Genomic DNA, 144179 nt, shown 5'->3' on the forward strand with positions numbered 1-144179 from the left:
CAAAATTCATGTCACTTTAGGCTAGGTTTTGCATTGTTCAACTTAGGTCCTAGGGCATACTGTCATCTCCCTTCATTTTAGTCCTTTTCATTGCAAGCATCCTCATTTTTCACTTAGGTTCAAAATAATTTCCCTAAGTTTGCATTTCATTGTCATATCTAAGCTAGATTTCCATTTAGGTGACATTCGTGCATTATCCTTGTCATGCTAAAATTAGGTCTTGCCTAGGTTGCATTTTTCATATTCCAAGTCATTGGTCTTCGCATATCCTTATCATTGTATTGTCACCTTGTCTTGGCTTCATCTTGTCATATCATATCCTTAGATCATTTTTGTTGGATTTTGCCAAGATCAAGAGCTCAATGAAATGTACAAAATAGAGACATAATATGTGACAAGAATAAACTGTATTCTCATCAATAGAAAATGATCAATAATCAAATTACATAGTTGTTCAATAGATGATGAGCCTGCTTATATAGGCAAGGCTAGGGATATGTGAGCACACAAACATGATATGTGGCTCAATAAGAAACAAGGGTAGGTAGGAGAAATAATATAATAGTCCACATGAGGTGGATCACCCACTGAATGTGGAGTGTAACAACAAGATCAACACCACAAAAAGTGGAATTTCTCCTACACACACTATCCCAATGTGGCACAAACACCCAAGTGTCTCATATCCAAACTACTATGAAATGCATTATCCTAAGTAAACTTAAGTAAGTGTAATAATATCCATGATGAATAATTATTTACACCAACACCCCCCCTTAAGTGCAACTTAGGGGAATGCACTTAAGTCTACAATGCAACTAAGCAATGCAAGATGGGTCCCGGCTACTAGGCCATGTTAGGTACCCATGTACAAATGCAAATGCATGCAAACCAATGCAATGAAATCTCTCACAAAGTGGGGAAAGAGAGAAAAACCCAATGGGAAAAAACCCTCCCCCAAAAGAGAGATGAAAAACATACTAGAGAACTCTTATAGAGGAATGTGAAGAACAAAACCCCATGTGAGGAAAAAGTCCCCCCCATATGAGAGAAGAAGAGAAGTCAAATTGTGACCCCCCCTCAATGGAGAATCTGCACCAATGATAGAAGCTAGATGTATGAAGAAACTGCTCCACAAACGTTGAACAACATTCCTCCCCTTAGGAAGAAACAAAACCAAAGGTGTATCCATGAAGTCTCCCCAATCATGAAGGGAAGATGTATGAAGAAAACTCATGATGAAATGAATCTCTGAAAACTGCTCAAGTGTCCCCATGTCGATGCTGAAAGATACCCCCTCCAAAGGTGGTAAACTGTGCCACACTGTTGAAAAAGGCACTCCAAGATCTAGTGGAGATGGATGTAGAACATGTTCCAAAGACTCACATGTCTCCTCAAAACATAAAGAGACCTCCTCCGACTGCTATACATAAGTATCCACAATCATGTCAACCTCAAAAGAATGATCATGTAGAGAATGAACAAGAGGGTCAGAGTGTGCCCTCGCAACAATCGAAGAAGGATCACCTTCATCAAAGAGAAGATGAATGTCATCAATGATGTCTCCCAAATCTGCAATGTAGGATTCCATAAATAAACCTGCAATATCTGTCAAGTAATCATCCCATGAATCTGAAGTTGGAAGACAATGTATATCCTACTGCACTGAATCACATGAAGGCAAAACTGTCGCACTATCTACATCATCAGGTGCAATAGGTGATGTGATATCAATATGAGGAGATGAAATACAAGACTCAAGAATCGGGTCACATGTGAGAATCCCCATGTTCAAGTGTCCAAAGTTCTCCTCAAAATCTGAACCATCACAAGAAATGTGATCATCATGTGTAGAATCATCAAATGTGAAATCATCATCATCAACAAAATATGAAAAGGAGTATAACTGAGATGCATGATCAACCACCCCAGTTGCAATGATAGCTCTAGTCTCCATGTCTCTAATGAAAACTGAGTCAGGTGTGAACTCCACAACTCTCTTAGTTGCGCCATGTGTGATTTGATAGATAGAGAGGAGATTGTTTGTCAAGTGGGGTACACATAACACATCATTGAAGGAGTTCTCCCCAATGTCAATAGATCCTTTCCCAATCACATCCATGTATGTATGATTGCCCATCAAAATCTGTGGCATGGTGCAAGGCTCAAATGTAGAGAACATAGATTGTGAAGATGCCATATGATGAGAAGCCCCTGAATCTAGAAGCCATCTCTCTGAATCATGACTAATAGTAGCACATAGAGCTTTTCCTTTTCTTGTTCCAAAAGATTGAGTCTTCCCACTTGTAGAGGCCATGAATGCTTGCCCTTTTCCTTTTGAATGTGAGGAAGTGGAAGTTGATGAATCATCCTTCTTGTAGACTTTAGGCAAATCAATGTTATGCTTTTTGATGATATGTGTGAGTTCATCAATCTTCTTAGAATAGCAACAATTCTCCTCATGACCAATCTTTTTATAATAAGCACAAGTAGGTCTTTCCCTCTTTGGTGAATTATCTCTCTTGGAAGAGGATGAATCTCCTTGTTGTGGAGAAGATGGTGCTTTTTCTTTAGGCTTTGATTGCCATTTCTTCTTGTTTGAGTTGTCCTTTCCTTGATTTCCTTTGTTCCCTTGATTTGCCACTAATGCTTGAGACATAGAAGCCTTAAGATTGTCCATGCTTATCAACTTAGTTTGTTCCATCATCAACATTTCATTGAAAGCATCAAATGTAGGCATTTTGTAGCTTGAACCCATTGTCATCCTATGGATTTGGAAACTAGAAACAAATGCTGCATATTCTTGTGGAAGCTTGCCTATCAAGTTGAATATCAATTGAGTATCCTTTTTATCAATGCCACAATCTTTGAGTTGTGTCCTCAACTCATTTGCCTTACTGACATAATCTTGTATAGTATCAAATTTCTTGAGATCTAACATGGTGAGATCACTATCAATTTGATATCCCCTAATCTCATCAACTTGACCATACAAGTCTTGAAACTTTTGCCAAGCATCCTTGATTAGAGTACATTTCTCAATATGAAAAATGAGATCCTTTGATACTTACTTTCTTAAGGTACCAATTGCCATGACATTTTTAGTGAGCCAATCTAAGTGACCAACTGGATCAGTCTTAGGATCAGCTGGAGCAACAATAGTTCCATCAATGTAATGAGTGAGTCCTTTTTCCATAAGTTTACTCCATGCATCAATTTTCCAAGTAGCATAATTATGTGGAGTTAAGAGAGGAAACTTAGAAGAACCCATAGCAGCAAAAAGGAAGGAACACGAGAGCACAAAAGCACAAGAGACACCCCCCCAAATTCACTCAATCAATGTACCCCCCCTAAAGTGATAATTTTGGCACTTTATACTTAGTGCGATTATAATGAGCCACTTGCAAAACAAGGCAAAGTAGACTTATGATGCAAATTTTATAACTTCTCAAATGAGATACAAGAGACTTCAATCAATAGTGCAATGAATCTAACTAAGATTCAAGCAAATATACAAGTACCAAGAGAGCCAAAAATGGCCAAAATCTAAAAGTACAATTTCTACTTACAATGGCATCAATCTGATAGCATCATGTGAAAGTAAACAAAAAAATAAGCACTTTAAAAAAAATGGCACCTGAAAAGGAGGTCGTATGACCCCAAACGAAGCCTCTGAAGTTGCAAAAACTAGGATTACTCAGGTACAGTCACCAAAAACTATATTTTCTGAAACCTCCGTGCATCAAAATCAAAAAATTTCTTCACCACTATGGAGAGCACAAAATTCTAGCCCATTTCAAAAAAAATTGCACCAAAAAAGGAGCACAAATGAGCAAGTTATGGCCATTTGAAGTTGAACTGCAAAATCAAAAATGCAAATGAGAGGGGCCTGCCAAATTTTTTTAAAATGTTGATGTGGTGCTAATGTCAGCAAGTCACTGGGTTAAATTTGACAGCCATATGACCTTCGCAAAAGATTTGCCCCTGCTAACTGGGCGTCCGTACTGTACGGACTGATGACGTGGGAGGTGACTATGCAACACGGATGCTGACGTGTCACTATACGGACGGACTGCGTGGCACGATGACTATGCGTACGAGCAAGCTGACTGGGTAGGTTGTACTGTCGATGTGGTAGATGACTTGGTAGTCGTACTGATGGGTTTTACTCGCGGGCCAGTGGCCGCCTGCCACGTGGCAGGTGCAGGTTCACCGGTTTCCCACGTGGCAGAGGAGGTGGGCCTATTTGCGTGGCGGTGTGGGCGCTAGGAGGCACTGCCTGGAGGCAGCGCGAGGACCCGAGCTATAGGCTATGGTGGCGAGGAGATGCCGGAGGAAGCTGCGGCCGAGCGGAGGTGCATGTGATGGCGGTAGAGGGGATACGGGCGGTGCCGGAGCTCGGTGTCGGTGGAAGTGACAGGCGCGGCAGCAGCTTGGGAGGCACTGGGCACTTGGCTCGGACAGCGGTGGGAGGTAACGCGGCGGGCCGGCGGTGACAGGTACACAACAGGATGAGCAGGTAGTACGGGCGGTGCTGCGGCAGATCTGCAACCTGCGACAAGCAGGAACGGGGTACGGAGGTTTGCGGACCCCCAAACACAAATTTTTTTTTTTTTTTTTATTTTCAATTTTTTTCTTTCGACTTTTCAATTTTTTTTATTTTTATTTTTTAATTTTTCGAAAAATATTTTCAAAAATGAAAATTTTTTTTCTGAAAAATATAAAAAAATTCCGAAAATCCGTACGATTATAGCAAAATTGGAGAAAAAATTTTCTCACCAAAATAGGCTGACTTTATAACCAAAATTCATGGAAACAGCCTTCTGGACGCAATGGCAGGGTCGGATCTGGTCTAGGACGCCTCCAAAAAGATGCTACTCCTCAGATCTGCCTCTTGATGTCACAATAATGCCTCTTTAAGACGAATCAATGAAGCCCCAATGGCTCTGATACCATGTTGGATTTTGCCAAGATCAAGAGCTCAATGAAATGTACAAAATAGAGACATAATATGGAACAAGAATAAACTGTATTCTCATCAATAGAAAATGATCAATAATCAAATTACATAGTTGTTTAATAGTTGATGAGCCTGCTTATATAGGCAAGGCTAGGGATATGTGAGCACACAAACATGACATGTGGCTCAATAAGAAACAAGGGTAGGTAGTGTAGCGTCGTAAATTGTATGCACTTGCTAGGGTGGTACAATTTCACACCTAGTTTAGCACCCGCCTTGGCGCATTTTGCATTTTGCATTGCATTTCCCCTTTAGCACTTAATTAATTAAATTAATTAAGTCTAAGGTTCCATTTCATCATCATCTACATCATAAAGTTGGGCCCTTTCATTAAAGTGTGCCCCTTTCATTTTATTCCTCCAATACATCATTTAATCAAAAACCCTAATTAGGTCCTATTTTGAACTTGGGGGCTTGATTTCAGGGGTCAAAACATCTCGAAATCACCTGTAACTTTGGGATTCTCTCTAAAATCATCATATCTGACGGCCCTGAAAATTTGGTGAAAAGTTGTCGGGACCATGGCGCCCAGAGTGCACACGGTCCCAGACATTTTTCCCGAAATTTTAGGAGCACGATCCAATCATAAAATAAAGCTTAACCCCAAGAAATTGGCGAGAGATTCAATCTCTAGGTTGGCCAAAAGTTGAAATTAAGACCTAGGGTTTCATATATATGAGCTCTCTTTCTTCATTTGAAGGGATGAGAATTTTGGTTTCAGGGACCTTCTATGCAGCGAAAGAGCAGATCTTTGAAGACTTCAATAATATTCAACATCCATCCATCAAGCATTCATCAAATTCATCCATTTAGGGCTTTGAAGGTATTCAAGAGCAATAAGGGATCATCGACTGAAGATTGGCTTGTACCCCTCCCTTGGGGTTGGGTATGATTTCATATTGTTTTCATGTCTTTGCATAAGCCTCATTATATCATTTGTATTCATGCTTTAGACCACTTTGCATCTTGATTCGGAGCATTTACATTATCATTTACAAGCAATTAGGGTTTACTTTCTAGGTTGCTCTAGTTTGCTTACTTGCATTTTAGGATCTTGCACACACATAAGGTCTGCACACACACATTACTTTTATAATACAACTTGGCTATTCATGGAGGTGGAAATCACCAAAGCGGGGGTTTGACTAAGGCAAAACCCTATATAGCCGCCCACCATACCTTTTCATATATAAGTGCAGATTTTGGGATTCGGATGATGCCACAAGTTGCAGATCCGACCGAAGCAAACGGAAACTGAGCTACACACCAAATTCCAACCCAGAAGACCAGGACAGATGCATGGGGCACCCTAGTCCTGCCAGGACAGGGGTGCTGGGTGCCTTGGTCCTTCTATCAGACAGCAAGTTTCAGCATTTTTCCGACAGCTTTTCAGGTCACAAAATAGCAGTTTCAGGAGCAGAATCATGACAGTGGTGCCCGCGCCCTCGTCCCAAACATTTTCACTCAGATTTTAACTCTGGGTACACATCTGCATTCTTGTCTTCTCCTTGTGTTTACAATTTTCCATTGTTTAATCTTAATTCTACAATCTTGTTACTAGTTCATACTTGCACTTTGGGGTTAAGAATTGAACTTGCATCATTCTATCTATAATTTGCAACAAAGGAATAGAAATCCTAATAGGTAGCCCGTGGCTCTCTCTTCCACAAAAAGAAGTAGCCAATTGTGTGATACCTCTAGGCTCTTTCGTATTCCACAAGTGTGTGATTGAAAGTGAGATTAGGGCATGTTTGCTTAGTGTCACTTTTTCCCCCACACAGGTAGGAAATAGGTGTGGGTAGGTAGGAGAAATAATATAATAGTCCACATGAGGTGGATCACCCACTGAATGTGGAGTGTAACAACAAGATCAACACCATAAAAAGTGGAATTTCTCCTACACACACTATCCCAACGTGGCACAAACACCTAAGTGTCTCATATCCAAACTACTATGAAATGCATTATCCTAAGTAAACTTAAGTAATTGTAATAATATCCATGATGAATAATTATTTACACCAACAATTTTCATGTCATATCCTAAGTCATTGTCATAATCATTGCCTTCTTGCATTTAGTCTAAAAAATTTGGTTTGTCAAACTTGAAAAATCAAAACTTGGGATGATACCCTAAGTTGTTGTTATGGAGTCTTGACCTTGTCTAAAATTTGTCCTTTCATTAATATCATTTTTGTCAAACCTAGCTTAGTATCCAAGCATATAGGTGAGGCATTGTCAATTTGTCCTATTGTCATTTGGTCCTTTGTCCTTTAAGGTCTTGGCTTCATTTCAACTTCCCAAGGTTGAGTCTTTAGGTTTGCATTTCAAAGAAGTTTGTCCAAATCTTGCAAAACAACAAAAATATAGGTTGCATTCTTGCCATAGATTGCATTTTTCATCTATTTAGGTTGCATTTAGTTGCATATCATACATCATCCTTTTAAAATAAAAAATCCCAAAAATATTGCATTTGCATAGTGACATGCCTATTGAAACAAGGTCAAAATCTAAGAAGATGGGCAAAACAACATATCAACCCATTGACAACGCATCAAACTCATAGTTTCAACCTAGTCAAACATTACACATTGAAGGTTCATCAAACACATCATTACCACAATATGGAATGGTTCAACTTGGACCACCTCCATTATATGAGCTAGTGTTTGTGCCCATAAAACTGGGATATGGGAGTGGTCCACCAATGCCAAGGGAAAATGCACCTTTTGATTGGAATCAACTAAACCTGCAACATGAAATTCAAACTCAAACATTACATGAGGAACAAACTCTTTCACAAGGATTTGGTTCAGATCAAGGCATTCAACAAGAAATAAATCCAAATGTTTTACCAAATTATTCATCAGATTCTAATGCTTCCGATGATGTTGATATGCTCCTTAAAGATCTGAAGGTGACAAAAAGGATGGATAAATTCTTGAACAAGGTCTTTAAGATGTTTCCACAAAAATATCTTGATATGATGAGTAATGTGGCCTCCTCAAATGAGAAAACTAATGTGCAAAAACAACAAGGCAGTGATCTATTAAGTTTCTCTCCACACCCAAATGAAGAAAATGTGCAACAAGAACCTCAACACACGTTGTTGAGTAAGTGTGTTTCACAAACTTTGACAGTGACTATTCCACAAAAGTCAACATTCGAAATAATAAACAATCCATTGTTTAATGCAACACCTTTAACACAAGATCAAATGATGGCCACACAAATGTTGATAGGTGTCCCTCAACAAGAAGTGATTCCTCGAATACCTAAAAGTGAATCCAAATCTAAGATGCAAGAAAGCTTTATGAATGGAATGCCTGATCTTACGAATGTTCAAAACAATTCTACAATGCAACAAAGTTCATATGTCTCATCAAGTTCAATACGTTTGGCAAATACTCAAGTACCCATTATGCAAAATATTGTGATAGATCCTTCGATAATGGCAACACAAAAAGCCACAAATAGTGGTGTGCACCAGCAACAAGTGTTGCAACAATTGAGGAATACACAAAAGGTATACTCGAATGCGCAAACATGCAATGCACAACAACAACAATATAGCATTCAACAACAAGTTGTAGTGTCTTCTGCACCATTACAAGTCAATTCAAACTTGCAACAACCACAATGGATTAGACAAACAACACAACAAGTCAATGCAAGTGCCATACCCCATCTAAAGGAGAAAAAACAAAAACCTCCCAAACAAAGTTTTTTGCAAATGATGGGATTTACATCAGGACAACAACAATTGGCGCAAAGTCAACAAATTCTGATTCATCACCATCAACAGCAACATGTGCCTCAATATGTGCCAGGAAAAATAAGTTATCATACATCACAACCACAACTAATGTCCATGCAATATCAACAACACCCTCAATTGCAATATCAACCAAGGCTATAGATGATGATCCCATCACAAGAAGCACCGCAACAGGGTCAATGTCAAGGCATGGCACAACCACATCAACAAGAGCTGTATCAAGAACTTTATATGCTAGAGACACCAAAGACAACAATTTTAGAGCATCAACAGCCAATGGAGAGCATGATGTATCGACAAAGAGTACACCCAAGAATGAATGATGAACTTCCAAAATCTTTGCTATCTAACACAATTGCGCAACAACTTGAGAAGTTGCAATGACAAATTGACGCATTGCAAACCAAAGGGACAAAGATATTATACAAAGATCAAGATTTATGTCCTAATCCATTTGACAAGAGCTTGTACATGCCTCCCTTTCCTAAGCATTTTGAGGAACCTAATTTTGAGAAATATAAAGGGATAGGCAATCCAAAAGACCATATTCGAGCATTTTTTGCAGCATGTACTGAAGTGAGCTATGAGGAAACATATTTGATGCGCTTATTCACACGAAGTCTCATAGGACAAGCCATGGATTGGTATTCACATTTGCCGAGGAACATAAAGACATGGCCGGAATTAGCTCAAAAGTTTATATCCCACTTCGCATTCAACATTGACAATGAAGTGACCATGTCAGATTTATGCAACACAAAGCAAAAGCAAGGTGAACCATTAGTGACTTTCTTACAAAGATGGAGAAGCTTGTATAGTCATTCTTCCCTAGATATACCTAAAGAACAACAAGTGAACTTATTTATTCAAAATTTGGTCCCAGAAATGATTTATGAGCTCAAACTGAAAAGTCCTAGTACCATTGAGAAGCTCATTAAGAAAGGGATGAACATTGAAAATGCTCTTGTAGCTAAGGGACTCATTAAGCTAAACAAAGATGGTGACAACACAAACAATTCAGGGGACAAAAATAGATTTTGGTATAAAAATAAGAATGTCACTAATGATGGAGTTGTTGACGCAAGAGCAATGAATGCAAATCAACCCAAGTTCATGATAAAGAAATTGAGTGCTCCTAATATGTCAACTATGCAACAAAATCAGACACAAGAAAGCAATGTTATTCAACAGCTGCAATACCAACAGTATAATCAACAACAAGGTTAGCAACAAAACCAACAACGAAAACCTTTTACATCAAGGGATGGGCCTCCTTGATAGTTTACGCCATTAGGATAGCCTATTGAATCAGTAATGAAACAATTGATACAAACAAATTTTATCAAGTTACCAGATGTCAAGGAAGAACCATTGGTAAAGCCACATTGGTGGAATGATAATGCATATTGTGAATACCATCGATCAAAAAGACATAAAACTGCATCATCTTTTCAATTGAAACATATGATTCAAGACTTGTTAGATCAAGGAGTAATTGAGGTAGACGCACCCAATGCAACCTCTAACACTGATCATAAAATTTTCAAAACTCCTTTGCTTGATCATGACAAGGGCAAAGCATCTTCTTCAAACTCTACCCAAATAGCGAATCTTAATTATGCAAATACTAGTTATAACAATGTCATCAATTGTTTTCAAACATCAAATGAGTATGTTTCCACCATAAGAATAAAGGGACAAGGTCCTTCTTGTGCAGTCACCACTCATCGATCCAAAATAGTCCTGAAAGGAGCTCCTGCAATTCCTCCCAAATCAACTCCTATGAGTCAGTATAATCTCTTAGATCATCTAGGAAAGACACCTACACAAATATCAATTCTTGAGTTGTTGAAAATGTCTCCTATGCATCACACAATCCTAGATAAAGCTTTAACTGAGTCCACCATCCTGACAGACATTGATGTTGACTAGTTCCAAGCCCGAATTGGACATCTCGCTGTTTCCCAACACATTACCTTTTTTGATAATGGCATTTCCCCTGATAAACTCCCTCATAATGATCCTTTACATCTTGAAGTCTTTGTCCATAATTGCAAGATCTGACAAGTCTTGATAGATGGTAGATCAGGTCTTAACATCTGTACCTTGAGAGTGGTCATTGGTCCTGGTTATATAGAAAATAATATTGATTCTTCCAATAGAATAACAATCAAAGCATATGATGATGTTGAGCACTTATCTAAAGGGGTAATTTCACTACCTATCAGGGTAGGTCCAGTGACAGAAAACACTTTCCTGTAGGTCCTAGACCTCAATCTCCTATACAATATGATTCTTGGCTGTCCGTGGATCCACGCAATGAAAGCAGTTCCATCTACTTATCATCAATGTTTAAAATATCCTTACAATGGGACTGAGATAACAATTCCAAGATATCATAATCCATTTCAATTTTGTGCTAACCTAAAGGATTCCCCGTAGCAACAAGTCCCACTCAATAGAGAGGCCCACTCACATAATTATGTGGATCCTAATAAGTTATTAGATGCTGTCAAAGGAAAATTGAAGATACAGGACCAAGGATGCAGAGAGTATTCAATGGCTCAAAAATTCCTCATTGGGAATTTACCAATATCTCCAAAATCACATGGAAAACCACATTTGTTGCAAAAGGAACCTAAGACAGTCATTCATTATTAGCCCCCCACTACATTTACAAAATGGAGTGAACCTAACAAGGAAACTTTGGATGATGATGTAATAGATTGGCTTTATAAGGATCAAACTGACACACCACTTGTCAAATTTCTAGTGGAGCGGTATGGAAAAGGGTTTACTATAATGTAGAAAAAGGGATATGATGGCTGCAGTGGTTTGGGCCCTAACAAGAAAGGAAGACTAGAACCTATTATACCTAAGATACAACATCCAACTTTAGGGTTAGGTTTTGTACCATTGCGAATTGGAACCTCGTCTACCAAAGTGACCACGTGTGGAAAGGGGCATGACTCTGATGATGAAACAACACCTGAAGATATCCAACCTAAAACTGATTCCAATGAATGGGAATGGAGTTCCTTTTCTTCTAGCTCCTATGCCCTTGAAAATGTTTTCATTGACCCTGATGATTTCCCCATGGAAGACAAACATGAAATAACTCCCCCTCCCAAAACATGTCCTAATTCTTGGATAGAGTCATTTTGGGACCCATGCTCCAAATTAGATATGAGTAGTTCAGACAGTGATACCATGAACATTGTTATCCTTACCATCTTGGCCCTAACTCTCCCTAAAACCGATGATGACATGCCCCTTGTCTATCCATAGCTTATCCAACAGGACCAACAAGAACCACTCAAATTGGATTATTTTCAAAATGACGAAGCAATTGCAGAATTCCTTGGACTATGGGAAGGCATACCACAAGGCAATCATAAGGCAGGGTTTGCTATTGATTTAGATTCCACAACATATTTTGGGGAGTCAACTCCATCTTCTAGTCATAAAAATAAAAAAGAAAAAGTAAAAAATCAAAAGAATGGGTCTTTGAGTGAAAATCATAAGGCACTCTCTGATCATGGAAAAGTAAAAATAAAAGACATACCTGCAGGTGAAAACCTCTCTGAGGCACCCAAAGGTGGAAAATTGGACATACCCTCATCAAGTTAGGATAAATCAACATTGGTGGGGGAAATGACCAAAGAGATAAATTTGGGTACACCTGACAACCATAAGTTCATTCATTTCACTGCTTCTTTATCAAAACAAGAAAAGATAGATTTTGTCAATTTCTTTCTCGAGAAGAAGATCAGTTTTGCATGGTCTTATGCAGATATGCCCAGCCTTGATCTAGAATTAGTCCTTCATCACTTGTCATCAAAACCAAATGCCAAGCCTGTCAAACAAAAACTCAGAAAGATGCATCCCCAGGTGGCTCTCTTAGTCAAAGTAGAACTCAAAAATTGTTAGATGTGGGCTTTATCAGACCAATTGATTATGCAAATTGGATTTCAAATTTGGTACCAGTTAGCAAAGTAACTGGGGGCATCAGAATCTGTACAGATTTTAGGGATCTTAATAATGCATTCCCTAAAGATGACTTTCCACTACTGAATATGGACATCATAGTTGACATGACTGCTGGATATGAGATGCTATCATTGATGGATGGTTTTTTCGGATATAGTCAAATTTGCATTGCTTCTTAAGATCAACATAAGACTAGATTCACATGTGCTTGGGGTACCTACTACTGGAATGTGATGCCCTTTGGCCTTAAAAATGCTGGAGCAACATATCAAAGAGCTATGACAACAATTTTCCATGGTTTTATGCATACTTTGATGGAAGACTATGTTGATGACCTATTATGCAAATCTGTCACAAGAGATAGTCATCTAGCCATCCTTGGCCCAATCTTTGATCGAATGGAAACCTACAAGCTTAGACTCAACCCAAAGAAATGTGTCTTTGGTGTCACAACCAGCAAATTATTAGGGTACATTGTTTCTCACAGAGGCATAGAAGTAGACCCAGAAAAAGTTAAAGCAATAATGGATATGCCTCCTCCTTCCAATCTCTGTCAACTAAGAAGTCTGCAAGGGAAGTTACAGTCAATCCATCGGTTTATAGCTCACTTGGCAGACAAATGTCATCCCTTCCAACATTTATTGCATAAAGGTGTCACTTTTAAATGGACTGAGCAATGTGAATCAGCATTTCAAGCTCTCAAGGATTATCTGATGTCGCCACCTATTCTAATGCCTCCTATTGTAGGGAAGCCATTCATATTGTATATCTCTGCAACTGAAATGGCATTGGGAGCTCTCTTAGCCCAACAAGATGAGAAAGGCAAAGAATGGGCTATTTATTATATCAGTCAGACACTAGTGGGGTATGAACTGAATTATTCAACTATTGAACGGGCATGTTTAGTAGTGGTATTTGCAGCATAGTAGCTTCGACACTATATGTTAAATCATCAGACATTACTAGTTGCAAAAATTGATCCCTTGAAATACTTGCTTAGCAGGGCAGCTTTGACAGGTCACCTGGAAAAGTGGGTTATGATCCTAAGTGAGTTTGATATTGAGTACATTGAGAGAAAGGCAATAAAAGGACAAATCATAGCAGATCAACTTGCAGAGGCATATTTTCATGATGATCATCCAATGTTGACAGATTTCCCTGATGAATCAGTATTTGCTCGTACTTCTTCTAAGGAATGGCGATTATACTTTTATGGATCTCACACAAAGTATGGCTCAGGAGCAGGTATATTGTTTGTCACCCCTCAAGGAGATGCTATACCAAAGTCATATAGGATCACTTTCTATTGCACCAATAATATTGCAGAATACGAAGCTTTGGTCACAAGACTCAAAATAGCAATCCAATGGAACATTACACATTTGCAAGTCTATGGAGATTCCCAGTTAGTCATCTATCAAGTGAATGATGACTATGAAACAAAAGATGAAAAGCTTCTTCCCTACAATCATATGGTGGATTTATTCAAGACAAAATTTACTAATATCCATTTAAGTCAAGTTCTAATAATTAAAAACAAATCAGCAGATGCTATGGCAACTATTGCTTCCATGTTACTTATGCCCCACAATATGGACAGATGTGAATTTTTGGTCGAACAGTTGCTGGTGCCTTCTTTTGAAATTTTGATAGCAGATGTGATGTGTGTTCTTGTTGGTCCTAATTCCCCATGATACAATGACATCTATCGGTATTTGAAATCCCAAACCTTACCACCTAACCTTTCCTCTAACCAACATCGAGCCCTTATACGCCAAACTACCAAATATGTCATCATCACATACACCCTTTACCGTCGTTCCTTTGACCACACCCTCCTCAGGTGTTTGGATTCTGAGGAGGCACACATGGCTTTACATGAGGTTCATGATGGTATATGTGGGGGCCATTTCAATGGTCTGAGTCTAGCTAAAAATTTAGTTCATGTCAGATATTATTGGCCCACCATGGAAAAGGATGCTCATGATTTTGTCAATAAATGCTACAAATATCAAATACGCAGAAATTATATTCATGCACCAGCTCAAGAACTTCACTCTATCATAACTCCGTGGCGCTTTTCTCAATGGGGATTGGATCTTATTGGCAAGATTCACCCGACATTTGCAAACAGACACAAATTCATCATCATAGCCACAGAATACTTTACAAAATGGATCGAGGCTATCCCTACGACCTATATTATTGGTGTTCAAATTTCAAAGTTCCTACTGAATTATATCATATGCAGATATGGGGTTCCCCTTGCAATAGTCACAGATAATGGCTGTCCATTCAAAAATAAAGATGTCAAGGAACTCTGTGAAAAGTTTTGCATCCAACACTATTTCTCCAGTCCTTACTATCCACAAAGTAATGGTCAAGCCGAAGCATCAAATAAAACTATCATTAAGATCTTGAAAAAGGTTGTCAATGACATTGGTCGAGATTGGCATGTGCAGTTGAATCCAGCACTATGGGCTTATCGCACTTCCATCTGTACACCTATTGGCGCAACACCTTATTCCTTGGTGTATAGTGCGGAAGCCATTTTACCCTTGGAAGTGGAAATTCCCTCTTTGCATGTTTCCCTGCAACATTTGATTGATGATGAGATGCATAGAGTCTCTAGGCTGCATCAGCTTGAGATGTTAGATGAGAAACGTCAGACAACCCTGATACATTTGCAAGTGTATCAAAACCGTCTTTGTCGCTCTTATAATAAGAAGGCCAAAGGGTGACACTTCGAAGTGGGAGATTTGGTCCTAAAGGCGAACCCAAAGAATACACAATCTACTGACATCATCAAAGGAAATTTTTAGCCTAATTGGGTTGGGCCTTTCATAGTTACTGCAGCCTATGGTTCAGGGGCATATCAGCTTGCAACCCCAGATGGTGAACCTCTGTCAGATCCTGTAAATAGCATGCACCTTCAAAGGTACTGGGCATAGTTTTTCTATCAGCTGTTCTTCAATATGATCCTGAAAAATACAAAAAAAAAATAAAAAATCAAAAGCTCAAAAATACAAAAAAATCAAAAAAGTGAAAAAAAAAAAAGTAAGTAAAGAAAAATAATTCGCCCTCTAGTGAAAACTTGGCAAACAGGCGCTTTGGGCAAGTACCATGGTGAAAACCTGGCCAACAAGCACCATGTGGAAAAGACTATTGCTCTGTTATCTACCATGACTCCTAGTTGTACTTCCTCCCCCGCAGGTTTATCACGATTATCCTTTCCTTGACCTAATGTTCTATTCCAAGCTTGTGATTGGTCAACATCATTGTCTTGCATACTCAGGTTTGTAGTCCTTGTGCATATGTTTTGGTCTTGGTCGCTGTATATGTCTTTCAAATTTTCATTGGGTGCATGCCCCTTGTCATGATCAATTATTGGAGTTATTGTTGTGTGCGGACTGGAGCTTTAAAATCAAATAATGTCCTGAAAAAATCCCTAAAAATCAAATAATGTCCTGAAATAATCCAAAAGCATTCAAAAAATGTCCTGAAATAATCCAAAAACATTCAAAAAATATCCTGAAATAATCCAAAAACATTCAAAAAATGTCTTGAAATAATTCTAAAACATTCGAACAATGTCCTAAAAAAATCCCTAAAAATCAAATAATGTCCTAAAAAAATCCCTAAAAACTCAAATAAAGTCCTGAAAAACGCTTAAAAAAAAAAATAATTTTTTTTTCAAAACATTGAAAATCCAAAAACAATTTCTTTGGCATTTTTCATTTTGTCAATAAATGGTCCCCTTTGTGCATGGATAGATCGCTGAGCATACATCCAACGACAATCAATCAAAGATTGTGCTTCAATGAAATCACACATTAACAGATGAACTGTTCGACCAAGCCAACATTCAACCTGATCATAGTTGTCACATCAATCAACATCAATATCATTTGTCCTTGTCACTATTATCATGGGTCTTATATAGGGTGTGGTATACTCGAAACCAGACTATGTCTTGTCTTAGACGGGGTACCGCATTCCTTGAAACCAGACAGCATGATCATTCTTGTTTCCCACTTTTGATAATGACAATCAGACTGTTTGTTTGACTTGGTTGAATTTGTGCATCTTATCTTTTTACTAATTTATCTTTGGCTTCGATCATGTTCCTATGTTGCTCGATGATGTCACTGAGTGATTTAGCGTGACTAGGATGGTTCATGGTCCCTTTCTTTTTTTGTTGTGTTTTCTATTTGTGGAATGTTTGACACAAACTGGGGCAACTATATCATTGGGTGTCTGTGATAAGTACGTTCGCTTTGTGAATGTCACACATACCTCGACCCTTGATGTATGTACCCTAGGATGCTTCACTCATTCCTTTTGTGCGATGTGTCTATCTTTTGCAAAAGGGGTTGCATTCTAGCTCTGGCCTTCAATGCCATGATGCTTTGCATCCACTTTCCTACAATAAATAAAGGTTCTCACCTACTTATGTGCATTTGCAAAAGCAAGTTTTCCTTCATCTCTAACTGTCCTCTGTCTAATTTCTTCTTACTAACATTTCTTCGGTCAGTCTTGGCAATACGTTTAGTCTAGTTCTTTGATCTCCAAAGCAATAAAAAGATAAATAAAAAATAAGCTGCATCCTGCATTCATTGGTTAGTACATTTGCATTATATCAATCCCATACAAAGCATTTTATCCATTTCATCTTATAAATGCATCAAAAACATAAACAACATTCATACATGTTCCAAAGATAGTACATAGACAGTGCATAAGACATCCATACATGGAAAGTAAACATAAGCCATAACACATTGCATCCCATCATATAGCTGCATATCATATCATATATCAAAAAAAAAAAAAAAAAACATATCAGAGTACAAAATTGGACTGTCTATCCTACGTATGGCCCGCAGGTTGAGTACATAATGTCAAACTATATATGTCTCCGTCATAAGGAGCACATGCCTCTGTCACTAGGTGCTCCCTCTGTCCTCCTCATCCTTGCCATGTCTCAAGGATGAAGACCCTCCTGTCCTTGGTCCTGGCTATGGTGGTCTCATAGGTCCACTCACCCCCATGCTGCTCACTAACCTTTGAGAGCGTGGCTTGCTCTCTTTCCTCGATCATGATTGATATGATGCTGCTCTCTGCTCTGGTGGAATTGCATTCTCATATAAAGTCCTCAAATGGCACATCTCATATCCTACCTCTAATAACATTTGTGCCATCTCACGTGCACTAGCATCCCTAATCGACCCAACATACTCGGTCACTCTTTGCTTTGCTTGTTGTGTCTGGGCTATCACTATATCTCGAGCCACTGTCAGCCTGACTATCTCTGCTATGTACCTATTCCTCTCAATGGACCACTGATCCTACTCTGTCCTCAACATAGCATTCTATCTCTCTAATGTAGCAATGTACTCGTGCTGACTTGCTATGGTGGCCCTACATATTTGCATCTCCTCTGTGCTAGTTGTCTCCTACTCTATGGGTATATCTTGCAATGACTCATGATCTACTGGATCTGGCTCATCTCCCTCATCCTCATCCCCCTCATCCTCCCCATCCCCCTCATCCTCATCTCCCTCATCCTCATCCCCCTTGCCCTCATCATCTCCCTCCTCCTCTCTAGAAAGTGGGAAGTCCTCCTGTCTCCTAGGTACTGGAATATCAGGATCCATCAATGGCACTAGCCATTGTCGTGCAAACCATCGCTCATACTCCTCTGTCATCCTGGCATCTACAACATCTGATCTCCAATCCCACTTTCTCCATTGCAGCTGTATGAAGTCAACATATGCTATGTGTGGCTAAATCATCCTCCCCCACTAACTCGTCTCTCTGTGGGATCAGTCAAAGTGTGCAGTCCCTATCAGTACATCTTGCCTCTCTCCAAACTGTCATCTGACTCTCTCTAGTAGGTACATCTCAATCACTCTCTAGTGATTCACTAGTCGCCCAATCAAGTATCTCTCCTGTCTGCAATACGGTAGCTCATTGCCATCATCCGACCATCCAGGGCAATCATGATATGGCCTCCATGTGAAATCTCTCAACCTGTCTAGCTCATGTTGCCATTACAATATGTATCCGAATGGACCCTATCTCAGCACTCCCCCATAGCAGTACACATATGGTTGATGTGGTAGTACCTATCTCTCTACAATTGGCTGACATATGGCTATGTTCTCAAATGTCCATACCTATAAAAGTGTGACCCCATAGCTCAAAGTTTCTACTCTCTGATATGCTAACTGAATCCACTAAAAATATAGCATGGCAAGCACACATGGTCCCCATGCGTATACAGTCCCCTCTATCACCATCCGCTCTAGCACTCTTCCCTACCCAATAGGGAATCCATGTCTTCATCTGTCACCTACTAATAGGCATGCCATAATCACTGCTATCACCACATATCACTGATCATACTCTGCTGCCATGGTCTCCCAACGGATCTCCCTCTCTATGATATTAGGGTCATCTGCGTCGCACTCGGATAATCTGCACAAAGAGTCTCTCCCTGTCACTGGGTCATACACCACCATCTCCCCATGAATTGGAATGCAGAGGATACACCACACATCCTCTAGTGTCACAGTTGCCTCTCCAGTCAGAAGATGGAAAGAGGAAGTCTCTAAATGCCATCGCTTTGCCAATGCGGTGAGAAGTCCTGTGTTTGCCCTAATCTCGGGCATATATGTAATGTAGTATAATCCAAGTCCTGCTAATGTATCTTTGTTAGTACTCCTAAGTCTGTATCGCAACATGAAGCAGTTGGGTATGTTCTCCCGTGCAATCAATGGATACTGTCGACTCTGCATCACAATTGGGGCACAATTTGTCAGTTTTAGGGTGTTTTCTCCTAAGGGCTGCATTTCCTTGTTTCATGCACCAATCAAGGTTTTCTTATCTATTTTTGACCTATCCTACCATTATCCCTCTTTTCAGGATCATCTGCACACTGCTTTCGGTCAAACTAGAGTCATAAGTGCACAATTGGCTTGTGCACACTGTCTTACACTTGTGTAGCATCAAGCTGCACCTGTGTACCTTACACAGGTGCAGAACATCCCTACACAGGTGCAGATCTACATTTTTCCATCCCGTGTGGGCCTCGCAATGTTCCGCAATCAAGCAAAATTTATGAAATTGAACATATGGGTTTTTGAGCTACATACCGCTGCTCTCACGTTGTCCAGTCGTTTGTAGGTGCGTACACATTCCCCAAAGTGATCTGCCATTGGAATGTTCACCATCTCTCTGCAAGGGTCCATTTTCTAGAGCAACAAATCCTCCACTTTGGCCAGTGCAAATGAACTCTTTTCCTTGTCCTTGTCTCCTATATAGACCTTTGTCAGTACCTAGATGGACATGCATGCTCTCCATCTTATGTTGGTCGCGGTCTTTTGCGCCTTCCACTGCTTGTCATTTGTGCATCCGACCTTCGATTTTTGATCCGTTCGCCCCTATCATCTTTTGTCATTCTTATTGATCACTTGGCCTCTTTTCTGGATTTTTCTGGCCAATTCCTCGAGGGGGCATGCATATGTCATTGTTATTGTCTGGGGCATTTTCATTATTGTTCTTTGAAACAACGCTTAGAATTGCATTGTCTCAAAGAGGGGCAAAATATAGACATCTAAAAATGGTCAACACTTATGGACTCATACTTTAACATTTGTGCATTGCCTTATTTTAGGGTTCTTGCATTGCATTAACATTTCTTCTATGTTGCGCACTTGGTCTTTATCATTTACGAGCATCGAGTCCTTCTTCTACATTCCTCATTTTTATCTCTTTCGAATTAGGTCTTGTTGATAGCAATCTTCAGTCATGATTTTGGTCGATCTTATCCTGTCGCATCATGGTGCGTGCTCATTTATCATCATTTTGGACATCATAAATCCTAATCGATGATAGAATTAGGGTTTTGTCCTCTTTTCAATCTTTCAATCATCTTTAGCTTGTTAGTAATCATTTGTGATTATCAACTTGTCAATCTCGTTATTTTGCGATCGATTCATCGTCGATCCTTGTCCTTGTCAGCCTTGTCATTTTGCGATCGATTTCTCATCGATCTTTGTCTTTGTCAATCTTGTCATTTTGCAATTGATTCATCATCGATCCTTGTCCTTTTCAATCATATCAATTTGGATCAATTAGTCATTGTTCCTCATCAATTGGTGCCTATCAATTTGATCTCCTTGTCAAATCCTAGTCAATTTGTCATTGATTTTTGTCAACCAATCTCAATCATTTATCAACATTGGTCCTTTGTCAATCAGAATCATGATTGAACCTACATTAATTTCTTGTTGTCTTGACCTAATTCCTTGTCCTCTTATTTCTAGGGTTTTATGATTTGTTCATTTAATCCTTTTCTTCTTCTTTGTGGATTAAATAAATCTATTTATTTAGTCCTAGGTCTCTTTCATGAATTAATTAATGGATGAAAACCTATTAATTAATTCACCTAATTTCTATTTCATCTTTTTCCTCAATTTTCCAATTTTCTAATTTCTCCTAATTCCTAATTTCTATTTGTCCTATTTTCTTCAATTTTTCTAATTTTTCCCCTAATTTCATTCCCTCGTTTTCTACTATGTTTGTGCTTCCATTTGTTGCAATCATGGAGGCTATTTTCTCTCTTCCCTTTTGTCATGGGAATGGAATTTCAATCTTGTCATAATTTGTCATTCTTGATTTGAATTTCCTTTCAAATCTCTTCATGCTAATCTTGTCCTCTCTCCAATTTGTCTATAAATTCGATGATTTTCTTCAAAGGAGGAATCAACCATGCTTCTAGTATCCTTATGCTGCAATTTTCATCTTGTCATCTTGCTTTCTTTCATACTTTTCTCTTGCACTTGTAGGTGAGATCCACAAACAAGATAATTTGAAAGAGAAAGAAGGACAATGGAGGTCAATTGAAAGAGACATTGGTGATGATTTTTCATTTATTTGGAATGTCTTCTTTTCAATTCTTCTATTGATTGTAATAGGATTTTATTTCATTGCAATTTAGCTTTGTGGTTAGCTAATATCTATTTGCTTTGATGATTATCAATTTCCTGATCTACACCTTACATACTATGTTGTGAGGTTTGACAATTTTAGGTAAAAATCTAACTGCCTTAGTAGTACTTATCTTTACCATGCAATCAAAATTTACATGACAGAGTCTCTTATGCCATAACCAACTTTCATCAATATGTGCAATCAAACATGTCTTTTCACTGTTATTCAAATGAAAGATATTACCTGTAGTCTGATTATCGGTTAGAATTTCTAAACTAGTTTTGTTCATGATTTTGCATTTACCATTCTTAAATTGTAACTAAAATCCTTTTTCAACTAATTGACCAACACTCAAAAGATTATGTTTTAATCCTTCAACATAATAAACATTGTCAGTGTTATGCTTACCATCAAGAGATATTGAACCCTTGTCTTTGATTGAATAGGCTTTGTCATCTCCAAATCTTACTAGACCTCCATTGTACTCCTGAAAAGTTAAGAATTTACTTTTGTCACCAGTCATGTGATGTGAGCATCCTGAATCAATGATCCATTCATCCTTAGTTTCAATCCTAGTAGCCAAGGCCTGTTCTATCGGTTGCACTACAGGTGCTGGTTGATCTTCTATTATAGCAACAAAAACCCATCCATTGTCTGTTAGATCCTCACCACAATCATCAGTCATTCCTTCATCAACAACATAACAATATTTGTCCTTATTCTTCTTGAATTTGTATCTTTGATATTGAGGGTTATGCTTGTATGTCCTTCTATCAGGGCATCTTGAAGCCATATGACCAATCTTATTGCAGTTAAAACATTTAAAGGGCTCTTTACCTTCATACTTACTTCCAACTGGACCTTGTTGTGGTGAGGATGATTATGCTCCATCTTTTTGTGTCTTTGGCTTAGACTTCTTTTGGTTCTTACCTTTTCCTTGATTACTTTGATTCCCTTTATTAGCCAGAAAATCTTGTGACTTTGAAGACTTGAGAATCCCCATCTTGGTCAACTTAGATTGCTCAAGTATCAACATCTTCATGAATGCATCAAATGATGGTGAAGTGTATGAGACACCTTGAGCCAATCAATGGGCATGAAAGATAGAAACAAAGGCTGCATACTCCGATAAAATCTTGTCCAACAAGTTGTAAACAAATGGAGCATATTTTTTGTCAATGTCACAATCCTTAAGCTTTTCTCTTAGCTCATTTTTTTTTGTGACATAATCTTAGATTGTATCAAAATCCTTGGGATCCAATGTTGTGAGTTCACCATCAAGATTGTATCCATTTATCCCATCAACTTGACCCTAAGATTTGGTATAAATATCCCAATCCTCTTTAATTGTAGTACACTTCTTAATATGAAAAAAGAGGTCATCTGATACATACTCTCTCAAGGCTCCAAGTGCCATATAATTTTTAGTGAGCCATTCAAAATGAATATTAGGATCATCCTTAGGATCAAGTGGTGTTGTTATTGTTCCATTTACATAATGAATGAGTCATTTTTCCATAAGCTTACTCCATGCATTAATTTCCCATGATGCATAATTATTTGGAGTTAAAAGTTAAAATTTAGGAGAGCCCATAGCACCAAATGAAAAACACAATAAAGCAAGAGGCAAAATCACACAAGACACCCCCCCAAATTACTTAATCAAAGAACCCCCCCACCCCCAGCCCTAAAATGATGATTTGGCACTTTATATATAGTGCGATTACAATGGCCACTTGCAAAACAAGGCAAGGTGGAATTTCTAATTTCAAAAGACAACTACCTCAAATAGGCTGGAAGAGACTCCAACAAATTCCACAAGAGATCTAAGATAAGATCCAAGAAAGTAAAGAGTACCAAATAGGCCAAAAATGACCAAATACTAAAAGTACAATTTCAATTCAAAATGGTGAAAATCTGATAGCACCACATGAAAGTAAATAAAAAATTATGCACTTTCAAAGAAAATGGCACCTAAAAAGGAGGTTGTATGAGCCCAAACAAAGCCTCTGAAGTTGCAAAATTGAGGATTGGATAGGTACGGTTGTGAAAAACTAGAAATTGCGAAAACTGTCTACAAAAATCAGAAAAATCCACCACCACTACGAAGAGCATGAAAAATTAGCCCAAATAAAAAAAAAATTGTACCAAAAAAGGAGCTAAAATGAGCAAGTTATCAGCCTCCAAAGTTGGCCTACAAAATCAAAAATCTCTTTGAAAGAGGGCTGAATTTAAAAAAAAAAAAGATGATGCAATAATGGCATCATCATTTTATGGGCTTAAATTTGACGCTCATTTGTCCATCAAATGAACTTCATACCCCTGTTGCATGGCATGCCCATACCATATGGAAGATGATGTGTTCAAATAGAAAGATGACACATGTCAAAGACATTTAGTTTAAAAACGCTACATGGTTGAATGTACAACAACCATGTGTGAGCATCAAAAGATGTCGGGTGGAGCTGAGTGCCGAGTGAGGTGGAGCGGCGTTGTAGGAGGCGACATAGTAGCTAGTTAGGGGTCTTTGCCAGAAAAGTAGCCTAGAACAAGTAGCCAATGAGACCTGGAACAATAGTTAGAAATAGCCTGACCGAGGTTGTCAGAAGACTGAGAGGCCTGGGCGGTGGAGCGGTGGTGTCAAAAAGGAGGGAGCCCGACAGAGCAGGGTCACGGGAGCAGTGTCCGATGACAGTAGTTGCCGTAGAGGTTGTTGTGGTCATCGAGAAGTGTAGATGGTACTGGAGCTGACTGGAAGATGCATACGAGAAACACAGATGGTATGGGAGCCTGTAAGGAATAAATGCAGGCAGAGTCCATTGTTGGGGTGAAAACCCCAATTTTTTTAATTTATTTTTTAAATAATATAAAGAAATTTATAAATAATTTGAACAACTGTGAAATAAAATATGGAATGTTCGAAATAGATTCACAGAAGAAAAAAAAAAATTTATTTTTTTAAAATAAATCGTACCGTACACCCAAATTAGGCAATGTTTTCCTCCAAGGCTTGAAATTAACTTTTCATCAAATATAAGTAAATTTATATTGAAAATTCATGGAAATAGCCTCTTGGACGCAACGGTAAGGTCAAAATCGCCATAGGATCTTCCCAAATGTGCAAATCCCTAGATCTAAAAAATGAATTTACTCCAAAATATCTCCAAATAGACTACTTAGTGAAGCCCCAATGGCTCTAATACCATGTATGAAAATAGCCAAGATCAATAGCTCAATGAATAGCACAATAGAGAGACAAAATATATTGATAAGAATAAACTATATTCTAATCAAGATGCAAAAATAAGATCAACTAGATCATTACATACAATGTAGATGAGCTTGCTTATAAAGGCAAGACCATATGAATATGTGAGCACCCAATCATGACCCATGGCTCAATGAGAAACAAGGGTAGGTAAGAAAAGGTAGGAGAAACAATATAATATTCCAAAAGAGGTGGATCACCCACCGAATGTGGAATGTAATAACAAGATAATACCATAAAAGGTAAAAATTCTCCTACATACATCATCCATGTGTGCACACTTCCCTAAGTGTCTCATATGCAAACTACTATGAGATGCATTATCCTAAGTCAACTTAAGTAAGGTTTAATTATGAGACATAATTTACACCAACAACATGTTATGCTCATATCCTAATGTTTGTTAAACATTCTATCCACACATATTTAAACTCATTCAAGGTGGTGCCTTTCAGGCAATTCGTTTACAAATGAATGCAAGCACATTTCATTAATTAATAAATTTGGTGGATATGGCTGCAAGGTGGGTTGTCATAGCTACAGGGTGAATAGGTGTAATAAATTAATGTACAAACATTTATTTTGATTAATTAATACATCCTACGTGAACACACCATGAGAGAAAAGTTTCTAGTTTCGATGTTCAAGAAAAGTTGCTAGTGTGAGAACTCTTAAATCAAGAGGCTATCGACTAATAAACCTAAATATTCCTGTTGCATGCATAATTTTTTTTTTTCAGGCAACGTGAAAAAAAGATCAATATGAAACTTTTTTGACCTTGGTAACAATTTGTTGGCATGTGAATTATGCAATCTGGTGAGAGTTCCTCCTATAGTATAACCGATATTATGAAAATAGCTTCTACAATCATTGGTGGATTTATTTCTTCCCAATGGGAGGAATATTATTTGTAGTAAATGTATTATTTTTGGTCTTTAAGCACTCAATATTGTTACAAAAGTTACGTTTCTATATTCTAAACTTTGAACACTATATCACAAACCCTACTTTTAACCACAAAACCCTAGATCTACAATGAAATTCGAAACACATCAATGAATAACCATTAAACATGCAAATTCATCAAATAAATCAAATGATACCTTTACACATTCAAATGGATTTAATCTTGAATATTGTCTTATCTTCATTAATCTTATTTTTTATGTTGCTATCATATTTTTATTCTTTTAGAAGAGCTCAATGGGGAATGGATCTAAGTGCTATGATGCAAAAGGCTAGAATGGTTTTGATAGAATGTAAGTATGCTTCCAAGGTTGCTATATGGAAAAAGGGAGGAAGAAGCCTCTTATATAGAGAACATATTAAAAACAAAGGGGTAGGATTAAGAGGTAAAAGAGAAAATGGTCAACTAGGATTAAAGGATAGGTAGAGGAAATAATAAAATAAAGGAAGTGGTTAGGAACAAATTAAGAGATGTATGCCACTTGTCATGGATGAAAAACTTAAATGAATTAATTAAATAATTTAAAGAATTTATTTAATTAATAGAGGAAAGGGTTGCATAAATTAAATAAACAAATAAAATATTTATTTAATTAGACTATAATAATTTTAGGTGTCTACAACTTCTTAGAGGGTATTTAGAATATATTACATCAGCTCTCTCTTATGGAGGGGTCTCCATTATGTATTTGTGATGGAGTTGGATGTTTTTGATCCATCACTTACACATATTTTCTTTATCTCTTCTCGAGAGGTGTTTACTCCCACTAAGTATTTATCCATTACTCCTATTATATGAGACAATTTATTTTTAATAGATACTTTATCAAGCCTTGTTACTAAGACCCGCCTTTCTTTTTATCTTGTGTGTGTAGCCTCCTTAAGTTGCAATTATGGGGGGATAGGTATTAGTGTAAAATTATATTTACATTATCATGTGTTAATTAGGGAGTCATTAATTAAGAATTTATTTTCCTTTTATAAGTTGCAATCTTATCACTTAGGATAAAATTGAGTTATTAATTTTCCTATTTATATGGATGCATATCATATTTTAATTTTTAAATTATGACATTAATGCTTATGAATTGCATTTGATTGCATCTTTATGCTTGTTTTCTATTTTTCTCTCTTGTAGAAGAAAAGATGCAGAAATTTCTAGTTCAAACAATTACCATCATTGAAAAATTCTTAATAGTGTTTTAAAATATTTATGAAAAGTAATCTAAAAACTTCAATGAAAAATAATTAAGAATTAAGGAAAAAATATTTATGTAATAAATTATAATTTATAAACCTCTTAAATTTAATATTATTAGAATGTAACATTAAAAGGTCATTACTTACAATATATGATTTTAAAAATATATAAAATTAGAAAATATTTACATATTAAATATTTTGTCTGGAATGGCATAAACCAACCAAACTTATTGTAATCTCTTTGCATTCATTCAATTGAAAAAGAAAAAGAAAAAAAAAGGAAAGAAGTTTACGAAGGCTGTATTGCTAAGGTTCAACAAAGGGAATAAAGAGCATGGCCCACAAGGGACTATATTTTCCAAGATGCCTTGAATTCTTTTGGAAATTATTGGAGTTGTACCAAAAAGTTGAGAAGACCCGAGATGACGACGGTTTTAGCTTTACAATATCTAGGAATGAAGGAAGACAGTGAATGAGTGCAAAAATTAAGTCAGGTTACACAAGTTGTTATATTTAGTGTTGATGCTTCAGATAAGTGTGATCTTTTTCAGCAAGGTTTGTGGACTTCTCTCAGATGTTCTTGTTGGTAAATTTTTATATTTGTACAGGCAAGCATTTTAATTGGGTTAAAGCAATGGAAGAAGAATTGAACTAATTGGGTTAAAGCAATGGAAGAAGAATTAATATGCATAGGGACCTTCCTAGAGAATTTCTTAAAAGGAACAACTATAAGGACATTCCAATACTTAGGCACATAATAGAAATAAAGAGACAGCCTCAAGCAGTAACTCCTAGTGTGGGGGGTCAGTAAATGAACAAAAAAGGACCCATCGGGTGACAACTTAAAACTAGGTCACCGATAGATATAAGTCAACTGCAGGATATAACATTGCCCAGGTAAACCAAGGAAAAACCTTATCATCTTTAAAATCCTTTGTTAAAACCCTAAAACCTCAAATCTAACACATAAGAAGGGGGCAAATAAAGCTAATTTTAAAATCTTCCAACACATATCTTCCTGATCCGTTAACTAAAATCCATCTTATTTCTCAATATAAATTTCCTCTTCAAACTCACCATTAAGAAAGGCTAACTTGACATCCATCTAATAAACTTTGAAATCTTTGTAAGCAACATAAGCAAGAAAAAATGTAACAACTTCAATTCTTGTCACCAGAGAAAAAGTCTCCTCAAAGGCAATTCTTTCCATATGAGAATATCCCTTACAAACAAGTCTTTATTTGTTCCTAACAAATTCACCTTGTTCATCCAATTTTTTTTGGAAGAGCCATTTAGTTCCAATTACATTTTTATCCTTAGGTTTGGGAACAAGAATCCATGTATTATTATTTTCAATCTAGTTCAATTCTTCTTCCATTGCTTTAACCCAATTAATAGATGTGCTCAACTGCTGATGTAAAGTTTGGTTGTCTATATGCTTCTCTTGAATTAATATGCTTGAAGTTTTGCTTTCCCCTCTCGTCAAGATTCAAGGTGTATACAACTTTGCCTATTTATGTATGAGATATTATGTACATAAATGCTTTCTTTGTGTTGTTTTCACTAATATTGTTTAAAGTTTTGTAGATTTACATCGAGTTTTATGCAATTTATTTTTCAATTAATATTTTATAATATTTATATTTTTAAAATAAATGTAATTTTATAAATTCTTATATTTTTATGAATGAATATCTTAATAGATATAAAAAATATCAAAAAAATATTTTAAAATCTTTGTTCTTAATAAAAAAAACTGAAGTGTTATAAAGTTTTAACTATTGTAGCGAATTTTTTTATAGATTAAATGTTTTTAATATTTTTGTAATTTGATATTGCAATAATATTAGAGGAGAAATTAAATACTCAAGATTGTGTATGCTTGTCAAGCTAAGCTTGTAGTCACGATTCATCATCAAATAGTGGGTGATAAGGACTAACTTATAGGAGTGGGCTTTATCATTCAATTTCAATTCTACCACACTTAAGAGGGTGTTTCCTAGTTGTCATTAGATGAGGAAATTAAGGATAAATGAAAAGTAATAACCTAGACCATATGTATGTTATAACCTCAAATGACAACCATTGGTCATTCAAGTATAGTTTCTTAACTCAAATATATCAAAAGAGATCTTATTGAGAAAATGAAAACATGTTGTGCATACAACCAATTATCTATATGAAAAAGATTATTCACCTTAAATGAATCCTTTTAACATTTCTTAGACATATGAAACCTAGAATCGATATTAATACAATTCTTTGAAAGTTAAATTAGTTTAGGGCTTGCATAAAAGATAACAATAGTTCAAACATTGAATTACAAGTGTGAGGAAGACCTGATGTATTCCCATAGAGCTAAAGAATAAATATAAATGATGATAAAATCGTAGCTTGTTTGATCCCTCACTATATAAATGAATTACCATCCATTAGACAATAGAGTCTTCAATTGGAAATAATGAAAAGATATAGATGGTAATTGAATTCTAATAGAACAATATATGTACACATACAATACCAAAGAAATCAAATATATGAGTTTCATGGATTTTCTTCAACGATGACATGCTCTTAATACTATAGTGTGCATAAGGCTATGAGTAGTTGTCTTGAGTCTACCTTAAATTGCAATTAAGTTATATAAGCATTAATAAATGTAACTATATAAGTTAGATTGGGTGACATTCAAGGCATAATCATGGCATATGTAGGAGGTAGTCATTAGTTGTTATCATCATATTGAGTATTGTGTTCTTCTTAAAGAATATTGAAGCTATCCCTCTCGAAGTGACAATATTTGGCTTAAAAGGTCAAATTAGGAAGCATGTGTATCTCTCTCAAATTGAAGAATTTTTCCATGCTTTTTGAAGTGTCTCTTAAAGATCATTTAAAGCTACTATGTTCTATATTTGAAGCCTTTTGGAGTTGATCTAGAGATACAATGTTACTATATTTCTACTAAGTTCACTTGCAAGGCTACTAATGAATTCCTTGGAGAGTTTTTTGAGATGTGAGATATAGGTCCAGTTAAGTAACATTTAAAAGTTAGATTAATTTGATTTATTTGGAGTAGTTTATTGTGAAAAATATTTTGGTTTCACCATGGTGAGGCCTACAAGTAGAGGAAAATATAATCTTATCACAACTTGAAAAATCCAAACAAGGATGATATACTAAGTGAGGAAATTCATTCTATTTATCTACTGAGTCTATCAAGGAAGCAAACATCAAGATTTATCATAATATTTTTTTATTATCAAAATGAATTGATTCTCTTATGAGTTATGTGGAATCTAAGGAATATTTTTCACATAATAATAATTGGGAAGAAGACATGTCTTCGAAGGGTGTTGGTGTGAATAAATATTCATCATGGATATTATTACACTTTATTTAAGTTAACTTAGGATAATGCATCTCTTCATAGTTTGCATTTGGGACACTTAGGGAAGTGTGCACATAGGGATATAGCTTGTAGGAGAAATTCCACCTTTTGTGGTCTTATTTTGCTGTTACACTCCACATTCAGTGAGTCATCCACTTCTTGTGGAATATTATATTATTTCTCCTACCTACCCCTAGTATCTCTTATCTACCCTTGTTTCTCATTGAGCCACATGTCATGATTGTGTGCTCGTACATCCATATGGCCTTGCCTATATCAGCAGGCTCATATTCATTGTATTGGTTAATCTAGTTGATCATTTGCATATTGATGAGAATACAGTGTGTTCTTGTCATACTTTCATCTCTCTTTTATGCTTTTCATTGTGCCCTTGAGCTTGGCTAAATCTCACAAAGGGACATGATCCTTTTAGAACTAACTTGGATGTCAAAATGGGTCATCACCCAAATAATTCAATATCTACCATTCAAATGGCATCTCACAAGCCATTACCAATAAAATATCGAGAAACTTGCTCAGCATCCTCTTCAACATGACCAGCTCATATGTTCAGTCGCTAAAACTCTTCGGTGTATTCCTCCACACTACTCTCCTATTGCTTCAATTTTTGCATCTTCTTGAATAGACTAATTTCATAGTTTTGAAACAAGAATTTGGACTTAAGCTTTTCTACCATCTGATCCCGTGATCAAATTTTAACTTTCCCTCTTCGTTGTCTATCCGTTTGCACATGATCCCACCACAGGGATGCATGGCCCTTCAACTTGGTGTAGACAAACTTAAATTTCTCCTTTTCAATGTTCTCAAACTCTAAATATTTATCCATTTCATTGATTCAATCCAGCAATTCTTCAACATTCAATCCCCCTTTGTAAGTTGGAGGATCAACTTGGAGCTTAGTGCTCACTTTAGTGAGAGATCTAAGGAATCTTTCCTCTCCAGGATCTAGTCTAGATTATTGTACCTCTTCATCTCCCTCATTGACGTGTTCTTCTTCATTGTCACTAATCTCCTCTGCACAAACTCCTCTTCTTTGAGCCATTTCCATGGTGTCCATTCATGCAATAAGACCTCTAATTGCCTGTAGAAGCTCAGGCTCCTCACCTCTGGTTCTTCTTCTTCTTCAACCCCATCCTCTTTAAGCCATGTTGCTTGTAGGTCTTCTTCTTAGCACAATGAACCTACTTTGATACCACTTAATGCAGATCAAACCTCTAAGTCTTATCAAATGAAGAGGGATTGGAGCCAAACCAAAATAAAATTAATTACTTTGAATATTTTAACAAAGATACAACATAAGAAGGACACCTTCACACACACAATAAGTTATAGAATGATTTTCTAATTCCATTGATTTGGAGTTTGTCACACACTCTCTCTAAGGAACAACATCTCTCTATTAAAAAATTCCTATTCTACTTCCCAATATGAAGCTTCCTCTGCAGTGAGGATTCCCAACAAAATAAAAACCTCCCTTTGTTTTCCTCTTACACTACCATTGCTTCCTTCAGACATATGAGCTGCCTTTCGAATCCAAAAAATCTCCTTACTGGATTATGTGTTGCCACTATCATTGCTTCCTTCAGACATATTTCCCTTCTGACAGCCACCAAAATTAGGCACACAATAGATTAAATGATCCACCCTTGCCACGCAGCGTCCACTTCATGAAATACTCTAAAAAAACTTTTAGCCGTTACAAATCTAGAATAATCCAAGATAAGGAAAATGTAACCCCCACCTGCAAAGGAAAACACCAAACAAGAAACTGAAATCCAACATTAAACCAAATTCAAAATTTAGGATGAGGGGAACAAGTCCACCAGGATGCTCCAGCATCAGTATATGACAACTATAGCGACGTCAAGTTTAATATTCTTTGTAAGGACAAAAACCCATCTACTCCAACCGTTGTGCATGACATTAAAATCAATGATTTAATAGAAGAATGTGCAATAGTTGTAGTATCTAAGCAATGATCATATTCAAATGTTGAAAATAAAATAAGTTTAAAAAACCAAGGCATATATGGCTCAAATGTCACACCTGTAATTTGACATTGTCATGTTCATGGTGGACACACTAAATCTAGTTTTTGAAATTCTATCAATAATGGAGAGTATAAAGCAATTTGAAAAAGTATTCCTCCCTTGAAATAGTAAAATAGAAGCAAAGGTAAATGGACAACCCTGTTCGACAATCTTCAGTGTTTCGATGATGCATGCAAGATGTTTGGTAAAATGTCAGAGATAAATTTTATCACATGGAACACACTCATGGGAGGATGTGTATATAATGGAGTCTTAGAAGAGGATCAAAAGCTATATGAGGAGATACCTCGATGGGACATTGTTGCTTGGAGCATGGTGGTTGCTGATTAGGTACAGAATGGGTATGTTGATAAGGCAATATACCTATTTCAAAAAATGCCAAAGAGAAATACGGTTTCATGGAAAGCAGTGATTGTTGGATATGCACAGAATGGGAAATTTGAAGTCTCTAAATCTTTTTCAGACAAATACAACTGATTGGTTTGAAGCTAAAGTCAATTACCTTTCCTAGTGTTCTTCCTACATGGTCAACACAACAAGCAGGTTCATGGAGGAATAATAAGGATGGATAAGAGATAGATAGCTTTGTGAGCAGTTGGCAAAGAACAAAGATGGGGTTAAAGATGAGGAAATTCAGATGGCCACATGAGCCCTCATGCCAGATGCCATGGATGTGATCTGTTGGACACTGTTACAGGCCACATCATACCAGCACCCACTATTTTCCTTCAGACTCTCTAAATATTTATTACCTATAGACTTTGATAATATGCCTAATCTTGCTTTCATTCAACATAATTAATATGCTTGGAAATAAAAATAAATAAAACTACGGAAAAATTTGAGCAACCAATCAGAAAATAGAAAAAAATAGTTTAATGAAGAAATCAGTACAGACCATACGATAAAACTTCATGCACGATTTTTGTAAAACAAATTAATTATGAATGTTGAGATGAAGAAAAAAAAAGTCTCCACCTTAAGGCAGTGACTAACAAGTGGAATACACACAACTTTAAAGTATGTTGAGGAAAGGCTTTCTTGCCATTTAGATGCGCCTTAGACGTATGTTGTTCTCTACTCTGATGGGGTATTTTCCCTTTGAAGTGCTTCATATCTGCATAAAGCTAAACTATGGCTAAGCTACCACGCTATGTACCGGGTCTCTTGCTTCTTGAGAGACCAGGTACCTACAATGGAATATGTAAGTCTGAAGCTAAAGATAAATCAATTCAAAGCTTGTTGGCTCAACCATAATTCCATGAATTCTTCACACATGTACACTTAAAGAATACTCCCCAATTTAAATATGTATCTCAGAAGGTCTTCTTTTCAACTTCTCTCTCACACCCTTCACCTGTTCACTCACATTTTTTCTCCATTCCTTCCACCTCACTTTACCATCACTCCTCCATCACAATGAATCTTATTTAACCATATCTCTTCAATCAATCTATCCCTCCCAGGCCTATTGGCCTCCAGATAATATTCCCCATGCAGCCTATCAAACCCCCCACCATAAAAGGTTTGCAATATCCATGGCCTCCACCACATTTCTATACTTTTGCCACTTCTCCAAAATTTTGCTGGAAAAAAAATTGTCATCAAATAAACTTTGCTGATACATGTCAACAACAGAGTCCCAGTATGTGGCAGCAATCTCCCTGTAGAGCTCTACTTCTTTTATCCTGCGGATATCATTGGAGGGAATTTGGGCCTGAAGGAGAAGTAGAGGAAAGTGAAGATGTGGGGCTTGAGCATGGCTATGCTGCATAGGGTTTCTTTATGTTCAACCCATAATTTTAATGGCTGATGCTTTTCTCTCTTTCTATTCTATTCTCCTGCAACAAAGGCCACTCCACTGCGAACAACTGACATAAAGAAGATTACAACCCACACAACAACTTCATAGGAAGCCATGCTTGTTGGATGATGTATAACACATAGCCTAAATCTTCATTATTAATGAGAAAAAGTGGGTCTGCCTTGTAGCTTTCTCTTGGAAATGTAGAGAATTTGTATAATTTGGGATTTTGCTTTCTAGTATTTAGTGCAATGCAAAGATTCCTTTGTGTGCTACTTTTATTAAAGTAGATCCTCTTAAGAAAGAGATGAATAAGAGTTAACAAGCAATATATGATTGCATTAAAGTAAAGTGGAACTTGAAAGGCATTGCAACCCAACATTTTCTTTATTAAATTAAAAAGTGCAAGACAAAAGTGGTCCATGACCATCATAGCTAATGTCAACTTCACATAAAGGAGATTCCATGAATTCTTGGAAAGAACTGAGTATTATGTGGGGATCGAGGCTTCCCTATTTGCTCTTTGTCTTTCAACTTTTCAATATGGTTAACTTGTTGTCACTCCAGTTGATAACAAACAGTGAGTTATAGTTTTAACTCTAAGGAGTAAGGTCTTAACCACATTGTAAGTTATAAATCGCTCTTTAAAGAAAATAGCCAAAGATGAGACACGGGAAGTGTGCTAATTATGCTGAGAGGCATCTACAATGACATCAAATGTCCATAAACAAAAATCTATTTTTGAAACAATTTGACATGCAAATGATGGGTAAATGAATGAAATATGCCATGTTTCAACTTTTGTGGAGGTGTTATTTTATTACTTCAAGTAAAATGGAACCCCCACCACTTGTCTCCAGCTAGATTGACAACTTTTTGCATGCAGGACTTTAATGGATTTGTATTCTTGGTGTTTAGTATTTTCGAAGAATATTTATTGTACAAATGATTATCTTCTATTATAAATATCCTTTGGCATATTTTACATATATTTTATGCCGAGAGATATTTATAATAGAAGAGAATCATATGTAAAAAAAATGTTCTTCTAACAATACTAAACACCAAGAATACAAAAATTTGTCAATCTAGCTGGAGACAAGTGGTGAGGGTTCTATTTTACTTGGACTAATAAAATAATACCTCCACAAAAGCTGAAACATGGCATATTTCATGCATTTAGGTCTGTCATTTGCATGTGAAATTGTTTCAAAAATGGATTTTGGTTTACAGACATTTGATGTCATTGTAAAAATTTGGGTGCTATTCTTTAAAGGTTGATCTTCAAACAAAAAATGAAGATAAAGAAATGGATGACTTCAAGAAAGGAATTGAAAAGAACATGATTATATTGTGACTTCTAGAATTAAGACTTGTTATTCTTGTTGGCATAACTGATGGAGATGATGACGAAATGAGAAGATGATCGGTGATCAAGTACATGTTGTCATTGATGTTGTCAAAGGGGAGATTGTTGGCTTGATGATGTGATAGGATGTTTGATGAATCTATTTGTGTTTTCATTGATGGTAACCTTGTTTGATTAGTCATCTAAGTCATCTAGACCTATCGGTAAAGCCTAACCTGTAGTGGAACTGGTTGATATAAAGGTAAATACAAACAGTGTGATGATCAAGTGATCGGTACAGATGATTGGTGAGGAGTTAGATGTTGTGGTTTTATAAGAGTGTTGAAGACAGGAACATGCACCTATGTTCCAAACCGCATCAGTAGAATCAGTAGATTGAGTGACTTATGATTGATGGTCATGAACTCTGTGAAGAAGAATGTATACTGGTAACAAATCTTTGAACGATAATGATTTATGGTTTGGCGATGGATCTTATCATGTTCATAACTTAGTGATGACATGTGTCAAAATCTATGTGTAATGATAATATGGTGTTTGGGCATGTACAAGGATTGGATTTCTTGGGAAACAACAAAGTGTTTAGAAGAATGTGACAAGGGTTTGATTTGCTTATCAAATCGATGTGTAGTGATGTGTGGTGATCATTCAATGGTTGGAATTGTCTTTAAAAATGTTGTAATGATCTATAATGTATTTTGGTGGATTGTTTTTCCGCACTAAATGTAAATTCAATGTATTTTGAATGTAGCTAGGGTTTTGTAACTGACCTAGTTGGAAAGTGTATTTAGGTCTAGTTGGAGAAAAGATTTTCTATTTGTGGTTTTAGAAGAAGAATGTGCCAAACCAGATTAAAGTGTATGTCTGTGTGAAGTAGAGTTGTGCTTAAAAAGATCTGTACTAGCAAGTAAGGAGGTGTTGTGATCAAATAATTTGCCTTGTTGTTCCCTAATAGTTATAGTAGTTTGAAATCCCTTAACCAGGTAGATCCTAATAGGTCTTATTTATAAGTCCCTTCACCGGGTGGCTCATTAGTTTGAGTTTAAAATCCTCTAGCAAGGTTACTCTTAATAGAGCTAAGGCTAAATCCTTTTGATGAATAATGATGAATAGTTAGTACCAAATTGGTATTGAGAGGGGGGGTGAATCAGTACACTTAGATCTTCACTTCTCCTAACATCTTCTTTTCACTTCACCCATATACATAAAAAAGTAATACGTCATCTAAAATCTAATGATCACTAGACTAACATGCATTACCACTTAGCAGAAAATATTGAAGCATCACATGAAAACATCACGTGGAAACCAAATTGGGAAAAACCATGGTGGGGATGAATACCCACAAGCTGCTCTTTGAACTCTTCTGAAGTCCGCTCTGTTAGGAGCCTAGTCCAGTTAAAGACTTTTACAATAGGTTCTGCTAGGAATTGATCCTACTAGGGATCACCCAGTTAAGGGATGGCTAAATAGCCGGTTAAAGGTTAGAATTCTGTTAAAGGTTACCTCGCAAGAGGATTTCAAGAAATAATTGAATTGATCACCCTAATAAAGGATTTACACAGGAGCCTATTAAAGCTACCCGGTTAAGGGATTTCAAATTGTTGAAATGGCTAGAAGTCAACAGGTAAATCCCTGATCTAATAACAGCACACAATGCCAAGGTAGATCCTCTTTAGCTCTTTTGCTTCTGCAATCACACTCTGCAGGTATACACACACTTCTCTGGTCTAGCAAGAATCAGGTATCTCTTCACTTGGATACACACATAACATTTAACAACAACCCCAATATGAAAAAATTATCGACCTTATAGAAAACAGATAGGTTGGTAGCATAAACCCTAAACCCTAAACATTTAGGTTTATCAATTCAGTCGGTTCAATCCTGACCATTAATCACACTACATTGAATACAATATTCTTGAACAGATCTCAAGATGTTCTCCAACGTTCATTCTTTTCCGCTTTAGGAAGCTGATAACCCATCACGTGCTCTCCACCATTTATAGGGACATCGCACATTCTCGAGGTAGATAGGATCAATCTCCATGCAAGATACTTCATGCACACAACGTTGACATGAAAACATGATTTGATCATCATAACAATGCTAACTCATAACAAAATGTCATCAGTCGAGTCACACAAACTTGAAATGCATCAACCGGAAACCCTGAAGCTGAGACTACCAACTGGTAGTCATAACAAATGAAACCCCAATACCAGTTCACGTTCCAACATAGTGGTTCACCATTTTGCATATATCGGTTCTCATTCCAACATACTGCTTCATACTTTCACATATATTGGTTCACACTTCAGCATATTGACATCAATGACAACATACAATATCATCATGTCATTCAACTTTGTTCATATGCCAACAATCTCCCCTTTTGGCATTGATGGCAATATACAAAGATATCTCTCTGCTTCACATCTTTCTCCCCAATACTGTAGATATCTTCTCTACTTCACATCTTCTCCCCCTTTGACAACAATACCAAAGTGGAGGCACAAACAACTATGATCCAGTATGCTTCTCCCACTAAGGAGTAGCATCCTTCAACACACCAATCCTAAAAAAAGATTTGTCAATGCAATACCTGACTGATGTCTACCATACACCTTTAGTTTACCTCTTGAAGGGGTAGCACCCCTAATTCACCTCTCAAATAGGTAAATGTAGCCTTCGGTAAAGGCTTGGTGAATATGTCTGCTAACTGCTCCTTACTGGAAACATGTTCCAATACAACCTCTTTGTTCTGCACCTTCTCCCTCAAGAAATGATACTTGAGCTCGAAGTGCTTGGTTCTAGCATGCAAAACCGAATTCTTGGAAATATTAATTGTACTTATGTTTGTCACCGAAGATACTCACTGGTTCAGATATAGGAAATTTGAAACCACTTAACACATGCTTCATCCATATTGTCTGAGTGCAGTTCATGAATGTTGCAACATATTCCACTTCTGTTGTAGACTGAGAGATAATACTCTGCTTCTTACTCATCCATTCGACTAGTCTACCACCAAGAAAGAATGCACCACCGGTTGTGCTCTTCCAGTCATCCACATTTCCAGACTAGTCAACATCTGTAAACACTCTAAGGTTGAAATCATTACTGTATGGATACCACAATCCATAGTCAATAGTTCCCTTCAGATATCTAAGAATCTGCTTAACAGTTACCAAGTGGGATTCTCTTGGACTTTTCTGGAAATGTGTAGTAATTCCCACTGCATGTGCAATGTCTGGTCTGCTATGTACTACATAGTGCAGCTTACCAATCATTGATCGGTATCCCTTCTCATTCACCAGTGCTGAGTTATCTTCTTTTGACAGTTTATAACTGGTCACCATCATTGTACCAATTCGTTTGCTATCTTCCATGCCAAAGGTCTTCAACACCTCTTTGACATACTTGGACTGAGTGACAAAGATACCATCTCTCAGTTGTTGAATCTATAGTCCAATGAAGAACTTAATCTCCCCTATAAGTGACATCTCAATCTCCTTCTTCCTTTCATTTGCAAGATCATGACTCATCTTGTCATCTCCACCAAAAATTATGTCATCAAAAAATACTTCACAGATCAGAATTTGGTCTCCTTCTGACTTCAAGTAGATATTGCTATCTTCACTTGTTCTTTCAAATCCAATCTTCACAAGATAGGAGTGTAAGTGTTCATACCATGCTCTAGGTGCCTGCTTCAATCCATACAAGGCTTTGTGTAGCCAACATACCATGTCACTTTTCTCTGATAGGGACAACCCATTTGGTTTCTCTATATACACCTCCTCTTCAAGTATTCCATTTAGGAATAGAGATTTTACATCCATTTGATATACTTTGAATCCCTTGAAGGCTACATATGCAAGAAGCATACGAACTCTTTCCAATCTAGCTACTGGAGAAAAGGTTTCTCCATAGTCTTCTCCTTCTTCTTGAGCATATCCCTTACACACTAGTTTGGCTTTGTTTCTCATCACTGTTCCATCTTCATTCAGCTTATTTTTGAAAACCCATTTGGTGCCAATGACATTTTTATGCTCCGGTCTAGGTACCAGGGACCATGTACCATTCATTTCTATCCGGTCAAGTTCCTCTTCCATTGCCTTGATCCAGTCTTCAGCTTTACATGCCTCTTTAAATGTTTTAGGCTCAAATTCAGAGATCATGCAAGAGTTTTCTTTGACCTTCCTTCTTGTAAGAATTCTTGCATCCTTATCTCCTATGATCCACTTTGGATCATGATTCAACTTTACATATCTAGGTATGATCTTAAAAGATTCCTCTTGCTTTTCTTCTTCATCCTCATCTTCATCAGCATCAGCATCTACCGATGTAGAAGCACTGTTACTGGTACTTGGCTATTTTGCAACCGATTCCCAAAAGGTTACAACTGGTTCATCTACCACTTGCTCAATGTCAGTTTGCTCAGGTTTCTTAGAAGTTTCATCAATTCTTACATTGATACTTTGAACAATTTTTTGAGTCCTATTGTTGAAACACTTGAGAGCTTTACTCTTGGTGGAATATCTTAGGAATATTCCTTCATCACATTTTGCATCAAACTTGCTCTAGTGTTCACTCCTCTTGATATAACACTTCCTACCAAACACTCTAAAGTAGCTTACTACAAGAGTCTTATTGGTCCAATACTCATAAGGTGTTTTGTCCTTACCTTTCTTGATGAGTACCTGGTTCATTGTGTAGACTGTAGTGCTCACCGCTTCTCTCCTAAAAGTGTGAGAAAATTTTCCTTCGATCAACATTGTTGTGGCTTCTTCAACTACATTCTGGTTGTTCCTTTCTGTTAGGCCATTCTATTGTGGATTTTGGGGGGCAGACAGTTGCATCTTGATGTCATTCTCTTCACAGTACTTGATTATTATTCCATATTGTTGAATGGTCTGTCCTTCAACCATCTGCATGTCTTCAAACTTTTCTCTAAGGCTCTCTTCCTTGGCTTGTTTCACATGCTCATCACCACCATAGATATTCTCTAGAGTATCCCTTACCTCTTTGGGATTGTCTTTATCCTGACCATCAATAAACTCAATGTCAGATAGACTGTTGATTAGGGCTTCCATGACTTGCCCATTCTCCTGAACCTCTCTTCTTTGATCATCGGTGAGAGTACCGGTAGGGATAACATAAACATTCTCAACATAGCTCCAGTGTTGAGCACCCATGCTTCTAATGTAGATCTTCATTCTGTCCTTCTATATTTTAAAGTTATCTCTGTTAAACTTTGGACCTTCCCTCTTCATCATTAGAGCATGATCTTTTCCTCAAGTGGTTAGGCTTACAACACAAAGGACCTAGAGGAGGCTCTGATACCAATTGATGAATAATGATGAATAGTTAGTACCAAACTAGAACTGAGAGGGGGGGTGAATCAGTATAGGCAAAATCTTTTCCCAACAACTCAAACAACAAAGACAACACTTAACCGGAAAACAGTATCACCGATCTAAGACAGGATACAACCGGTAAAACACAGAATGACTATGACAAACATAAACCAATTAACACTTAGATCTTCACTTCTCCTAAAATCTTCTTTTCACTTCACCCATATGCATAAACAAGTAATACATCATCTAATATCTAATGGTCATTGGACTAACATGCATTACCACTTAGTAGAAAATATTGAAGCATCACATGAAAACATGACACATGACACATAGGTTTTTCACATGGAAACCCAACTGGGAAAAACCACGGTGGGGATGAATACCCACAAGCTATTCTTTGAACTCTTCTGAAGTTCGCTCTGTTAGGAGGCTAGTCTGGTTAAAGACTTTTACAATAGGTTCTGCTAGGAACTAATCTTGCTAGGGATCACCCGGTTAAGGGATGGCTAAATACTTGGTTAAAGGTTAGAACCCTGTTAAAGGTTACTTCGCAAGAGGATTTCAAGAACTCATTGAATTGAGTCACCCTTTTAAAGGATTTACACAAGAGCCTGTTAAAGCTACTTGGTTAAGGGATTTCCAACTATAGAAATGGTTAGAAGTCAACATGTAAATCACTGATTTGATAACAGCACACAATGCCAAGGCAAGTCCTCTTTAGCTCTTTTGCTTCTGCAATCACACTCTCCAGGTATACACACACTTCTCTGGTCTAGCAAGAATCAGGTATCTCTTCACTTGGATACACACATAACATTTGCCAACAACCCCAATATGAAAAAAATCATCGACCTTATAGAAAACAGATAGGTCGGTAGCATAAACCCTAAACCCTAAAGATTTAGGTTTATCAATTCAGTCAGTTCAATCCTTACCATTAATCACACTGCATTGAATACAGAAGTCTTGAATAGATCTCAAGATGTTCTCCAATGTTCATTCTTTGCCAGTTTAGGAAGATGATAACCCATCACGTGCTCTCCACCGTTTATAGGGACTTCGCACATTCCTGAGGTAGATAGGATCAATCTCTATGCAAGATTCTTCATGCGCACAACACTGACATGGAAATATGATCTGATCATCATAACAATGCTAACTCATCAGAAAATGTCATTGGTCGAGTCACACAAACTTGAAATGCATCAACTAGAAACCCGGAAGCTGAGACTACCAACCGGTAGTCATAAAAAATGAAACCCCGATACCGGTTCACATTCCAACATACTGGTTCACCATTTTGCATATATCGGTTCTCATTCCAACATACCATATACCAGTTCTCATTCCAACATAATGCTTCATACTTTCACATATACTAGTTCACACTTCAACATATTGACATCAATGACAACATACAATATCATCATGTCATTCAACTTTGTTCATATGCCAACAATCTCCCACTTTGGCATTGATGGCAATATACAAAGATATCTCTCTGCTTCACATCTTTCTCCCTAATACTGTAGATATCTTCTTTGCTTAACATCTTCTCCCCCTTTCAAGCAATGCCAAAGTGGAGGCACAAACAGCTATGATCCAGTATGCTTCTCCCCCTAAGGAGTAGCATCCTTCAACACACCAATATTGAAAATTTATTTGTCGATGCAATACCTAATTGATGTGGAACATACACCTTTAGTTTAGCTCTTGAAGGGGCAACACCCCTAATTCACCTCTCAAATATGTAAATGTAGCCTTCGGTAAAGGCTTGGTGAATATGTCTACTAACTACTCCTTACTGGAAACATGTTCCAATACAACCTCTTTGTTCTGAACCTTCTCCCTAAAGAAATGATACTTGAGCTCGAAGTGCTTGGTTCTAGCATGCAAAATTGGATTCTTGGAAAGATTAATTGCACTTGTGTTGTCACAAAAGACACTCACTGATTCAGATACAGGAACTTTGAAACTACTTAACACATGCTTAATCCATATTGTCTGAGTGCAGTTCATGAATACTGCAACATATTCCACTTCTACTGTAGACTGATAGATACAACTCTGCTTCTTACTCATCCATGAGACTAGACTACCACCAAGAAATAATGCACCACTGATTATGCTTTTCTAGTCATCCACATTTCCAGCCCAGTCAACATCTGTAAACACTCATCGTTGAAGCTTTCTAGATTACTAGTGTTGCATGTACAAATATATATTTGGAGAAGATTGCAGAGGATTATGGCAAATACAAAGGTGTTATCAAGAAGCATGCAATGCCCAGATACATGCCTAGGGTGAATAGGAAACCGATTATAATTCCAGATAGTATCGAACCACTATTTGACATCACACCTTTCCACCATTATATGCATTGTACAATCTATAGATTATGCAAAGTGTTTGGTTTTGATGGAGATTCAATAGTGACAGATGAATTACTGATGATGGCTATGGACATTCAACACCCATATATTAACAAAGATTATGATTATGTGGGCTATGTGGTTTAATACATTCATAATTTTCTAGTTGAAATTCAGAGTGGTGCACCCAACCCTACATTTAAGAATTATTCATTGCTGATGCATTTAATCTTGTTCTATAATGTTGAGTTCATGGATAAAGAATTGGATATTTTCGAAGAAGAATTGGGTGTCTTAATGCCAATACAAAGATGGACCCAGGTTTGGGATAGTAGTTCTCCCCATTCTTCTTTCCTTTTCTTTGAAAATTGGATTTTTTTTCCAATTATGGAAATGCTAGGAATAAATAGGGAAAGATTGTCAATTAATGTTAGGAGAGTTTTGAGACCTTACCAGTATGTTCCAAACTAGGGGTACTTTTTCTATTTTGATAACTTTACTATGCTTAGAGTCTATGGGTGTCCTCAGCCTCCCCATATTTTACCAAAATTTGTTCCAATTAGGATTGCTTTTATGGAGTTTATTTGGCAATTGACCCTAGTTGAAAAAGAATACCTTGAGAAACACAAGAAGGGTTCTCTTCTTCCTAGGCTTTGGGTTGTGTCTGATTTTACCATTGGTAGGAATTTCTTTGATGAAGTAAATAATTTCCTTCAAAAGTAGAGGTTGGTTAATGTTGTGTCTAGATTTTGTGATCCTGAGCAATTTATTAAACGTGCATTGCAAAAAATGATACCTTGAGTCACAATAAAGGATCATGAACCATTGGATGATGAAGATGTGGTTAGAAATTTCTTGAGAAAAGAGGAAGGATAAGAAAGGAGAAGAAAATGGAAAACTTTGATGAGAGTTGAACAAGAATTGAAGGTTCTTCACCCTAGTTCCTCAGGATTTTTCCCTGATAACCCGTACCTGGAGAGGATTAATAGAATGTCAAGTTTATATAAAACTTTGATGGAACAAATGCCTTAAATTTTAGAAGTGGCTTCTCAATAGCAGGACCCCCAAGATGGACAATATTCAGATGGCAAGAGGCCACTTATTGTGTCTATTGATGATGTAGAGAATGGGGATGAAGTTCAATCTACTCGAGTGCTACCTGCAAAGAAACAAAAAACCAAAGAGTTTGGTGCAATTGTGAGGAGAGACCCTACTAGATCAATTGTTATAGAACAAGGACACTACTTTCATCAAATAAGGAAAAATCTTAAAGAAGTAGGGAAGAATGAAGAATAGGGAGAAACAAACGAAGCCCTTGCTCAGGGCTTTGATGAGTGTTTCATGTTGTCAAATGAGTTCATTAAATCTGATGACTTTATTAAGTCAGATGCATTTAAAAGTTTTTTGACAAGGTTGAAACAAAATCAATTAAGACAAAATCTTATCATAGAGGAAGGAAATATAGAAAAGAAAGAGGAGATCATCAAGGCACTATAGGAATATGATCCTGATAGGGAGCAAATATATGTGGAATAGGCAAGACAATTGATTAAGAGTATTGGTATGATTATGATGCTTGACTGGGATATCCAGACTATTTTTATTATTGATAAGATTAGAAAGCAAGAGGACCCAATGTTTAAAATTGAATTTGAAATTGGAGATATAATAAGAGGATCAAAATTTAATCCTAAGTCAAAGACACTTGTTGCTTGGTCTTTGGCCCCTTCCACTCAAAAGCCCCACCTTCTAAATATCCAAGTAGAAAGAAAGCTGACAAAATGATCTAGAATTTGCAAAACACAAGTGACACAAAGATTGCCTCATTTTTTACTCAAGTTTCTTTCATGAATTTATCAAAAATAGAGGATTTGTCAAGAAGATAAATAGAAACATATAGCCAATTGATTGCATTATCTAAAAAATATAAAGAGACATTGATGAAGAAGAGCACTCTAGAGGAAGAGTTAGTGGAGTTGAAAGAAAAATGCAAATGAGCCCCCTCCAATATAGATTACATAACAAGTACAAGAAATACCAGCTGTTTTGACAACAAAAATGGAGGAATACATAGAGAAAATTAAAAATCTTGAAAAGGAACAAAATGTAAAGGCTATCTCTATTGTGTTAGGAATTCTGAAACACAAGATTAATGTATTGAAAGAAAAATTGATGGTAGTGCATGATTTGCACATTTCTTTGAAAGAGGCAAGTAAAATATCCTCTGAGGTTGTCTCTTTTCCTGGACCTTTGTTCAATGTTTGGTCAGGAAGAAGTAGATTAATGGATAAGCTAGTTATTGCAATGATGTATAGTGATGAGTTCCCTCCCAAGATGAGTGACACTAAAGACATGGTGGAGGTAATGAATGTAGCTTATGCATTTCTCATAGGGAAGGATGTGCTTATAAATAAAAAATTGCAGACATTTGGGGAAGGTTATAGCAAATTGGTGCCTTCAATTTATGGTATTAATGGAGAATTTAAATTAGTTTTTGATTGGACAAATGAATTTGATTTGATTCTGGATGAAGAAGAAATAATCAAGCATATAGATGATCAGGTTGATGTTGATTTCCTTAACGATATGCTTGATTTACTTTTCAAGATTGAGGTTTACCTTACAAATTTTATTGTTGAGGCCAAGGTAGTTACAGATGCCAGATGGATGGATTCAATTGCAAAGTTGGAAGAGGTAAAGGAATTCAGTTGGCCAATAGACAAAGAGGTGGACAAGTGGCAAGCCATGCTAAAGCAAGAGAAGAAATGTTAGGTTGCTACCCAAGATTCCTCAAAGTAATTTTAAGCTTGTTGAATCCTCATCTTATAAAAGGATTCCCAGATTAATTTGAGAGGGATGGCCACTTTTTTTTTATCAGTAGAGAGGGATAGTCAGTTGGCCACTTTTATTGATGTTGAAAACTCTCATACAGTTATAATAGTTCATCTGTTCAAGAATTTGATAAGTGCATAGTTGAATCACATTTTGAATTTACTTTCTGATATCATTATGAATATAATATCAATATCATTTGTAGTTTGAGATCTTCACATAATTGCCTTTGTGTTGAATTTATGTTTTCACTATGAATTGAATGGTCAAGGGTTTTTCAATTTACATGTCTACAAGGAAAATTATGAAATTGTTCTAGGATTTCTTTTTGGGAAAGAATTAAAGTTCTTGGGGCAATTTCAGTGAAATCATTTTTTTAAATACAAATCTGATGATTATATCATTTGTATGAATCTGGGTTATGTATGTAATGGCATATTCATTCCTATTTATTTGTAAATGAATCTTAATGAAGTTTATTATCAAGTTGTCTTTGAATTGTAAGTGACTCTATGCCCTAGGATAAGGCACTAGTCTATTGTCTTGATGTTGTCTTGGTCAAGTGACCTTCCAATTATAATAGTTGATTCATTGTGGGTGAATATGTTTTCTTGTTTTCCTTTGATTATGAAAGTGTGATTTGTCTATAACATCTATCATGGAACTGTATCCTCAAAAGATATTCCCTCTAGTTGAGTTGCATGCATTTTTTACTAGAATTATGTTGTTTTCCTATCTATTGTGGTGTTTGATACTTTCATTCTTAATACTCTTATGATTGTATATGCTATGGATGTTTATGTAATATATATGGAGGTGTGAACATTCAATATTTCATGTATCTTATCCATCAGTATGTTCAGCAAGTTTTCTCGGACCTCAAAACCCTCTTCCCGTAAGTAATCCACCCACCAATTACAATGAGGTGAATCCTTAATATGATTCCAGACTAACAGAAATTCTGTATTCCAGGGCATAATAGGAAGCATTAAATAAAAAATTACATACACCATAACAATGCAACAAATGAAAAAAGTTAAAACTCGTGATTCTGATCATTTGAAAGAGATAAAATTATACATCGGAGAGAAATAGATCAGAATAAAATTACTACTTCCATTGACCATCACAAAATAAATTAATATATAACTCCTTCAAGAAGCTGCACAAAGATTGACACTAAATGCTTTTCATTTTCTCTGTAAATGACTATACAACTTCCTCCCTTCACCTAGAGTCTAGAATCACTACTGGAACTAGAAAAGGAACCCCAAAGGCACGAGAATTTTGGATTCTTGAAACCCTCAAGAGAACCCCCAAATGGAACCCTTCTAATGGCCTTGAATTCCCTTTTTATAGAAGAAAAGGGAGCAACAAGCTTCAGGTCAAGAGACATATTTCAATAGAACATTTACTCTCAGCAATTAGGCCTAAAAGGCCATATGAAAAATTATGTTACAAAAATATTCTTTATCCATGTGTTGGCCGTGAATAAAAAATTTCAACTGAAAATTGGTAGAAGAAAAACTGCTTGAGCCATGCCATTATCACCCTGATGCCTTCAGATGGAATGTAAGATGTTACATTCTATCCAATAGATCATTTCGCTCCTCGGAAGGGATACAGGGACCTAGCAAGAAGTAAAGTCACCCCTAAAAAATGAAATTAGAGGATGAAGCCTTCATTCCCAAGAACAGATAAAATGGAAAGAGGAGCTTGAGCCTACATGCCCACGATTAGGGAAAGTGGAAACAAGATCTTTAGCATAAATGTATGTTGGGGAGGGGTTGCATCTTCCATGTTATCACAAAGATGACTAGCTGCCATTCCCTACCCAAACAAATCCTTCTTTCATTCCTCTGCAGGTTCCTTCTTCAAACCCCCTACCATCCTATGGCAAAGTAGAAGCAGAGGATGTGCCATGCTTGGCCTTTACTGATAAGAAAAGGCTTTCACACCCCCTCTAGTAATCCTTCTCACTTTCATAACCCCTCTGAGAATAAAAAAATCTCACACAGGAGAAAACAAAAAAACACCCATTTGGTATCACAAAGCACACAACATCTCCATGCAGGATCCTACTCAAACATCATCTTCCTTTCTGAGGAAAAAACCACTCTCAAAAAATGAAAAAGGTTTATTTTCTCTTCTACCAATTAAGTCACCACTCCATTATATTTATAAATTTTTAACTCTTCATCTTGTGATGCTCATTCACATGAAAAATCATCATTTTGGTGCTTTCCAACATGACTATAGACTCTAGAAGTCATGCCTATCAAATCCACTACATCCTGCTAAGGCTCATCTTATGTGAATGATTTTCCTCTAATTTTAATCCTCCTTGATTGTACAAATTCTGCTTTAGAATCCCTGACAACAAGCAACCTCTGATTTCTTAGAGAAATCCGTGATCTCCCATCTCTAACTCAAAAGTTATCCAATCCTTTTATGCCTCTAAAACCATTGTCCTCGCTTTGTTTAATCAAGCTCAACTCAGGAGAAACCTTCAAACTAGTACCTTGGGAATGAGTTGGCATCCAAGCCTTAAAACTTCCTCATGAATATTAGCTTGCCACCACAGTTGTTTCTATCTCTCATGTTTGTTTAATGTTAGCATTTTTAGGTCATGAACTAGTGACCAGATAGTTTGCGGTTAAGTTTTATGGTTATCGCTAGCTCGCAAGGTAAAATGTCTGAAGACGTGATCAAGCTAAGAGCTGGCGACAAGTTGGTTTGGTTTACATCATGAGGTCTCTATCTTTTTGGGTGTTAGCATTTTATGTTAGCAAGCTAGAGATTGTTAATGAAATTGCTTTGGTTGCGAGGTCTCAGCTTGGTCTGATGTCATACATTATAGCTGCAAGTAACTTATTTCATACAGTTGTCACTAGCTCTCATGTTTATTTAATGTTAGCATTTTAGGTTGCGCACTAGCGACTAGATAATTTGTGGTTAAGTTTTATGGTTATCGCCAACTTGCAAAGTTAAATGTCTAAAGACTTGATCAAGTCGCGAGCTTGCGAGTGAAGTGCAAGCGGCTAAGAGATAAACAATTTTATGTTGGTGAGTATGTGACAAGGGTTAAAGTTACAACTATCTCCAAGTCCCTACGGTGATGAAGACTTAACATTTTGTGGTCAAGAATTAGCAAGTGGTGGTTCAGTTGCCCTTGGTTGCTAGATCTTGAGGTTATGAAGGCTTAGCATTTTTAGCTTGCGAGCTGGAGATAGAGTCGTAAGGGCTTGTCTCTAGGTCATGAGATTTTCTAATGGGAAGTCTTTCAAGTAGAGGGTTGACGACTGTGTGCCATGTGTTTTAATGACTTGATGGGGACTACTGAGGTGCCATTTTTTTTTTACGTTTTGGAAAAAGGTTGAAATTGCCATTATATTTTTTTTAATGGTTTGAAAATAGCTTGAAATCGCCAATATATTTTTTTTATGGTTTGAAAATAGCTTGAAATCGCCAATATTTTTTTTTTATGGTTTGAAAATAGCTTGAAATCACCAATATTTTTTTTATGGTTTGAAAATAGGTTGAAATCGCCAATGCAAATATTTTTTCTGGTTTTAAAAACATTACAATTTGCCCATGCAAAATTTTTTTGGTTTTAAAAACATTACAATTCGCTCTGATTTTTCACAAACTTTGAGCGATCACGAATGATTCACCAATGGAGATTATTATTTTTTTCCGTAAACCACAAAATTTCACCAGTAAAATTAAAATTTTCCTCGGCAATTATACACCTTTTGCTTTTTTTTTACACCTTGTCCGAGGGGGGGGTTTCTTAAAGTTTTCCCTGATAATAACTAACTAAAAGTCAAGAGGCATCCATAAGTTTATGATTATTGAAGTAAAAAGATTATGTAAGAAGATAAATCAAGGCAAAGGAAGGACAATTCAATGTAGATAATTATTTATGTTTCCTTCAAGGAATTATGAACTCTACAATATTGAGGATAAAGCACCTTGTACATAAAAATATTCAAGGATAAAAACCCTTAATTTCTTCATCAATTTAGAGGATGAAAACTCTTAACTTTAGCAAAAATATTTCAAGCCATTTTTTATTAAAAAAATAGCTACAAATTGTAAGAAGGATTGTAATAGATATTCAAAATTAAGTTTTATATTTTTAAAATAATATTATAAATTATAAACATAAAAATGTATCAAAATTATAGTAAAATAATATTTGTAATTAAATGTAAATATGGGATATCTATTTAAAGAAAAAAATAGGAAAAATTTATAAAGTGATATTACAAATGGTATTAGAGATTTGATCATACTAGTCTGTAGTATAAAGCTAACATTTTGGATGCCTTCTAGCAAAAGAGATTTGAAGATCTACAAAAGGAAGAAGACATGGATCTTATTAAAGAGTTATTGTACAAATGTGAGGCCCCCATAATTATGATGACTAGCAAAGGTTGTCAAAAGATTTAAGAGCAGGTATTCCCTTTTATGAGTATTTGGAGGTACTTAGGTACCAATATCCCAACAAAAGAGACCTATATAACTACATAAGAAGGTAGGAAATAAAGAAGAAGAACCAATATTGGGTTTTCAAACGGTGCCAATAATTCGGGCCAGGCATGAAAATTATTACTAGAATGTTAGGGCATTAACACCCCTAACAAAAGATGCCTAATCACGTCTTAGATTGAGAATTATGGGACAAATATCATTCTAATTTAGGAAATGAAATTCTCAAAGTTGTCTAATTCTCAATCTTTTACGAAATAAAAAAACTATAAATATACTGTATCTCAATCTATTGGTACCGCTAATGGGATTGCTATTTTATGGAAGGAGTCTAAAGTTAAGACCTTTTTAGTGTTGTGTCAAGGCAAATTTTATTCAAGCCCATTCTCAAACCTTAAATTATGCCTTTGAGTTGATCTTAGTGTATGGTCATTCCTCAACGATGGGCAAGAAACTTATTTGGGAGTCCATCTCGTTGTCTTTGACCACCCTTCCTGATGTTCTTTTCATTATTGGAGGATATTGTATTGTTGTTCTTTCTATTAGGGACAAGGCGGGAGGCATCATTCCTTTGTTAAAGATGATGCAAGATTTTAATGAATTTGTAGGGAACAATGGTCTAAAAGATTTTGTACCATCAAATGGTAATGTCACCTAGACAAATAGGAGTGGATTTCTTTATATTAATGAGTGTTTGGATAGGTGTTTGCTTAATCCAACATGGTGTAGCATGTTTGGTCTTCGCCAAACAAAAATCCTCCCCTTGACGAGATTTGATCATTTTTTCCCTTCTAGTTGAGGTCCCTGTTTGCCCATTAAAATTCAAATCAGTAGGTTGATTCTAGTTTTAGAAAATGTGTTTTAGGGATGTGTCTTTTTTGCCACAACTTCAGGTCTGTTCGACGAATGCACATTTTTTCCAAGATTCTAGGATGTATTAGTTCTGCAAGAAATTACATTGGCTGAAAGATCAAATCAAAGATTGGAACTTTAGAATTTTTAAAAACATTTTTAAGGAGAAGGGTGACCTGGTACCAAAAATTGCAGAACTTAATGAGATGATAATTCTATCTAGTATCAATGAGTAGTCATATAGTGATTAGATCTAGCTTAATATACAATTCCAAGAAGTTCTTTTAAGAGAAGAAATTTATTGGAAGCAGAAGTCTAGGGAAAGTTGGTTGTGTGAGGCAGATAGAAACACAAAAATATTTTATTCATCAACTAAGATAAAAAGGGTTGCTAACCTCATCAATCATATTAAGAGTTATTCAGGTCATATCATGACAACTAGAGAAGACATACAAGAAGAGATAGTTACCTTTTTTTCTTCTTTGTTTGCATGCCCAAATGATATGCCAGATGAAATCAAGTTGAAATCTGAGGAATTGATTCAAAATATTCCAATGCTAGTTTCAAATCAATATAACCTAGACTTTCTAAAGCCATTTTCATTGGAAGAAATTAGGCAAGCTATTTTTGGCATGCAGCCTGTCAAGGCCTCGGTTTCCAATGGGTTTATAACGTTATTTTTTCATTAATGTTGGGGTTTCTTAGGGACTGATGTTTGGACAGTGGTTGAGGAATCTAGGAAAAGTGCTTGCATGTTGAATAAATTCAACACCACACATATTGCTCTAATTCCTAAGTTGTCTATCCCTTCCTCTTTTGTAGACTTTAGACTAATTTCTCTATGCAATGATATTTACAAAATCATAACAAAGGCAATCTCAGTTAGATCGTCCATTTCACAACAGCAAGGTGGATTTGTTCCAAGTAAGGAAACATGAAAAGGGGCTTTAATTTCTCATGAAAAAATTCAACTAATCTCAATTCATAAGTTGGAGTCTATGATTATTAAACTTGATATGATGAAGGCTTATGACAGAGTGAATTAGTAGTTCATCCATCAAGTTTTAGTCAAATTTGGCTTTTCAAAAATTTGGTGCAAATGGATCCTATCATGTATCTTGGAAGCCATATTTTTTGTCATCATTAATGGGAGGCTAACTGGTTTTTTCTCATCCTCTCAGGGAGTTCACCAAGTTGACACTCTTCACCCTTTTCTATTCATTAATAATGGCAGAGGCTCTTATTAGAAAAATTATGAATTTTTATAGCCATGGTTTATGGAAAGGAATTGTATTTGGTTGTTAAGCTAGTTCTTGGGATGTATTGTGATGTTTCAAGTCAAAAAACTAATGCAACTAAATCCAAAGTATTTCTCTTTCATTGATCTCCTTTGTTGGCTAATCAGCTGATTGGGGTTCTAGGCTTTAAATAGGGTATCTTGCCTTGGAATTATCTTGGAATTCCTATGTTCTTGGGTCTGAATAAGGGTTTCTTTTTATCCAAAATTACCTTTTCTATTAAAAATAGAATTGATTCATGGAAGAACACTTGGTTGTCTTTATCTGATAGAATTTTATTGATAAAATCAGTTCTATCATAAATTCTAAATTACATCATGTCTATTCTTTCGATGCCTAAAAGTATTAAGTTTGATCTAGAATCCCACTTGAAGATATTTCTTTGGAAAGGAAATAGGGACCCCAAGAGTAAAACTCACTTAATGGCTTGGGACAATTTTTTCTCCTTTAAGTAGTGTGGGGGGATGGTATTCACAACTTTAATAACATAAATATTTCTTTGGGGGCAAAATTAGTATGGAAACTATATCCTAATAGTGGTTATATTTAGGCTTCAATTATTAGAGAAAAATATCTTGACTTACCAGAACCGAAAAGAATTTTCACCATTCTTGATCCTCCACCAAGATTCCAAATGTGGACATTCCTGATTAAATGTAGAGACTTATTTCTCCTTGATTTGACATGGTTAGTGCATGATGGAAATTAAATTAGGTTTTGGGAGGATTCATAGAAGGGTTTTCCTCCTTCGGATCAATTGTAGGGGTTACACTCCATTAAAAACATATTACAATTTGAATGGGGTTGTAAAGTCAGTGATTATTTCCAAGCATCATGCATTAATGGAATTTGGGTAGTAAAATGGAAGGATTTAACTACGGTAGATGCTCCTCATAACGAAAAAATTTCTTTGTCATTAAAACTGAAGAAGAGAGTGATATTTTATAAAGACCAAAAGGACAAACTTATTTGGCTGCCTTCAAAACAAGGTTCATATTGAGTCATATAGGGATACAATGTGCTTTCAAAGGATCATGATTCAAACTTTTCTATAGGTTTATCCTTTTATTAGATTGGGGCTAGGCTTCAGAAAGTTGGATCATTTGCTTGGTTGGCTTTGTGGGGTAGAATCTTGGAAAATAATAGATTATCTTGCCATGGTAATTCTCCTCCTTTTAACTGTGTTCCTTGTATTGACATTTTAGAGACCGAGGATCATCTTCTCCTTAACTGTGGCTTCACTCAAAGTTACTAGAAATGGTGTCAAAAGAAACTTAATTGGGAAGCTCCTCTTCATTCTAATCTTTATAGTTTTTTTGAGTCTTGGCCTAAATTATATGGAGATTCCTTTTTTGCTATTATTTGGGAGGTGGCCCTAGCCATTGTTGTCTGGATCATTTGGTGAGAAAGAAACAAACATGTTTTTTGAAAAGAAGCATGTTCATTAGAGGCAGTTCTATAGAGAATCAAATTGACAATATTAAAGGTGGTGAATTATTATACATCCAATCATAAAAAAGTTGATTCCCTTTTCACATCTTGGGATAATGATGTTTTAAGGGAATGGAAATAGATTAAGCTTCCTTTTAAAGGTAGTCTCATGAATAAATTGACCAAGCAGATTAATAGAGAAGAGGTGAGATGGAGATTACTACAGTCAAACTTCTACAAGCTCATATTTGATGGCACCTTGAAGGGTAATCTAAGGAGGTATAGCATTGGTTGCATAATCAGAGATCATTTAGGTAGTCTTATTATTATAGTTGGGCAAGAATCCCAGATGGATCAAATAACATTGTTGAATCTCTAGCTCTCTTATTTGGTGGGAGATTTTAGTTGGATTGAAACATTTGCAGTCCATTCATGCCTCCTTTCTAATTCTTTCCCATTTCATGTCATCTGCTATGCCTTGATTTTCTTTCTTTTCTCACATGTGGGTTTTTTGTTTAACTCTCTAGTTCCATTTCTTTCTTGGTTAAATTTTTATCATGCTATCATTCTAGAACCTTTGTTTTCTTCGGCTTTGATAAAAGTCTCTGTGATTTTGGAACTATATCAACATTTCATCATTGACCCTCATGGTTTTTAGTCTTCATTCCCTGTTCTCAATGACCTTGCTTCCTCAGAGGGCAGCTCCAATGGCAGATAATTGAAATTCCAGCTTTTCACTATAAAATGTTAATATGTGTGGTCTCTCATTTTGGTTTGATATCTATTCTAAAGAATTTTGTGAAAAGTCTCATCTTTTCATTTTCATCATTTCAGACTATAATGACCAGGGGTCTTAACTGTTTCTAAGGGTGTATCTTCTATCCTTTTTCCTGCATGCTTCTATCTTTACCTGCAGATTTGAATATTGGTTCTCTCTTTGTATTTCAAGAACAAACATGGTTTGTGGTCTGGTTCATAGTTTGTTCACTAACAGATTCCTCTTTAGTGAAGAGTTTCGTGACTTTGAGGTACTTTTTTTAGGGATTATATTCTCTTCCTAGGAATTTTGTTGTAATAGTTTTGGTAATTATGTATCAATCATATGCTATCTGATGTTGATAGGTTGGGCTTGGCATTCGGAGTATGGGCCTTCCCCCAATTTTAGGGATAAAATTGGTAGTGTTTAAATTCCTTATGAGGAATTTCATAGTGGGTTTTATGCTTTTCTTCAGGGCGATCCTTTTCCCCTCGTTTGAACATATTTATATTTTAGTTATTGTACTTCTTCCTCTTTATTTAATATATATTGGTATTATAGGCCTCATCTTTTTGCTTTAAAAAATAAAACATCCACCCAATTTTTTGGTATGGAAGTAGTTGAATCATATAATCATGACTTGAAATATATGGAAATAATTGGACCATGTGGTGATGATGATGTGAAATATATTTTTTATATTGTTGTGAATAATTATTTGTCTAATCTTGATAGAGAACTCTATGATGATACACGTTGACTATTTGAAGGTTGACTAGAAAATATACAAACTCTTTGATTACAAGATTGATAAACTTGTTGATGGTTTAGTTTATAGTAGTGAGAAGGAGACTTTTGATTTGCACATAATGGGTCTAAGAGAAGTCAATATGGTCATTGAAGGACAATAGACACATTCATCAAGTTGTCATCCCACCATGAAATTAAAGAAAATATGGAAGTATTGACCCTGAGGACCTTGATGCTAAATGAAGTGAAAGATACAAATACAAATACAAAATTGGTTTTGCATGAAGGAGTGGGATGATGATATTCACATCACTCGCATAATTCATCATGATAAAGGACACAATATTTTTCCTTCATTTTGGGTGTCAACAATGACAATCAAGAGTTTGTATTCATTACCTAGGATCTTGGATGAAAATGAAATGAGAAAGAAGAATATCATGATAATGTATGATCCCATTTACTATGATCAAGACAATTTCTCTTGGATAAAATCTACTAAGGATAATACAAATGCTCTTATGGTTGTTTTCCTATGATAATTGAAAGACATACATAAGGCCAAATATATGAATGGGTAGAATATTTTTAGTATTCAGGTTAAGAAAAGTATATTGTTTCATAACATACATCTAACACCAAAGAGAGGATGACACATTAAAATGGATTTTAGTAAGGAAGGAGTAACTTGGGAAATCTCTCAATTTACTATGGAAAGGGCAATGATATAGACTTTACCATCTAATTATGGTATTTGTTGGATAAAAACTTCGTATCATCAACCCAAAAATGTTACACCAATATCATGAGGTTCAAATGAAATGCCTAAAGACACTAAAATAAATTAGGGAAAGTAAATCAAACTTTCTTATAATTCAATATTTATATAGATGTCGATCACCCAACACAAAAATCTCTATTTAAGTTTGTCCATATTGTAGTTGGTGAAAAGGATGGTTCTACTCTTGAAACTCATGGTGATCATTTTAAAGAGTAATACTTAGAAGGGGAGAATAGATAAATGAGATTCCTAGAACAAGAAATGACTTTTATGAAATCCACCCCATGGATCCTAAGTTGTCAAATGAAAAGAAGAAGAATCTAGGGTTAATTCTAGAAACTATCTGATTGAAATGGACTAGTTGTAGAACATGAGAATATTGAAAGTGGGCCAAAAAGATATAAAATCATTTCAAAAAGGAACATTGCATTTAAGGTCATAAATGTGTTTCATACCTCTAACTATCATCTTAATAAATGGAATGCTCATTTATCTACTTTGCCTCAAAGAAATATCCATGAAATTGTGTGAAGGTTGGGCCAATCAAAGCAATTCTTTGTAGATGTAGTTGATGCCAAAAGGGAAATTGATTTTTAGATTGATGCTTCCCATACTTAGTTTCAAATTATGCTATTGCAATATGTCTTTTTGTTTCTTCTCTATAAGGATGAGAGAGTTTACTTATCTTAAATTACAAAGTTTGCCAATTTCCAACTCTTGGTTTTGTTGTTAAGAGTTATTGGGAAATACAAATACATGAATCAAAAGTATATTGGACCTGGAAAATTGTCCTCATACTTTAGAGGATGGCATATGTTAGCATTTTTCTCAAAGGGAGATTGTTGGCATTTCAGTAAGCTTGTATGAGGATATTGAGAAGGTTGTCGGAGATTGTTGCTATAATTGTGAAAGGATGATTACTGTCCTGATAATATTATTTTGTCATTGATGTCAAGAAATTGATTTTCTGATTTAGTATGATGTTGCCATATCTTGAGAAGTATGTTTTGATGAGTATTAAGAGGTTGGTAAGTGACACAGAAAGAATGTGAGAATGAAGGGGAATAATAAGTTATTCAATGGGCAACTATTACCGAGTTAGACAATGATGAGATCATGTTGTTTTGATTGTTTTGATATCCTACATATGTTGTTGATTATAAGTTTAATACTGTACTATGTCACCAAGCAGAGAACCTAGTCGGTAAACCCTAAGGTTATCGCTATCGGTTAAAGAAGGCATACTCTATACCGAGTGAAGTTTAGTATTTATCGAGTAACAACTAAGTTACAATAGATCACATTGGATGATTAAAAGCATTATTTAATAAAGGATGTGGATGAGATGGAAATGTATGGTTGATTGGAATGTCGTGCAAGAAGTTTGTTGAGGATCGACCACATGGAAAATCAAGAGGAAGATCTACAACACAGATTGAACCGCAATAACCTAGCACAAGTTCCAAGGAAGGAATGCAAGTTCCAAGGTGAGGTAAAACATTTTCAGATCGAAGGATACAATGAACCTAGTCAAGATTGAAGATCTGATGGCTAAGATGGATCATGGGAAATGTGATCAAGGAGATTAAGCAATTAGGAATTGTTTATAAATAAGGAATTATTGATGAACAATGTATGCGGGCAAATGTATGCACAATGATGCTACAGTAATATTTACTAGGCATTGAAGCTTGAAGATCTGATTGAAGAATATATTGAGAAGCCCAGCAAGCCCAACAAGGGACAAGATAAGTTGTATCACAAGATTGTTTTGAGAAAATAGAATTTTCTTTAGCATTTCAGATGTGAAGTTGCAGATATATTTTATCACTGTTGTTTATCATGTAAGTGACAAGAAATCTCTTAATCGAGTGGACTTAACAATCTTATTTGTAAACCCTCTAGCAAGGTAACATTCTGAATGAGTGTTTGAAATCCTTTGACAAGGTCACTTCTAACAAAGTGCAAGACTCTAACAAGTCTGAGGGAAATCCCTTAATTGGGTCACATCTAGCAATGTGTTTGTAATTTGTAATTGGTTTAGCTTTTAACTGAGCATACTCTAGAAGGGTATATTTCTTAGTGGGTCTGAAATCCCACAGTGGTTTTTCCCTATTTGGGTTTCCACGTTAAATCTGGTGTTGAATGTGTTATGATGTCTTATGCATTTTTGTTTATGAGTTTGAATGATTTACAGTCATAGTTGCATATCAGTAGAGGTTACCGAGGTTGAATCTGATAAATAAGTTGAATTGTGAGTTTTTATGATTCACCCCCCCCCCCCCCCCCTCTCATCTTAACTAACTACATCAACCCTAGGACATTAAAGAACTATACTAGCAGTCTAGTTGAATTAAGTATATTAACAACTATTCTCCAAGAACGACATTGTAGTATCTAGAGTTAGACTTAACCATGAAAAAGAGAGAAGCATCACTTAGTGCAAAGTTTTTAATTCCTAATTATATCAGAGTATCATAGAATAAGATAATTACATCACAAGGAGGATCAATGTCTAGGAATTACAAATCTACAAGGACAATTTGGGATCGTAGTAACTCCAAGTAACATCCTAGCTTGTGATTGCTTGAGGACAAGCAATCTTGGGCAAGGAGGAATATCATGCCCCTGCCTAAATTTTGTCACAACCCTTCTTTATCACCTTTTGATTTAAATACAAAACTCTATTATATTTCTTTTGGATAAACTATTGAATGCATATTGTAAAGGAATAAAAAAATAATAAATCACACACACACATGGAAAATATATATATATATTTTTAATTGGTTATTTAAATTCCCTCACCCAAATTAAGGCACATGTTGTAGGAGGAATAAGAAGCTTCTAGAGGCTTCTCCACCACCTTGCATGTAACTCCTCCCACTAAGTCTAATCATTTTGCATGAAGGCCAAATTGGGAGAGAATCTCTTTTTATCAATTAAAAATTAGGTAGTGGAAATTTGAAAGTTTTTTATATAAAAGATGTACAAGTTTCAAAAAGGGTGGTTGGCTATTCCATAAGAAATTCTTCAAGTAAAATTTTCCTTTGTAGTCAATTTTCATTTCAGCTAAGATTTCGTTTGGGAGGACTTCTCTTCAAATTTGGAGGATCAAGGAAGATTCGTAGAGGACACTACACCATTTTCAAGCACCCAGGTTCTTTTCAAATTTAGTTTCGTACATCTTATTCTTGTTGCAGATTAGATTTGATTAAATTATTTAGGATGAGAATGAGATTCATTTGTTTCAGATTCTTGATAAGAATTAGTTTCAGTTTTTGATAAGAAGTAGATTAAATTGTTTGATGAGAATGAGATTCATTTGTTTCAGATTTTGATAAGAATTAGTTTCAGTTTTTGATAAGAAGTAGATTAAATTGGTTGATGAGAATGAGATTCATTTGTTTCAGATTTTGATAAGAATTAGTTTCAGTTTTTGATAAGAAGTAGATTAAATTGTTTGATGAGAATGAGATACATTTGTTTCAGATTCTTGATAAAAATTAGTTTCAGTTTTGATAAGAAGTAGATTAAATTATTTAGGGAATTAGAATCATTTGATGAGAATGAGATTCATTTGTTTCAGATTTTGATAAGAATTAGTTTCAGTTTTTGATAAGAAGTAGATTAAATTGTTTGATGAGAATGAGATTCATTTGTTTCAGATTCTTGATAAAAATTAGTTTCAGTTTTGATAAGAAGTAGATTTAATGGTTTAGGAGATTAGAGTCATTTGATGAGAATTAGATTCATTGTTTTCAGATTTTTTGATAAAAATTAGATCCATTCGTTTCAAATTTTGATAAGAATTAGATTCATCCAGATTAAATCGTTAAAATATCTTATTAAGTTTTAGATTTGAAGAACTAATTCAGAACTACCTTTATCTCCTTTTTTCCAGAATCTTTCTCTGGTTATTGATTTAAAGTCTGAAATGTATATTTGAAAGGATCTCGCTGTAATCAATCTCTCTAAGATTTCTCATTTTCTGGTTATCTAAATCCTCTGTAGAAATAGGTTTAACATTTCCCCTTTGTGAAAGATTTTCCCTGTGTGTATAAATAAATTATCTCTTTTCTCTGTGAATAGATCTCCCTGTGTAAAGAACAAAAGAAATGAAAAAAAAAGAAGAACCTCTCTGGTTACTGCTTCATTGTATTTTGTCCCTGAAATCTAATCTGTAACATTATTATTATTATTATTATTTCTAATATACCTGTTATCTACCCCTCTCTTAGTGATTTTCAATAATTTGAAAATGCAATACTCTTGCGTCAAAAAAATATAATACTCAATTTTTGTGGAAATCAATTTTGGTGGGTTATTACATGTGGTATCAAAGCAAAGGTTCAAATCTAGGCCTTGTGCTCGCTTCAATTTATTCAACTAAGGGAATGTTTTACAATAATAGAAATTAAATTTTATTCTTTTTTAAAAGAAAAAAAAAAGGGGGGAAAAACTAACTACATAATTTAACTTTCAGGTAAAACCTAGAATGGCAAGAGGAAAAGGAAGAGGAAGAGGAAGAGGAAGAGGAAGGGGTAATGGAAGATGTACTAGGAGTCAAAGGGAGGTAAGCCATGAGGAAAACCATGAGGAAAACCATGAAGGAAACCATGAGGAAGATCATGAAGAGGTTCGACACAACCCAGGGAATAACGGAGATGGGGTCCAAGCTATAATCGACCTTCTAACCGAACAAAGAGATAAAATCAACTTCTTGGAACAATCACTGCAGGACCTTAGGGAAAGGCAGAATGACTATGAGAACATAAGTGGTACCGAGAATGGAAACCCTGGTAGCAATAAAGGAAATGTGATGGGTAATGGAAAGGAAAATAACATATTGGAACTCTCCAAGGATTTAAAGAAAATCACCCCTCCTAAGTTCGATGGGAGGCAGATTGGTGAAGGGGCTGAGAATTGGCTAAATGAAATGGAAAAATATTTTGAGCTAAGAGATTTTAGCGAAACAACAAAGGCTTTATGGGGCTCCTATCAACTCACAGGGGAGGCAGCTAGTTGGTGGACCAACACCAAGGAACAAAATGGGTATAACAGGGATACGATCACATGGGATCAATTTGTTCACCATTTTCGAGATAGGTGGCTCCCTCAATTATTCTTTGATGAGAAAGTGATAGAATTCCATAATCTACGTCAAGGGCCCCTATCCGTTCAACAATATTGGGATAAGTTCGCCAAGTTGCTTAAATATGTGCCTATGTACCAAAAGGATGAAGAAGGCCAAGCAAGGAAATTCATTTTGGGGCTGAATACCAACATAGGGGTAGAGGTTGACATGCATGGACCCAGAAATATGAATGAAGTACTTGAAAAGTCCCTAAGGCAAGAGAGGAAGATTCAAACACTAGCAGGACAGAACTATAATGGGAACCACTCATTTAAAAGGAAGCAAGAATTCAATGGAAACACTAATTTCAACAAGGGTCAAAGGAATAACTCTTCCGAAAGGAGACCACCGCCTAATCAATATCAGAGGAATGGAAATGATAATAATAGGGGCAATAATAACAGGGGCAACTATAACAGGAATGACCAGCAGAACAGGATAACTTATCCACCCAGGGGAAATGAAACAAGGAATGATCCCCCTAGAAATCAAGGTAGGAGAGGTCCTCCAGGTGGATGCTTTATGTGTGGGGAAAACCATTTTGCTAGAGAGTGCCCCAGGATGCAAGGACAAATTAGGGCCAATCAACCCCAACAAGGGCCCCAACAGAGGATTCATGCAGCGGTTAGGAACCAAAGAAGAAGATACCAGAATGTTCCCGTGGAAACTACAGGTACACTATTTGAATAACCAATGTCAATTCTAATTGACACTGGATCATCTGAATGTTTCATCTCACCTGAATTAGTGAACAAATATGCATTAAAAGTTAATCAAATGTAGTCATCATGGATGGTTCAATATGGGGATAAGGCAACTAGGGAAGTAACTAAGTGTTTACCGAGGGCAAGGGTACAATTCCCTGAGTTTGAAACAAGGGTAGATCTCTATGTGGCACCCCTAGGATTATATGATGTAATTATGGGAATGAGTTGGTTAGTAGACCATCAAGCTAATGTAGATTGTTATAACAAAGTTGTTGAATGTTTGGATGATGGGGGGAAAAGGGTCAAAATCCAAGGAAAATTTAAACCCATTAATATAGAAACTATCTCAGCAATGCAATTAAAGAAGGAAAGGAGAAGAGGAGGACAAATATTTATGGTTGAAATTGATGAAGGAAAGGAGGAAAATACACCAACATTTGAAAATACCCCTTTCTTAAAGGAGTTTAAGGATGTTTTTCCAGAAGAATTACCCGGTTTACCCCCCAAGAGGAAGTTTGACTTTTCTATCGAAGTACTCCCAGGAGCTGAACCAGTATCAAGGGCACCTTATCGGATGAACACAACCGAATTAAAAGAACTCAAAATGCAATTAGAGGAACTCTTAACTAAGGGATTAATAAGGCCAAGTGTATCACCATGGGGAGTGCCAGTCTTATTTGTTAAGAAGAAGGATGGAACCTTAAGACTATGCATCGACTATAGGATGTTGAACAAAGTCACCATAAAGAATAGGTATCCCTTACCTCGCATAGAGGACCTTTTTGACCAAATGAAAGGAGCGGCAGTTTTCTCAAAGATAGATCTCCGGTCAGGGTATCATCAACTCAGAATTAAGGAAGAAGACATTCCGAAGACAGCTTTCAGGATGAGGTATGGACATTATGAATTCACAGTAGTTCCTTTTGGTGTAACTAATGCCCCAGCTGCATTCATGAACCTAATGAATAGTGTATTCCACGACTACTTGGATAAATTTGTTTTGGTATTTTTGGATGACATATTGATTTACTCTAGAAATGAAGAGGAACATTTAGTGCACCTACAAATTGTTTTGCAAAGATTGAGAGAACATAAGTTATATGGGAAATTGTCCAAATGTGCCTTCTTTGAGGAAAAGATTCACTATCTTGGGCATATAATATCAAAAGAAGGAATAGCAGTCGACCCAGATAAAATAAAGGCGATAGTAGAATGGCCAATCCCTAAGAATGTTTCAGAGGTAAGAAGCTTTATGGGGCTAGCAGGTTACTATAGGAGGTTTGTGGAAGGATTCTCTAAGATAGCAAACCCCATCACCTCATTGCAAAGGAAGGGCAAAAGGTTTGTGTGGACCGAGCAAAGTGATAAGGCATTTCAAATCTTGAAGGGAAAACTAACTTCAGCACCCATTCTAAAGGTACCAGATCCAAATGGACACTTCACAGTCATAATAGATGCTTCTATTGAAGGGTTAGGAGGAGTACTTGTCCAAGATGAAGGGGTAGTGGCTTATGAATCTAGGAAGCTAAAGACTCATGAAGTCAATTATGCACCCCATGACTTAGAGTTGGCAGCAATTGTGCATGCCCTGCAAAAATGGAGACACTTCTTGCTAGGGAAGCCCTTTGAGCTAAAATCAGATAACCAAGGACTAAAATACATCTTTACCCAACCTCACTTAAATGCCAGACAAAGAAGGTGGTTAGAGTTTCTAAGTGAATATGATTTTGAAATTGAATATATTAAGGGAAAAGAAAATAGGGTGGCAAATGCCTTAAGTAGGAGGAGACACTTGATGACTATAGCAACCTTCAAAACCTCCTTCAAAAGGCAAGTAATGGATGAACAAGGGCATGACCCATGGTATGAGCAAGTCAAATTAACTATAAGACACAACCTGACCGATCCTAAGGTCGAAGGGTATACATTAGATGAAGATGGGTTGCTCAGATACAATAATAGAATCTATATTCCTAATTCAGGGAACTTAAGGGAAGTAGTCTTGTCGGAGGCTCACAATGCCCCTTATTCAGGCCACCCAAGAGTTAACAAACTTTATGTAGATCTAAAGAAGTTATACTTTTGGCAAGGGTTGAAGGGCGATATTGTCAAATATGTAGCTAAATGTTTGGAGTGCCAAAGAGTAAAGGCAGAACATAGACACCCAGCTGGATTGTTGCAATTGCACAATGTACCTCAACATAAGTGGCAAGTTATTAGCATGGATTTTGTACAAGGGTTACCCATGTCACCTTCTAGGCATGATGCAATAATGGTGGTAATTGACAAACTCACTAAGGTGGCACACTTTATACCAGGAAATCTGACGGATGATGCACCCACCTTGGCTAGACGCTTCGTTAAGGAAATAATTAGGTTGCATGGAATACCAGAGAAAATCATATCAGACAGAGATGCAAGATTCACTTCAAGGTTTTGGACCACTCTTCAATCAGCTCTAGGAACTCAACTAAATTTTAGCACCGCATACCATCCAGAAACCGACGGTCAGACAGAAAGGACAAATCAGATTATGGAAGACCTGCTTCGCATGTACTGCATGGACCAACAGAGGAAATGGGAAGAGTACCTACCTTTGGTAGAGTTTGCCTACAATAATACATACCAAACATCTTTGGGAATGGTGCCTTTTGAAGCTTTGTATGGTAGACCATGCCGAACACCTTTGAGTTGGGATAGTCTTGAAGATAGAGTGATTATTGGACCAGATATGTTGAAAGAAATGGAAAGGAAAACTAAGGAAATTAGGCAAAGATTGAAGGAAGCCTCAGATAGGCAGAAAAGTTATGCAGACAAAAACAGAACACCAAGGGAGTTTGAGGTAGGAGAGAAAGTCTTCCTAAGGGTTAGGCCACACAAGAGTTCCATAAGATTTGGGAAAAAGACTAAGCTTGCACCTCGTTATGTCGGACCTTTTGAAATATTGGGAAGAATTAATCCAGTTGCTTATCGGTTGGCCTTACCTCCCCAATTGAGCCGAATCCATGATGTCTTCCATGTATCTCTTCTTAAAAAGTATGTACCTGATGAGAAACACATTTTGAATTGGGATGCTTTACAGGTCCAAGAAATGGGAGGAATAATGATAGAGCCATTCAGAATCTTGGAGAGGCGCCAGTGCCAGTTGCGCAACAGAGAGGTTGATCAGTGCAAAGTGCAATGGGACCAGTATGACGAAAAGAATGCCACGTGGGAGGATACTAAGGAGATGCAGCAGTTGTTTCCTTTTTTGTTTTGAACATGAACTATAAACTCTTTTGAATGCATTTAATAAGTGCATCGGGACGATGCACGGATTAAGGGGGGGAGGATGTCACAACCCTTCTTTATCACCTTTTGATTTAAATACAAAACTCTATTATATTTCTTTTGGATAAACTATTGAATGCATATTGTAAAGGAATAAAATAATAATAAATCACACACACACATGGAAAATATATATATATATTTTTAATTGGTTATTTAAATTCCCTCACCCAAATTAAGGCACATGTTGTAGGAGGAATAAGAAGCTTCTAGAGGCTTCTCCACCACCTTGCATGTAACTCCTCCCACTAAGTCTAATCATTTTGCATGAAGGCCAAATTGGGAGAGAATCTCTTTTTTTCAATTAAAAATTAGGTAGTGGAAATTTGAAATTTTTTTATATAAAAGATGTACAAGTTTCAAAAAGGGTGGTTGGCTATTCCATAAGAAATTCTTCAAGTAAAATTTTCCTTTGTAGTCAATTTTCATTTCAGCTAAGATTTCATTTGGGAGGACTTCTCTTCAAATTTGGAGGATCAAGGAAGATTCGTAGAGGACACTACACCATTTTCAAGCACCCGGGTTCTTTTCAAATTTAGTTTCGTACATCTTATTCTTGTTGCAGATTAGATTTGATTAAATTATTTAGGATGAGAATGAGATTCATTTGTTTCAGATTCTTGATAAGAATTAGTTTCAGTTTTTGATAAGAAGTAGATTAAATTGTTTGATGAGAATGAGATTCATTTGTTTCAGATTTTGATAAAAATTAGTTTCAGTTTTTGATAAGAAGTAGATTAAATTGGTTGATGAGAATGAGATTCATTTGTTTCAGATTTTGATAAGAATTAGTTTCAGTTTTTGATAAGAAGTAGATTAAATTGTTTGATGAGAATGAGATACATTTGTTTCAGATTCTTGATAAAAATTAGTTTCAGTTTTGATAAGAAGTAGATTAAATTATTTAGGGAATTAGAATCATTTGATGAGAATGAGATTCATTTGTTTCAGATTTTGATAAGAATTAGTTTCAGTTTTTGATAAGAAGTAGATTAAATTGTTTGATGAGAATGAGATACATTTGTTTTAGATTCTTGATAAAAATTAGTTTCAGTTTTGATAAGAAGTAGATTAAATTATTTAGGGAATTAGAATCATTTGATGAGAATGAGATTCATTTGTTTCAGATTTTGATAAGAATTAGTTTCAGTTTTTGATAAGAAGTAGATTAAATTGTTTGATGAGAATGAGATTCATTTGTTTCAGATTCTTGATAAAAATTAGTTTCAGTTTTGATAAGAAGTAGATTAAATGGTTTAGGAGATTAGAGTCATTTGATGAGAATTAGATTCATTGTTTTCAGATTTTTTGATAAAAATTAGATCCATTCGTTTCAAATTTTGATAAGAATTAGATTCATCCAGATTAAATCGTTAAAATATCTTATTAAGTTTTAGATTTGAAGAACTAATTCAGAACTACCTTTATCTCCTTTTTTCCAGAATCTTTCTCTGATTATTGATTTAAAGTCTGAAATGTATATTTGAAAGGATCTCGCTGTAATCAATCTCTCTAAGATTTCTCATTTTCTGGTTATCTAAATCCTCTGTAGAAATACGTTTAACATTTCCCCTTTGTGAAAGATTTTCCCTGTGTGTATAAATAAATTATCTCTTTTCTCTGTGAATAGATCTCCCTGTGTAAAGAACAAAAGAAATAAAAAAAAAAGAAGAACCTCTCTGGTTACTGCTTCATTGTATTTTGTCCCTGAAATCTAATCTATAACATTATTATTATTATTATTATTTCTAATATACCTGTTATCTACCCCTCTCTGAGTGATTTTCAATAATTTGAAAATGCAATACTCCTGCGTCAAAAAAATATAATACTCAATTTTTGTGGAAATCAATTTTGGTGGGTTATTACAAATTTGAATATTGTCAATTAAATAAAATACCTATCAATCCCTTACAAGATTAATAGATAAGTGCAAGATGATATTAAGCAATAGTTAAGAGCACATCAATCCATAATTAGTAGCTATAATGAATTAATTATCTTACAATAGTGATTTTCTTCTAATAAAGAATAAAAACTAATTAACTAAAAGTCAAGAGGCATCCAAAGGTTTGTGACTATTGGAGTAAAAATGATATGTAAGAAGATAAATCAAGGGAAAGAAAGGACAATTCAAACAATTATTTATGTTTCCTATATGGTATATTAATTGAAGATTCAATAATCTTGAGGACTAAACCCATCATAGATCATAAATTTAAGGAAAAAAACTCTAAATTCCTACATCAAGTTAGTGGATGAAAATCCCTAAGTTTAGCATAAAAATATCAAAACATGTGTGTAAAAGAAATAGATACAAATTATAAGAAAAATTGCAACGAATATTCAAAAATATGTTTTATATTTTTTAAATAATATTATATATTGTAAACTTGAAATATATAACAAAAATATAGCTAAATAATATTTGTAATTTGCCGATAGACAATTCCCTCTGGGGTTGCACCTCCACCGAAATTGTCTCATGCTAGATTTTTGGGGTTTATTGGTACGTATTTAATTTTTATAGTATCGCTTCATAATTCATGATGACGATATTCCCTATGGGGGCACCATTCATCGAGAAACTGTCTCACATCGTGAGTTTGTTTTTTCCCATTACCAAAGATTTTCCCGGTGGCTCGAGCATAGTGGTTTTGTGTGTTTGTCGATTGCCTATATGGTGATAACTTTTTGTTTCCAAGAAAATATGAGTAAGTACTTTTGAACAACTGTGAGACTTATCAAAAAGTATTTCTTAACCCAAAGAAAACAATGCAGCTAGATGTCTCCATTACCATCTCTCTGTAATGGACAGACACCTAACTATGAGTGGAGCTAGATGTCCTCATTACCATCTGTGGTTACCACCTCAATAACATACTAATTGCCACCTGTAGTTTGAAAGATTCAATTTCCATGGTTTGTTTTATACAAACTCTTTGATCCATTACCCATTCAAATTGTGTAAAATTTGTTGGGAGAAGAAGAGACGGATTGTGTAAATGGCTTCCTGAGTCTGCCTTTTTCCTTGCTAATATTCATCATACTCACGATTGTGGGTGGTCTCAAAGGTTAGAAATGAGCACAAATTACAATTCTTGTTGTATTTCTAATTATTTATATTGTTATGGATTAATATATTGAGCCATAGCTATTGTTGCCTATTATTAACTTATTGGTTCAAGACTCTCATATCAATATGGATTTATATTTGATATTTGAATTTTTCCAGAAACTAATACAAAATGAAACATAGGCAGCCATAATTCCATAAAATAGATAAATTCATACAGACTAAACAAGTTACAAAATTTATACTATATAAAGAACTAAATTTTTAAAGGTGTAAGAACTATTTAAATGAATTATATAGTTGTATTGTAGTGTAAATATACAGAATTTATTGATGCTCTATATTTTCTTAGATAAATAAAATAAAGGTACATTAAAGTTAAATAAAATAAAATAGTTTTTTACACCTAAATATAGTGCAGATATGAGTATTGATGGTTTAATCTACTACACCATCAATAAGTTTTGTATACATGATGATTTGATTAACAGTTCAACTATTGTATAATGAGTGATGAAATGTGTAATTCAACAGCATCAAAGATATAGCATCGATAAATAAAATAGTTGCATTAAAATAGCTGCATTCTAGTTTGCATATTACCCTATCCAAATTATAGAGAAGAATAGATTGGCCATTTAGATATATTTTCAATAGGGTTATAAATCTATGGAATGAATATAATTTGTAGATTCAATTCACAACATAACAAATATGTTGTTTCCAACTTTGACAATATGCATGTATTTATAAGAGTAAATTGATAGCAATATGCAAAAACATATATTAAAATATATATAAAAGAAAAATTTATATAAATATACTTAAGTATGGTGAGGGAGATTAGCTTAATGAGCTGAATTTCCAAACATGGTAGCTTGCATGGTATGCAAGTACACCTCCTATCAGTCCATTGCTCTATTTTAAAACACTAGTTACAATTGCTAGTGATATCAAGAAAAAGGCCTTATCCTTCTTTGTAAGGATTCTACTTACAAGAAAAAATAAATAACATTCTAAATGTTATTAAAGCCTCATTTTACACCAACATAACACCTAAATTAATCAATTAAACATTAGTTAAGACCACATTAAAAAAATCATTTAATTGTTTAAAGGTGCTTTTCATGTGCCAGTCGATCCCTCCTCTTTGTTATTGGAATATAGTCTGCCACAGGACATGAATTGTGAAAATTTGAAAGAAAAATTTGTTTCTAGAAAAGTGGGATCATTACATACTAATAAGTTATTTCACAAACTAACCATTGTTAAAAGCATAAATGTATTTCTTCCAAAACTCTCCGGTTATTGCCACTTCAGAGCAGCATGCAAGCAAAACTTGAATGCTACCACCAACTGGCACGTACAATCTATAGTGACTTTCAAGAATTCACACCCCCAAGACCTTGTTTGTCGTGTAAAGAATAAATGCACAAACTAAGAAAATTGCTCCTCAAAACCCACATGACCCTGCAAATGTACAGACAGAGATATAGTTCTTTGTGCATTGATATTGCAAAATATATCTGCAAGTAATTTGAAACCCCAATCAAAGGATGATAACCTTTACCTAACATCCTGCAACCCTTTCCTAAAAACATGCAACCAAAAAACCTAGCCAATAGGAGTATGTTTAAAAAAAATCAAATTAATATAGTCTTAAAAACTCAAAAAACTTTACAAAAGAACTTTTACTAAATGTAATTTCAATCTTAAAATTTATACTAAACTTTTATTAGAAATATACATACTATTTATTTATAATGAGAAACCAAACTATTTACTATTATTAGAGATTATTTTGACAAAAAAAATTTGTGTTTTATATAAATTTTACGATGAATTTACTTTTTAAATTTTAATTGAATTATAATAACAAATTGAATATATACATACTATTTATTAGCTTATAAATAAATAAACAAAGCAAACTATATCCCAAATGATAAGCAAACTAAATCCAAAACAAATAGGAAATGAATCCAGGATCATTCCTATGAACATCTATTTATGTAACAGTAAGAGAAGAGATGTAATTGGTCGTTTCTCTAAGTAGGCTGGAAATGACCATTGGTATAGTTTTGCATTGGAGTTCGATATGATGTAGGTGCATGTTCAGACAAGATGTTCTTCATGTTCATCTAATAAAATAATATCGGCAATACAAATTGGACCTTTCTCAGATCCAACTGCTAGTTAATTATAAATGTGAGATGGTAATTGAAAAAAAAATATAGGTTCACCTCTAAAGTCTAAACAGAAAAAAAAAAACCCAAAACAAAAAAGGCAAAGAAATTGTCAAACAATAGAATAACATCACACCTATAAATGGAGGAGGAAGGAAAGTAACAATAATAAAACACATGAATGCTACTTTCCAATCCTGTATTTTTTCTGAGTTGTATCTGTCATTTTCCTTATGTTTGGTAAAAGCTTGAGTGTAGACTTCTTTTCCTTGGGCAGTCCAGCAGATAGCATTGGGATCAACTTCATAGAAGACGAGAATGATGGTGTTACTAAGGAGATTTTTCATATTTACACAAAAGTATGGACATATGAAGGAAAGAAGTAGTCATGGCATCTTTTATTTCTAACAGTATGAAATCACTTAGTTAAAGCTCTGGTTGATCTTAAAAAACTTTAAGTCCCATAGATTTCAGAGCATGGTAGAGAGATGTGGCCAGTGTGTGCTTGGTGGTTTATGAATACATCGCAGGGCACCTTTTTCCCCAGTTTTGAAGATGATGCAGATGGTAGTACAACTTCCTCAAAGGCATTGCTACTCTCATTTGGCGTTACCATTAAAGAGGAATTGGAAAAAAGAGGAGACTGCCTCATAAAAGTAAAGAAAATGTAAAACAAAGAGAGACGCAAGGGAGGAAACATTGAAAGGAAATGGTAAGGCAGAGAGCAAATGATCAAAAGAGCGGTATAAAGAAAAGTAGTGGAAAAAATTTGTGGAGGAGAGAGAAATAATTCTAGCGAATAATGGAGACAAAACATGGGATAGTGGAGAATGGAGCCCACATATTTAAAATTCTATGTTGAGTTATTTTAGTGGTGGAAAATTCATGTTCTTAAAATTCACAAGTTTAAATCTCACAAAGTGATAAGGTATGTACTCTAACCCATCTGTATAAATCTATAAATAAAGGACTGACATCATGGACTATAAAAGACCCTTTCCTTTCCCTTTCCACTATTAGGTCCCGGGTACAACTAAGATAGGGGGGTGAATTAGTTGTCTTAATAATAATAACCAAAAACAACTTAATCAAATTACTGCTTAATACTAGTGAGATAGTCTGTTATACCGGCGACCAAATTTAACAGATAAATGCAATACCGGTGAAGATTAATGCATGTAATTAAAAGACAAAGTCATCCACAACACATAACACCAATATTTGTATGTGGAAACCTTGTAAGGGGAAAAACCATAGTGGGAAACCTTACCCACAATCAGATGATACTACTGCAGATAGTAAGTGTACATAAATGGGGTCTGCACATGCAGAAAGGCCAAGCGCCTAGAGCTCACTGCTCAAACACATAAGGGAAGTCACACTGACTTACAGTTGGATGGTTAAATCCAATAATAATGTACTGCACAAAATAGCATCTTCATATGCTGGATTTAGTACCGGTGTAGTTCTAATATGCTTTCACAAAAACATAGCTTCATCTTAAAATGATGTCTGTGTGTGTAGCTCTACTTAATCTCGCATGTACCTTCACACAAAACCTTCTTCACATACCCACTTCAATCTTACAGTTAACACTTTACATTCATACCATAACCTAGGACCAATTTTAGTAGGTCAGCTCTAAAATATATTACAAGAAAATATTTTATAAACAAAACAAATATCCGATGCAATAACCAATTGAACATGTCAGCTTAATGCATTTACAACACTAATTAATCATCTCCATAGTGTGCCATGCTGATCTGGAAAAGATAAACCTATCCGTGTAACCCTGGACCTATTTGCTGGTAATAACAAATATGCAAATACGAATATTCCAATAAACAATTCTCCAAGATAAGATGTCCAAACAATGTCTTCAACATTACAAAGTGTTTTCCAAGTCATTCCAAGTGTCGGTGATCATTATTTCCTATCGGTGTACCATATACCAGTGACTATGCAAAAGTCACTTGCTTGTCGATGAATGTTGTCGGATCTCTAAAGTGCTAGAGTTTTAGTAGGTGTTGACATCAATAACAAAACCATACCAAAATAGCAACAATCTCCCCCTTTGGAATTGATGGAAACACAAGATTGAAAAACCATCAAAGTGCAAAAACAGAAATGCCAAGTATAAAAACCAATAATCTCTCCAAAGTAACAATCTCTCCCCCTGAGAGTAATATGAGTTTCTTTATGTTTTTTTGTACCAATCTCTTCCCAAAAGATAGTGTATAATGTGTTTTTCCAATAGATATCTCTCCCTCTTTGACATCAAATGCCAAAGTTACAAAAATAGTATACAAAATACCAACCAATTACAATATACCAACTACTCCCCTTGAGAAGTAGCTTCCTCATCAAAGCCAAAGTAAAAGATTTCTTCTGTTAGTTCTGCCAGTTGATGACAATCATCAACTATCTAAGTATCTACCGGTGGGGGTATGACCCCAAGATGATCTCTTAGATATTCAAAAGTCTCCTTAGGTAGAGGTTTAGTGAAAATATCTGCAATCTGCTCTTTAGTATTCACATAAACCATTTTGACAAGTTTTGCTTCAACATTTTGTTTCAAAAAGTTCATTTTGATAGAAACATGTTTAGTTTTAGAATGTTGTACCGGATTCTTGGATATGTCAATTGTTGCAGTGTTATCACAGTAGATAGTTATAGGTTCCTTGCAATTTACTTTTATGTCTTTTAACATTTGTTTAAGCCATAATACCTGTGTACAGTTTGTTATTGCTGCAACATATTCTGATTCTACTATTGATAAAGATGTGCAACTTTGTTTCTTACTTAACCAAGAAATTAGTCTGTTTCCAAGGAAAAATGCTTTGTCGGTGGTACTTTTCTTGTCATCTACATCTCCTGCCCAATTTGCATCTATGTATGCACATAATTCAAAGTTTTCATCTCTAGGAAACCATAAGCCAAGATTTGTAGTGCCTTGTAAGTACCGAAAAATCCTTTTTACTGTTGATTCATGATTTTCTCTAGGATTACTTTGAAATCTTGAAACAATACATACTGCATTCATAATATCTGGTCCTGTTTGTGTTAATTACAGTAAACCTCCTATCATAGATTTGTACCTGGTTGGATTAATAGGTGTTGATTCATCTATTAGTGATAATTTGTCATTTGTAGTCATAGGTGTACTTACTAGTTTAGAGTTCTCCATCCCAAATTTCTTTAGTAGCTCTTTTAAGTATTTAGTTTGACTCAAGAATATACCTTTGTCAGTCTGTGAGATCTGCAATCCTAAAAATAATTTTACATCTCCAATCATAGACATTTCAAATTCTTGTTGCATTTTGATAGAGAAATCCTTACATAATCCATCTTCTCCTCCAAATATTATATCATCAACAAAAACTTCTATAACCAAGATGTCATCATTAGTCACTTTATAGCATAAATTATTGTCTGCATTTCTTTTAGAGAAACCAATCTTCAAAAGATACTTATCTAATCTTGCATACCAAGCTCTTGGAGCTTTCTTCAACCCATATAAAGCTTTCCTTAACCTGCAAACCATATCTTTTTGTTCTGTCAAATAAAATCCATCAGGTTGTTCAATGTAAACTTCTTCTTCGAGAATTCCATTCAAAAATGCACATTTAATATCCATCTGATACACTTTATAGTTCTTATGAGCTGCAAAAGCCAAGAATAATCGAACTGCCTCAATTCTAGCTACCGGTGCAAAGGTTTCATTGTAATCAATTCCTTCTTTCTGAGAATATCCCTTACACACTAGTATTGCTTTGTTTCTGATTACTTCACCATCTTCATTAAGTTTGTTTCTAAATACCCATTTGGTTCCAATAACATTTTTATCTTTAGGTTGAGGAACTAATGTCCATGTGTCATTCTTTTCAATCTGTTCTAATTCTTCTTCCGTAGCTTTAATCCAAAATTTATGTTCACATGCCTCATTAATTGATGATGATTCAATTTGAGAAATAAGACTTACCTCTTCATTTGCCAATCTCCCTCTTGTCATAACTCCACTATATTTGTTTCCTATTATCTGATAGTTAGAATGATTCAATCTTACATACCGGGGTGTCTTTGTTTGTTGTTGTTCCTCAATTACTGTGGAATTTTTAGATGATACTGGTGTAACTGGATCTTCACTCTGTACCAGTGGATTCAGTGTAGATTCATTTGTCAGAATTTTGGTTGCCGGTTCAAAATCCATATACCTTGAAGTTCCTCTGAATTGTTCATCAATCTTTACATTTGTGCTTTCAACAATTTTCTGCAATCTCTTGTTAAAACATCTATATGCTTTACTCTTACATGAACATCCTAAAAATATTCTTTCATCACTTCTAGCATCAAATTTCCCAATGTACTCATCTCTTCTGATATAGCATTTACTTCCAAAAATTCTAAAATATTTAAGAGTAGGAGTAATGAAAAACCATAGTTCATGAGGGGTCTTACCTGTTTCACCTTTGATGTGAACTTTATTGAATGTATAGACTACTGTACTTACTACTTCTCTCCAATATACATGTGGTAGATTTGATTTAGACAACATACTTCTTGCTGCATCCAAGATAGTTCTGTTCTTTCTTTCTACAACTCCATTCTGTTGTGGCATCCGGGGTGCTGATAGTTGTCTTCTAATTCCATTTACTTCACAGTAGGTATTAAATTCCTTAGATGTAAACTCACCTCCTTGATCTGATCTTAAACATTTGATTTTCTTACCGGTTTAATTTTCAACCATTTCTTTGAATAGTTTAAACTTTCCAAGTTCTTCTAATTTTTCTCTGAGAAAAATAACCCAGCACATTTTAGAATAGTCATCAATGATTAGCATGAAATATCTATCACCTTGTAAAATTTTAGTTCTAGCTGGACCACATAAGTCAGTATGAATTAAATCAAGAGCATTATTTGATTTTTCTGGAATACTTTTGAAACTAGCTCTAGCCTGTTTTCCAAATTGACATTCCTTACATACCGTGTTGTGAGGTTTGACAATTTTAGGTAAATCTCTGACTGCCTTAGTAGGACTTACTTTTACCATGCAATCAAAATTTACATGATAGAGTCTCTTATGGCATAACCAACTTTCATCAATATGTGCAATCAAACATGTCTTTTCACTGTTATTCAAATGAAAGATATTACCTCTAGTCTGATTACCAGTTGCAATTTCTAAACTAGTTCTATTCATGATTTTGCATTTACCATTCTTAAATTGTAACTGAAATCCTTTTTCAACTAATTGACCAACACTAAAAAGATTATGCTTTAATCTTTCAACATAGTAAACATTAGCAGTGTTATGCTTACCATTAAGAGATATTGAACCCTTATCTTTGATTTAACAAGCTTTGTCATCTCCTAATCTTACTAGACCTCCATTGTACTCCTGAAAAGTTAAGTATTTACTTTTTTCACCAGTCATGTGATGTGAGCATCTTGAATCAATGATCCATTCATCCTTAGTTTCAATTCTAGTAGCCAAGGCCTATTCTACCGGTTGCACTGTAGGTGTTGATTGATCTTTTTTTATAGCAACAAAAACCCTTCCATTGTCTATCGGATCCTCATCAGAATCATTAGTCACTCCTTCATCAGCAACATAACAAGATTTGTCCTTATTCTTCTTGAATTTGTATCTCTGATATATTTAGGGTTAGGTTTGTATTTCCTTCTAGCTTCTTCTCTTAACCTAGCATGTGTATCAGGGCATCTTGAAGCCATATAACCACTCTTATTGCAGCTAAAACATTTAAAGGGTGCTTTACCTTCATACTTACTTCCAACTGGACCTTTAGGCATTTTTCTTGCAAATAGTGCTTCAAGTTGTTCAAGTTCTTCATTTTCTCTCCTGCTTTCTTCAAGTTCTTTTGCATAAAAGGCTTTCCAATTAGACTTGTCAAATGATGGTGCAGATGACGTTGATGCTTTAAAAGCTAAGTCTATTGTTACAATAGCAGCAGGATCAAACTCCTCAATTTTAAAGGCTGGTAGTTTTCCAATCAATGTATCCCTAGTTACAGTAGGAGTAGTGTATCCATTCTTTGTTACATCCCAGATGTGTCTCCGTCCTGATCTTCCATATGCCATAGTTGGTTCCATCAAGTTTAGGACTATCCTTCTTGAAATAGTTAGTAGACATTAGATCTCCTCAAGTTGTTAAACTTTTGCAAAAGAGGACTAGGCTCTGATACCAATTGTTAGGTCCCGGGGACAACTAAGAGGGGGGGTGAATCAGTTGTCTTAATAATAATAACCAAAAATAACTTAATCAAATTACTGCTTAATACTAGTGAGACAGTCTATTATAGCGGTGACCAGATTTAATAGATAAATGCAATACCGGTGAAGATTAATGCATGAAATTAAAACGCAAAGTCATCCACAACACATAACACCAATATTTGTATGTGGAAACCTTACCCACAATCAGATGATACTACTCTAGATAGTAAGTGTACATATATGGGGCTGCACATGCAGAAAGGCCAAGCGCCTAGAGCTCACTACTCAAACACATAAGGGAAGTCACATTGACTTACAGTTGGATGGTGAAATCCAATAATAATGTACTGCACAAAATAGCATCTTCATATGCTGGATTCAGTACCTGTGTAGTTTTGATATGCTTTCACAAAAACCTAGCTTCATCTTCAAATGATTTCTATGTGTGTAGCTCTACTTAATCTTGCATATACCTTCGCACAAAACCTTTCTTCACATACCCACTTCGATCATACAATTAAGACTTTACATTTATACCATAACCTAGGACCAATTTTAGTAGGTCAGCTCTACAAGATATTACAATAAAATATTTTATAGACAAAACAAATATCCGATGCAATAACCGATTGAACATGTCAGCTTAATGCATTTACAACATTAATTAATCATCTCTATAGCGTGCCATGCTAATCTGGTAAAGATAAACCTGCGAGTGTAACCCTGGACCTATTTGCCGGTAACAGTAAATATCCAAATATGAATATTCCAATAAACAATTCTCCAAGATAAGATGTCCAAACAATGTCTTCAACATTACCAAGTGTTTTCCAAGTCATTCCAAGTGCCGGTGATCATTATTTCCTGCCAGTGTACCATATACAAGTGACTGTGCAAAAGTCACTTGCTTGCCAGTGAATGTTCTTGGATCTCCAATGTGCTAGAGTTTTAGTAGGTGTTGACATCAATGACAAAACCATACCAAAATACCAACATCCACTTTGAACTTTCATTATACTGTGTACATAAGTAAGAATCTCTCAAAAATTTAAAGTTAGAAAAGACATTTTGATAGGGTGGCTTAAACAAGACCCTTTCCCTTTCCTTTCCACTTTGAACTTTCATTGTACTCTATACATCAGTATGAATCTCTCAAAAATTTAAAGTTAGAAAAGACATTTTGATGGGGTATCTTAAACAATGCACACTAACCTTTTTGACTTTGGTGGGCTTGTTTTCCTACCATTAATCATTCAACGGTCCTCCTTATTTACTTTAGCTACTATTCTACTAGAACCTATGCATTTAGTTTAACATTAAATAAAAAGACTGCAAACTCAAGAATTTAATAAGAGTTATCGGTCACATAAATTAGAGAACTTGCTTCACATTTTCCTATAGTTGTAGTACAGGTAAAAACATTCAAATCAAATTATAATATTGTATGTTTTGTATATATGATTTTTTGATAAGCCATAAAGATGATTTAGTAGTTTTATGTATTATTGTTTGAGATGTTTATTATTTAGTATTATATTTATTTAAATAATATTTTATTATGTAAGATTGCATTTTATATATAATTTTTAAAAAAAAATTTAAATAAAAAAAAAACAAAAGTTATTGATATAATGAAACTTATAATTCAATATAATTTATTATTATATGGAATTTTTTAATATCATCTTTTATTTTATTTTTTTTAAATTTCTTAAAATTGAACTTACACTCTCTTAAAAGTTAACTTTACCCCTCTTATGAAATTTCTTAAAATTGAACTTACACTCTCTTAAAAGTTAACTTTACCCCTCTTATAAACAACCTAATTGGAATATCTTGTTGCGTCTCTAAAAACCTCATGCTATGAAATTTTTCTCATTAGCTATATAAGTTTCTATATTTTAACAAATCATTTCAAGAATATTAAGTTGTGAGGTAGCAAATGGAAATGATTGACCAAAGTTGATTTCATTTGCTAACAAATTGCATCCATATAATTTTTTCTTTTAAAAATTAATATATGAGAATCCCAGAAAAACGGTTTTCTTAGCTTGGATACAAAACCATACATAATAATTCCAAAAAAATTCAGACATACCTAGTGATAATTGATGAGATAAATTATGCTACTCCACTCTTTCTCTAGTTCGATAAGTTATCTTCCTAGGATTTCTAGGGAAAAAATCAAATATTAGTAAAACATGTGTAAGAATTTGTTGAAAATAGCCAAGATCAAGAGTTCAATGAATAACACAATAGACAGACAAAATAGATCGATAAGAATAAATTGTATTCTAATAAAGATGCAAAATAAGATCAACTGGATCATTACATGCAATGCAGATGAGCCTGCTTATAAAGGAAGGGCCATATGGATATGTGAGCACACAATCATGACATGTGACTCAATGAGAAATAAGGGTAGGTAAGAATAGGTAGGGGAAGGTAGGAGAAATAGTATAATATTTCACAAGAGGTAGATCACCCATCGAATGTTGAATTTAACAACAAGATAAGACCACAAAAAGTGAAAATTCACCTACATACATCATCCCTATGTGCACACTTCCCTAAGTGTCTCATATGCAAACTATTATGAGATGCATTATCCTAAGTCAACTTAAGTAAGGTGTAATTATGAGACATAATTTGCACCACCCCCTTAAGTGAAACTTAGGGGAATGCACTTAAGCTAACAATGCAAGATGGGTCCTGGATACAAGGCCATGTTAGGTACCCATGTACAAATGAAAATGCATGCAAACCAATGTAGTCTTTTACAAACAAGAAAAAAGAGAAAAAACCCAAATGGGAAAACTCCCCACCAAAAGAGAGATGAAAAAACACAATCCACTCAAAGAAGTATGAGAAGGACAAAACCCCATGTGAGGAAAAATCCCCCCATATGAGATAAGAAGAGAGACCATGAAGCCCCCCCTCCATGTAGAATCTGCACCAATGGTAGAAGCTCAAAAATGAATGAAGAAACTGTTCCACGATCATGTTGGCAATATTACATTATAACAGACAATGAAGATTGTTGGCATTTCAATAAGGTTATTGATGATTATGGACATAATTGATTAAGGATGTTTTACTGTCTTAATTGATTTTCTAATTCAGTATGATGTTGCCATATCTTGAGAAATATGATATGAAGATTATAAAGAAGTCAGTAAAGACATAGGAAAGAATATGATGAAAAAAGGGATAAGTTATTCAATGGGCAACTAGTACCGAGTCAGACAATGATGAGATCATGATGTTTTAGATTGTTTTAACATCATAGATATGTTGTAAAATGTAAAGGTTAATACTATACTATGTTATCAAGTAAGGAACCTAGTCGGTAAACCTTAAGGTTATTGCCATCGGTTAATGAAGACAAAATGTCTACCGAGTAAAGTTTAGTATTCACCGAGTTGTAACCAAGCTATAACAGAATGCATTAAATTTTTACATGATATATTTAATGAAGGAAGATGATGAGTTGGAACAAATCAATGATTAGTAAGTCGTGGAAGATGTTTGTTAATGAATCTAAGGCAATGGAGAGTTGGCATGAAAATCTACAACACAGATTGAACTGCATTACCCTAACACAAGTTCCAAGAAGAATGTGCAAGTTCCAAGGCAGGGTAAAATGTTTTCAGATCGAAAGATACATTGAACCTGGATAAGATTGAAGATCTGATGGCTATGATTAATCATTGTAAATGTGATCAAAGAGATTAAGTGGTTGGAAGATTGTTTATAAATAGGAAACTGTTGATAAACAATGTATGCGGGCAAGTGTATGCATAGGGATGTTACATAGTGATTACTGAGCACAAAAGCTTGAAGACCTGTTAGAATAACAGAGTATTGATGCCCAACAGATAGACAAGATTAGTTCTATGTCTAGATTGTATTGAACAAATAAGAATTTGCTCTAGCATTTTTAGATGTGAAGTTGCAGATAGACTTTTATTATTGTTATTTTATGAAAGTGACAGAAAATCACTTAACTGAGTGGAGTTAATAGTCTTATATGTAAATCCTCTAGAAAGGTGACATTCTTATTGAGTGTTTGAAATCCTTTGACAAGGTCACTTCTAACAAGGTGAAGATCCTAACAGATCTGAGGGAAATCCCTTAACCGGGTCACATCTAGCAATGTGTTTGTAATCTTTAATAGGATTTGCTTTTAACTGAGCATACTCTAGAAGAGTATATTTCTTAGTGGGTCCGAAATCCCACAGTGGTTTTTGCCTATTTGGGTTTCCACGTTAAATCTAGTGTTATGAGGTTTGTGATGTTTATATGCTTTTGAGTTTACATGTTTGACATTTTTTGGTTATATGACTGATATATATGTTACTGAGGTTGAATCTGATTTTTTTATGCATGATTAAGTTTGTATGATCCCCCCCCCCCCCCCCCCCCCCCCCCGCTTATCTTGTTGGCTATTGGATCTGTACTTACATTAAGTATTAGAGCTATCAATTGGTATCAAAGCTTTGGACTCCGAAAGGAAGTTTAAAGGCACTTGAGTTAAAGATCCAAAGATGTATAAGAGGGATGCACCTAAGCTGAACAAGTCAAGTTTCTCTACATGGTAGAAAAGGATGAAGCTACATCTATCAGGGATTGGAGAATATGCTATATATTACCTGGAGAATGATTTCATCACATAGAGCACCTATCCATTGACCATGGAAGAAATAAAGGTGAAACAAGAACATATTCAATCAATGATTGAAATAACATCTGCATTGACCGATTCTAAGTTTAATGATCTAGAAGGCTGCAAGGATGCAAAGGCAATGTGGGACAAGCTCATATCAGTATATGGAGGAGATGAACATGTTCAAAGAGAAAAAGTAGATAGTCTAAGAGGACAACTTGAATCCATGAGGATGATTGAAGGTGAGAACATAACCCTATACAGTACAAGACTAAAGGAGATTGTAAATCAAATCAAAGGAGCAGGAGGAACTATTGAAGAAAAGGATGTAACAAGTAAGTTGCTGAGAATCCTTCTACTTGCCTATGCAATCTGAGTCTCTCCAATCAATGAATTGAGGTCTGTACCTAATATGCCTGTTTCTTTAGATGTTACTATTGGTAAGCTACATGCATTTGAGTTAAGTAATTTTGATAACAGTGGGTCATCAGTAAATAAAGTTGAATCTGCATTTAGTTCTTTTCATCTTGATGAACCTAATGATTACAATGAAAGAAAGTATAAGTACTCTGAAGGAGATCACAGTGGAGTAAGTGAAAGATTTTGGAAGAACATGGAAGAAGTACACAAACTATATGAAGAAATCAGAAAGCAAGAAGAGTTTGAAGCACTATTGGCCGAAAGGTTACCGAGAGGCAAAGGTAAGTATAAAGGAAAGCTATCTTTAAAATGTTTCAATTATGATGGAATTGGACATATGGCTTCTAACTGTCCTGACAAAGATTTCACTGAAAAGAGAGATTACTGAGATGACAGACAAAAAGATAATCATTACTTAGGACATCGAGATTTCAAAAGAAGAGATAGAAAGACATGCCTAATGGCTAATGAGGAATCTAATGATGATAAATCAGATGAAACTGATACAGAGGAAGTTGTTTATGTGGCTATCAAGGATGGATCAGATGAAGAGAGGTATGAAGAGAAAGCCCTAATATTTCACATAAACACTAATGATTCTTGGATTATAGATAGTGGTTGCTCACATCATATGACAAGAGATAAACACAAGTTTGTTATGTTAGAAGATTATGATGGAGGATATGTTAGATTTGGTAATGATGCACTATGTTCGGTAAGAGGTAAAGGATCCATAACACTTCTTGATAATGCAAGATGCAATTATGTTTATTGGGTTGAAGGTTTGAAATACAATTTGTTGAGTGTAGCACAGCTAAACAACACAAGTTACCGAATAGAGTTTGAAAAAGGAATCGTCAAAGTTCATGACAAGCATGGGAAGCTAGCTACTACCAGGACACAAACAAAAGGTAATACATTTCACCTTGAATCAACTCAAAATAAGTGTTTGTATGCAAAGATTGATGATACCTGGTTATGGCATAAAAGGTTTTGTCATGTTAATTTTGATAATCTAATCAAAATAAGCAAGAGGCGCCAAGTAAGAGGTCTACCAAATTTTGAAAAACCTTAGAATGCTATGTGCCGAGGATGCCAGATGGGTAATATGACAAGATCAAGCTTTACAAGTAAGTCCTACACTTCTAAGGGAATTTTAGATCTTGTGCACACTGATCTTTGTGGTCCTATGAAAGTTCAAAGTTATTATGGTGATAAGTATTTCATATTATTTGTGGATGACTATTCAAGGATGATGTCAGTAATGTTCTTAAAAGAAAAATCAGAAGCTTTTCAAATGTTTAAATGGTACAAGGAAAGAGTTGAAAATGAAACAGGAAGACAACTAAAATGTCTCAGATCAGATAGAGGAGGAGAGTTCACATCTGATGAGTTCAACTTATTTTGCAATGATCATGGTATTAAAAGACAAGTCTCTACACTGAGAACTCCACAACAAAATGGAATAGCTAAGAGAAGAAACAAATCTATTATGGATTGTGCTAGAACACTGATGATTGAAAAGAAGGTTCCACAAACATTTTGGAGAGAAGCAATAAGCATAGCTGTTTACACCTTGAACCAAGTTCAATTGAAGAAAGGTACTTTGAAGACACCTTATGAAATCTGGTATGACAAGAAACCTAATGTAACTTATTTTAAGATCTTTGGAAGTAAATGCTATATTCATAAAGATGAAAGAAATGGCAAGTTTGATTAGAAAAGTGAAGAAGGAACATTTCTAGGTTATTCTTCTAAAAGCAAAGCAATTAAATGTTTGATCAAATCATCTAACAAAATGGTAGAAAGTGCAAATGTAAAATTTAATGAATTTGCAGAAAGAAATGATGAAGGAAATTCCAAATAAACTAGAAGACTATGATGAATTTGTCTATGTACAACTGAAAAGTCTTACCGAGAAGACTGTTGAAGAAAATAAAGAAGATATCCAGTTACCGAGTGATGAAGAAGATCATATAGAGCCTACCGAGCCTGTATTAGCCAAATATGTCAGAAGACACCATGCACCAAGTCAGATTATAGGAGATAAGGATGATCCAGTGATGACAAGGAACAAACTAAGACAGAACACATGTTTGATATCTGAATTTGAACCGAGAATAGTGAAAGAGGCATTTAACAATGAAGATTGGATAAATGCTATGACAGAAGAGATTGATCAAATTAGGAAGAATGACACATGGACACTGGTCCCAAGACCAAAGGACAAAAATGTAATCGGTACAAAGTGGATCTTCAAAAACAAGCTAAATGAAAAAGGTAAGGTCATTCGTAATAAAGCAAGACTAGTTTGCAAAGGTTATGCCCAAGAAGAAGGAATTGATTATGGTGAGACTTTTGCACCTGTTGCTAGACTTGAAGGAGTAAGAACATTATTGGCATATGCTTCTTACAAGAATTTCAAGGTATATCAAATGGATGTCAAATCTACATTTCTGAATGGAATATTAGAGGAAGAAGTTTTCATTGAACAACCTGAAGGATTTGTTGAAGACAATAATAAAGATCAGGTATGTAAATTGAACAAATCATTATATGGTCTGAAACATGGTATGAAAGATTGCACTCATATTTGATTAAGATTGGTTTTATAAGGATAAATGAGAACATCAACATGTACATGAAGAATGATGAAAATGGAATACTGATCTCAGCCATATTTGTTGATGATATTATATTTTATGGAAATGACTCTTTATGCAAGAACTTTGGAAATCAAATGAGTAAAGAATTTGAGATGTCTTTAATCAGTGAGATAAAGTATTTTATAGGTTTACAGATACTGCAAATGAAAAATGAGATTTTCATTACCCAATCCAAGTACATAAAGGAAATCTTGAAGAAATTTGGAATGGAGGACTCAAAATCAGTAAGTACTCCTATGACTACCAACTGTAAACTATCAAAGAATGATGAATCTGCATCTGTTGATGAGACACTCTACTAATCTATGATTGGAAAACTACAATATGTTGTTCATAGTAGGCCAGACATAGCACATGCAGTAGGTATTGTTGCAAGATTCTCTGCAGATCCTAAGGAAACACACATGACAGCAATCAAAAGAATTTTCAGATACTTGAAAGGCACTGAAGATTATGGCTTAGTATATCAGAAAGGAAATTATTTTGATTTAAAAGTTTATACTGATGCTGATTGGGTAGGCAACATTGATGATAGAAAAAGCACAAGTGGTGGCGCTTTCTTTTTAGGAGAAAGACTAGTGAGTTGGCTTAGCAAGAAATAAGGATGTGTTTCTTAGTCAACAATCGAAGTTGAATATGTTGCTGCAGCACTGAATTGCACCAATATAGCATGGTTCAAACAACTATTGGAAGGCATAAATGAGCAAGTTATTGAGCCAGTAACTATATTCTGTGATAAAACTAGTGCCATTAACATTTCAAAGAATCCTGTTATGCACTCTAAGACAAAGCACATTTCTATCAAATATCATTATCTTAGAGAAGAATCTCAAGAGAAGAAAGTGGTGTTGGAATATGTTAGCACAAAGGAGCAAATAGCAGATATCTTCACCAAACCACTACCAAAGGACACTTTTGAATATCTTAGAAGTAAGTTAGGGGTCCTATCCCTATCTTCTACTCATTGACCAAGTTCGGTGAGAGAATCACTTCACTGATTGGAATTAATACTGGACTAATATAGAAAATGATACAAAGAATAGGAATTGAAGACAAATGCTCTGACCAAGACTCAGTTGATACACAACAGCATGAAATAACTTCTTACAGAAAGAAATTATGTTTTAGTTCTTTTCTTTTTTGCATTGTTGTCAAAAGGGGAGAAGATCTACCAATGGGGAGAAGACCAACCAGAGGAGAAGAGAAAACTGAGCAGACTATAGATTGGGAAGAAGACTGAAGGAGAAGTCTAATGTATGGGGGAGAGCATTTCAGTATTTCCGAATATCACAACAATTTGAATCTTTTACAGGTCAAATCAATTGGTTTTGCCATCAATGCCAAAGGGGGAGATTGTTGGCAATATTACATTATAACAGACAATGAAGATTGTTGGCATTTCAATAAGGTTATTGATGATTATGGACATAATTGATTAAGGATGTTTTACTATCTTAATATTATTATTTTGCCATTGATGTCAAGAAATTGATTTTCTAATTCAGTATGATGTTGCCATATCTTGAGAAATATGATATGAAGATTATAAAGAAGTCGGTAAAGACACAGGAAAGAATATGATGAAAAAAGGGATAAGTTATTCAATGGGCAACTAGTACTGAGTTAGACAATGATGAGAACATGATGTTTTAGATTGTTTTAACATCATACATATGTTGTAAAATGTAAAGGTTAATACTATACTATGTTATCAAGTAAGGAACCTAGTCGGTAAACCCTAAGGAACCTAGTTGGTAAACCCTAAGGTTATCGTAGTCGGTTAATGAAGACAGAATGTCTACCAAGTAAAGTTTAGTATTCACCGAGTTGTAACCGAGCTATAACAGAATGCATTAAATGTTTACATGATATATTTAATGAAGGAAGCTGATGAGTTGGAATGAATCAATGATTAGTAAGTCATGGAAGATGTTTGTTAATGAATCTAAGGCAATGGAGAGTCGACATGAAAATCTACAGCACAGATTGAACTACATTACCCTAACACAAGTTCCAAGAAGAATGTGCAAGTTCCAAGGTGGGGTAAAACGTTTTCAAATCGAAAGATACATTGAACCTAGACAAGATTGAAGATCTGATGGCTATGATTGATCATTGTAAATGTGATCAAAGAGATTAAGCGGTTGGAAGATTGTTTATAAATAGGAAACTGTTGATAAACAATGTATGCGGGCGAGTGTATGCACAGGGATGCTACATAGTGATTACCGAGCACAAAAGCTTGAAGACCTGTTAGAATAACATAGTATTCATGCCCAACAGATAGACAAGATTAGTTCTATGTCTAGATTGTATTGAACAAATAAGAATCCACTTTAGTATTTTTAGATGTGAAGTTGCAAATAGACTTTTATTACTATTATTTTGTGAAAGTGACAGAAAATCTCTTAACTGAGTGGACTTAACAGTCTTATATGTAAATCCTCTAGCAAGGTGACATTCTTATTGAGTGTTTGAAATCCTTTGACAAGGTCACTTCTAACAAGGTGAAGATCCTAACAGATCTAAGGGAAATCCCTTAACCGGTTCACATCTAGCAATGTGTTTGTAATCTTTAACAAGATTTGTGTTTAATCGAGCATACTCTAGAAGAGTATATTTCTTAGTGGGTCTGAAATCCCACAATGGTTTTTCCCTATTTGGGTTTCCATGTTAAATCTGGTGTTATGAGGTTTATGATGTTTATATGCTTTTGAGTTTACATGTTTGATAGTTTTTGGTTATATTACTGATATATATGTTACCGAGGTTGAATCTGATGTTTTTATGGATGATTAAGTTTGTATGATTCACCCGCCCCCTCTCATCTTGTAGGCTATTGGATCTGTACTTACATTAATTATCAGAACTATCAAATCATCGAACAACATTCCTCCCATTAGGAAGAAACAAAACCAAAGGTGTGCACATTAAGTCTCCCCAATCATGAAGGGAAGATGTAGGAAAAAAAACTCAAGATGTATGGAGTTGTTGAAAACTGCTCAAGTGTCCCCATGTCAATGCTAAAAGTTACCCCCTCCAATTCATGCGTATTGATCCACAATGTTGATAAAGACACTCCAAGATCTAGTGAAGATGAATGTAGAACAAGATCCAAAGACTCACATGTCTCCTCTAAGGATAAAGAGACCTCCTCCAAATTTTGTACATAAGTATCCACAATGATGTCAACCTTGAAAGAATGATCATGTAGATAATGAAAAACAGAGTTGGATTGTTTCCTCACAACAATTGAAGAAGGATCATCTTCATCAAAGAGAAGATAAATGTCATCAATGATGTCCCCCAAATCTCCAATGTAGGACTCAACAAACAAACTTGCAATGTTTGTCGAGTAGTCATCCCATGGAACTGAAGTTGGAAGACAAGGTATGCCCTACTGCACTGAATCACAAGAAGGCAAAACTATTGTAATATTTTCATCATCAGGTGCAAGAGGTGATGTGATATTAATAGGAGGAGATGAAATGCTAGTCTCAAGAATGGGGTCACATGTGAGAATCCCGAAGTTCAAGTACCCAAAATTCTCCTCAATATTGAAATCATCACAAGTGTGATCAACATAGGAAGAATTAACCTCATCAATAGGACCAAAATGTGAAAAGGTATATAACCGAGATGCATGATTAACCACCCCAGATGTAATGATAGCTCTACTCTCCAAGTCTCTAATGATAACTGAATCAGGTGTGAACTCCATAGTTTTCCTTGTTAAACCATGAGTGATCTGATAGATGGAAATAAGATTGTTTGTCAAATGGGGTACACACAACACATCATTGGAGGAGTTATCCCTAATGGAAATATATCCTTTCCCAATCAAATCAATGTATGTATGATTCCACATCAAAATTTGTGGCATGTTTCAAGGAACAAATGAAGAGAACATAGATTGTGAACATGACATATGATGAGAAGCTTCGGAATCATGACTTGTATTAGAACAAAGAGCTTGTCATTTATTTGTCCCAAAAGTTTGATCCTTCCCTTTATCCTTTTTCTTTGGAAGAAGAACCCAAAGTAGACATTCTAGAAGGCAAACTGATTTTATTCTTCTCAAGAAGATGTTTCAATTCATCAATATCCTTCTTGTAACAATGTTGTTAATCATGTCCCGACTTCTTGCAATATGCACAAAAAGATTGTCCTTATATGACTTCCTCTTAGGTGAGGATGATTATGCTCCATCTTGTTGTTTCTTTGGCTTAGACTGCTTTTGGTTCTTACCTTTTCCTTGATTACTTTGATTCCCTTTATTAGCCAGAAAATCTTGTGACTTTGAAGACTTGAGAATCCCCATCTTGGTCAACTTAGATTGCTCAAGTATCAACATCTTCATGAATGCATCAAATGATGGTGGAGTGTATGAGACACCTTGAGCCAATCAATGGGCATGAAAGATAGAAACAAAGGTTGCATACTCCAATGAAATCTTGTCCAACAAGTTGTAAACCAATGGAGCATCTTTTTTGTCAATGTCACAATCCTTAAGATTTTCTCTTAGCTCATTTTATTTTGTGACATAATCTTGGATTGTATCAAAATCCTTGGGATCCAATGTTGTGAGTTCACCATCAAGATTGTATCCATTTATCCCATCAACTTGACCCTAAGATTTGGCATAAATATCCCAATCCTCTTTAATTGTAGTACACTTCTCAATATGAAAAAAGAGGTCATCTGATACATACTCTCTCAAGGTTCCAAGTGCCATATAATTTTTAGTGAGCCATTCAAATTGAATATTAGGATCATCCTTAGGATCAAGTGGTGTTGTTATTGTTCCATTTACATAATGAATGAGTCATTTTTCCATAAGCTTACTCCATGCATTAATTTCCCATGGTGCATAATTATTTGGAGTTAAAAGTTAAAATTTAGGAGAGCCCATAGCACCAAATGAAAAACACAATAAAGCAAGAGGCAAAACCACACAAGACACCCCCCCAAATTACTTAATCAAAGAACCCCCCCACCCCCAGCCCTAAAATGATGATTTGGCACTTTATATATAGTGCGATTACAATGGCCACTTGCAAAACAAGGCAAGGTGGAATTTTTAATTTCAAAAGACAACTACCTCAAATAGGCTGGAAGAGACTCCAACAAATTCCACAAGAGATCTAAGATAAGATCCATGAAAGTAAAGAGTAACAAATAGGCCAAAAATGACCAAATACTAAAAGTACAATTTCTATTCAAAATGCTGAAAATCTGATAGCACCACATGAAAGTAAATAAAAAATTATGCACTTTCAAAGAAAATGGCACCTAAAAAGGAGGTCGTATGAGCCCAAACAAAGCCTCTAAAGTTGCAAAATTGAGGATTGGATAGCTATGGATGTGAAAAACTAGAAATTGTGAAAACTGTCCACAAAAAGTAGAAAAATCCACCACCACTATGAAGAGCACGAAAAATTAGCCCAAATAAAAAAAAAAATTGTACCAAAAAAGGAGCTAAAATGAGCAAGTTATCGGCCTCCAAAGTTGGCCTACAAAATCAAAAATCTCATTGAGAGAGGGCTGAATTTTTTTTAAAAAACGATGATGCAATAATGGCATCATCATTTTATGGGCTTAAATTTGACGCTCATTCATCCATCAAATGAACTTCATACCCCTGTTGCGTGGCATGCCCATACCATATGGAAGATGATGTGGTCAAATAGAAAGATGACATGTGTCAAAGACATGTAGTTTAAAAACACTACGTGGTTGAATGTACAACAACCATGTGTGAGCATCAAAAGATGTCGGGTGGAGCCGAGTGCCGAGCGAGGTGGAGTGGCATTGTAGGAGGTGAAATAGTAGCTAGTTAGGGGTCTTTGCCAGAAAAGTAGCCTAGAACAAGTAGCTGGTGAGACCTGGAACATTAGTTAGAAATAGCCTGACCGAGGTTCTCAGAAGACTGAGAGGCCCGGGAGGTGGAGTGATGGTGTCAAAAAGGAGGGAGCCTGACAGAGCAGGGTCACGGGAGCAGTGTCTGATGATAGTAGTTGCCATAGAGGTTGTTGTGGTCGTCGAGAAGTGTAGATGGTACTGGAGCTGACTGGACGATGCATACGAGAAACACGGATGGTATGGGAGCCTGTAAGGAATAAATGCGGGTAGAGTCCATTGTTGGGGTGAAAACCCCAATTTTTTTAATTTTTTTTTAAATAATATAAAAAAATTTACAAATAATTTAAACAACTATGAAATAAAATATGGAATGTTTGAAATAGATTCACAGAAAAAATAAAAAATTATTTTTTTGAAATAAATCGTACCGTACACCCAAATTAGGCAATTTTTTCCTCCAAGGCTTGAAATTCACTTTTCATCAAATATAGGTAAATTTATATTCAAAATTCATGGAAACAGCCTCCTGGACGCAACGGTAAGGTTGAAATCACCATAGGATCTTCCCAAATGTGCAAATCCCCAGATCTGAAAACTGAATTTACTCCAAAATATCTCCAAATAGACTATTTAGTGAAGCCCCAACAGCTCTAATACCATGTATGAAAATAGCCAAGATCAATAGCTCAATGAATAGCACAATACAGAGACAAAATATATTAATAAGAATAAACTATATTCTAATCAAGATGCAAAAATAAGATCAACTAGATCATTACATACAATGTAGATGAGCTTGCTTATAAAGGCAAGACCATATGAATATGTGAGCACCCAATCATGACCTGTGGCTCAATGAGAAACAAGGGTAGGTAAGAAAAGGTAGGAGAAACAATATAATATTCCAAAAGAGGTGGATCACCCACCGAATGTGAAATGTAATTACAAGATAAGACCACAAAAGGTGAAAATTCTCCTACATACATCATCCCTGTGTGCACACTTCCCTAAGTGTCTCATATGCAAACTACTATGAGATGCATTATCCTAAGTCAACTTAAGTAAGGTTTAATTATGAGACATAATTTACACCAACAACATGTTATGCTCATATCCTAATGTTTGTTAAACATTCTATCCACACATATTTAAACTCATTCAAGGTGGTGCCTTTGAGGCAATTTGTTTACAAATGAATGCAAGCACATTTCATTAATTAATAAATTTGGTGGACATGGCTGCAAGGTGGGTTGTCATAGGTATAGGGTGAATAGGTGTAATAAATTAATGTACAAACATTTATTTTGATTAATTAATACACCATGAGAGAAAATTTTCTAGTTCCGATGTTCAAGAAAAGTTGCTAGTGTGAGAACTCTTAAATCAAGAGGCTATCAACTAAAAAACCTAAATATTCTTATTGCATGCATAATTTTTTCTTTTTTAGACAATATGAAAAAAAGATCAATGTGAAACTTTTCTAACCTTGGTAACAATTTGTCAGCATGTGAATTGTGCAATCCTGTGAGAGTTTGTCCTATAGTATAACCGATATTATGAAAATAGCTTCTACAATCATTGGTGGATTTATTTCTTCCCAATGGGAGGAATATTATTTGTAGGAAATGTATTATTTTTGGTCTTGAAGAACTCAATATTGTTACAAAATTTACTTTTGTATATTCTAAACTTTGAACATTATATCACAAACCCTAGTTTTAACCACAAAACCCTAGATCTACAATCAAATTCGAAACACATCAATGAATAACCATTAAACATGCAAATTCATCAAATAAATCAAATGATACCTTTACACATTCAAATGGATTTAATCTTGACTATTCTCTTATCTTCATTAATCTTATTTTTGATGTTGTTATCATATTTTTACTCTTTCACAAGAGCTCAATGGGGAATGGATGTGGTTGTGATGATGTAAATACTATGATGCAAAAGGCTAGAATGGTTTTGATAGAATGTAAGTATGCTTCCAAGGTTTCTATATGGAAAAAGGAAGGAAGAAGTCTCTTATATAGAGAACATATGAAAAACGAAGGGATAGGATTAAGAGGTAAAAGAGAAAATGGTCGGCTAGGATTAAAGGATAGGTAGAGGAAATAATAAAATAAAGGAAGTGGTTGGGAAAAAATTAAGAGATGTATGCCACTTGTCATGGATGAAAAACTTAAATGAATTAATTAAATAAATTAAAGAATTTATTTAATTATTAGAGGAAAGGGTCATGCAAATTAAAAAAATAATATATATATTTATTTAATTAGACTATAATAATTTTAGGTGTCTACAACTTCTTAGAGGGTATTTAAAATATATTACATCAGCTCTCTCTTATGGAGGGGTCTCTAGTATATATTTGTGATGGAGTTGGATGTTTTTTATCCATCACTTACACATATTTTGTTTACCTCTTCTCGAGAGGTGCTTACTCCCACTATGTATTTATCAAGCCTTGTTACTAAGACCCACCTTTCTTTTTATCTTGTGTGTAGCCTCCTTAAGTTGCAATTATTTGGGGGAAGGGATAGGTATTAGTGTAAAATTATATTTACATTATCATGTGTTAATTAGGGAGTCATTAATTAAGAATTTATTTTCCTTTTATAAGTTACAATCTTATCACTTAGGATAAAATTGAGTTATTAATTTTCCTATTTATATGGATGCATATCATATTTTAATTTTTAAATTATGACATTAATGCTTTTGAATTGCATTTGATTGCATCTTTATGCTTGTTTTCTATTTTTCTCTCTTGTAGAAGAAAAGTTGCAGAAATTTCTAGTTCAAACAATTAACATCATTGAAAAATTCTTAATAGTGTTTTAAAATATTTATGAAAAGTAATCTAAAAACTTCAATGAAAAATAATTAAGAATTAAGGAAAATCTCTTTATGTAATAAATTATAAGTTATACACCTCTTAAATTCAATATTATTGGAATGTAACATTAAAAAGTCATTACTTACAATTTATCATTTTAAAAATATATAATTTAATTAAAAAATATTCTTTGATAAAGCTATTTTCTTAACTAAAATATTATTAATTAGAATCTATAATGATTTAAATATGAAAATTTTTGTCTGTGGTGGGATAAAAAATAGATACTTACCAATATATATATATACCCAAAAAAAAATTACCAACCAACTTAGTGTAATCTCTTTGCATTCATTCAATTGAAAAAGAAAAAGAAAAAAAAAGAAAAGAAGTTTACGAAGGTTGTATTGCTAAGGTTCGACAAAGGGAATAAAGAGCATGGCCCACAAGGGACTATATTTTCCAAGATGCCTTGAATTCTTTTGGAAATTATTGGAGTTGTACCATATTAGAGTTCTATGTTTTATATTCTCATATTCACGTTCTCCTTATTCATGTTTGTTCCACATCATGGCATTTGCTCAAAATGCTTCATCTCCTTTATCTACTCCATCTCCTGCAGATGGGCATAAGAGTACTTTTTCTCTTCATGAATTGGACAATGTGTTCACACTGTCTACCAACTTTTTCACTTTAGCTTGCTTTGGTGTGTTCACAGTTCTAATAGGGTATGATATATGGCAGGCATTCAAAAAACAGGCAACTTGGTTGCCAGGTAAGGCCTTTGCCCTCAGCGGTGTAACAGTGCACATAATTGTTTGGTGGACTACTTTAAGTAATATTTTCAATGACTATGATGGAGCATGATGATATGATGGACACTCATCAGCTTTTTGTTAGTGGAAGAGTTGCTGTGTGTGTTTTTGTAGGCTATTTGCTACCTAGAATGGCTACTCCAAGTGTTAGAGCTTTTTTGGCATTAGCAATAACCATATGTGCCCAACTTGGTTCTGAACTGCTCCTCCTTCAACTCTTGAAACATGATGAAGAAGAACACTACTACTAACCATCGATGAGATGGTCAAAAATTGCAAACCTAATTTTATTCATATGTATTATAGTCCTTGGTTTGATATTATGTTGTACGATTTTAGCAAGTAAAACCATTCAAAGCCTTATAAGGCAAAGAATTTCTGCAATTCTCTCCATCACTGAAGAGGGTGAGTTTCAATTCTCAAATGAGAGGATGGTGTCAAATTCTTGGTATGATTTTGGGGATGAAGTACTCATGTCATGGTTTGTTGCTTGTGCATGCCAAGCTGATTATGTGATATCGATATACCACTTGTCTCCAGCTAGATTGACAACAAAAGATTATCTTCTATTATAAATATCCTTTGGCATATTTTACATATATTTTATGCCGAGAGATATTTATAATAGAAGAGAATCATATCTAAAAGAAATGTTCTTCTAAAATACTAAACACCAAGAATACAAATCCATTAAAGTCCTGCATGCAAAAAATTGTCAATCTAGCTGGAGACAAGTGGTGAGGGTTCTATTTTACTTGGACTAATAAAATAATACCTCCACAAAAGCTGAAACATGGCATATTTCATGCATTTAGGTTTGTCATTTGCATGTGAAATTGTTTCAAAAATGGATTTTGGTTTACAGACATTTTGATGTCATTGTAAAAATTTGGGTGCTATTCTTTAAAGGTTGATCTTCAAACAAAAAATGAAGATAAAGAAATGGATGACTTCAAGAAAGGAATTGAAAAGAACATGATTACATTGCGACTTCTATAATTAAGACTTGTTATTCTTGTTGGCATAACTGATGGAGATGATGACGAAATGAGAAGATGATCGGTGATCAAGTATATGTTGTCATTGATGTTGTCAAAGGGGAGATTGTTGGCTTGATGATGTGATAGGATGTTTGATGAATTTATTTGTGTTGTAATTGATGGTAACCTTGTTTGTTTAGTCATTGAAGTCATTTAGACCTATCGGTAAAGCCTAACCGGGAGTGGAACCGGTTGATATCAAGGTAAACATGAACAATGCGATGATCTAGTGATCGGTATAGATGATTGGTGAGGAGTTAGATGTTGTGGTTTTATAGGAGTGTTGAAGATAGGAACATGCACCTATGTTCCAAACCACATCAGTAGAATTGATAGATTGAGTGAGTTATGATTGACTCTCATGAACTCTATGAAGAAGAATGTATACCGGTAACAAATCTTTGAACGATAATGATTTATGGTTTGGCGATGGATCTTATCATGTTCATAACTTAGTGATGACATGTCAGAATCTATGTGTAATGATAAGATGGTGTTTGAACATTTACAAGGATTGGATTTCTTGGGAAACAACAATGTGCTTAGCAGAATGTGACAAGGGTTTGATTGCTTATCAAATCGATGTGCAGTGATGTCTGGTATTCATTCAATGGTGGAAATTGTCTTAAAAAATGTTGTAATGATCTATAATGTATTCTTGTGGACTGTTTTTCCACACTAAATGTAAATTCAATGTATTTTGAATGTAGCTAGGGTTTTGTAACCGACCTAGTTGGAAAAAAGATTTTATGTTGGTGGTTTTAGAAGAAGAGTGTGCCAAACTAGATTAAAGTGTATGTCTATGTGAAGTAGAGTTGTGCTTAAAAGGATCTGTACTAGCAAGTAAGGAGGTGTTGTGATCAAATAATTTGCCTTGTGTTTCCCTAATAGTTATAGTAGTTTGAAATCCCTTAACCAGGTAGATCCTAACAAGTCTTATTTATAAATCCCTTCACTGGGTGGCTCATTAGTTTGAGTTTAAAATCCTCTAGCAAGGTTACTCTTAATAGAGCTAAGGCTAAATCCCTTTGATGAATAATGATGAACAGTTAATACCAAACTGGTACTGAGAGGGGGGGTGAATCCGTACAGGCAAAAACTTTTCCCAACAACTCAAATAGCAAAGACACCACTTAACCGAAAAATAGTATCACTGATCTAAGATAGGATACAACTTGTAAAACATAGAATGACTGTGACAAACATAAACCGGTTAACACTTAGATCTTCACTTCTCCTAACATCTTCTTTTCACTTCACCCATATACATAAAAAAGTAATACATCATCTAAAATCTAATGATCGCTAGACTAACATGCATTACCACTTAGCAGAAAATATTGAAGCATCACATGAAAACATCATGTGGAAACCAAACTGGGAAAAGCCACGGTGGGGATGAATACCCACAAGATATTCTTTGAACTCTTCTGAAGTTCACTCTGTTAGGAGCCTAGTTCGGTTAAAGACTTTTACAATAGGTTCTGCTAGGAATTGATCCTGCTAGGGGTCACCCGGTTAAGGGATGTCTACATACCCGGTTAAAGGTTACCTCGCAAGAGGATTTCAAGAACTCATTGAATTGATCACCCTGATAAAGGATTTACACATGATCCTATTAAAGCTACCTGGTTAAGGGATTTCAAACTATTGAAATGGTTAGAAGTCAACAAGTAAATCACTGATCTAATAACAACACACAATGCTAAGGCAGATCCTCTTTATCTCTTTTGCTTCTGCAATCACACTCTATAGGTATACACACACTTCTCTGGTCTAGCAAGAATCAGGTATCTCTTCACTTGGATACACACATAACATTTGCCAACAACCCCAATATGAAAAAATTATCGACCTTATAGAAAATAGATAGGTTGGTAGCATAAACCCTAAACCCTAAACATTTAGGTTTATCAATTCAGTCGGTTCAATCCTAACTATTAATCACACTGCATTGAATACAATACTCTTGAATAGATCTCAAGACATTCTCCAACATTCATTCTTTGTCGCTTTAGGAAGTTGATAACCCATCACGTGCTCTCCACCATTTACAGGGACTTTGCACATTCCTGAAGTAGATAGGATCAATCCCCATGCAAGATACTTCATGTGCACAATGTTGACATGGAAACATGATCTGATCATCATAACAATGCTAACTCATCACAAAATGTCATCGGTTGAGTCACACAAACTTGAAATGTATCAACCAAAAACCCTGAAGCTGAGACTACCAACAGGTAGTCATAACAAATGAAACCCTGATACCAGTTCACCATTTTGCATATACCGATTCTCATTCCAACATACCATATACTAGTTCTCATTCCAACATACTGCTTCATACTTTCACATATATTGGTTCACACTTTAGCATATTGACATCAATGACAACATACAATATCATCATGTCATTCAACTTTGTTTATATGCCAATAATCTCCCCCTTTGGTATTGATGGAAATATACAAAGATATCTCTCTGCTTCACATATTTCTCCCCAATACTGTAGATATCTTCTCTGCTTCACATCTTCTCCCCCTTTGACAACAATGTCAAAGTGGAGGCACAAACAGCTATGATCCAGTATGCTTCTCCCCTAAGGAGTAGCATCCTTCAACACACCAATCCTGAAAAAAGATTTGTCAATCCAATACCTGACTGATGTGGAACATACACCTTTAGTTTACCTCTTGAAGGGGTAGCACCCCTAATTCACCTCTCAAATAGGTAAATGTAGCCTTCAGTAAAGGCTTGGTGAATATGTCTGCTAACTGCTCCTTACTGGAAACATGTTCCAATACAACCTCTTTGTTCTGAAAATTCTCCCTCAAGAAATGATACTTGAGCTCGAAGTGCTTGGTTTTAGTATGCAAAATTGGATTCTTGGAAATATTAATTATGCTTGTGTTGTCACAGAAGATACTCATTGGTTCAGATATAGGAACTTTGAAACCACTTAACACATGCTTCATCCATATTGTCTGAGTGCAGTTCATGAATGCTGCAACATATTCCACTTCTGCTATAGACTGAGAGATACAACTCTGCTTCTTACTCATCCATTCGACTAGTCTACCACCAAGAAAGAATGCACCACCGGTTATGCTCTTCCGGTCATCCACATTGCTAGACCAGTCAACATCTATAGATACTCTGAGGTTGAAATCATTACTGTATGGATACCACAATCCATAGTCAATAGTTCCCTTCAGATATCTAAGAATCCGCTTAACTGTTACCAAGTGGGATTCTCTTAGACTTTTCTGGAAATGTGCAGTAATGCCCACTGCATGTGCAATGTCCGATCTACTATGTACTACATAGTGCAACTTACCAATCATTGATCGGGTTTCCTTCTCATTCACCAACGTTGAGTTATCTTCTTTTGACAGTTTATAATCGATCACCATCATTGTACCAACTGGTTTGTTGTCTTCCATGCCAAAAGTCTTCAACACCTCTTTGACATACTTGGACTGAGTGATAAAGATACCATCTTTTAGTTGTTGAATCTGTAGTCCAATGAAGAACTTAATCTCCCCTATAAGTGACATCTCAAACTCCTTCTTCATTTCATCTACAAGATCATGACTCCTCTTGTCATCTCCACCAAAAATTATGTCATCAAAAAATACTTCACAGATTAGAATTTGATCTCCTTCTGACTTCAAGTAGATATTGCTATCTCCACTTGTTCTTTCAAATCCAATCTTCACAAGATGGGAGTGTAAGTGTTCATACCATGCTCTAGGTGCCTGCTTCAATCCATACAAGGCTTTGTGTAGCCGGCATACCATGTCACTTTTCACTGATAGGGAAAACCCATCTGGTTGCTCTATATACACCTCTTCTTCAAGTATTCCATTCAAGAATGTAGATTTTATATCCATTTGATATACTTTGAATCCCTTGAAGGCTTCATATGCAAGAAGCATATGAACTCCTTCCAATCTAGCTATTGGAGCAAAGGTTTCTCCATAGTCTTCTCCTTCTTCTTGAGCATATCCCTTACACACTAGTCTAGCTTTGTTTCTTATCACTATTCCATCTTCATTCAGCTTATTTCTAAAAATCCATTTGGTGCCAATGACATTTTTATGCTCCGGTCTAGGTACCAAGGACCATGTACCATTCTTTTCTATTTGGTCAAGTTCCTCTTCCATTGCCGTGATCCAGTCTTCATCTTTATGTGCCTCTTTAAATGTTTTAGGCTCAAATTTAGAGATCATGCAAGAGTTTTCTCTGACCTTCCTTCTTGTAAGAATTCCTGCATCCTTGTCTCCTATGATCCGCTTTGGATCATGATTCAGCTTTACATATCTAGGTATGATCTTAATAGATTCCTCTTGCTTTTCTTCTTCATCCTCATCTTCATCAGCATCAGCATCTACCGATGTAGAAGCATTGTTACTGGTACTTGGTTATTTTGCAATTGGTTTCCAGAAGGTTACAACTAGTTCATCTACCACTTGCTCACTACCGATTTCCTTAGGTTTCTCAGAAGTTTCATCAACTCTTACATTGATACTTTCAACAATTTTCTAAGTCCTATTGTTGAAACACTTGAGAGCTTTACTCTTGATGGAATATCCTAGGAATATTCCTTCATCACATTTTGCATCAAATTTGCTCTAGTGTTCACCCCTCTTGATATAACACTTGCTACCAAACACTCTAAAGTAGCTTACTACAGGAGCCTTACCAGTCCAATACTCATAAGGTGTTTTGTCCTTACCTTTCTTGATGAGTACTCGGTTCATTGTGTAAATTGCAATGCTCACCACTTCTCTCCAAAAAGTGTGAGAAATTTTTCCTTTGATCAACATTGTTGTGGCTGCTTCAACTACATTTTGGTTGTTCCTTTCTGTTAGGCCATTCTGCTATGGAGTCTAGGGGGTAGACAATTGCCTCTTGATGCCATTATCTTCACAGTACTTGATTCTTATTCCATATTGTTGAATGGTCTCTCCTTCGACCATCCGCATGTCTTCAAACTTTTCTCTAAGGCTCTCTTCCTTGGCTTGTTTCACATGCTCATCACCACCATAGATATTCTCCAAAGTATCCCATACTTCTTTGGGATTGTCTTTATCCTGAACATCAATAAACTCAATTTTAGATAGACTGTTGATTAGGGCTTCCATGACTTGCCCATTCTCCTGAACCTCTCTTCTTTGATCATTGGTGAGAGTATCGGTAGGGATAACATAAACATTCTCAACATAGCTCTAGTGTTGAGCACCCATGCTTCTAATGTAGATCTTCATTATGTCCTTCCATATTTTAAAGTTATCTCTGTTAAACTTTGGACCTTCACTCTTCTTCATTAGAGCGGGATCTTTTCCTCAAGCAGTTAGGCTTACAACACAAAGAACCTAGAGGAGGCTCTGATACCAATTGATGAATAATGATGAATAGTTAGTACCAAACTAGTACTAAGAGGGGGGCATGAATCAGTACAGGCAAAAGCTTTTCCCAACAACTCAAACAACAAAGACAACACTTAACTAGAAAATAGTATCACCGATCTAAGACAAGATACAACTGGTAAAACACAGAATGACTATGACAAACATAAACCAATTAACACTTAGATCTTCACTTCTCCTAACATCTTCTTTTCACTTCACCCATATGCATAAACAAGTAATGCATCATCTAAAATCTAATGATCATTGGACTAACATGCATTACCACTTAGTAGAAAATATTGAAGCATCACATGAAAACATCACACATGACACATAGGTTTTTCACGTGGAAACCCAACTAGGAAAAACCACAGTGGGGATGAATACCCACAAGCTATTCTTTGAACTCTTTTGAAGTCCGCTCTGTTAGGAGCCTAGTCTAGTTAAAGTCTTTTACAATAGGTTCTACTAGGAACTGATCTTGCTAGGGATCACCTAGTTAAGGCATGGCTAAATACCCGATTAAAGGTTAGAACCTTGTTAAAGGTTACCTCGCAAGAGGATTTCAAAAACTCATTGAATTGAGTCACCCTATTAAAGGATTTACACAGGATCCTGTTAAAGCTACCTAGTTAAGGGATTTCTAACTGCAGAAATGGTTAGAAGTCAATAGGTAAATCACTGATTTGATAACAGCACACAATGCCAAGGCAGATCCTCTTTAGCTCTTTTGCTTCTACAATCACACTCTGCAGATATACACACACTTCTCCGATCTGGCAAGAATTAGGTATCTCTTCACTTGGATACACACATAACATTTGCCAACAACCCCAATATGAAAAAAATCATCGACCTTATAGAAAATAGGTAGGTTGGTAGCATAAACCCTAAACCCTAAAAAATTAGGTTTATCAATTCAATCAGTTCAATTCTGACCTTTAATCACACTGCATTGAATACAATAGTCTTGAACAGATCTCAAGACGTTCTCCTAACTACTCCTTACTAGAAACATGTTCCAATACAAGCTCTTTGTTCTGAACCTTCTCCCTCAAGAAATGATACTTGAGCTCAAAGTGCTTGGTTCTAGCATGCAAAACGGGATTCTTGGAAAGATTAATTGCACTTGTGTTGTCACAGAAGATACTCACTGACTCAGATACAGTAACTTTGAAACCACTTAACACATGCTTAATCCATATTGTCTGAGTGAAGGTCATGAATGCTGCAACATATTCTACTTCTGCTATAGACTGAGAGATACAACTCTGCTTCTTACTCATCCATGAGACTAGTCTACCACCAAGAAAGAATGCATTACCGGTTGTTCTCTTCCAGTCATCCACATTGCTAGCCTAGTCAATGTCTGGAAACACTTTGAGGTTGAAATCATTACTGTATGGATACCACAATCCATAGTCAATAGTTCCCTTCAGATATCTAAGAATCTGCTTAACTGCTAGCAACTAGGATTCTCTTGGACTTTTCTGGAACCGTGCAATAATGCCCACTACATGTGCAATGTCCGGTCTGCTATGTACTACATAGTGCAATGTCCGGTTCCAAGCCCAAGGCCACTGAGGAAAAGAAGGATAAGAAATAAAAAGAAAATTTTTTAGATTTGTTGCCAGGGACTTCTGTTGCTTTGAATACAAATGATTTTGCATGGAAAGATTTATGGAGCCAATGCAAAAACCCGACCACGCTTCAAAAATTGCAACCAACACAAGAGCAACCTGGGCACTTGTGGCAAGCCAATCACAGTCACCCTTGGGATTTAAATATGGAAAAGTTAATTATGCCAGATGTGTATGTTGATGTGGATTTGATCAAAGAGTTGGCCAAACGTTATTGCCCAGTATCTAGGGTAATCAAAAGAAAGAACCAGTCTGCCCTAGTTTCAATTAACAGAGCTAGCTTCATTGAAGCTTTCCAGATTACTAGTGTTGCATGTACAAATATATATTTGGAGCGGATTGCAGAGGATTATGGCAAATACAAAGGTGTTATCAAGAAGCATGCAATGCCTAGATACATGCCTAGGATGAATAGGAAACCGATTATAATTCCAGATAGTATCGAGCCACTAGTTGACATCACACCTTTCCACCATTATATGCATTGTAAAATCTATAGATTATGCAAAGTGTTGGGTTTTGATGGAGATTCAATAGTGACAGCTGAATTACTGATGATGGCTATGGACATTCAACACCCAGATATTAACAAAGATTATGATGGACCCAGGTTTGGGACAGTAGTTCTCCCCATTCTTCTTTCCTTTTCTTCGAAAATTAGATTTTTTTTCCAATTATGGAAATGCTAGGAATAAATAGGGAAAGATTGTCAATTAATGTTAGTAGAGTTTTGAGACCTTACTAGTATGTTCCAAACTAGTCTATTTCACATAACTAGGGGGACTTTTTCTTTTTTGAAAACTTTACTATGATTAGAGTCTATGGGTGTCCTCAGCCTCCCCATAATTTTCCAAAATTTGTTCCAATTAGGATTGCTTTTATGGAGTTTATTTGGCAATTGACCCTAGTTGAAAAAGAATACCTTGAGAAACACAGGAAGGGTTCTCTTCTTCCTAGGATTTGGGTTGTGTCTGATTTTACCATTGGTAGGAATTCCTTTGATGAAGTAAACAATTTCCTTCAAAAGTAGAGGTTGGTTAATGTTGTGTCTAGATTCTGTGATCCTGAGCAATTTATTAAACATGCATTGCAAAAAAAGATACCTTGAGTCACAATAAAGGATCATGAACCATTGGATGATGAAGATGTGGTTAGAAATTTCTTGAGAAAAGAGGAAGTATAAGAAAGGAGAAGAAAATGGAAAATTTTGATGAGTTGAACAAGAATTGAAGGTTCTTGACCCTAGTTTCTCAAGTTTTTGCCCTGATAACCCATACTTGGAGAGGATTAACAAAATCTCAAGTTTATATAAAACTTTGATGGAACAAATGCCTTAAATTCTAAAAGTGGCTTCTCAGTAGCAAGACCCCCAAGATGGACAATATTCAGATGGAAAGAGGCCACTTATTGTGTTTGTTGATGATGTAGAGAGTGGGGATGAAGTTCAATCTACTCGAGTGCCACCTGCAAAGAAACAAAAAACCAAAGAGGTCAGTGTAATTGTGAGGAGAGACCCTACTAGAGAAATTGTTACAAAACAAGGACACTACTTTCATCAAATAAGGACAAATCTCAAAGAAGTAGGGAAGAATGAAGAATAGGGAGAAACAAACGAAGCCCTTGCTCAAGGATTTGATGAGTGTTTGATGTTGTCAAATGAGTTCATGAAATCTGATGACTTTATTATGTTAGATGCATTTAAAAGTTTTTTGACAAGGTTGAAACAAAATCTTATCATAGAGGAAGGAAATATAGAAAAGAAAGAGGAGATCATCAAGGCATTGGAAGAATATGATCCTAACAAGGAGCAAATATATGTGGAACAAGCAAGACAATTGATTAAGAGTATTGGTATGATTATGATGCTTGACTGGGATATCCGGTCTATTTTTATTATTGATCAGATTAGGAAGCAAGAGGACCCAATGTTTAAAATTGAATTTGAAATTGGAGATATAATAAGAGGATCAGAATTTAATCCTAAGTCAAAGACACTTGTTGCTTTCTCTTTGGCCCCTTCCACTCAAAATCCCCACCTTCTAAATATCCAAGTAGAAAGAAAGCTGACAAAATGATCTGGAATTTGCAAAACACAAGTGACACAGAGATTGCCTCATTTTTTACTCAAGTTTATTTCATGAATTTATCAAAAACAGAGGATTTGTCAAGAAGATACATAAAACATGTAGCCAATTGATTGCATTATCTAAAAAATATAAAGAGACATTGATGAAGAAGGGCGCTCTAGAGGAAGAGTTAGTGGAGTTGAAAGAAAAATGCAAATGAGCCCCCTCCAATACAGATTACATAACAAGTACAAGAAATACCAGCTGATGTGACAACAAAAATGGAGGAATACATAGAGAAAATTAAAAATCTTGAAAAGGAACAAAATGTTAAGGCTATCTCTGTTGTGTTAGGAATTCTGAAACACAGGATTAATGTATTGAAAGCAAAATTGATGGTAGTGCATGATTTGCACATTTCTTTGAAAGAGGCAAGTAAAATATTCTCTGAGGTTATCTCTTTTCTTGGACCTTTGTTCAATGTTTGGTCAGGAAGAAGCAGATTAATGGATAAGCTAGATACTGCAATGATGTATAGTGATGAGTTCCCTCCCAAGATCAGTGACACTAAAGACATGGTGGAGGTAATGAATGTAGCTTATGCATTTTTCACAGGGAAGGATGTGCTTATAAATAAAAAATTGCAGACATTTGGGGAATGTTATAGTAAATAGGTGCCTTCAATTTATGGTATTAATGGAGAATTTAAATTAGTTTTTGATTGGACAAATGAATTTGATTTGATTCTAGAGGAAGAAGAAATAATCAAGCATATAGATGATCAGGTTGATGTTGATTTCCTTAATGATATGCTTGATTTACTCTTCAAGGTTGAGGTTTACCATACAAATTTTATTATTGAGGCCAAGGTAGTTACAGATGCTAGATGGATAGATTCAATTGCAAAGTTGGAAGAGGTAAAGGCATTCAGTTGGCCAATAGACAAAGAGGTGGACAGGTGGCAAGCCATGCTAAAGCAAGAGAAGAAATGTCAGGTTGCTACCCAAGATTCCTCAAAGTAATTTTAAGCTTGTTGAATCCTCATCTTATAAAAGGATTCCCAAATTAATTTGAGAGGGATGGCCACTTTTTTTTTTATTAGTAGAGAGGGATAGTCAGTTGGCCACTTTTATTGATGTTGAAAACTCTAATATAGTTATAATAGTTCATCTGTTCAAGAATTTGATAAGTACATAGTTGAATCACATTTTGAATTTACTTTCTGATATCATTATGAATATAATATCAATATCATTTGCAGTTTGAGATCTTCACATAATTGCCTTTGTGTTGAATTTCTGTTTTCACTGTGAATTGAATGGTCAAGGATTTTTCAATTTACATGTCTACAAGGAAAATTATGGAATTGTTCTAGGATTTCTTTTTGGGAAAGAATTAAAGTTCTTGGGGCAATTTTAGTGAAATCATTTTTTTAAATACATATCTGATGATTATATCATTTGTATGAATCTGGGTTATGTATATAATGGCATATTCATTCCTATTTATCTGCAAATGAATCTTAATGAAGTTTATTATCAGGTTGTCTTTGAATTGTAAGTGACTCTATGCCCTAGGATAAGGCACTGGTTTGTTGTCTTGATGTTGTCTTGGTGAAATGACCTTCCAATTATAATAGTTGATTCATTGTGGGTGAATATGTTTTCTTGTTTGCCTTTGATTATGAAAGTGTGATTTGTCTATAACATCTATCATGGAATTGTGTCCTCAAAAGATATTCCCTTTAATTGAGTTGCATTCATTTTTTACTAGAATTATGTTGTTTTCCTATCTATTGTGGTGTTTGATACTTTCATTCTTAATACTCTTATGATTGTATATGCTATGGATGTTTATGTAATATATATGGAGGTGTGAACATTCAATATTTCATGTATCTTATCCATCAGTATGTTCAGCAAGTTTTCTCAGACCTCAAAACCCTCTTCCCGTAAGTAATCCACCCACCAATTACAATGAGGTGAATCCTTAATATGATTCTAGACTAACAGAAATTATGTATTCCTAGGCATAATAGGAGGAATTAAATGAAAAATTACATACACCATAATAATGCAACAAATGAAAAAAGTTAAAACTCATGATTCTGATCATTTGAAAGAGATAAAATTATACACTGGAGAGAAATAGACCAGAATAAAATTACTACTTCCATCGACCATCACAAAATAAATTTATATATAACTCCTTCAAGAAGTTGCACAAAGATTGACAATAAATGCTTTTCATTTGCTCTGTAAATGACTATACAACTTCCTCCCTTCACCTAGAGTCTAGAATCACTACTGGAACTAGAAAAGGAACCCCAAAGGCACCAGAATTTTGGATTCTTGGAACCCTCAAGAGAACCCCCAAAAGGAACCCTTCTAATGGCCTTGATTTCCCTTTTTATAGAAGAAAAGGGAGCAACAACCTTCAAGCCAAGAGACACATTTCAACAGAACATTTACTCTCAGCAATTAGGCCTAAAAGGCCATATGCAAAATTATGTTACAAAAATATTCTTTATCCATGTGTTGGTCGTGAATCAAAAACTTCAACTAAAAATTGGTAGAAGAAAAACTACTTGAGCCATGCCATTATCACCCTGATGCCTTCGGATGGAATGTAAGATGTTACGTTCTATCCAATAGATCGTTTCCCTCCATGGAAGGGATATAGGGACCTAGCAAGATGTAAAGTCACCCCTAAAAATTAAATTAGAGGATGAAGCCTTCATTCCTAGGAATAGATAAAATGGAAAGAGGAGCTTGAGACTAGATGCCCACGATTAGGGAAATTGGAAACAAGAGCTTTAGGGTAAATGTAATATGTTGGGGAGGGGTTGCATCTTCCATGTTATCACAAAGATGACTGGCTGCCATTCCCTACCCAAACAAATCCTTCTTATATTCCTTTGCATGCTCCTTCTTCAAACCCCCTGCCATCCTATGGCAAAGTAGAAGCAAAGGATGTGCCATGCTTGGCCTTTATTGATAAGAAAAGGCTTTCACACCCCCTCTAGTAATCCTTCTCACTTTCATAACCCCTCTGACAATAAAAAAAACTCACACAGGAGAAAACAAAAAAACACCCATTAGGTATCACAGAGCACACAACAACTCCATGCACGATCTTGCTCAAACATCATCTTCCTTTCTGAGGAAAAAACCACTCTCAAAAGATGAAAAAGGTTTATTTTCTCTTCTACCAATTAAGTCACCACTCCATTATATTTATAAATTTTTAACTCTTCATCTGGTGATGCTCATTCACATGAAAAATCATCATTTTGGTGCTTTCCAACATGACTCTAGACTCTAGAAGTCATGCCTATCAAATCCACTGCATCCTGCTAAGGCTCATCTTATGTGAATGATTTTGTTCTGATTTTATTCCTCCTTGATTGTATAAATTCTGCTTCAAAATCCCTGACAACAAGCAACCTCTGATTTCTTAGAGAAATCCATGATCTCCCATCTCTAACTCAAAAGTTATCCAATCCTTTTATGCCTCTGAAACCGTCATCCTTGCTTGTCTAATTAACCTCAACTCATGAGAAACCTTCAAACTAGTACCTTAGGAATGAGTCGACATCCAAGCCTTAAAAATTCCTTGTACATATTAGCTTGCCACCATAGTTGTTGCTATCTCTCATGTTTGTTTAATGTTAGCATTTTTAGGTCATGAACTAGTGACCAGATAGTTTAGGGTTAAGTTTTATGGTTATCGCCAGCTCACAAGGTAAAATGTCTTAAGACGTGATCAAGTTGAGAGCTGGCGACAAGTTGGTCTAGTTTACATCACAAGGTCTCTAGCTTTTTGGGTGCTAGAATTTTATGTTAGCGAGCTGGAGATTGTTAATGAAATTGCTTTGGTCGTGAGGTCTCAACTTGGTTTGATGTCATACAATATAGCCACGAGTAACTCATTTCATACAGTTGTCACTGGCTCTCATGTTTATTAAATGTTACCATTTTAGGTCGCGAGCTAGCGACTAGATAATTTGTGGTTAAGTTTTATGGTTATCACCAGCTTGCAAAGTTAAATGTCTGAAGACTTGATCAAACCACAAGCTTACGAGTGAAGTGCTAGCAGCTAAGAGATAAACAATTTTATGTTGGCGAGTATGCGACAAGGGTTAAAGTTACAACTATCTCCAAGTCCCTACGGTGATGAGGACTTAACATTTTGTGGTCGAGAATTGGTGAGTGGTGGTTCAGTTGCTCTTAGTTGCTAGATCTTTAGGTTATGAAGGCTTAGCATTTTCAGCTTGCGAGCTGGAGATAGAGTCGTAAGGGCTTGTCTCTAGGTCGTGAGATTTTCTAATGGGAAGTCTTTCAAGTAGAGGGTTGATGACTATGTGCCATGTGTTTTAATGACTTGATGGGGACTGCTGAGGTGCCATTTTTTTTTTTACGTTTTGGAAAAAGGTTGAAATTGCCAATATATTTTTTTTTATGGTTTGAAAATAGCTTGAAATCGCCAATATTTTTTTTTTATGGTTTGAAAATAGCTTGAAATCGCCAATATATTTTTTTTATGGTTTGAAAATAGCTTGAAATCACTAATATTTTTTTATGGTTTGAAAATAGGTTGAAATTGCCAATGCAAATATTTTTTCTGGTTTTAAAAACATTACAATTTGCCCATGCAAATTTTTTTTGGTTTTAAAAACATTACAATTCGCTAGGATTTTTCACAAACTTTGAGCGATCATGAATGATTCACCGATGGAGATTACTATTTTTTCTCTATAAACCACAAAATTTCACCAGTAAAATTAAAATTTTCCTCGACAATTATACACCTTTTTCTAGGGTTTCTTAAAGTTTTCCCTAATAATAACTAACTAAAAGTCAAGAGGCATCCATAGGGTTATGATTATTGAAGTAAAAAGATTATGTAAGAAGATAAATCAAGGCAAAGGAAGGACAATTCAATGTAGATAATTATTTATGTTTCCTTCAAGGAATTATGAACTCTACAATATTGAGGATAAAACACCTTGTACATAAAAATATTCAAGGATAAAAACCCTTAATTTCTTCATCAAGTTAGAGGATGAAAACTCTTAACTTTAGCAAAAATATTTCAAGCCATTTTTTATTAAAAAAATAGCTACAAATTGTAAGAAGGATTGTAATAGATATTCAAAATTAAGTTTTATATTTTTAAAATAATATTATAAATTATAAACATAAAACTGTATCAAAATTATAGTAAAATAATATTTGTAATTAAATGTAAATATGGGATATCTATTTAAAGAAAAAAATAGGGAAATTATATAAAGCGATATTACAAATGGTATTAGAGATTTGATCATACTAGTCTGTAGTATAAAGCTAACATTTTGGATGCCTTCTAGCAAAAGAGATTTGAAGATCTACAAAAGGAAGAAGACATGGATCTTATTAAAGAGTTATTGTACAAATGTGAGGCCCCCATAATTATGATGACTAGCAAAGGTTGTCAAAAGATTTAAGAGCGGGTATTCCCTTTTATGAGTATTTGGAGGTACTTAGGTACCAATATCCCAACAAAAGAGACCTATATAACTACATAAGAAGGTAGGAAATAAAGAAGAACCAATATTGGGTTTTCAAAAGGTGCCAATAATTCGGGCCAGGCATGAAAATTATTACTGGAATGTTAGGGCATTAACACCCCAAACAAAAGATGCCTAATCAAGTATCAGATTGAGAATTATGGGACAAATATCATTCTAATTTAGGAAATGAAATTCTCAAAGTTGTCTAATTCTCAATCTTTTTTGAAATAAAAAAACTATAAATACATTGCATCTCAATCTATTGGTGCCGCTAATGGGATTGCTATATTATGGAAGGAGTCTAGTGTTAAGACCTTTTTAGTGTTGTGTCAAGGCAAATTTTATTCAAGCTCATTCTCAAACCTTAAATTATGCCTTTGAGTTGATCTCAGTGTATGGTCATTCCTCAACGATGGGCAAGAAACTTCTTTGGGAGTCCTTCTCTTTGTCTTTGGCCACCCTTCTTGATGTTCCTTTCATTATTGGAGGATATTTTATTTTTGTTCTTTCTATTAGGGACAAGGTGGGAGGCATCATTCCTTTGTTAAAGATGATGCAAGATTTTAATGAATTTGTAGGGAACAATGGTCTAAAAGATTTTGTGCCATCAAATGGTAATGTTACCTACACAAATAGGAGTGGATTTATTTATATTAATGAGTGTTTGGATAGGTGTTTGGTTAATCCAACATGGTGTAGCATGTTTGGTCTTCGCCAAACAAAAATCCTCCCCTTGATGAGATTTGATCATTTTTTCCCTTCTAGTTGAGGTCCCTCTTTCCCCATTAAAATTCAAATCAGTAGGTTGATTCTAGTTTTAGAAAATGTGTTTTAGGGATGTGTCTTTTTTGCCACAACTTTAGGTCTGTTTGATGAATGCACCTTTTTTCCAAGATTCTAGGATGTATTAGTTCTCCAAGAAATTACATTGGCTGAAAGATCAAATCAAAGTTTGGAACTTTACAATTTTTAAAAACATTTTTAAGGAGAAGGGCGACCTGGTACCAAAAATTGTAGACCTTAATGAGAGGATAATTCAGTCTAGTATCAATGAGTAGTCATATAGTGATTAGATCTAGCTTAATATACAATTGCAAGAAGTTCTTTTAAGAGAAGAAAATTATTGGAAGCAGAAGCCTAGGGAAAGTTGGTTGTGTGAGGTAGATAGAAACACAAAAATATTTTATTCATCAACTAAGATGAAAAGGGTTTCTAACCTCATCAATCATATTAAGAGTTATTCAGGTCATATCATGACAACTAGAGAAGACATACAAGAAGAGGTAGTTACCTTTTTTTCTTCTTTGTTTGCATGCCCAAATGATATGCCAGATGAAATCAAGTTGAAATCTGAGGAATTGATTCAAAATATTCCAATGCTAGTTTCAAATCAAGATAACCTAGACTTTCTAAAGCCATTTTCATTGGAAGAAATTAGGCAAGTTGTTTTTCGCATGCAACCTGACAAGGCCTCGGTTCCTAATGGGTTTATAATGTTATTTTTCCATTAATTTTGGGGTTTCTTAGGGACTGATGTTTGGACAGTGGTTGAGGAATCTAGGAAAAGTGTTTGCATGTTGAAGAAATTCAACACCACACATATTGCTCTAATTCCTAAGTTGTCTATCCCTTCCTCTTTTGTAGACTTTAGACTAATTTATCTATGCAATGATATTTACAAAATCATAACAAAGGCAATCTCAGTTAGATCCTCCATTTCGCAACAGCAAGGTGGATTTTTTCTTGATAAGGAAACATGAAAAGGGGCTTTAATTACTCATGAAAAAATTCACCTAATCTCAATTCATAAGTTGGAGTCTATGATTATTAAACTTGATATGATGAAGGCTTACGATAGAGTGAATTAGCAGTTCATCCATCAAGTTTTAGTCAAATTTGGCTTTTCAAAAATTTGGTCTAAATGGATCCTATCATGTATCTTGGGAGCCAGATTTTTTGTCATCATTAATGGAAGGCTAATTGGTTTTTTATCATCCTCTCAGGGAGTTCACCAAGTTGACACTCTTCACCCTTTTCTATTCATTAATAATGGCAGAGGCTCTTATTAGATTAATTGTGGATATTTATAGCCATGGTTTATGGAAAGGAATTGTATTTGGTTGTTAAGCTAGTTCTTGGGATGTATTGTGATGGTTCAAGTCAAAAAATTAATGCAACTAAATCCAAAGTATTTCTCTTTCATTGATCTCCTTTGTTGGCTAATCAGCTGATTGGGGTTCTATGCTTTAAATAGGGTATCTTGCCTTGAAATTATCTTGGAATTCCTCTATTCTCGGGTCTAAATAAGGGTTTCTTTTTATCCAAAATTACCTTTTCTATTAAAAATAGAATTGATTCATGGAAGAACACTTGGTTGTCTTTATCTGATAGAATTTTATTTATAAAATTAGTTCTATCATCAATTCTAAATTACATCATGTTTATTCTTTCGATGCCTAAAAGTATTAAGTTTGATCTAGAATCCCACTTGAAGATATTTCTTTGGAAAGGAAATAGGGACCCCAAGAGTAAAACTCACTTAATGGCTTGGGACAATGTTTTCTCCTTTAAGTTTTGTAGAGGGATGGTATTCACAACTTTAATAACATAAATATTTCTTTGGGGGCAAAATTTGTATGGAAACTATATCCTAATAGTGGTTCTATTCAGGCTTCAATTATTAGAGAAAAATATCTTGACTTACTAGAACTGAAAAGAATTTTCACCATTCTTGATCCTCCACCAAGATTCCAAATGTGGACATTCTTGATTAAATGTAGAGACTTATTTCTCCCTGATTTGACATGGTTAGTGCATGATGGAAATTAAATTAGGTTTTGGGAGGATTCATAGAAGGGTTTTCCTCCTTCGGATCAATTGTAGGGGTTACACTCCATTAAAAACATATTACAATTTGAATGGGGTTGTAAAGTCAGTGATTATTTCCAAGCATCATGCATTAATGGAATTCGGGTAGTAAAATGGAAGGATTTAACTATGGTAGATGCTCCTCATAACCAAAAACTTTCTTTGTCATTAAAACTAAAGAAGAGAGTGATATTTTCTAAAGACCAAAAGGAAAAACTTATTTGGTTGCCTTCAAAAAAAGGTTCATATTGAGTCATATAAGGATACAATGTACTTTCAAAGGATCATGATTCAAACTTTTCTAGAGGCTTCTCCTTTTATTAGATTGGGGCTAGGCTTTAGAAAGTTGGATCATTTGCTTGGTTAGCTTTGAGGGGTAGAATCCTAGAAAATAATAGATTATTTGCCCTTGGTATTTCTCCTCATTTTAATTGTGTTCTTTGTAATGACATTTTAGAGACCGAGGATCATCTTGTCCTTAACTGTGGCTTCACTCAAAGTTGCTAGAAATGGTGTCAAAAGAAACTTAATTGGGAAGCTCCTCTTCATTATAATCTTTATAGTTTTTTTGAGTCTTGGCCTAAATTATATGGAGATTCCTTTTTTCTATTATTTGGGAGGTGGCCCTAGCCATCACTGTCTGGAGCATTTGGTGAGAAAGAAACAAACATGTTTTTTGAAAAGAAGCATGTTCATTAGAGGCAGTTCTATAGAGAATCGAATTGACAATATCAAAGGTGGTGAATTCTTATACATCCAATCATAAAAAAGTTGATTCCCTTTCCACATCTTGGGATAATGATGTTTTAAGGGAATGGAAATAGGTTAAGCTTCCTTTCAAAGGTAGTCTCATGAATAAATCAACCTAGCAGATTAATAGAAAAGAGGTGAGATGGAGAGTACTACAATCAAACTTCTACAAGCTCATATTTTATGGCGCCTTGAAGGGTAATCCAATGAGGTCTAGCATTGGTTGCATAATCAGAGATCATCTAGGTATTCTTATTATTACAGTTGGGCAAGAATCCCAGATGGATCAAATAACATTGTTGAATCTCTAGCTCTCTTATTTGGTGGGAGATTTTAGTTGGATTGAAACATTTGCAGTCCATTCATGCCTCCTTTCTAATTCTTTCCCATTTCATGTCATCTACTATGCCTTGATTTTCTTTCTTTTCTCACATGTGGGTTTTTTGTTTAACTCTCCAGTTCCATTTCTTTCTTGGTTAAATTTTTATCATGCTATCATTCTAGAACCTTTGTTTTCTTCATCTTTGATAAAAGTCTCTGCGATTTGGGAACTATATCAACATGTCATCATTGACCCTCATGGTTTTCACTCTTCATTCCTTGTTCTCAATGACCTTGCTTCCTCAGAGGGCAGCTCCAATGGTAGATAATTGAAATCCGAGCTCTGCTCTATAAAATGTTAACATTTGTGGTCTCTCATTTTGGTTTGATATCTATTCTAAAGAATTTTGTGAAAAGTCTTAGCTTCTCATTTTCATCATTTCAGACTATAATGATCAAGGGTCTTAACAGTTTCTAAGGGTGTGTCTTCTACCCTTTTTCCTACATGCTTCTATCTTTACCTCCAGATTTGAATATTGGCTCTCTATTTGTATTTCAAGAACAAACATGGTTTGTGGTCTGGTTCATAGTTTGTTCGCTAATGGATTCCTCTCTAGTGAAGAGTTTCATGACTTTGAGGTACTTTTATTAGGGATTATATTCTCTTCCTAGGAATTTTGTTGTAATAGTTTTCATAATTATGTATCAATCATATGCTATCTGATGCTAATAGGTTGGGCTTGGCATTCGGAGTATGGGTCTTCCCCCAATTTTAGGGATAAAATCGGTAGTGTTTAAATTCCTTATGAGGAATTTCATAGTGGGTTTTATGCTTTTCTTTAGGGCGATCCTTCTCCCCTCGTTTGAACATATTTCTATTTTAGTTATTGTACTTCTTCCTCTTTATTTAATATATATTGTTATTATAGGCCTCGTCTTTTTGCTTTAAAAAATAAAACATCCACCCAATTTTTTGGTATGAAAGTAGTCGAATCATATAATCATGACTTGAAATATATGGAAATAATTGGACCATGTGGTGATGATGATGTGAAATATATTTTTTATATTGTTGTGAATAATTATTTGTCTAATCTTGATAGAGAACTCTATGATGATACACGTTGACTATTTGAAGGTTGACTAGAAAATATACAAACTCTTTGATTACAAGATTGATAAACTTTTTGATGGTTTAGTTTGTAGTAGTGAGAAGGAGACTTTTGATTTGCACATAATGGGTCTAAGAGAAGTCAATATGGTCATTGAAGGAAAATAGACACATTCATCAAGTTGTCATCCCACCATGAAATTAAAGAAAATATGGAAGTATTGACCCTGAGGACCTTGATGCTAAATGAAGTGAAAGATACAAACTATAGTAAAGGACACCTAGATCCCTTTACTCAAATACAAAATCAGTTTTGCACAAAGGAGTGGGATGATGATATTCACTTCACTCCCATAATTCATCATGATAAAGAATGCAATATTTTTCCTTCATTTTGGGTGTCAACAATGACAATCAAGAGTTTGTATTCATTACCTAGGATCTTGGATGAAAATGAAATGAGAAAGAAGAATATCATGATAATGTATGATCTCATTCACTATGATCAAGACAATTTCTCTTGGATAAAATCTACTAAGGATAATACATATGCTCTTATGGGTGTTTTCCTATGGTAATTGAAAGACATACATAAGGCAAAATATATGAATGGGTAGAATATTTGTAGTATTCAGGTTAAGAAAAGTATATTGTTTCATAACATACATCTAACACCAAAGAGAGGATAGCACATTAAAATGGATTTTAGTAAGGAAGGAGTAACTTGGGAAATCTCTCAATTTACTATGGAAAGGGCAATTATATAGACTTTACCATCTAATTATGGTATTTGTTGGATAAAACCTTTGTATCATCAACCCAAAAATGTTACACCAATATCATGAGGTTGAAATGGAATGCCTAAAGACACTAAAAGAAATTAGGGAAAGTAAATCAAACTTTCTTATAATTCAATATTTATATAGATGTCGATCACCCAACACAAAAATCTCTATTTAAGTTTGTCCATATTGTAGTTGGTGAAAAGGATGGTTCTACTCTTGAAACTCATGGTGATCATTTTAAAGAGTAATACTTAGAAGTGGAGAATAGATAAATGAGATTCCTAGAACAAGCAATGACTTTTGTGAAATCCATCCCATGGATCCTAAGTTGTCCAATGAAAAGAAGAATAATCTAGGGTTAATTATAGAAACTATCTCATTGAAATGGACTAGTTGTAGGACATGGGAATATTGAAAGTGGGCCAAAAAGATATAAAATCATTTCAAAAAGGAACATTGCATTTAAGGTCATAAATGTGTTTCATACCTCTAACTGTCATCTTAATAAATGGAATGTTCATTTATCTACTTTGCCTCAAAGAAATATCCATGAAATTGTGTGAAGGTTGGGCCAATCAAAGAAATTCTTTGTAGATGTAGTTGATGCCAAAAGGGAAATTGATTTTTGGATTGATTCTTCCCTTACTTAGTTTCAAATTATGCTATTGCAATATGTCTTTTTGTTTCTTCTCTATAAGGATGAGAGAGTTTACTTATCTTAAATTACAAAGTTTGCCAATTTCCAACTCTTGGTTTTGTTGTTAAGAGTTATTGGGAAATACAAATACATGAATCAAAAGTATATTGGACCTAGAAAATTGTCCTCATACTTTAGAGGATGGCATCTGTTAGCATTTTTCACAAAGGGAGATTGTTGGCATTTCAGTAAGCTTGTATGAGGATATTGAGAAGGTTGTTGAAGATTGTTGATATAACTGTGAAAGGATGATTACTGTCCTGATAATATTATTTTGTCATTGATATCAAGAAATTGATTTTCTGATTCAGTATGATGTTACCATATCTTGAGAAGTATGTTTTGATGAGTATTAAGAGGTCAGTAAGTGACATAGAAAGAATGTGATAATGAAGGGGAATAATAAGTTATTCAATGGGCAACTATTACCGAGTTAGACAATGATGAGATCATGTTGATTTGATTGTTTTGATATCCTACATATGTTGTTGATTATAAGTTTAATGTTGTACTATGTCACCAAGTAGAGAACCTAGTCGGTAAACCCTAAGGTTATCGCTACCAGTTAAAGAAGGCAGAATTTATACCGAGTGAAGTTCAGTATTTACCGAGTAACAACCGAGTTACAATAGATCGCATTGGATGATTAAAAGCATTATTTAATGAAGGATGCTGATGAGATGGAAATGTATGGTTTTTTGGAATGTCGTGCAAGAATTTTGTTGAGGATTGACCATATGGAAAATCAAGAGGAAGATCTACAACATAGATTGAACCGCAATAACCTAGCACGAGTTCTAAGGAAGGAATGCAAGTTCCAAGGCAAGGTAAAATGTTTTCAAATCGAAGGATACAATGAACCTAGTCAAGATTGAAGATCTGATGGCTAAGATTGATCATGGGAAATGTGATCAAGGAGATTAAGCGATTAGGAATTGTTTATAAATAAGGAATTATTGATGAACAATGTATGCGGGCAAATGTATGCATAATGATGCTACAATATATTTACTGAGCATAGAAGCTTGAAGATCTGATTGAAGAATAGATTGAGAAGCCCAGCAAGCCCAACAAGGGACAAGATAAATCATATCACAAGATTGTTTTGAGCAAATAGAATTTGCTTTAGCATTTCAGATGTGAAGTTGCAAATATATTTTATCACTGTTGTTTATCATGTAAGTGACAGGAAATCTCTTAACCGAGTGGACTTAACAATCTTATTTGTAAACCCTCTAGCAAGGTAACATTCTAAATGGGTGTTTGAAATCCTTTGACAAGGTCACTTCTAACAAAGTGCAAGACTCTAACAAGTCTAAGGGAAATCCCTTAACTGAGTCACATCTAGCAATGTGTTTGTAATCTGTAACTAGATTAGCTTTTAACTGAGCATACTCTAGAAGGGTATATTTCTTAGTGGGTTTGAAATCCCACAGTGGTTTTTCCCTATTTGAGTTTCCACGTTAAATCTAGTGTTGAATGTGTTATGATGTCTTAAGCATTTCTGTTTATGAGTTTGAATGATTTACAGTCATAGTTGCATATCAGTAGAGGTTACCGAGGTTGAATCTGATAAAAAAATTGAATTGTGAGTTTTTATGATTCACTCCCCCTCTCATCTTAACTAACTGCATCAACCTTAGCACATTAAAGAACTATACTAGTAGTCTAGTTGAAATAAGTATATTAACAACTATTCTCCAAGAACAACATTGTAGTATCTAGAGTTAGACTTAACCATGAAAAAGAGAGAAGCATCACTTAGTGCAAAGTATCATAGAATAAGATAATTACATCACAAGGAGGCTCAATGTCTAGGAACTACAAATCTACAATGACGATTTGGGATCATAGTAACTCCAAGTAACATCCTAGCTTGTGATTTCTTAAGGAAAAGCAATCTTGGGCAAGGAGGACTGATGCATAGGAGCACAGTAGGAAGTGTCAAAATGGGTTCACAGTCTACCAGACTCAAAAGGTGACTTTCCCAACTTAGTCAACCTTACACACTCTTAGTAAGGAAGTGAAGGACCACTCCCACACAACCTTAAGACCTATACAAGGCCAAACCTAATCCCTTATGGGTTACTCAACTTAGACACAAAAGATTCTTCAGAGACTCAATCCCCTAATGAGACTCAATTAGGGAAAATGATTCAAATCTACTCTCTAATGCAAAACAGTAGTAGGGACACCTTCAAGGACCCTAAACAACTAAGAATCAACCACTGGTTCGCTTCCCCAAACCTTACAACGCCAACTTCACCTTTTGGACCTACTTGACTACTAGGTCTGTCAGCAAGAAACCGGTTAATACAAGGAAAATTCCATAAAGGATGTGGTACTATTTTTACTGATTTGGGACCTCCTACATATGGTTGAACAACCCCCAAGAGGGCAAAGCCTCACCCCACTCGTGCACTACCAAACCCTTACTCAGTTCACATGCCTAATTGGCCAATTTAGGCTTGGAACACAAACAAACACTTGTTGATGGGTAAAAAGGGCTAGAACAGAGTCTTGGGAGGTTTGTAACTTGATTTCATGCTTTTTATTGGTTTTCACCAACTCCTTGGTCCTTCTACCGATCTACACACTTCATACTCCAATTGGCAGGCTAAATACATGAAGATATTTAGCCTATGGATTGCTCCCACACCATGAAAATGCATTCACCAGATCTTGAGCATTTGGGATATTAAAATACATATTTATACCTTGCAAATTCCAAAGGGGCTTGAATTATTACCCCTGGAATTGTAAGATATTGCCCATTTAGCAGAAAAACCCCAAAACCCTAAGGTTTACAATAGTTTTTAGAAAAAATTCAATAACTCTCACAATACAACACCAAATCCACTCTAATTAGATTCAAATGAAAGATACTTCACATGGCTATCCAATCATGGACCTGGATTTGACTTTATAGTCCGTACAAATCCGTACAAATGTGTGATTGCTCAGAAAACTGTATTTTTATCAGAATTTTGAAGAAATTTTACATCCAATTCTCCTTCCAACCCTTTGGAAGTTGAAATCAAGGCCTAAATAGGGTTCTCCAAATAGATTCAACTGAACCAAGGTGGTTGGGAATCATTGGAACTGATATTTATCCATTTTATGAAAAAGTTGTCAAATATGCAAAAAGTTGTCAAGTGCAACTTTTGCATTTTTTGCATTTTTTGCATTCTAGGACTCCTAAATGATTTCAGACTTCTAAATGGTTCCAACATGTCTAAAATGACTACAAAACATTAGACATCTACCTCCTAATGCCAAAACTCATCAATATGAGAAAATGACCTATTGGACCTAGAAGCATCCTAGTGGACTAAGGTTAACTCAAGGTTTATAGAATGACCTTAGAGTTCCTTGACCACACAAAAGGATCAAATATCACCCTATGGATGATTAACATTAATCCTTATTACATTGCAAGCTAAGAAAACTTTAAATGAAAAAAATCATGCCTAGGTGCCCTGCACCATACTCCACAAGTTCAAAAGAACTCAAGTCCCTTGAGTGGGAATGGACTCAAACTGAAACCCTACCTTTTCAATGGCCTCCTTAGTCATCCATGTGGCTTCCTCCAAGGGTTGGTGTTTCCATTTGACCAAGTACTCATAATACACCTTCCTCCTTGTGTGTTTGATCACCCGCTTGTCAAGGATGCTCTTAATCTCTAACATGGATGGCTGTGATATCTCCTTGAGTGACTCATCTTGCTAGACATCTGATTCACCTGTAACAAAAACATCATCTACAACTCCTTTATAAGGATATAGGTCAACAACATAAAAAATAGGTGATAAACCAATAGAAGAACGTAAGTCCACTTTGTAGGCATTGTTGCCACACTTCTTGAGGATCTTGCAAGGACCGAGCTTCTTCATCAGCAACTTACTATATTTCTCCTTAGGTAACCTCTCCTTTTTAGATATACCATCACTAGATCACCCACCTTGAATTGAAAATCTCTCCTTTTCTTATCTGCTACTGCCTTATACTTTTCTGTGGTATGGTGCAGCCGATTCCTTACTTGATCATGCACATCCTTCATTACCTCTACAAAATCTTCAGCCAAAGCACTCTTCTTCTCCAAATGAATAACATCTCTAAGTTCCATTATCCCTCTAGGGTGTACACCATAAACAACTTGAAAAGGTGTCATACCTATACTCCTGTTAATGGAATCATTATAAGAAAATTCAGCTTGTGCCAAGATAGAATCCCAACTTGAATCATATTCTTGTGTTAGGCATCTCAAGAGGTTTCCAAGTGACCTATTTATAACCTCAGTCTATCCATCTGATTGAGGATGATATGTAGAAGATAAGGCAACATTGGTGTGAAGCTTTTTCCATAAGGTCCTCCAAAAGTGACCTATAAACTTAGGATCGCTATCCGATATGATTGACATAGGTAATCCATGAAGTCTAACTACCTCTTTAAAGAATAAACCTACAACATGTGAAGCATCATGAGTGGTTTTGCAAGGGATAAAGTGAGACATCTTGGAAAATATGTCCACAACCACATACACACTATCATAACCAGATTTGGTTCTTAGAAGACCAAGCAAAAAGTCCATACTTACTGAATCCCATGACTTTAAAGGGATAGGCAATGGTGTATATAGTCCTGCATTAGATGTTTGGCCCTTGGCCCTTTGACAAATAAAACAAGTCTCAACAAACTTCCTTACATTAGTCTAAAGTTTAGGCCAAAAATAAAATCTTCTAACCAATTCCAATGTTTTATCTATCCCAAAGTGACCTGCTAGACTCCCACAATGCTTTTCCTTGATTATGTTCTCCCTTATTGACCCCTTACACACACAAAGCAAACTACCTCTGAACAAAAATCCATCTTGCACCAAAAACTCAAAAAATTCAGTATGATACTTTATTGTCCTATCAATGCATACCTTGTACGTTTCCTTGAAATCATCATCCATAGCATACATGTCCTTTATTGTGTGTATACCTACACTTTCCAATTGAACTTCATGGATGGTCAAAATCCTCCTGCTTAAAGCATCAGCAACCTTATTAGCAACACCTTTCTAATGTTTTATTGTGAAAGTATAGGATTGCAAGAATTCCATCCATTTAACATGTCTATGATGAAGTTTCCAATCCATAAGATCTTCCAATCTAGGCATAGGAAACTAGTATCTAATGGTTATCTTGTTGATTGCTCTAGAGTCAATGCATAATCTCCAAGTTACTTCTTTCTTAGGTGCAAGGACTACTGGTACAACACAGGGACTAACACTTTTCCTTATAAAACCCTTCTCCAACAATTCTTGAATTTGCCTTGCTATTTCTGCATTTTGTTCAGGTGTAAGTTTATAAGCAGCCTTATTGGGTAACGTAGCTCCTGGAATCAGGTCTATACAATGACTTATCATCCTTTCAGGGGGCAAGGTATCACTGGTACCATCTGCAACAATTCCTTTATTCTGATCCAACAAATTAGCAACCTCCTTGGGGCCTACATTCTTCAACAAGTTCTGATTTTTCTCTTTCTTAGGTATGCTATCCTTAGGCTTCATCACAACAGCAAAACAAGGTGTCTTCTCTTCCCTTAGGCCTTTCATGAACTACTCCTTTCCAACCAGCATCACACTACTAGTTGAGGTCTATTCCTTACCATCAGTCAGTAAGGAAGTCATTGTGAAATTTTCACCATTCTTCTTAATGTGATACACATTCCTCTTGCCATCATGTTGAGCACTAGTATCATGTTGCCAAGGTATCCCTAGAAGAAGATGGCATGCATCCATAGTCACTACTTCACACAAAACTTTGTCTTCATAGTCACCAATTGAAAAAGTGACCCAACATTGTTCATCAACTAATGTTTGCTGCTCCTTATTCAACCATGATACTTTATAAGGGTTAGGATGAGGTATTTTCTTTAGTCCTAACTTCTCAATCATCTCCGTAGAAGCCAAGTTCTTAGTAGAACTAGAATCAGCTATTACCTTGCATACTTTACCATTCACCAAACATTTGGTTTGGAACAAGGACTTTCTTTGTGGAGGTTCCTTATTGATTGGTGTCAAAAGTGTTCTATTGAACATAATACATTCTCCACTTACTGGATCAGCAAGTATTGATGAGGTGGTGTGATATGAGGTGGTACTTTGATGGTCATCATCTTGGGCTAGTTGCACTCTTCTTTCTCCTTGCTGGCCTGAACTGCTGCTTGCTTTCTCAGGACACCTAAATGACTGGTGGCCTACTTGGTTACATGAGAAACATCTCCCAGTAAATACATTAGGGCCTCTACCTCCAAATCTTCTCCTTCCATTGCCTCTTCCACCTCTAGGACTGCCTTTATGATTTGAATCCTTCTCAGCATCTTGCTGGCTGTCTTCACCTTGTGGTCTTGATGACGAACTTCTGCCCTGAAATCTGCTTCTTCCTGTAAAGTTCTGATTACCTCTGCCACCCCTATTTCTTTACTCACCTCTCTTTCTTTGTTTTTCTTCTATTTTCAAAGCCATTTGATGACACTTATGGACTGATTCAGGATTAAACAAACTTAATTCATCTTGGATACCATATTTCAATCCATTCAAGTACCTAGCCAACTTCTGATTTTCAGTTTCAGATATTTTAGTTTTCAAGGTAAGTTTGTGAAATTCCTCTATATAGGTATTGACATCCATATCTTTTTGTTTTAGGTTATGTAGCTTCTTGTGGAGGGCAACTTCATCGTCTTCTAGTACAAATTGCTTCTTTATCTCAACCAACATCCTCTTCCACATGGTGATAGGTGCCTTGTTATTCTCAACCCTCTCATTCTGCAAGAAGTTCCACCAGCTTAATGCTGGACCCTTCATCTTTGATTTGGCTATCTTCACCTTTGAACTCTTAGGTGTATCATCACATTCAAAGTAGTTTTCAAGGGCTTCCACATTCATCTTTCCCATGAACATTGGAACATTTTGTTTGCTATCCTTTCTTCCTACTCTTTCAAGAGCCTCCAAGAAATGTCTTTGGTCTGCTGGTATATTCAACCTCTCTAACTGAGATACAGGCATCTCTTCCTCTTCTTCCTCACACTCCTCTTCCTCCCTTCTTCCTTCTTGTCTCTACTTGAGTCTCTCCAACTCCATCTCCATCTTATTGCTCTTTGCTAGGTACTCCTTCAGCATTTTGGCTAACTCCTTATTGGTAACATTTTGAGGGAATTCATCCCCATCATTGCCTTCATTTTCTGACATCTTTCCACCACTGGGGATCTTAGTAGTGCTCTGATACCACTTGATGTAGAGGAGCACAATAGGAAGTGTCAAAATGGGTTGACAATCTACCAGACTCAAAAGGTGACTCCCCCAACTTAGTCAACCTTACCCACTCTTGGTAAGGAAGTGAAGGACCACTCCCACACAACCTTAAGACCTATACAAGGCCAAACCCAATCCCTTATGGGTTACTGAACTTAGACACAAAAGTTGCTTTAGAGACTCAATCCCCTAATGAGACTCAATTAGGGAAAATGACTCAAATCTACTCTCATATACAAAATGGTATTAGGGACACCTTCAAGGACCCTAAACAACTAAGAATCAACCACTGGTTCGCTTCCCCAAACCTTACAACACCAACTTCACCTTTTGGACCTACTTGGCTACTAGGTCTGTCAGCAAGAAACCGGTTAATACAAGGCAAATTCCACAAAGGATGTGGTACTATTTTTATTGATTTGGGACCTCCTACATATGGTTGAACAACCCCCAAGAGGGCAGAGCCTCACCCCACTCCTGTACCACCAAACCCTTACTCGATTCACAAGCCTAATTGGCCAATTTAGGATTGGAACACAAACAAACACTTGATGATGACTACACAGGGCTAGGATAGAGTCTTGGGAGGTCTGTTCAACTTGATTTCATGCTTTTTATTGGTTTTCACCAACTCCTTGGTCCTTCTACCGATCTGCACACTTCATACTCCAATTGGCAAGCTAAATACATGAAGATATTTAGCCTATGGCTTGCTCCCACACCATGAAAATGCATTCACCAGATCCTGAGTGTTTGGGATATTAAAATACATCATTATACCTTGCAAATTCCAAAGGTCCTTGAATTATTACCCCTAGAATTGCAAGATATTGCCCATTTAGCACGAAAACCCCAAAACCCTAGGGTTTACAGTAGTTTTAAGAAACAACTCAATAAATCTCGCAATACAACACCAAATCCACTCTAACTAGATTCAAATGAAAGGTACTTCACATGGCTATCCAATCATGGACCTGGATCTGACTTTACAGTCTATACAAATCCGTACAAACGTGTGATTTCTCATAAAACTGTATTTTTATCAGAATTTTGAAGAAATTTTACATCCAATTCTCCTTCCAACCCTTTGGAAGTCAAAATCAAGGCCTAAATAGGGTTCTCCAAATATATTCAACTGAACCAAGGTGGTTGGGAACCATTGGAACTGATATTTAACCATTTTATGAAAAAGTTGTCAAATATGCAAAAAGTTGTCAAGTGCAACTTTTGCATTTTTTAAATTCTAGGACTCCTAAATGATTTCAGACTTATAAATGGTTCCAACATGTCTAAAATGACTACAAAACATCAGAAATGTACCTCCTAATGCCAAAACTCATCAATATGAGAAAATGACCTATTGGACCTAGAAGGATCCTAGTGGACTAAGGTTAACTCAAGGTTTATAGAATGACCTTAGAATTCCTTGACCACACAAAAGGATCAAATATCACCCTATGGATGATTAACATTCATCCTTATTACATTTCAAACTGAAAAAACTTTAAATGAAAAAATTCATGCCTAGGTGCCCTGCACCAAGGACTATCATGCCCCCGCCTAAATTTGAATATTGTCAATTAAATAAAATACCTATCAATCCCTTACAAGATTAATAGATAAGTGCAAGATGATATTAGGCAATAGTTAAGAGCACATCAATCCATAATTAGTAGCTATAATGAATTAATTATCTTACAACAGTGATTTTCTTCTAATAAAGAATAAAAATTAATTAACTAAAAGTCAAGAGGCATCCCAAGGGTTGTGACTATTGGAGTAAAAATGATATGTAAGAAGATAAATCAAGGGAAAGAAAGGACAATTCAGATAATTATTTATGTTTCCTATATGATATATTAATTGAAGATTCAATAATCTTTAGGACTAAACCCCCCATAGATCATAAATTTAAGGAAAAAAACTCTAAATTCCTACATCAAGTTAGTGGATGAAAATCCCTAACTTTAGCATAAAAATTTCAATACATGTGTGTAAAAGAAATAGATACAAATTATAAGAAAAATTGCGACGAATATTCAAAAATATGTTTAATATTTTTTAAATAATATTATAAATTGTAAACTTGAAATATATAACAAAACTATAGCTAAATAATATTTGTAATTTGCCAATAAGCAATTCCTTGTGGGGTTGCACCTCCACCGAAATTGTCTCACACTAGACTTTTGGGGTTTATCGGTACATATTTAATGTTTATAGTATCGCTTCATAACTCGTGATGGCGATATTCCCTATGGGGTACCATACATCGAGAAACTGTCTCACGTCGTGAGTTTGTTTTTTCTTGTTATCGATGATTTTCCCGGTGGCTCGAGCATAGTGGTTTTGTGTGTTTGTCGATTGCCTATACGGTGGTAACTTTTTGTTTCCAAGAAAATATGAGTCACAGTACTTTTGAACAGTTGTGAGGCTTATCAAAAAGTATTTTTTAATCTAGAAAAAATAATGCAGCTAGATGTCCCCATTACCATCTCTCCGTAATGGATAGACATGTAACTATGAGTGGAGCTAGATGTCCTCATTACCATCTGTGGTTGCCACCTCAATAACATACTAACTGCCACCTACAATTTGAAAGATTCAATTACCATGGTTTGTTTTATACAAACTCTTCAATCCATTACCCATTCAAATTGTGTAAAATTTGTTGGGAGAAGAAGAGACGGATTGTGTAAATGGCTTCCTGAGTCTGCCTTTCTCCTTGCTAATATTCATCCTGCTCACGATTGTGGGTGGTCTCAAAGGTTAACAATGAGCACAAATTACAATTCTTGTTGTATTTCTAATTATTTATATTGTTATGGGTTAATATATTGAGCCATAGCTATTGTTGGCTATTATTAACTTATTGGTTCAAGACTCTCATATCAATATGGATTTATATTTGATATTTGAATTTTTCTAGAAACTAATACAAAATGAAACATAGGCAGCCATAAATCCATAAAATAGATAAATTCATACAAACTAAATGAGTTGCAAAATTTATACAATATAAAGAACTAAATTTTTAAAGGTGTAAGAACTATTTAAATGAATTATATAGTTGTATTGCAGTGTAAATATACAAAATTTATTGATGCTCTATATCTGCTTAGATAAATAAAATAAAGGTATATTAAAGATAAATAAAATAAAATAGTTTTTTACACCTAAATATAGTGCAGATATGAGTATTGATGGTTTAATCTATTGCACCATCAATAAGTTTTGTATACATGATGATTTGATTAACAGTTCAACTATTGTATAATGAGTGATGAAATGTGTAATTCAACAGCATCAAAGATATAGCATCGATAAATAAAATAGTTGCATTCAAATAGTTGCATTGTAGTTTGCATATTACCCTATCCAAACTATAGAGAAGAATAGATTGTCCATTTAGATATAATTTCAATAGGGTTATAAATCTATGGAATGAATATAATTTGTAGATTCAATTCACAACATAACATATATGTTGTTTCCAACATTGACAATATGCATGTATTTATAAGAGTAAATTGATAGCAATATGTAAAAACATATATTAAAATATATATAAAAGAAAAATTTATATAAATATACTTTAACTATGGTGAAGGAGATTAGATTAATGAGCTGAATTTCCAAACATGGTAGCTTGCATGGTATGCAAGTACACCTTCTACTAGTCCATGGCTCTATTTTAAAACACTAATTACAATTGCCAGCGATATCAAGAAAAAGGCCTTATCCTTCTTTGTAAGGATTCTACTTACAAGAAAAAATTAATAACATTCTAAATGTTATTAAAGCCTCATTTTACACCAACGTGACACCTAAATTAATCAATTAAACATTAGTTAAGACCACATTAAAAAAAATCATTTAATTGTTTAAAGGTGCTTTTCATGTGCCAGTCGATCCCTCCTCTTTGTTATTGGAATATAGTCTGTCACAGGACATGAATTATGTAAATTTGAAAGAAAAATTCATTTCTTGAAAATTGGGATCATTACATACAAATAAGTTATTTCACAAACTAACCATTGTTAAAAGCATAAATGTATTTCTTCCAAAACTCTCTGGTTATTGCCACTTCAGAGCAGCATGCAAGCAAAACTTGAATCCTACCACCAACTAGCACCTGCAATCTACAGTGACTTTCAAGAATTCACACCCCTAAGACCTTGTTTGTCATGTAAAGAATAAATGCACAAACTAAGAAAATTGCTCCTCAAAACCCACATGACTCTGCAAATGTACAGACAAAGATATAGTTCTTTGTGCATTGATATTGCAAAATATATTTGCAAGTAATTTGAAACCCCAATCAAAGGACGACAACCTTTACCAGACATCCTGCAACCCATTCCTAAAAACCTGCAACCGAAAAACCTAGCCAATAGGAGTATGTTTTAAAAAAATCAAATTAATATAGTCTTAAAAACTCAAAAAACTTTACAAAATAATTTTTATTAAATGTAATTTCAATCAAAAAATTAATACTAAACTTTTAATAGAAATATAAATACTATTTATTTATAATGAGAAACCAAACTATTTACTATTATTAGAGATTATTTTGACAAAAAAAAATTGGGTTTTATATAAATTTTATGATTAATTTACTTTTTAAGTTTTAATTGACTTATAATAACAAATTGAAAATATACATACTATTTATTAGCTTATAAATAAATAAACAAAGCAAACTATATCCCAAATGATAAGCAAACTAAATCCAAAATAAATAGAAAATGAATCCAAGATCATTCCGATGAACATTTATTTATGTAACAGTAAGAGAAGCGATGTAATTGGTCGTTTCTCTAAGTAGGCTAGAAATGACCATTGGTACAGTTTTGCATAGGAGTTCGATATGATGTAGGTGCATGTTCAGACAAGATGTTCTTCATGTTAATCTAATAAAATACTATCGGCAGTACAAATTGGACCTTTCTCAGATCCAACCACTAGTTAATTATAAATGTGAGATGGTAATTGAAAAAAAAATATGGGTTCACCTCTAAAGTCTAAACGGAAAAAAAAAAAAAAATCCAAAATGAAAAAGGCAAACAAATTGTCAAACAATAGAATAACATCACACCTATAAACAGAGGAGGAAGGAAAGTAACAATAATAAAACACATGAACGCCTGAAACTAAAGAAGAGGATATTTGATACCTACTCATTCTCCTTGACACTATAACTAGTAAGATATGTAAAGTTTTGTAGCGCTACTTTCCATAGTTTTTCTGAGTTGTATCTACCATTTTCCTTATGTTTGGTAAATGCTTGAGTGTAGACTTCTTTTCCTTGGGCAGTCCAGTGGATAGCACCGGGACCAACTTTGTAGAAGACAGGAATGATGGTGTTACCAAGGAGATTTTGCATATTTGTGCGAAAGTGTGGACATATCAAGGAAAGAAGTAGTCATGGCATCTTGTATTTCTGATAGTATGAAATTGCTCAGTTAAAGCTCTGGTTGATCTTAAAAAACTTTAAGTCCCATAGATTTCAGAGCATGGTAGAGAGATGTGGCCAGTGTGTGCTTGGTGGTTTATGAATACATCACAGGGCACCCTTTTCCCTAGTTTTGAAGATGATGTAGATGGTGGTACAACTTCCTCAAAGGCATTGCTACTCTCATTTGGCATTACCATTGAAGAGGAATTGGAAAAAAGAGGAGACTGCCTCATAAAAGTAGAGAAAATGTAAAACAAAGAGAGACGCAGGGGAGGAAACATTGAAAGGCAATGGTAAGGTAGAGAGAAAATGATCAAAAGAGCGGTATAAAGAAAAGTAGTGGAAAAAATTTGTGGAGAGAGAAATAATTCCACCGAATGATGGAGATAAAACATGGGATAGTGGAGAATGGAGACCACATATTTAAAATTCTATATTGAGTTATTTTAGTGGTGGAAAATTCGTGTTCTTAAAATTCACAAGTTTAAATCTCACAAAGTGATAAGGTATGTACTCTAACCTATCTGTATAAATCTATACATAAAGGATGTACTCTAACCCATATGTATAAATCTATACATCAAGGACTGACATCGTGGACTATAAAAGACCCTTTCCTTTCCCTTTCCATTGTTAGGTCCCAGGGACAACTGAGAGGGGGGGGGTGAATTAGTTATCTTAATAATAATAACCAAAAACAACTTAATCAAATTATTGCTTAATACCAATGAGACAGTCTATTATACCGGTGACTAGATTTAACAAATAAATGCAATACTGGTGAATATTAATGCATGAAATTAAAAAACAAAGTCATCCACAACACATAACACCAATATTTGTATGTGGAAACACTGTAAGGGGAAAAAACCACAGTGGGAAACCTTACCCACAATTAGATGATACTACTGCAGATAGTAAGTGTACATAAATAAGGTCTGCACATGCAGAAAGGCCAAGCGCCTAGAGCTCACTGCTCAAACACATAAGGGAAGTCACACTGACTTATAGTTGGATGGTTAAATCCAATAATAATGTACTGCACAAAATAGCATCTTCATATGTTGGATTCAGTATCGGTGTAGTTTTGATATGCATTCACAAAAACCTAGCTTCATCTTCAAATGATGTCTGCATGTGTAGCTCTACTTAATCTCACATATACCTTCACACAAAACCTTCTTCACATACCCACTGCGATCTTACAATTAAGACTTTACATTCATACCATAACCTAGGACCAATTTTAGTAGGTCAACTCTACAAGATATTACAATAAAATATTTTATAAACAAAACAAATATCTGATGCAATAACCGATTGAACATGTTAGCTTAATGCATTTACAACATTAATTAATTATCTTCATAGTGTGCCATGTTGATCTGGAAAAGATAAACCTGCCGGTGTAACCCTGGACCTATTTGTCGGTAATAGAAAATATGCAAATACGAATATTCAAATAAACAATTCTCCAAGATAAGATGTCAAAACAATGTTTTCAACATTACCAAGTGTTTTCCAAGTCATTCCAAGTGTTGATGATCATTGTTTCCTGTCGGTGTACCATATACCAGTGACTGTGCAAAAGTCACTTGCTTGCCAGTGAATGCTGCTGGATCTCCAAAGTGCTCGAGTTTTAGTAGGTGTTGACATCAATGACAAAACCATACCAAAATACCAACAATCTCCCCCTTTGGCATTGATGGCAACACAAGATGGAAAAACCATTAAAGTGCAAAAACAGAAATGCCGAGTATAAAAACCAATAATCTCCCCAAAGTAACAATCTCTCCCCCTGAGCCTAATATGAGTTTCTTTATGTTTTTTTGTGCCAGTATCTTCCCAAAAGATAGTGTATAATGTGTTTTTCCAATAGATATCTCTCCCACTTTGACATCAAATGCCAAAGTTACACAAACAGTATACAAAATACCAACCAATTACAATATACCAACTACTCCCCCTGAGAAGTAGCTTCCTCATCAAAGTCGGAGTAAAAGATTTCTTCTGTTAGTTCTGCCAGTTGATGACAATCATCAACTATCTAAGTATCTACCGGTTGGGGTATGACCCCAAGCTGATCTCTTAGATATTCAAAAGTCTCCTTAGGTAGAGGTTTAGTGAAAATATTTGCAATCTACTCTTTAGTATTCACATAAACCATTTTGACTATTTTTGCTTCAATATTTTCTTTCAAAAAGTTCAATTTGATAGAAACATGTTTAGTTTTAGAATGTTGTACCAGATTCTTGAATATCTCAATTGCTGCAGTGTTATCATAGTAGATAGTTATAGGTTCCTTGCAATTTACTTTTATGTCTTTTAACATTTGTTTAAGACATAATACCTGTGTACAGTTTGTTGCTACTGCAACATATTCTGATTCTGCTATTGATAAAGATGTGCAACTCTATTTCTTACTTAACCAAGAAATTAGTCTGTTTCCAAGGAAAAATGCCCCGTCGGTGGTGCTTTTCCTGTCATCTACATCTCTTGCACAATTTGCATCTATGTATGCACATAATTCAAATTTTTCATCTCTAGGATACCATAAGCCAAGATTTGTAGTGCCTTGTAAGTACCGAAAAATCCTTTTTACAATCGATTCATGATTTTCTCTAGGATTACTCTGAAATCTTGAAACAATACATATTGCATTCATAATATCTGGTCTTGTTTGTGTTAAATACAGTAAACCTCCTATCATATATTTGTACTTGGTTGGATTAATAGGTTTTGATTCATCTCTTAGTGATAATTTGTCATTTGTAGTCATAGGTGTAATTACCAGTTTAGAGTTCTCCATCCTGAATTTCTTTAGTAGCTCTTTTAAGTATTTAGTTTGACTCAAGAATATACCTTTGTCAGTCTGTGAGATCTGCAATCCTAAAAATAATTTTACTTCTCCAATCATAGACATTTCAAATTCTTGTTGCATTTTGATAAAGAAATCCTTACATAATCCATCTTCTCCTCCAAATATTATGTCATCAACAAAAACTTCTATAACCAAGATGTCATCATTAGTCACTTTAAAGTATAAATTACTGTCTGCATTTCCTTTAGAGAAACCAATCTTCAAAAGATACTTATCTAATCTTGCATACCAAGCTCTTGGAGCTTGCTTCAACCCATATAAAGCTTTCCTTAACCTGCAAACCATATCTTTGTCTTCTGTCAAATAAAATCCATATGGTTGTTCAATGTAAACTTCTTCTTCAAGAATTCCATTCAAAAATGCACATTTAATATCCATCTGATACACTTTATAGTTCTTATGAGCTGCAATAGTCAAGAATAATCTAACTGCCTCAATTCTAGCTACCAGTGCAAAGCTTTCATTGTAATCAATTCCTTCTTTCTGAGAATATCCCTTACACACTAGTCTTGCTTTGTTTTTGATTACTTCACCATCTTCATTAAGTTTTTTTTTAAATACCCATTTGGTTCCAATAACATTTTTATCTTTAGGCCGGGGAACTAATGTCCATGTGTCATTCTTTTCAATCTGTTCTAATTCTTCTTTCGTAGCTTTAATCCAAAATTTATCTTCACATGCCTCATTAATTGATGATGGTTAAATTTGAGAAGTAAGGCATACCTCTTCATTTGCCAATCTTCTTCTTGCAATAACTCCTCTATATTTGTTTCCTATTATCTGATCTTTAGAATGATTCAATCTTACATACCGGGGTGTCTTTGTTTGCTGCTATTCCTTAGTGACTATGGAATTTAGCAGATGATAACGGTGTAACTGGATCTTCACTCTGTACCAGTGGATTCGGTGTAGATTCATTTGTCAAAATTTCTATTGCCGGTTCAAAATCCATATACCTTAAAGTTCCTCAGAATTGTTCATCAATCTTTACATTTGTACTTTCAACAATTTTCTGCAATCTCTTGTTAAAACATCTATATGCTTTACTCTTAGATGAATATCCTAAAGATATTCTTTCATCACTACTAGGATCAAATTTCCCAATGTACTCATCTCTTCTGATATAGCATTTACTTCCAAAAATTCTGAAATATTTAAGAGTAGGAGTAATGACAAACCATAGTTCATGAGGGGTCTTACCGGTTTCACCTTTGATGTGAACTTTGTTGAATGTATAGACTTTTGTACTTATTGCTTCTCTCCAATATACATGTGGTAGATTTGATTCAGACAACATACTTCTTACTGCATCCAAGATAGTTTTGTTCTTTCTTTCTACAACTCCATTTTGTCATGGTTTCCGGGGTGCTGATAGCTATCTTCTAATTCCATTTGCTTCATAGTAGGTATTAAATTCCTTAGATGTAAACTTGCCTCCTTGATCTAATCTTAAACATTTGATTTTTTTACCGGTTTCATTTTCAACCATTGCTTTGAATAGTTTAAACTTTCCAAGTGCTTTTGATTTTTCTCTAAGAAAAGTAACCCAGCACATTCTAGAATAGTCATCAATGATTAGCATGAAATATCTATCACCTTGTAAAATTTTAGTTCTAGCTAGACCAAATAAGTCAGTATGAATTAAATCAAGAGCATTATTTGATTTTTTTGGAATACTTTTGAAACTACCTCTAGCCTGTTTTCCAAATTGACATTCCTTACATACTGTGTTGTGAGGTTTGACAATTTTAGGTAAATCTCTAACTGCCTTATTAGTACTGATCTTTACCATGCAATCAAAATTTACATGACAGAGTCTCTTATGCCATAACCAACTTTCATCAATATGTGCAATCAAACATGTCTTTTCACTATTATTCAAATGAAAGATATTACCTCTAGTCTCATTACCGGTTGCAATTTATAAACCAGTTCTGTTCATGATTTTGTATTTACCATTCTTAAATTGTAACTGAAATCCTTTTTCAACTAATTGACCAACACTCAAAAGATTATGCTTTAATCCTTCAACATAGGAAACATTGTCAGTGTTATGCTTACCATCAAGAGATATTGAACCCTTACCTTTGATTCAACAAGCTTTGTCATCTCCAAATCTTACTAGACCTCCATTGTACTCCTGAAAAGTTAAGAATTTACTTTTGTCACCAGTCATGTGATGTGAGCATCCTGAATCAATGATCCATTCATCCTTAGTTTCAATTCTAGTAGCCAAGGCCTGTTCTACCAGTTTCACTAGAGGTGGTAGTTGATCTTCTATTATAGCAACAAAAACCCATCCATTGTTTGTCAGATCCTCATCAGAATCATCAGTCACTCCTTCATCAGCAACATAACAAGATTTGTCCTTATTCTTCTTGAATTTGTATCTCTGATATTCAGGGTTAGGTTTGTATGTCCTTCTAGCTTCTTCTCTTAACCTAGCATGTCGATTATGGCATCTTGAAGCCATATGACCAATCTTATTGCAGTTAAAACATTTAAAGGGTGCTTTACTTTCATACTTACTTCCAACTAGACCTTTAGGTATTTTTCTTGCAAATAGTGCTTCAAGTTGTTCAAGTTCTTGATTTTCTCTCCTGCTTTCTTCAAGTTCTTTTACATAAAAGGCTTTCCAATCATACTTGTCAAATGATGGTGCTGATGATGTTGATGCTTTAAAAGCTAAGTCTATTTTTATAGTAGCAGGAGGACCAAATTCCTCAATTTCAAAGGTGGATAGTTTTCCAATCAATGTATCCCCAGTTACTGATGTGTTAGGCATTGTTCTAAGCTAATTTATTGTAGTAAGTTTCATTTTATATGCTGGTGGCAAACCTCTTAAAACTTTTGAAACAATTTCACCTTCACTTAAGGTTCCTCCACAACATTTAATACCCAAATAAATTTCATTTACTCTTTCCATAAAAGTAGAAATTCTTTCATCCTCTTCCATTTTTAGACTTTCATACCTGACCTAGAAGGTTTCAAGTTTTGCAATTTTGACTGTGGAATCTCCTTCATTCAGTGTTTCCAAGTGGTCCCAAATAGATTTAGCAGTACACCTATCTAATAATCCCATGATTTGTTGATTTGATAGAGCGCTTAAGAGTGCTTCTCTTGCCTTGCAATCATTCTCCCCATCTTTAGTCAGATTTGGTGGATTAGGCTGACTTACAGTAGGAGCATTGTATCCATTCTTTGTTACATCCTAGATGTCCTTTTCAATGCATTTCAGATGTGTCTCCATCCTGATCTTCCATATGCCATAGTTGCTTCCATCAAGTTTAGGACTGTCCTTCCTAAAATAGTTAGTAGACATTGGATCTCCTCAAGTTGTTAAACTTTTGCAAAAGAGGACTAGGCTCTGATACCAATTGTTAGGTCTTAGGTGCAACTGAGAGGGGGGTGAATCAGTTGTCTTAATAATAATAATCAAAAACAAATTAATCAAATTATTGCTTAATACCGGTGAGATAGTCTGTTATACCGGTGAAGATTAATGCATGAAATTAAAAGACAAAGTCATCCACAACACATAACACCAATATTTGTATGTAGAAACCCTGTAAGGGGAAAAACCACGGTGGGAAACCTTACCCAAAATCAGATGATACTACTGCAGATAGTAAGTGTACATAAATGGGGCCTGCACATGCAAAAAGACCAAGTGCCTAGAGCTCACTGCTCAAACACATAAGGGAAGTCACACTGACTTACAGTTAGATGGTTAAATCCAATAATAATGTATTGCACAAAATAGCATCTTCATATGCTGGATTCAGTACCGGTGTAGTTCTGATATGCTTTCACAAAAACCTAGCTTCATCTTCAAATGATGTCTATGTGTGTAGCTCTACTTAATCTTGCCTATACCTTCACATACCCACTTTGATCTTACAATTAAGACTTTAAATTTATACCATAACCTAGGACCAATTTTAGTAGGTTGGCTCTAAAGATATTACAATAAAATATTTTATAAACAAAACAAATATCTGATGCAATAACTGATTGAACATGTCGGCTTAATGCATTTACAACATTAATTAATCATCTCCATAGTGTACCATGCTGATCTGGAAAAGATAAACTTGTCGGTGTAACCTTGGACCTATTTGCCGGTAGCAGCAAATATGCAAATACAAATATTCCAATAAACAATTCTCCAAGATAAGATGTCCAAACAATGTCTTCAACATTACCAAGTATTTTCCAAGTCATTCCAAGTGTCGATGATCATTATTTCCTGCTGGTGTACCATATACCAGTGACTCTGCAAAAGTCACTTGCTTGCCAGTGAATGTTGCTAGATCTCAAAAGTGCTAGAGTTTTAGTATGTGTTGACATCAATGACAAAACCATACCAAAATACCAACAATCTCCCCCTTTGGCATTGATGACAACACAAGATGGAAAAACCATTAAAGTGCCAAAACAAAAATGCCAAGTATAAAAACCAATAATCTCCCCAAAGTAACAATCTCTCCCCCTGAGCGTAATATGAGTTTCTTTATGTTTTTTTGTGCCAATCTCTTCCCAAAAGATGGTTTATAATGTGTTTTTCCAATAGATATCTCTCCCCCTTTGACATCAAATGTCAAATTTACAAAAATAGTATACAAAATACCAACCAATTACAATATACCAACTACTCCCCCTGAGAAGTAGCTTCCTCATCAAAGCCGGAGTAAAAGATTTCTTCTGTTAGTTCTGCCAGTTGATGACAATCATCAACTATCTAAGTATCTACCGGTGGGGGTATGACCCCAAGCTGATCTCTTACATATTCAAAAGTCTCCTTAGTTAGAGGTTTAGTAAAAATATCTGCAATCTACTCTTTAATATTCACATAAACCATTTTGACTATTTTTGCTTCAACATTTTCTTTCAAAAAGTTCAATTTGATAGAAACATGTTTAGTTTTAGAATGTTTTACCGGATTCTTGGATATGTCAATTGCTATAGTATTATCACAGTAGATAGTTATAAGTTCCTTGCAATTTAATTTTATGTCTTTTAACATTTGTTTAAGCCATAGTACCTATGTACAGTTTGTTGTTGCTGCAACATATTCTGATTCTGCTATTGATAAAGATGTGCAACTCTGTTTGTTACATAACCAAGAAATTAGTCTGTTTCTAAGGAAAAATGCTCCGCTAGTGGTGCTTTTCCTATCATCTACATCTCCTGCCTAATTTGCATCTGTGTATGCACAATTCAAAGTTTTCATCTCTAGGATACCATAAGCCAAGATTTGTAGTGTCTTGTAAGTACGAAAAAATCCTTTTAACTGTTGATTCATGATTTTCTCTAGGATTACTTTGAAATCTTGAAACAATACATATTGCATTCATAATATCTGGTCTTGTTTGTGTTAAATACAGTAAACCTCCTATCATAGATTTGTACCTGGTTGGATTAACAGGTGTTGATTCATCTCTTAGTGATAATTTGTCATTTGTAGTCATAGGTGTACTTACCAATTTAGAGTTCTCCATCCTGAATTTCTTTAGTAGCTCTTTTAAGTACTTAGTTTGACTCAAAATATACCTTTGTTAGTCTGTGAGATCTACAATCCTAAAAAGAATTTTACTTCTCCAATCATAGACATTTTAAATTCTTGTTACATTTTGATAGAGAAATCCTTACATAATCCATCTTCTCTTCCAAATATTATATCATCAACAAAAACTTCTATATCCAAGATGTCATCATTAGTCACTTTATAGTATAAATTACTATCTACATTTCCTTTAGAGAAACCAATCTTCAAAAGATACTTATCTAATCTTGCATACCAAGCTCTTGGAGCTTGCTTCAACCCATATAAAGCTTTCCTTAACCTGCAAACCATATCTTTGTCTTCTGTCAAAGAAAATCCATCAAGTTGTTCAATGTAAACTTCTTCTTCAAGAATTCCATTCAAAAATGTACATTTAATATCCATCTGATATACTTTATAGTTCTTATGAGGTACAAAAGCCCAGAATAATCTAACTGCCTCAATTTTAGCTACCGGTGCAAAGGTTTCATTGTAATCAATTCCTTCTTTCTGAGAATATCCCTTACACACTAGTCTTGCTTTGTTTCTGATTACTTCACCATCTTCATTAAGTTTGTTTCTAAATACCCATTTGGTTCCAATAACATTTTTATCTTTAGGCTGGGGAACTAATGTCCATGTGTCATTCTTTTCATTCTGTTCCAATTCTTCTTCCATAGCTTTAATCCAAAATTTATCTTCACATGCCTCATTAATTGATAATGGTTCAATTTGAGAAATATGGCATACCTCTTCATTTGCCAATCTTCCTTTTGTCATAACTCCTCTATATTTGTTTCCTATTATCTGATCTTCAAAATGATTCAATCTTACATATCGACGTGTCTTTGTTTGTTGTTGTTCCTCAGTTACTATGAAATTTTCAAATGATACCGGTGTAACTAGATCTTCACTCTATACCGGTGGATTCAGTCTAGATTCATTTGTCAGAATTTCTGTTGCGGGTTCAAAATCCATATACCTTGAAGTTCCTCTAAATTTTTCATCAATCTTTACATTTGTGCTTTCAACAATTTTCTGCAATCTCTTGTTAAAACATCTATATTCTTTACTCTTAGATGAATATCCTAAAAATATTCCTTCATCACTTCTAGGATCAAATTTCCCAATGTACTGATCTCTTCTGATATAGCATTTACTTCCAAAAATTCTAAAATATTTAAGAGTAGGAGTAATGGAAAACCATAGTTCATGAGGGGTCTTACCGGTTTCACCTTTGATGTGAACTTTGTTGAATGTATAGATTGATGTACTTACTACTTCTCTCCAATATACATGTGGTAGATTTGATTTAGACAACATACTTCTTGTTGCATCTAAAATAGTTTTGTTCTTTCTTCCTACAGCTCCATTCTGTTGTGGTGTCACGGGTGCTGATAGTTGTCTTTTGATTCCATTTACTTCACAATAGGTATTAAATTCCTTAGATGTAAACTCACCTCCTTGATTTTATCTTAAACATTTGATTTTCTTACTGGTTTCATTTTCAACCATTGCTTTGAACAGTTTAAACTTTCCAAGTGCTTCTAATTTTTCTCTGAGAAAAGTAACCCAACACATTCTAGAATAGTCATCCATTATTAGATGACATATCTACCTTGTAAAATTTTAGTTCTATCTAGACCACATAAGTCAGTATGAATTAAATCAACAGGATTATTTGATTTTTCTGGAATACTTTTGAAACTAGCTCCAGCCTATTTTCCAAATTGACATTCCTTACATACTATGTTGTGAGGTTTGACAATTTTAGGTAAATCTCTAACTGCCTTAGTAGTACTGATCTTTACCATGCAATCAAAATTTACATGACAGAGTCTCTTATGCCATAACCAACTTTCATCAATATGTGCAATCAAACATGTCTTTTCACTGTTATTCAAATGAAAGATATTACCTCTAGTCTGATTACCCGTTGCAATTTCTAAACCAGTTCTCTTCATGATTTTGCATTTACCATTCTTAAATTGTAACTGAAATCCTTTTTCAACTAATTGACCAACACTCAAAAGATTATGCTTTAATCCTTCAACATAGTAAACATTGTCAGTGTTATGCTTACCATCAAGAGATAGTGAACCCTTATCTTTGATTGAACAAGCTTTGTCATCTCCAAATCTTACTAGACCTCCATTGTACTCCTAAAAAGTTAAGAATTTACTTTTGTCACCAATCATGTGATGTGAGCATCCTAAATCAACGATCCATTCATCCTTAGTTTCAATTATAGTAGCCAAGGCTTGTTCTACTAGTTGCACTGCAGGTGCTAGTTGATCTTCTATTATAGCAACAAAAACCCATCCATTGTCTGTCAGATCCTCATCAAAATCATCAGTCACTCCTTCATCAGCAACATAACAAGATTTGTCCTTATTGTTCTTGAATTTGTATCTCTTATATTTAGGGTTAGGTTTGTATGTCCTTCTAGCTTCTTCTCTTAACCTAGCATGTCTATCAGGGCATCTTGAAGCCATATGACCAATCTTATTGCAGTTAAAACATTTAAAGGGTGCTTTACCTTCATACTTACTTCCAACTGGACCTTTAGGCATTTTTCTTGCAAATAGTGCTTCAAGTTGTTCAAGTTCTTCATTTTCTCTCCTGCTTTCTTCAAGTTCTTTTGCATAAAAGGCTTTCCAATCATACTTGTCAAATAATAGTGTAGATGATGTTGATGCTTTAAAAGCTAAGCCAATTTTTATAGTAGCAGCAGGACCAAATTCCTCAATTTCAAAGGCTGATAGTTTTCCAATCAATGTATCCCTAGTTACTGATGTGTTATGCATTGTTCTAAGCTCATTTATTGCAGTAAGTTTCATTTTATATGCCGGTGGCAAACTTCTTAAAACTTTTGAAACAATTTCATCTTCACTTAAGGTTCCTCCACAACATTTAATACCCAAAACAATTTCATTTACTCTTTCCATAAAAGCAGAAATTCTTTCATCCTCTTCCATTTGTAGACTTTCATACCTGACCTGGAAGCTTTCAAATTTTGTAATTTTGACTGTGGAATCTCCTTCATTTAGTGTTTCCAAGTGGTCCCAAATAGATTTAGCAGTAGACCTATCTAATAATTGCATGATTTGCTGATCTGATAGAGCGCTTAAGAGTGCTTCTCTTGCCTTGCAATCATTCTCCTCATCTTTAGTCAGATTTGGTGGATTAGGCTGACTTACAGTAGGAGCAGTGTATCCATTCTTTATTACATCCCAAATGTCCTTTCCAATGCAATTCAGATGTGTCTCCATCCTGATCTTCCATATGCCATAGTTGGTTCCATCAAGTTTAGGACTGTCCTTCCTGAAATAGTTAGTAGACATTGGATTTCCTCAAGTTGTTAAACTTTTGCAAAAGAGGACTAGGCTCTGATACCAATTGTTAGGTCCCAGGGATAATTGAGATGGGGGGGTGAATCAGTTGTCTTAATAATAATAACCAAAAACAACTTAATCAAATTACTGCTTAATACCAGTTAGACAGTTTGTTATACCGGTGACCAGATTTAACAGATAAATGCAATACCGGTGAAGATTAATGCATGAAATTAAAAAACAAAGTCATCCACAACACATAACACCAATATTTGTATGTGGAAACCCTGTAAGGGGAAAAACAATGGTGGGAAACCTTACCCACAATCAGATGATACTACTATAGATAGTAAGTGTACATAAATGGGGTCTGCACATGCAGAAAGGCCAAGAGCCTAGAGCTCACTGCTCAAACACATAAGGGAAGTCACACTGACTTACAGTTGGATGGTTAAATCCAATAATAATGTACTTCACAAAATAGCATCTTCATAAGATGGATTCAGTACCGGTGTAGTCCTGATAGGCTTTCATAAAAACCTAGCTTCATCTTCAAATGATGTCTTTGTGTGTAGCTCTGCTTAATCTTGCATATACCTTCGCACAAAACCTTCTTCACATACCCACTTCGATCTTACAATTAAGACTTTACATTTATACCATAACCTAGGACCAGCTTTAGTAGGTCGGCTCTACAAGATATTACAATAAAATATTTTATAGATAAAACAAACCTGCAATGTCTGTCGAGTAGTCATCCCATGGAATTGAAGCTGAAAGACAAGGTATGCCCTACTGCACTGAATCACAAGAAGGAAAAAATATTGTAATATTTTTATCATCAGGTGCAAGAGGTGATGTGATATTAATAGGAGGAGATGAAATGCTAGTCTCAAGAATGGGGTCACATGTGAGAATCCCGAAGTTCAAGTACCCAAAATTCTCCTCAATATTGATATCATCACAAGAAGTGTCATCAACATAGGAAAAATTAACCTCATCAATAGGACCAAAATGTGAAAAGGTATACAACCGAGATGCATGATTAACCACCCTAGTTGTAATGATAGCTCTACTCTCCAAGTCTCTAATGATAACTGAATCAGGTGTGAACTCCATAGTTTTCCTTGTTACCCCATGAGTGATCTGATAGATGGAAATAAGATTGCTTGTCAAATGGGGTACACACAACACATCATTGGAGGAGTTATCCCTAATGGAAATATATCATTTCCCAATCAAATCCATGTATGTATGATTTCACATCAAAATTTGTGGCATGTTGCAAGGAACAAATGAAGAGAACATAGAGTGTGAAGATGACATATGATGAGAAGCTCTGGAATCATGACTTGTAGTAGAAAAAAGAGCTTGTCATTTATTTGTCCCAAAAGTTTGATCCTTCCCTTTATCCTTTTTCTTTGGAAGAAGAAGCCAAAGTAGACATTCTAGAAGGCAAACTGATTTTATTCTTCTCAAGAAGATGTTTCAATTCATCAATATCATTCTTGTAACAATGTTGTTAATCATGTCCCGACTTCTTGCAATATGCACAAAAAAGATTGTCCTTATATGATTTCCTCTTAGGTGAGGATGTAGAATCACTTTGTTGTGGTGAGGATGATTATGCTCCATCTTCTTGTGTCTTTGGCTTAGACTGCTTTTGGTTCTTACATTTTCCTTGATTACTTTGATTCCCTTTATTAGCCAGAAAATCTTGTGACTTTGAAGACTTGAGAATCCCCATCTTGGTCAACTTAGATTGCTCAAGTATCAACATCTTCGTGAATGAATAAAATGATGGTGGAGTGTATGAGATACCTTGAGCCAATCAATGGGCATGAAAGATAGAAACAAAGGCTGCATACTCCGATGAAATCTTGTCCAACAAGTTGTAAACAAATGGAGCATCTTTTTTGTCAATGTCACAATCCTTAAGCTTTTCTCTTAGCTCATTTTCTTTTGTGACATAATCTTGGATTGTATCAAAATCCTTGGGATCCAATGTTGTGAGTTCACCATCAAGATTGTATCCATTTATCCCATCAACTTGACCCTAAGATTTGGCATAAATATCCCAATCCTCTTTAATTGTAGTACACTTCCTAATATGAAAAAAGAGGTCATCTGATACATACTCTCTCAAGGTTCCAAGTGCCATATAATTTTTAGTGAGCCATTCAAATTGAATATTAGGATCATCCTTAGGATCAAGTGGTGTTGTTATTGTTCCATTTACATAATGAATGAGTCATTTTTCCATAAGCTTACTCCATGCATCAATTTCCCATGATGCATAATTATTTGGAGTTAAAAGTTGAAATTTAGGAGAGCCCATAGCACCAAATGAAAAACACAATAAAGCAAGAGGCAAAATCACACAAGACACCCCCCCAAATTACTTAATCAAAGAACCCCCTTGACCCAAAATGATGATTTGGCACTTTATATATAGTAAGATTACAATGGCCACTTGCAAAACAAGGCAAGGTGGAATTTCTAATTTCAAAAGACAACTACCTCAAATAGGTTGGAAGAGACTCCAACAAACTCTACATGAGATCTAAGATAAGATCCAAGAAAGTAAAGAGTACTAAATAGGCCAAAAATGACCAAATACTGAAAGTACAATTTCTATTCAAAATGGTAAAATCTGATAGCACCACATGAAAG

This window comes from Cryptomeria japonica, chromosome 4, assembly GCF_030272615.1.
Source record: "Cryptomeria japonica chromosome 4, Sugi_1.0, whole genome shotgun sequence".
NCBI classification, from domain to species: Eukaryota; Viridiplantae; Streptophyta; class Pinopsida; order Cupressales; family Cupressaceae; genus Cryptomeria; species Cryptomeria japonica.